Here is a 144,179-nt window from a genome sequence, read left to right on the forward strand (position 1 = left end):
TTTCTTTTATCTACAAAGCCATCAGTACAGTTCCATCAATAGCGAAAACTATTCAGTCACTTCAGAACTCACCACAGAATCTTAATTTGGTCCTACAAGCGTCAAAAATGCATTATTTATGACATTATACAGCCACGAGAGTGGCTATATACTATAGCCAGCGTGGATTTTTCACATTCCGCAATGTTAAATTGAAGATACCCCCCATGCCATTCTGATGCTTCCCATAAGCTCATTTCAAAACAAAACCTTACAAAACTTTTAGTCCTGGACTCAGAAATGCTTGCTTAACAACCCTCTCAATTTTCATGGCGATACACAAAACAGTCAGACAGAATCGAGAGTTCAAAGTCTAAAAAGAGAGAAAAAAACCCTCAGAGCCCTTTTGGACTTTTCCCCCTGAGAGCTCTCATAATCTGTTGAAATTCATTAAAAATCAGCCAAGTTCACAAGAGTACCTGTAATCCTAATACTGACCTTGCCCCATACTCTGATCTTCATCTTTTGCAGTTTAAAAGTTAAAAAAATGCCTGGCTGATTTTTAATTAATTTAAGAAATTTTGGTTGGAACCCAATTACAACGTCAGGCATGCTCAGTAAGAACCAACTGTCAGTGTTCTAAAAGCCTCACAGCTGCTTGGCTTGGCTAATCAGGGGGCCACACCCACACCAGACTTTGATTTAACTTGAGACAGTCATGGCTTCCCTCAGAGAATCCTGGGAATTGTAGTTTGTGAAGGGTGCTGAGAGGAGACTGCTATTCCACTGACAGAGCTTCAGTGGCCAGACTGTTTTGATAGTCAGCCACTCTCATTGAAGGTCTGTGAGGGGAACAAGGCGTCTCCTAGCAACTCTCATCACCCTTCACTAACTACACTTCCCAGGATTCTTTGAGAGAAGCCATGACTGTACAAAGTGAAATAAAGGCCTGGTGTGGATGTGGCCAGGGACAGCTTTGGTTTAAATTTGGGTGGGAGGCTACACGGGCCTGCTGTAGAATAAAAAGGTGGGGGAAGTGCTGAAAAGTAATGATACTGTTCACAATGTTTTCCTTTTGCTTTCTGCTATCTTTTTGTCACCTTTTGAAGACTTTTCCTCTTTTAACAAGCCTTTTAAGTTGAGACCTATCCCAGTCTGCATCTGTGTTAGAATTGCTTTTAATATGTTTTCTTTTATAATGTTTTTAACCCTTTTTAAAAAACAAGATGTTTTTAAAGCTTTTCAAAAAGTGTTTTTAATGTTGTTTTGTTTTAATGTATTTTAAGGTCTTTTTATGGTCTTTTAAAGTTTTTATTGTTTCTGTTTGCTGCCCTGGGCTACTGCTGGGAGGAAGGATGGGATATAAATCAAATAATAAATAAATAAAGGAAAGGGGCTTCCATTCTGCCCAGTACCCACCCACCCAATCTCCTCCCCCTCCCCTCCCTGCCCCTCCCCCAGGTCAGTGTTGGACTATGACCTGGGAGACGAGGGTTTGAATCCCCACACAGTCATGAAGCTCACTAGGCGACCTTGGGCCAGCCACTGCCTCTCAGCTTCAGAGGAAGGCAATGGTAAAACCACCTCTGAATACCGTTTACCATGAAAACCCTTTTCACAGGGTCAACATAAGTCAGGATTGACTTGAAGGCAGTCCATTTCCATTTTCAAACATGATTGCACAGAAATAAATCCCATTCAACTCAAAAAGGATGCAAACAATCAAACCCACCCTCCCTTCTCCTCCCCCCTATTCCCTTCCTCTTGCCTCTTGCCCTTCCTTTGCCTCTTCCCTCCCCTTCCTTTGCCTCTTCCCTCCCCTTCCTTTGCCTCTTCTTTCCCATCCCCAATCCCTTTCAATCCCCTCCTTCCCCTTCCTCCTCTTCCCCCTCCCCTTCCTCCTCCCCATGGTCAGTTTTACCTATCTTAAGCATGATTGCACGGAAGTAAATACCATTGAACTCTATAAGCCTGCGAATGATCAAACCTCCCCTCCCCTCCCCCTTCCAATATGGTCCTTCCCCCTTCCTCCTCCCCATGGTCAGTTTTTCCTATCCTAACCATGATTGCATAGGAGTAAATCCCATGGAACTCAATAAGCATGCAAATGATCAGACCTGCTTTTCCCCTCCTTTCCCTCTTCTCTCCTCTCCCTTCCTCCTCCCCTCCCCTCTTCCTTCTTCCTTCTCCCCTGCCCACTCCAGCCCTCCCCCCTCCCCCCGGTCAGTCTTACCTATCCTAAGCATGATTGCACGGGAATAAATCACACTGAATTCAATAAACATGCAAATGATCAAACCTGTCCTTCTCCCCTCCCCGTCCTGGCTGCTCCCCTCCCTGTCCTCCTCTCTGTGTTTCCTCCCCTCATCCCCTGTGGTCAGTTTCACCTATCCTAAGCATGATTGCAGGGGAGTAAATCCCACTGAACTCAATAAGCATGCGAATGATCAACCCATTCTCAGCAAACTTGGACAGGATCCCATTTCTTACTTCCTGGATTAAAAAGCAGGGAAATTCACTAATAGGCAAAAAACCTTGTGGTTTAAGAACGTACCTATAGCCCACAGATATTTCTATCAAACTTTAAAAAGCAGGGAAATTGGGCAGCTATAGTGAATGCACCAGGGGAGCAGGAGACCTGACCTCCTCTCTGAGATATTGGATTGCCCTACAAATTTGTTAGAATGCAAACACAATTTGGGTTGGTCTTTCACAGTCCAATCCACTTGCTGTGTAGCTTGGAAGAATTTGGTAACATGGGCCTCTGAGCATATGGTGAGTGGTGGCAACACCTGCAATCAGCCCAAATAATAGAAAGAAGACATGTGCTGTGCTGATCTTGTTTTAGCAGGGAGGAAGGAACATTATTAAGACAGTTGATATAGTTCAGATGGTCACTTTAAATATGTCTGATTTACTTTGTAATTTTAGTGAAGTTTTCTATAGGATATCATTTTCTTTTGTTTCTATTTCTGTGAATATGTGAAGTAGAGCAAAATTTATACTAAAAAAACTCCAAACATAATTGTGGAATAATGACACTGACTTCTGCAGAATAGTCTCCAGTGGACCTAAGGAGTGTCTCAATTTGCACATGATAAAACAGAGGGAGGAGAAATATATTCTAGCAAAATGCTAGGTGTGCTCTATGTTTTTAATTGACCGTGCCCACCTTGCCTTAAATGAAGTGGTTGAGACATAGCAGGCTGAAAACATGCAACCTCTTTTTTCCACAGCTAAGAGTCATTGCTGCAGGAGCAACATATTGTAATCAGTCTGATTTTACATCAAACTGCAGTTTCAGATTCAACTGTTAATGCACCCAAAATAGAAATAGAACATAACCTCCAATTTGAAACACAAAAGGCTGTCTTCACCATCATATGACATTGACCAATAAAAAGGCTTTGAAATTAATAAAATAAATTTGACACAGATTTCTAGGATGAATAATGAGGGAAATAAAATGTTCTATTTTAGATTCTCTGTAGAAACATTAGTAACACAGGAAAGAAGCAAAGTAAGAAGAACACCAACAAACATACACAAATATAATTCTCCATCTTTGGAGATGGCAGGTGTTGCCACCACTCACCATATCCTCAGAGGCACATGTTACCAAATTCTTCCAAGCTACACAGCAAGTGGATTGGCCTGTGAAAGACCAAGTCGAATGGTGTTTGCATTCTGACAAATTTGTAGGGCTGTCCAATATCTCAGAGAGGAGGTCAGGTCTCCTGCTCCCCTGGTGCATTCACTATAGCTGCCCAATTTCCCTGCTTTTTAAAGTTTGATAGAAATATCTTTGGGCTATAGGTAAGTTCTTAAACCACAAGGTTTTTTGCCTATTAGTGAATATAGATATAGTTGACACACAAACCAACATATGGCTTAGCAAGACCTTGTGACTGTGTGGGCTTCTGGAAAGAAAATGGCCACTTTGCTCCTCCCCAATCCTTTCTACTGCCATACTGCACTGAGCTAAGCCAAGGATGGGCTTAGCATGTTGTCTGAACCGAGATTCATGGTTAAGCTCTCTCTTCACTAAGGATGGAAAGGTCTGTCTGTTTTGGTTGTCTCAGTTTCTCATTTTTCCAATGTTAAACTCAGGTCTCTACATGTCTACAGCATTCACTATAGCTGCCCAATTTCCCTGCTTTTTAAAGTTTGATAGAAATATCTGTGGGCTATAGGTGCGTTCTTAAACCGTAAGGTTTTTTGCCTATTAGTGAATTTCCCTGCTTTTTAATCTGGGAAGTAAGAAATGGGATCCTGTCCAAGTTTGCTGAGAATGGGTTGATCATTCACATGTTTATTGAGTTCAGTGGGATAGAGTCCCCTGCTATCATACTTAGGATAGGTGAAACTGACCACAGGAGATGGGGAGGGAAGGAGGAGGGAGGGAAGTAAAGGCAGAGGGGAGGAGTGGAATGGAAGCAGGCAAGAGGGGAGGGGAGGAGAAGGACAGGTTTGATCATTTGCATGTTTATTGAGTTCAGTGCGATTTACTCCCGTGCAATCATGGTTAGGATAGGTAGAAGTGACCAGGGAGAGAGAGGGAGGGAGGGTGAGCTGGAGTGCGCAGGGGAGAAGGAAGAAGGAAGAGGGGAGGGGAGGAGGAAGGAAGAGGAGAGAAGAGGGAAAGGAGGAGAAAAGCAGGTCTGATCATTTGCATGCTTATTGAGTTCAATGGGATTTACTCTTATGCAATCATGGTTAGGATAGGAAAAACTGACCATGGGGAGGAGGAAGGGGAGGGAGAAAGGGAAGGTGCATATTGGAGGCGGCAAAGGGAGGGGGAGAAGAGGGCAGGTTTGATCATTTGCATGCTTATGGAGTTCAATGGGATTTACTTCCATGCAATCATGCTTAAGATAGGTAAAACTGACCATGGGGAGGAGGAAGGGGAGGGGGAAGGAGGGGATTGGATGGTGATGGGGATGTGTAGGGAGAGGGGAGGGAAGGGGCAAGAGGGAGGGGATAGGAAGGAGGAGAAGGGAGGGTGGGTTTGATCATTTGCATACTTTTTGAGTTCAATGGGATTTATTTCTGTGCAATCATGCTTGAAATGGAAATGGACTGCCTTCAAGTAGACTGGATTTATGATGACCCTTTGAATAGGGTTTTCATGGTAAATGGTATTCAGAGGTGGTTTTATCATTGCCTTTCTCTGAGGCTGAGAGGCAGTGACTGGCCCATGGTCACCCAGTCAGCTTCATGGCTATGTGGGTATTCAAACCCTGGTCTTCCAGGTCGTAGTCCAACACTGACCTGGGGGAGGGGCAGGGAGGGGAGGGGGAGGGGAGGAGATTGGGTGGGTGAGCACTGGGCAGAAGGGAAGACCCTTTCCTTTCCAAAAGGAAAACATTGTGAACAGTATCATTGCTTTTCAGGGTTTCCCCCACCTTTTTATTCTACAGCAGGCACATGTAGCCTCCCACCCAAATTTAAACCAAAGCTATCCCTGGCCACATCCACACCAGTTCACTTTGGGCAGTCAGGACTTCTCTCAAAGAATCCTGGGAAGTGTAGTAAGTGAAGGGTATTGAGAGTTGCTAGGTATTGAGAGTTGCTGTTCTCCTCACAGACCTTCAATGAGAGTGGCTGACTATCAAAACAGTCTGGCCACTGAAGCTCTGTCAGTGGAGCAGGAGTCTCCTCTCAGTACCCTTCATAAACTACACTTCCCAGGATTCTCTGAGGGAAGCCATGACTGTCTCAAGTGAAATCAAAGTCTGGTGTGGATGTGGCCCCCAATTAGGCAAGCCCAGCAGCTGTGACTCTGGCTTTTAGAACACTGACAGTTGGTTCTTCGTGAGCATGCCCGACATTGTAATTGGGTTCCAGCCAAAATTTCTTAAATTAATTAAAAATCAGCCAGGCATTTTTTTTTACTTTTAAACTGCAAAAGATGAAGGTCAGAGTATGGGGCAAGGTCATTAACAGGATTACAGGTACTCTGTGAACATGGCTGATTTTTAATGAATTTCAACAGATTATGAGAACTCCGACAGAAAAAAGTCTAAAAGGGCTCCAGTTTCCCTCCCGCTCTTTTTAGACTTTGAACTCTCTATTCTCTCTGACAGTTTTATGTATTGCCATTAAAATTGAGAGGGTTGTTAAGCAAGCATTTTTGAGTTCAGGACTAAAAGTTTTGTAAGGTTTTGTTTTGAAATGAGCTTATGGGAAGCATCAGAATGATATGGGGGTATTTTCAATTTAACATTGCGGAATGTTGAAAATCCACGCTGGCTATAATATACAGCCACTCTCGTGGCTGTATAATGAAGTTGATAATGAATCAGCTATTTAATCACTTTGGAATGCCACAAGATTTTAAAACTCTGCTCCATGTATCTATAAGTAACAATAGGTAATGAAGCGTGCACAGGATTAGGAAAAAAAGGCAAAATGCGCACAATAACTTCCCTCACAATGCTGTACAAAGCCATTTATTAGAGCAGAGATCATCATAATATTCCCAATGAAGACCATTAAAAAGCCTATCAATAAATACATCAATATAAAAACCTCTTTGATGTAGATGCCTTTGTCTTGCATCTGAGGAGAAAGAAAACAAAGCATTACTTACCTGCTGCTGTAATAATAATTTTCTGCAAGATAAATATGCCTGTATCATTGCATCATTTTTATTGTAGTTTGAAGGTTTGGCATGATGTGGATGACGGCTGAACCCTCTTTTCTCAGAGTGAAGCCTCAGTGCAGATGCAATGTTACATTGCCTGCGCTACAATGAAGTGACCCTTCTATCTCTCCTTGACCTCCACTAGACAAGTGGTCTATAGAGGCAGCTCATTCCCACTCTACCCTACTTCTCTGCACAGGTTATAATTGTTTCAAATCCTGCAAGCCACTGAGATCTTCTGAAGAATCCAATCTATGGGTAGTTTTGTACAGAGCTTGGAAAAGTTACTTTTTTTGAACTACAACTTCCATCAGCCCCATGCAGTGGCCATGCTGGCTGGGGCTGATGGGAGTTGCAGTTTTAAAAAAGTAACCTTTCCAAGCTCTGGTTTTGCATGCTGTATGGTAGCACTTGAACAGGAGGGGTGCCTGAAGGCAGTCCATCCATGTACATCAAGTCCCCAGTTTGCAGATTATTCCAGAAATGTGGAAAGAGAATACATGACTCACCCACACTCCATTTTGTCTCTTCAACATACTGTGCCAAAACCTCAAAACAAAGATGTTTAGTAATGTGATGTAGGAACCTACCTTTTCATAGGTTTCTTTGATGTTATTTATTGTTTTGCTCTTCTTTTCACAGATGAAGAACCTATACTGAAAAGAGGAAGGACAAGAATTATGAATTCAGTTACCTCCTTCTGTTTAATCTTCAAAACCCTGCAAATTCACCCTGATTCAGCAAGATAAAGCCTCCAATGGAATCAGCTTCTGCACACCCAAAAGTTATAGATGTATTCCATATGATGACACTCATCCAGGTTGCATTGAACTAGCTGAATACATCTTTGGTCTGATGGAGATGTGCATTAAAATAAATCAAGTCTCACTAGTAGTTGTGTGTGACTAGCTATCCAGGGCTACATCAGGGCCCATATATGTGTGCCTCGGGGATATATGCTATCCTTTTTTGGTTTGTGTTCAAGGGTGCTTTCTTGGGAATATAATGTAAATTACTGTTATCAGTTGACTATGGTCTCCTACCACTTCACCCACTTCTACAATTCCATGCTCTCCCACACTTTCCTCCCCCAACCACATTATTTTCACTGATCATCTCCTTTTTACACAATGAATTAGCTTACCATTTGTCCATCCCTAAATATATTATGTGGAGAATACTATAGCTTCTTTTATCAGAAGGACTTTTAGAGATTAGGGTTGTCAATTCCTGAATAGGAGACCATGGGTGTTCTATTATACGTACGATGTTAAGCTGCCTACAATACATTTCCACCCAAAAGGTTCTAGTCCATCAGACAGAACACAAATACTGTGTAGCATATTCTATATAAGGGTACTGAATGCAAACAAACAAACAAACCTAGGCCTCCTGTGATTTTAATTGTTATGTATAACAAGGATTTTCAGCAGGCATGACTGTTATCACCTCTGCACAACAAGGAGTACTTGCTAAAATTTCTTCTACACAACTACTGAAAGTACACAAACCTTGTCCTCTTTCACATCTGAACAGCATGGCTCTCTAAACTGTAAGTATAGCTACATCACAAACTTCAGTTTCATACTAGTTAAATTCTTACAACTTCCCTCAAAGAATCCTGGGAATTGAAATTTAGTGGATCCTTTACTTTTTTCATAGACCTATAGTTTACAGAGGCAGTGCTGGCTCAATCTATTTTGTTATCTGAAGCAGAACACCAAATGGTGCCCTCTATTGTTGGGTAACACTTTTTAAAATTTCATGGCATCATTCAGTCATCAATTCCTGCCTTCATGGAATATGGAAATGGACTGCCTTCAAGTCGATTCTGACTTATGGTGAACCTACAAATAGGGTTTTCATAGCAAGAGGTGTTCAGAGGTGGTTTTACCACTGCCTTCCTCTGAGACTGAGAGGCAGTGACTGGCCCAAGGTCACCCAGTGAGCTTCATGGCTATGTGGGGATTTGAACCCTGGTCTCCCAGGTTGTAATCCAACACCTTAACCGCTACACCACACTGGCTCTCATATCCCTCTAAATTCCACTATCTGAAGCTGCTTGCTTCCCCTTGATGCATGGAAGGACTTGCTCTGCCAAGGGCTAACTCTACAGCAGAAATAAGAAATAAACCAGTTTGTGAGACAAGACATATTCTGTGTGTAGTTTCCCCCCCTAAGATTATGTGTTTATTTCAAATTGGGTCTGCACTTCTTGGTTTCACCTCTTATATTTTCCTGTGGTTTTGGTGCAGGACCCTTTGTGTCTGCCATAGAAAAAAGTGCTGAATGGGTATCATCATTGAATGAAGTCTTGCTGCCACAGAGCTGTTAAAGCAGCATGTGCCAGGGATGGCATACTTATCTGGTGTGGTATAAAATACATTTGGAGTGCTAATATTTAAAGTAACTGTGATCCAGGGCTTCACGGGCACAAGAAATGAATTCAAATCAACAGTTGCCTTCACTAACCAAGAGTTGGAGTTCTTCTGTGTAAATGTGATCTTATATGATCTGGCAGCAGTATGTACCTATCCTTTTGCACTTCTATAGCACATTTGAAGAGTTAGACATGCTTTATTATCAATAATTCTTTCAAATGGTCTGTAAGCGAGGGCTATTAATTTATTTATGAAAATAATTTGTAGTCCACCTCTGTGTTTTTTCAGCACTCAAGGCAGCTCACAACATATTAAACACATAATAAATAAAAATAAAAATATATCCAATTAAAAGACAGAACAATAGTAGATAAAATAAAATGTTTATTGGGTCAGCAACCATTAACCAGCAGTCCAGAAGTCTGCCAGAAAAGAGGTCAAAGGCCACTAAAGAGTGAGCAAGACTGAGCTCTCTTGTACAGTGACCATATGTCCTACTTTATAGGGGGCAGTCCTCTATTCAAAGGTGTCCTCTGTTTGGAGGATTGTCTGGTTCAATCCTTATTTAATGATAAAGAACAGGACCCTTGAGGTTGTCCACCAATAGTTAGTACTGATACAGGTCACCTGGTCACAGCACTAGTCCTGGCAAAGATCCAACTTATTCTAATCAGTTAAGTTAATGAATATCCTTTAGTCCTAAAGTATAGCTTAGAAAGACGTGATTCCAGCTATTCTGCTATATGTGCCTGCTCTCCAGATCATACTGTGACCAGATGACACCATGAGGACACCACAGCAAAACAACTTTGGGATGAGGGGCTAAACAGTTCTGCTAGCTGCAGCTCTGCCTTCACAGCTTGCAGAAGCAGCAACTATTACATAAGGAGTTTACATGAACTTTAGTAAAGCAATGTCAGCACATAATATAGTAGATATTTATTCACAGATTCTATGTGCAGCCCAGACGTAATCCTCTCTTTTCCAGCTTTATGAATCTGTGTATGAGTTCTCTATTATAGACAGGGCAATCTCATACCCAAAGCAACCTCACCACTGTACGTCCTAAACTATGTCCATGTGTATTTTGTACTTTTGTGAAAAAATAGTTGCAGGGTGTACTGTGACGCCCTTCCCTGGCTCTCCCTGTCAGGTTCCTACCTGCTCGTGGTTACTGCCTGTCTCTAGGCACCACCAGGGACTCCACCAGTCTGGACTGTCCTTTATTTTATTTTTTCTCTCCCCGCTGTAGCACAGATCTCAACAGATCCCCCTGCTAGGCAACCACCAGTCACGTCCTAATACTAGTATTCCCAGAGACTCTGAATACTGGTATTGTTATTCTCTTCACCGCTGCCACCATTTGTTACAGTTCCCCTTCAGCCTTGGTCATTACCTTACCCTCCCTTCTGGTCTGTGAAACCCCAGCCAAGGATCAGGCCTTTGGTAAACCAAATTAAGTATTTATTAAAGATAACAAAGCTAACAAGATTAACAAGATTTCTTCTTAAGGCACATAAGCATATGGTTTTACTCAATACTAATCCGAACTCCACCCCCCTCCTTCTCCACTCTCTCCTGGCAAACAACTCTCTCAAACCCACCAAACAACCCACTCTTTCTCTTCTCCCCCAGATTCCACTCTCACTCTTCCTTTTATACGTTCAGCCATTTTAAACACTCAGCCAATCATCTAGCATTCTACTGCCCATTCACTCCCCCTCCTCTTTCACTCCACTTACCATGTATCTTCTAAACAACCAACACTTACCATATATACATTAATATAGGAACATCACATGTACAACTAAACATGAAGAGTATCTCAGATTTTTTTTTAAAGTAAGTTATGGATCTAAAGGTTGTGGAGATACATATGGATGTATATAGGACTCAAAAGGGAGAAGCCAGAGGGTAGGCTGAGATCCAGATATCTGGATTTCCAGATTTATGCACATATTATGCTTAATGTGTATAATGTATACACATCACTGATGCAGTTTTTTGGGGGACAAAATTGGGATTATCTTGGTGCAGAAATAGTGATCTTTCTTGTAGCTCAGAAAATACACAACCCTGCACAGTCCAGTAAAGGCTTCCTTGTGTATGCTTGCACTTTCAAAAGCTTTGCTGTTATCATAGCATGTCTGTATCATATATTATCACAGTATTATCTTTGATTTACAAACTGTAAGTGGAAACTATTGAATGGGCTACGTCTGAATGCATAACATGATAATGAAGCAAGGAGCTAAAGGTCTGCCTTCTGTCAGTCCCTAGTTAATATACAATCCAGTGCATTGTCTTTCCTTTCTCTTTCCATCAAGTGCAGTAGAAGGCGGTCCATTTCGCAGGACAATAACTTTGTACAACAACCATGCTATTTGTTTCTAGGGCCTAAGCACTGTTGGATGCCATATTTTACTACTTTTCTTGGCACGATTCAGCAGAGACAGGATGCTGTAATACTGTAAGAATTTTGTCCAGGAATTTACAAGCCATCATTGCAGGCAGCCTTAGAAAGGACTTGATCATCTGTTTGAGATCCAGCAGCATATTTCCAAGAAAGCCTACACTCCGCTCAATGGTGTTGCCAGTGGCTACATTGGGCAAGCCATCCTCCAGATAAAACTGGATCATTTCTGCCACTGACACCCTAAGTACCCCTACAGGTAGAGGAGAGAACAATAATAATGGTAAGAGAGCATGAAGAAAAGATTTCAGGAACAAGGTGGCTCCTTTGACCTTTGTTCCATGGATTCTGAAGGAAATATGACCATCCTGTAGCTGTAAACAATGTTTTCTTATTTCACAGTTTCCTTGTGCTATATGATAAGCCAAGAAGGACTATCATACTCCTGAACCCCTGCCACCCACTTTACAGACTTGGGATCTATGAAAAAAGTATGCAGGTAGTTCCATAGACAGACAGACAGCATTAGAACCTTATTTATTTCTTTTTATTTATTGAAGTTTTCTATATTGCCTTTCCATTGTTACCAGTTCCCAATATGGACTGCCTTCAAGTCGATCCCAACTTATGGCGACCCTATGAATAGGGTTTTCATGGTAAACGTTATTCAGGGGGGTTTACCATTGCCTCCCTCTGAGGCTAGTCCTCTCCAGCTGGCTAGGGACTGCTCAGCTTGCCACAGCTGCACAAGCCAGCCCCTTCCTTGTCCGCAACTGCCAGCTGGGGGGCAACTGGGCTCCTTGCCCATGGCTGCACAGGTGGCAGGGCACATAACCCCTGAGCCATTCAGGGGTGATCTTTAGCTGGCCCTTGACACCCAGGAGACATGAGCGGGGATTTGAACTCACAGACTCTGAATTCCCAGCCAGGCTCCCCTCCCCTCAGTATACTGGGACAATAAATCAATCAATAAATTTATTTCGGTCCGTGACCAGAAAAGAGATTACAACAATACAAATATAACAAGTGTAACAAGAGAAATGTTAAAAAGGCCACAGTAAAATGTGAGTTAAAATTTAAGTGAAAATCATCTGGTTAAAATGGGTTGGCTATAGTTAGTTATTCATTACAAGGGGCTCATAAATGCCTTCCTACGAGCCATGGCGGCTATACAAAAGGAGGCTACTTTCACGGTAATCCGGGGATCCAGGTCCGCCAATAAGCTCTGTAAGGAAACCGCCTCAGAGCCCCAGGAGGGATTGAGCAAGATTGGGTAGATAAATTTACGGTGGAGGTCCAAATATACAGGGCAATTTAGCAATACATGTTGAATGGATTCCACCTCCTCTGCTCCACCGGGGCAGGTCCGTTCACAATGGGGGACACCCTTATACCTGCCCTCCAAGAGTGCTGAGGGAAGGGTGTCAAATTTTGCTGAGGTAAATGCTCTCCTATATTTGGAATTGAGCAATCTTGAGATGTAGTCAGCAGGGACAAAAGGTTTAGTATTAATGTAGCATTGCGAAAATGCAGCCGCCAGGCTCAAGTTATTCTGGAATTCGATATCTTTGAGGCGTTGGGTAATAGTTGTTTTGGCCCTCGTGTAACCTAAGGCCCCAATCGCCGGGAGCGAGAAACCAAGAGTTTCCAATTTTTTTGACAGTGCCTGCTTCCATTGGGACTGGAAGGCATCTGCCAAAGTTAATGGAGCCAGACCCGTAGGCATGAATATCAGCTTCAGCCAACAGCTGAATCTGTACATCCAGGCTCGGGTCTCAATTGAAAGAACTCCCAGTTCTAAGCGTAAGGCCACATTGGGGACACAGCTTGGAACTCCCATCATGGCCCTCAAAAATTTAGATTGGACAGCTTCCAGTTGCGAGTAATTGCCCCCGCTGCAAACCTGTGTCCCATAGAGTAATTGGGCTAGGGCCTTGGCATTGAATACCTGTACAGCTGCAGGAACATATAAACCACCCTGTGTATAAAAAAAGGAGAGCAGAGCCTTGACCGTTTTCTGGGCAGTTTTGGCAGACCTGGTCAGATGTGCCTTCCAGGAGCCTGAAGAGTGGAATAATATTCCAAGATAGCTAAAAACATTGACTTGCTCAATAGGATGATTGTCAATTTGCCAGCAGTGTTTATGTCTTTACAGAAGACTAAAACCTTGCATTTGGCGTACTTAATTTTAAGAAGTTCTTCAGAACAAAATGAAGCAAGCTCTCTTAATAGTCAACGCAGTCCAACAGGCGTTTGTGATAGAAGAACAATATCGTCAGCAAACAATAAGGAAGCCACAAGTCTCCTCTCCAGATTAGGGGGGGTGGGAATTTGTTGCCAACAGGCGTTTGACCAATGAATTGATAAAGAAGTTAAATAGGGAGGGCGCAAGGGTACACCCCTGTTTCACTCCATTAAAGGTTGGAATCGGTGCGGACAGAAGTCCCGCCTGATTACATCTAACTCGTATATGGGTCTTCTCATGCGAGCAATGGATTAAACAAAACAGGCGTCTATTGATATTTGTTTTCATTAGTTTCTGCCAAAGTCTCTCACAGGGTATTAAATCAAAAGCCAATTTAAGATCTATAAGGCTGTATAAAGTGCTCCCCCTTTGCAGGCAGAATATTTTTCAGCCAAGTGCTGGACCACAAGGCCCTGGTCCACCGTGGAGCGACTCGCCCTAAAGCCCACTTGTTCGTCGGCCAAATTGTTTTCATTTTCCATCCAGGAGCTTAGCCTCTCAAGTAGATGACTGGCATAAAGTTTGCTAATAATACTATGGAGACTAATTGGTCTGTAATTTGCTGGACCCACTCTTTTACCCTTCTTATAAATGGGGATAACAATAGCCATCCACCAGTCGTCGGGAATACAATTGATTGGTCTATGGCTGTAAACAGAGCCGCCAGGATAGGTGCCCACCAGTCCAGATGTTCTTTAAGGAATTCCGGGGGGATGTTATCGATGCCTGGTGCTTTGCCTGTCTTAAGTTTGTTAATTAATGCAGTTATCTCGCAGATGGAAACTGGGGGCCAATAGGGTAAAGCATTAGAGTCATCCCACGGTAGACTATTAATATTTTGGGTCTTGGCAAAGATGCCTGCAAAATAAGATTCCCATTTACTGGCCGGTATATAATATTCAATACATGATGGCACGGACTGACACCCTCTAGAAACCAACCTCCAAAACTTTCCTGAATCTTTTAGTCTAGAGGCTTCTATTAGTCTTTGCCAGGCTTCGCGTTGGTGAGATTTCTTTTTCTCTTTGACTAAGATTTTATAACATCTTTTAATATCTAAATATTCTGCTGGGAGTGCTGGTAGATCAGAAGCTCTATATCTCCTATAAATGTCCATAAGTCTGTTCTTCAACAGGACACAGTCCTGGTCAAACCAGGGCTTGGACGCTAGCCCTATGGCACCCGGTTTTAATTGATTTTTAAAGTATGAGGAATTGTTTATACATCTCAACAGTTCCTGATACTGTACACAGATAGACTCTGGGTCAGTTTCAAGTAAGAATCTGTCCCTGAGCCTAAGGCTATCAGCAGAGTATAGAAATTTGGAAATCCTATTTGCTGAGGTGGGGGTCCACAGAATGTGGGCAGCTCTTCTTTCCAGCGTTAAATTGTGTAAGGGTTCACAGGCCAGGAGTAGTTTCTCATATCCTAGAATGAGTGTGAGAATTAGTGGGAGGTGGTCACTCTCATCTCTTATATCTATGTTGCAACTGGAGATACACTTCAAAAGATTAGGTGAAACCAGAAAATAATCAATAGTGGATGCCCCTTGGCATGTTACATAAGTATATTCACCGTGCAGATCTCCCACCACGCCACCGTTTAACATAACCAGGTTAAGGGCATGGATCATCTTTAAAAGGCAGAGGCTTGCAAAATTGCAACCTTTGTCCTTGGATTGCCTACAGGGGAAACAAGGGGAAAATCCCACTATTGGAGGGGCTAGATGAAAATATTCGTATAAGGCTTCGGCATTGGCACCAGTCCTTGCATTGAGGTCCCCCGCCAAAATAATTTGGGCTGAGGGGTATTTGGCCGTGAGTTTATTAACATACTCCTGAAACTTAACCCATAGCTCTCTAACAGATTGTTTTTTGGTTACTGGGGGGAGATAGGCATTAATTGGGACAATAAAAAAATTATGATAAATCTAAATTAACCAAAATATAATTTAAAATCCTATTATTGCTAAAATCATAACAGTACATACAAAGCCTTACTGAACTACAGATTGCTTGAACCTCCCAGTGACAAGGCACCTATAACAGCACCTTTTCTTTTGAACTTCAAGAGCAGAAGTGTTTAAGCAAGGCTAAGTAAGTGATGACAAAAGGTGACTGTCCTAAGTTTCACTGGATTTTGCTCATTTTTGGCTCCTCCTGTCTGTTCCTTAGACTATACCATGTGTGAAACAAAGTATTCCTCATGGAACCGCAACAACACTCTTGAAAGGGAATGACTTCCTTGGATATTTTATTCAGAATTGTTTTTTATGCAAAGGTACAGTGAATTTTGCTTTTCTGATAACATTATAGAGTAATGCTGACTGTCAGGAAACTGGTACCATTGCAATTTCCCCCAGCAAGTTCCTCTCAAGTATGCATAAGAAAATGAAGGTGGGGATCAAGGGACCTGAGGTATATTTAAGACAAGAGTTTTAATAGTACAGACTTAAAATGCAAATACATACAACAATGTGCCTTTAAGAACAGCACCTTCTAGTTCTCTTCTACACCCATATACATTGGCAGATTCACATAAATAAGAAAGACCCTCCTGTCTGACATGTGAGTCTAAAAAAGTGACTGAGTTCATTTCTGCCAGCTGAAGCACCTTTTCACAATACCAGAGATCAGCATGGTCTTACTTCCAAATAATATGTTGAAGACAATTGAAATCTCACCTTGAAATCTTCCAGTAAATCCTCTCTTAACGACATGATGGCTAGCTCATCATCTCTGGCTTGCCATAAGAGCATGCAATGAAATAAAACTACATGTAAGTTTGGCGACAGATTTACACATAGCAAAGAGTGCTACTTATCAACAAAAGGACAGAGCTTCTGGCATTGTCCAGGGTGTTTTACATATGAGCGCCCAGATTTGAGACAACTTTTTATCTGAGGGTCTTTTCTTTCTATGGCATCTACCAATAAATAATAGCTATGACAAATATTGTTGCTACAAGTTTTTAATTGCACAGGCTGTATAGACATTATAGTAAATGGCTAAGTATTGGTGAATGATGATGTCCACAGATTTTTAAAGAAGCAAAAGCCTTTTCCTCCTTCTCTCTTAAAACCTGGGTGCAAAAGAAACTCTTAGAGGAAGAATGGATTGTGATACTCACAAAATAATATTTAGTCCCATGAAATGTGACCCTCAGCCCTGGGAGCCTAAGAGGCAGGATGTCTGCAAAATGCTTAAAGCTGCTTTCAGAGAGCCAGCAGTGCGCATTCTCGAGGCTGAGCACCAAGGACAGCGCAGTAAATATTCTGAGAGAGTTCATGTCCTCACAGAGTTCCTTTGCAGCTCAGCTTAATTTTGCAAGAGGTTGAAAGCCAAATCTGAACTCCCATTAGCTGGGTTGGGTCCTAATTTATACTCTCCAAAAAGCAGTTTCAGTTTCCTTCCTCATTTCCACAGGATATGGTGCTGAATTTTCAAAACCACAATGTTAACCTCTTTCCCAGCTTGTGTTATCTAGATCAAGAGCTAATGAAACAGTCTGCTGGCTATACAGAATCAGAGCTTGGAAAAGTTACTTTTTTGAACTACAACTCCCATCAGCCAAATCCAGTGGCCATGCTGGCTGGGGCTGATGGGAGCTGTAGTTCAAAAAAGTAACTTTTCTAAGCTTTGTAGAATGGCAGGCATCCAACAAAACTGAAACTTATCTTTTCAGTAATTGCCTATTAGTTGTTAATGTAATTCATCTTTCAAACATAAGCACCTCAAATGTAAACATTATTTTCTTGACAATGCTGTTGGCAGGAGAAGACAAAAAATAGTCATAGCTTAAGTACAGCCCACAATTTCTAAATTAGAGGGAGTAGAGATGAATCTTGCTGGTGCACCAAAATTGAAACAATAAAATGAGTTTTATTGAAGGATCCTTAATAAATGAATAGGAGCAGGTGCAAAAGGAAAAGACAGTGGCCATAAACCAGGAGTGGGACAGAACTGCAGCAATAGTCTCCCAGCAGCGGCATCACTTATGTTATTAGGAGGAGCAAGGTGGCAGCAAGATCAGGGCTGTGTAGGGGCAAAGGCAGAGTCAATCCAGTGCTCCCACTGGTGTGCCCACACAGTCTAACCTCAGTGCTGTCTTGCCCCCCTTCTCCTCCCAGTAAGCAGCAGTGATGCTGCTTCCAGGAGGCTATTGCTGCAGTTCGGCCCCACTGGGTGAGCTGCTTCTGCCATAAACCAATACAAAGTTAGAGAAGAGCCATAGTTCAGTGGTATAGCACATGCTGCATGCATAAGATCTGGCATTTAGTACTGATGTTTGCTGTTTAAGAATGGCCAGAGCTGATTAAAGTCTCTCCCTGAGATCTCTAAAAACAACTGCCAGCCAGTGCTGGCAATTCAGAGCTAAATGGTCCAGTGATCTGACTCAGTATGGCAGCTGCAGTCATTGTCAGACTGCAGCCTAAGAAAACCAATCATAATATAAGAACTCTAGTATTGGGCAAATAATCTAACATCCTTATTATATGTATGCCAATGATTAAAAAAATAAATATAAATAAAGTGGAAAATAGCTGGGAGACTCACTTCTAGTAATCAATTCCAACATTTTATGATTAATTGGGAGACTATTAAAGTTGAACTCCATATATAGTTGTACTATCATATTATTTGTTATTATATTATATCAATTATCAATTGAAACATGCAATCCTATATACACTCGTACCTGGGAATAAGTCCAATTGACCCCAATGGGATTTTCTTCTGAGTAGATGTACATGGTAGATGTACATGCACTGTCAATGTTACATTGTCATTGGTATCCCCACCCCCTTTCTTTGTGAAAGTAAAAAATTGACAGCAGCCAACAGAATTGGGAGCTAAAGATTCAGGTATATAAAAATAAAACTAGCTCAGCAAATAGAATTGACAAAGAGACATTTTGTGTCCTTAAAACTCAGATTTTTTTTTAAAATTGCAATGTTTCATATTCTAGGCTTTCAAACCTCATCCTTCAGATAGTTGGTGAAAAATAGTTGTTTTTTTTAATAGAATGTATGGTGGTACAACGAGATATATCATATCTCAGGTTCTGCCTGGAAGCTTCCCATAGGCATCTGGTTGACCACTGTAACAGCAAGATGCTAGATTAGATGGGCCTTTGGCCTGATCCAGACCAGCAGCGTTCTCCTTATGTTCTTATTGTACTGTTTTATTTTGTCACCCTACCCAAACTTTCAAGATGGGACAAGCTAAAAATCTTCTCTTCTTTAATAATAATAATAACAACAACAACAACAACAACAATAACAACAACAACAACAATAACAATAACAATAATAATAATAATTTAATTTTTTAATTTCAGACTCAGTATAATGCCTTTTAACTTCAGCAGCTTTGAATGAGGTAACCATGATCAACTCAACTGCCAAATATTATTCTCTCTCCCCCCCCCAATCTTTTTAATGTCCCTGAGTCTGCCCCGAATTGGTCTTGAGTTAATTTAGCCCTATGAAGCAGAGCTGATCAATATAAGGCACCTCCTCAGTTAGAAGCCATCAGCCATCCTTGTTTTTGCCCTCTGCTTATCACTTGTCACAAAATCAGACCACATGTTTCCCAACTGGGACAAACATACAGTGTATGAAAACAGTTGCCCTGTGTGCCAAACCTTTATAGCCTTATAGCCTTCTGAACTGCTTTTTTCTAGGCATATGAATTTTGTTCAGCTGGGCAAACAGACAAGATACATCAAAGGAAAGTTTTTGTCTAATATGTAAAACAGAAACATTAAATATCAAAGTATAATGAGGACCACAGAGAAACAACTCCCATGATGTAGTAGGCTTCAAGGTACCTGTACTGGAAATGTTTACATTTCCATGTTAAATTTATCTTCCCCTCCCCAAGTAAAAAACGTTAAAGGTGTATCTCTTCAAATAAACCCTATGAGGCAATGTAGTGTTTTTCAACTGCCACGTGATGGCAGTATTGCTCTACATGTGTTGTGTGACAAACTAATCAAAATAAGTCAGTAGGTAATTGTCACAAATTCTTTTAAAGTATTATGTACAGAAGTGTCTTGCTGCAAGCTGTTACACATCAATTTAATTAAAGCACTTTAGTAAAAAAAAAACCACAAACTCAAGGCTGGGCTGAGAAGGATGTTGCCAACATCTCTTTCTTGGCAAAGATGGTAGAGAGGATGGTTGTGGAGCAAATGTAGGCATTCCATGATCAGACTGATCATCTAGATCTAGATCTACTACAATCTGGGTTCAGACCTGGTTTTAGAACCTTTGTCACCCTGATGGATGACTTATATTGTAAGAGAGACGGGGATTGCAACCCTCTTACGTCCTCAGCAGCTTAGGATACCATGACCATGGTATCCTCCTGGACCGACTCAGTGGGGTAGGTTTCATAAGCACCAGATTATTATGGTTCTGTTCTTACCTTCATGGCTGTGTTCCAAGAGTAGCACTGAGTGAGTACTCCTTGGTCCGCTGGCACACTGTGCTACGGAGTTCCTTGAGGCACTATCCTCTCCCCAATGCTAGTTAAGTCTATATGAAGTCTTTGGGAGTGGTCATTAGGAGTTGTGCAGCAAGCTCTATCTCTCCATAACATCTGAATCAGTAGAGGCTGTGCAAACTCTGGATCTGTGTCTGAATGTAGTAGTGGGCTGAATGAGGGCCAGTAAACTGTGCTTGAATCCTGGGAAGATGGAGGCTTTTTGGATGGGTGGTTCCAATGTCTGGGAGACAGGCAAGTTCCCCGTTCTGAATGAGGTCACACTCCTTCTGAAGGAGGAGGTGTGTTGCTTGGGGTACTCTTGGATATACCTCTGTCACTAGAGGCCAAAGTGACCTCTGTGGCTAAGAGTGGTTTTTAGCAGCTCTGTCTGGTTTGCCAGCTACAAAGCCATTCCTGGACAGGGATAGTCTGACAATTGTCATCCATGTGTTGGTAATCTTGAGGTTGGATTATTGCAACACATTCTATGTGGGGCTGCCCTTGGGCCTGGTTTGGGAGCTATAGCTGGTGCAGAATACAGTGGTCAGACTGTTGATGGGGCACATGGCCAATAATATGTTACACCATTGTTAAAACATCTGCACTGGCCGCAGAGGCACTGGCTTCTATTACCAAGCCAGGTTCAAAGTCCTTGTATTAATTTACAAAGCCCTCAGCATCTTAGGTTCCGGGTACCTTAGGGACAGCCTGCGCCCTTATATCCCAGCTCAATCACTGAGATAATCTGCAGAAGTGGCATCCAAGTTGGCAAGGCTCATCTGACAGCAACAAGAAATTGAGCCTTTAGTATCAGCAGCCCAGTCCTGTGGAATGCTCTGCCAATAGAGATTTAGCAGACACCTTCTGTTTTAACCTTTAAATGTCTGCTGAAAACTTTTCTGTAATGCCAAGCTTATGCAGGCAATTAAGAAAATATCTTTCTGTAATAATCAGTCTCTGATTTTAATTCTTACATTGTTTATATTATATGATTGGTGTATACCACTTTGATATTTTTATGAATAGCAGTAAACAAATATTTTTATAAGTAAATACATGTACAGCTGTGGGTAGCTACCTGCTAGTAGTTGAGAATGTCTTTCTCCTAGGAGGTGGCAGTATCCTATGTTGTTACATTTTGGGTACAAATATCCAAAAAGACCCACTTGATAAAAATGGGTCTCCTCATTATACAACTAGTTTTACAGTTTCCAACACTGCCAAGATAGAAGCAGGAAGGCTACTACAGAATAATTATTTGTATTTTAAATTTAGTTAATATTTTTATTTATTTTATTTTATTTCTATAAGATATTTCTATCCCGCCCTTCCACCCTACAATAGGGCACCCAGGGTGGCTCACAATAAAATCATACACAGTAAAAACACACACACACACAAATAAAATGGTTAACGAGCAAAGTCAAGGAAGCTCTTAGAGGCAAAAAGTCTTCCTTCAGAAAATGGAAGTCTTGTCCGAATGAAGAAAATAAAAAAGAACATAAACTCTGGCAAAAGAAATGCAAGAAGACAATAAGGGATGCTAAAAAAGATTTTGAGGAGCACATTGCTAAGAACATAAAAACCAACAACAAAAAATTCTATAAATACATTCAAAGCAGGAGACCATCTAGGGAGACAATTGGACCCTTGGATGATAAGGGAGTCAAAGGTGTACTAAAGAACGATAAGGAGATTGCAGAGAAGCTAAATGAATTCTTTGCATCTGTCTTCACAGTGGAAGATATAGGGCAGATCCCTGAACCTGAACTAACATTTGCAGGAAGGGATTCTGAGGAACTGAGACAAATAGTGGTAACGAGAGAGGAAGTTCTAAGCTTAATGGACAATATAAAAACTGACAAATCACCGGGCCCGGATGGCATCCACCCGAGAGTTCTCAAAGAACTCAAAGGTGAAATTGCTGATCTGCTAACTAAAATATGTAACTTGTCCCTTGGGTCCTCCTCCGTGCCTGAGGACTGGAAAGTAGCAAATGTAACGCCAATCTTCAAAAAGGGATCCAGAGGGGATCCTGGAAATTACAGGCCAGTTAGCTTAACTTCTGTCCCTGGAAAACTGGTAGAAAGTATAATTAAAGCTAGATTAACTAAGCACATAGAAGAACAAGCCTTGCTGAAGCAGAGCCAGCATGGCTTCTGCAAGGGAAAGTCCTGTCTCAGTAACCTATTAGAATTCTTTGAGAGTGTCAACAAGCATATAGATAGAGGTGATCCAGTGGACATAGTGTACTTAGACTTTCAAAAAGCGTTTGATAAGGTACCTCACCAAAGGCTTCTGAGGAAGCTTAGCAGTCATGGAATAAGAGGAGAGGTCCTCTTGTGGATAAGGAATTGGTTAAGAAGCAGAAAGCAGAGAGTAGGAATAAACGGACAGTTCTCCCAATGGAGGGCTGTAGAAAGTGGAGTCCCTGAAGGATCGGTATTGGGACCTGTACTTTTCAACTTGTTCATTAATGACCTAGAATTAGGAGTGAGCAGTGAAGTGGCCAAGTTTGCTGACGACACTAAATTGTTCAGGGTTGTTAAAACAAAAAGGGATTGCGAAGAGCTCCAAAAAGACCTCTCCAAACTGAGTGAATGGGCGGAAAAATGGCAAATGCAATTCAATATAAACAAGTGTAAAATTATGCATATTGGAGCAAAAAATCTTAATTTCACATATACGCTCATGGGGTCTGAACTGGCGGTGACCGACCAGGAGCGAGACCTCGGGGTTGTAGTGGACAGCACGATGAAAATGTCGACCCAGTGTGCGGCAGCTGTGAAAAAGGCAAATTCCATGCTAGCGATAATTAGGAAAGGTATTGAAAATAAAACAGCCGATATCATAATGCCGTTGTATAAATCTATGGTGCGGCCGCATTTGGAATACTGTGTACAGTTCTGGTCGCCTCATCTCAAAAAGGATATTCTAGAGTTGGAAAAGGTTCAGAAGAGGGCAACCAGAATGATCAAGGGGATGGAGCGACTCCCTTACGAGGAAAGGTTGCAGCATTTGGGGCTTTTTAGTTTAGAGAAAAGGCGGGTCAGAGGAGACATGATAGAAGTGTATAAAATTATGCATGGCATTGAGAAAGTGGATAAAGTTCTTCTCCCTCTCTCATAATACTAGAACTCGTGGACATTCAAAGAAGCTGAATGTTGGAAGATTCAGGACAGACAAAAGGAAGTACTTCTTTACTCAACGCATAGTTAAACTATGGAATTTGCTCCCACAAGATGCAGTAATGGCCACCAGCTTGGATGGCTTTAAAAGAAGATTAGACAAATTCATGGATAATAAAGCTATCAATGGCTACTAGCCATGATGGCTGTGCTCTGCCACCCTAATCAGAGGCAGCATGCTTCTGAAAACCAGTTGCCGGAAGCCTCAGGAGGGGAGAGTGTTCTTGCACTCGGGTCCTGCTTGCAGGCTTCCCCCAGGCACCTGGTTGGCCACTGTGAGAACAGGATGCTGGACTAGATGGGCCACTGGCCTGATCCAGCAGGCTCTTCTTATGTTCTTATGTTCTTAAAATACATAAAAATACATAAAATACAGTTGAGGAATATAGAGGAGAGACGTTAAAATAAGATAAAGATACCGGCCTAAGTTCAAGGTTTTGGTTTTGGTGTATAAAGCCTTATGCAGCTTGGGACCAGGGTTGTTTACCTAAAAGATTGTCTTATCTCTTATTTACCCAGTTAATCACTATTCTCTGCCGGTGAGGGTCTCATGCAGATACCATCTTATCAGGGGGTCTGTTCTGCACAACATAGGAAGTGTACCTTTAGTGTTGTGGCACCTACCCTTTGGAATTCTCTCCACCTGGGAGACTAGGGTTCAAATCCCCACACAGCCATGAAGCTCACTGGGTGACCTTGGGTAAGTCACTGCCTCTTATCCTCAGAGGAAGGCAATGGTAAACCTCCTCTGAATACTGCTTACCATGAAAAGCCTATTCATAGGGTCACCCAAAAGTCGGAATCGACTTGAAGGCAGTCCATGTCATTTTCCAAATATTAGTCAGGCACCATCGTTGCTATCTTTTTGGTGCCTACTGAAGACCTTCCTCGTTCAACAAGCCTTTTAAGGAGAGACCTTATCCCAGTCTGCATCTGTGTTGGAATTGCTTTTTAAGATGTTTTTAAAGCTTTTTTTAAAAAAGATGTTTTTAAAGGTGTTTTGTTAATTTATTTTAATATCTGTTTTTATTATGTTTTATAGTGTTTTTAGTGTTTTGTTTGCCACCCTGGGCTCTTACTGGGAGGAAGGGAGGGATATAAATTTTATTATTATTATTATTACTATTATTATTATTAATACTACTACTACTACTACTACTAATAATAATAATAATAATAATAGTCATCTGGCTCTCTATGGTATTTGGATGGTGAAGAAAGGAAGGTGCAAAGATTGGGAGTGAGATGGCTGCTATTATTCTTGGCAGCACTGTTTCAACAAATCATTAACAGTATCAGCATATGGATAACATTTAACTACCAGACTTTGAGCCCTACAAATGTACTTTCCAAGGTGGGATGAAATGAATAGGAAAACTAAAGCACAAAGGGAACACACATGGATGAAGTGTTTCAGTTCCACTGATGAAGCTTCATGATAAATAGTTAAGCAGACTGGCTGGTTAAGCACTTGTGTGAGTTTCGCAACAGGGAAGCAAGCCAGGGCAGTCAAGCCCCTGTGACAGATTTGCTCTGTTCAGGGTACAAGTCAGAGTGTGCTGCCTATGTAGTAGGCTGTGAGCATGACAGTTAAGCTGCACCTTAGCTTTCCCTGAAACAGATGTCAGTCAAAGGGGAGAGAACCCCCTCCTCGTATTGGCACACAGGAAATTTAGGATTTGGGAACAAGTGTTTAGACAGATAAGATCAGTTGAATAAGTTTCTTTTACTTATAAAGCTATTTAAACATTTCACAGGAAAGAATAAAAGTTAATCCACATAGAATCAAAATAAAAGCAAATTAAGGCATTACATATAACATATCTAAAATCCTGCTATATTGCATAAATATAACATATTGATGCAACCTATTTGATGCAGAGCTGAAGTACGTTGCTTAGTTACCTGGATCTTACAGGGCTGTCTGGGGATGCAAGCATTAGTGAGCCTCTCCTACAAGAAGGCTGCTTTGATACTAAAATGCAGGAATATGTATACTAAATTTTCCTTTGAAGATCACAGATTTATGAAACATTCCTAGCTTAATTGTTGCTTATTGCAATTTTCAAAGAAAAATTAATCATTCTAAAACATAACAAGATGGTACATTCCTCAATGTAGTATTTAGATATACAGAAATACAGTAAATTTCAGCTACAGAATAACATATTAAATCTCTTAGACATGGGAAAATATCTGGTATGCATCTGAACATACAAAGAAATTATCAGCTCAGGAATGTTTTTCAATGTTTATACAAACAATTGTCCGATTTAGTGGAACCACTTAACAGTTTATGATATAGTAATTAATGGCCTTATTATCAGTGTGATTTAATCACTCCTAATTGATGGTAGTCACTCTGAGGTTTTATGTATTGGAGATAAGCTTGAAGTTCATGGTTTTATGGCTGGAGATGTTTTAATGTGATACCATTTTGGTTTCTATCAGATGCCATGATGGTGGGCCCATCATGAATAGACAAAGGGATGACTATTCTCTGTGCATTAAATGTAACTGTGTCCCATTTGGTTGAGGGGAATTATTAATATGAATATTAGCTCTGAATCCTGCATTGTCTCTGGGCCCAGCTAGGTTAGAATTGGGAATATTTGCCACACCCCCTTTTTAATCTTACAGTTCCCAATTTTACAAGCAAGCAACTCCAATAAACAAAAAGAAGAAGAAATTATCAGAGGTATGTGGGCTATCCAGTGTATTGCACAGATTGTCACATGTATGACTATCTGCCTTCTGGACAGACCTTGTGAGGATGAGTCCAGTGCAATGAGCTCCTGGCTGTCCTGGAACAAATCCATTCTCCTGAGGCCTTGGAAGCTGATGTGGAGAAACTGAGAGAGGCAGAGAGGTTTGTGGGTGAAGGTTTCAGGTTGTGATAGTGGCATTCTATATGCAAGATTATGGATCTTTTGCTGTCATAGAGAATGATGGAGAAGGAGGGACTTGCTCTGAGAAAGAGGGCAACTATCACTTAGAGGGATCCTTTCCTTGGGGCATGAACTGATATCCCCTCTCTCTGAGGATATAACTTTGAAGCGATGGGATGGGGAGGCTCCTATTAGGGTCAATTTGATCATTAGAGACACAGAGATGGCTTTGTGCTGGGCACCTAGATCACATTGTAAAGGTAGCAGATATTACACTTCATCTGGATAGGCTGGCTCAAGATATTTTGTTGCCTGAAGCAAAGGACAGACTGTCCCCTTCTCCCAGTTCCACATAAAGAATCAGACCCAATTGGCCATTGAATTATACTTCAGCACTAGCTATGGCACAGCATCCTCCACCAGTAGGCAAGCTTAATGGGTGCAAAGAAGGCTCTGTAGAACATATAGAATTGTGTGTCCTCCAACACCTTGATGCTGCTTGCTTACCATTCTGCCTGGTGCCAGCTTGCTGCCCACTCAAACAAATGCTGTAATGCAATGGTGGCATCACTCTAAGGGTCTTTCTTCATTTCTTCCCCCTCCCCCAGATTAGGTTGATTTCTCTCTGAGAAGAGGTTGTGCATCTCCGGAAAAGATCAAGCCTCCTCATGAATACTTATGAGTACTCATGAATACTTATGACAGTTTTCTTGCCATTCATAATGACTACCAAGGTAGCCCCATTGATATTTTTATGTGCTGCAGATAGTATGGCAGAATACCTATGAAAGGTCATCCTTCTCTAGAGCATCTTCTTATTAATACAGTTGCACACATATTCCTTCACATTCAGTCATGTCTTTGTCTGGGGCTGTCTGCAATATGATTTCTTTAGTAACCAATCAGGTGAAACAGACTACAGCTTGTGGTTGGGCCCTTTTGGGGGTTTCTGATACAGAGCTCTAGGTCCCTGCAGCACACCATATAGTTAGACACATTACACTTAACTAGGTGACCAAATTATTAATCAAATCCTAATCCCCTGCTGATCACGGCATACTGCTTATGAGCAAATTAGGGTGGCAACTCCTATCCTCCAAGTCTGCTATGTGATGTCACAGCTCTAAAATGGAGCATGATAAAGTCTTGATGACAGCTATATGGCGCACTGCCATCTTGAGAACCTCTGTAGCCATCACAGAAATATCAGTAAACTTTGTGGACAGGTCCACCACCTCTTCTTTGAGCTGTTGAATTGCAGTAGCCCATTTTGTCATCAATTCTTGCTGGAGCAATTTCAGTTGGCTTGTCACCTTGGCCAATGGATCATCGTCCTCCTTGGCTGCTTTTGCTGTTTTGGTGGCATTGTAGGTCCATTGTCATACTCTATGGGCCCATTAAAGGAGACAGCTCTGCAATTTAAAATATGACTCCAAACTTCGCTCCTTCAGTCTTTGGGAACATTGCCTACCTATTTAGTTCTGTTCTGTTGGTTTTGGTGTGAGTTAAGGTGTGGAGCACTGCTTTAAACTGCCATCTTGAGTGATGACATAATTACCTCATTTTCTCATGTTCTTTTCTTATGCCATCCTCCATGTCTTGTTAGGACTGGCATAGAGGAAACACCACTAGAAGATCAGAAAATCAGGCTGTTAAGCTATGTAACAGCTGAAATGCGTCCATCATTATTAATTGGACTGTCTTGATTAGTACGAAAGGATGTACCACTAAGCTTTAGGGCAGTGTTGTTCAACTTTAGAAGATGTTTTTGAACAACTCCCATCTTCCCCAACCAGCTTAGCCAATGGTCAGGGATGACAGGGGTTATGTTCCAAGAATAGCTGAGGACCCATGGTTGAAGAACACTGGTGTGTGCATTCATTCTGTAATGAGTAAAGCAGTGGTGTCACTAGGGTTGGTGTCACCCAGTGCGGTAACTCATGGTGTCACCCCCATGGACCTCCTCCCATACCAGACCATACAGAATCCTTAGTAATGTTTTTTGTACTAATGTTACTCGTAAATCGTATTCCCGTATATCACTGAATGTAATGGCAATAGTAGTGACATAAACAACTAGCAAAATTAAAATTACACCTTTAAATTACAATATCATACGCACAGCCCAAATTCTTGCTCTCATCACTAATGGGAGTTAATTATCTTGCATATGCCCATAGTAAATTTTCAGATACTTTCAGACCCTCAGCAATTTTCAAGTGGTCTATGTAGAAGAAAAGTTTGGGAACCCCTGGTATAAGACATCTGCTTATGTCCCTATGCTGCTCTCACCCCTTATTTAGGTGCCTGGGATGCATGCGTGTGGACATACCTCCTTACAGTTATGGAAAGTGATTCTTAATAATAAGTCTCCAGACACAAAGTTACATAGGTATAAATCAGTTGTTTAGTAGAAAATTCAGAAGTGCAGAGTCCCTTCATGATAGTTGCAGCCACATACACCCTTTTTTACTCCTGGATTAAGAATGAGATCTTTGTTAATGCATTCTCTCACAACAACAAACATCTCTAGGAGCCAATCAGCATGTGAGTGGAGAGCGTTAGCAACTAAGAAGAGTCTTCTCAGTGGCTGACTCACCTCCTTTCACTCTGATTGGCTCCAATCAGCAGGAAAGGCAAGGAGGCATATTAGAAGACTCTTCTCAGTGACTAACACACTCCCTTTTCATGCTGACTGTAGGATGCTTGGAGACATAGGGACCCTGCTCCCAAAAAAGCAGAGGGACTAAGATCCCCTTGGTGACTACCCTCCTGGTGCTTATGGACATGACCATAATATATTTTGTGATGTGCAAGTTCAATATTATTTATTAAGTGTGTTTAGGATTACACTGATGGCATTCCCAAATATGTACTTTCACACAGACTTTGGTTTTCCATAACACAATGTTTGTCCAAGCCTCCACACTTGGGGGGGGCACTACTTGCACACCCCTTCCATAAGCACATCAAAGTTGGATACACACCTGAACCAAGACCCAGACAAAAGGACACTCAAAACAAAAAGGTAATTACAGTGGCTGAGTAGATCTTGTACAGTGGTTATACTGACTGGGCAGCCACTGTCCTTCATATTTTACAAAATACTTTTTCCTATACAAAGATTAAATTTCTGTGTATGAAAAAGTAATATATGAAGTGGTCTCAATAGTGAGAAAAGTAAACAAGTGAATGGTGATCCAAATGTTTGTCATTCTCACGTTATGAAGCTAGCTGCCAGATGATGTATCACCTTCCCTACGCATGCAGCGTAGACTGAAAAAACAGCACCCAAGCCACCATTCAATACGTGCATGTGTTCTTTCCAACATGAATCTACAGGTCTCAAAAAGTAATGTGTGACAAAGTCCTCAAACAGCTTATAACATGCCTCAAACATGGTCTCTTGTTCTACCAGCATGCCTCCACACCATCACTTTGCCAAAACATAAGGATAGGTAAATTGCTTTTAGGGAGGTTCACAATTATGATTTCCTATTTATTTAATCTAAAAATATTTAAAATACATAAAAACAGCCAGGGGAAGATATTGGAGAAATATAAAATAAATACAAATTAAAAAAGGGGGGGGAGGTGAAGAGACCTTAAATGTGCTACTCACCATCTCTCAGCCTATCCTCCCCTCAGGATGAAAACAATGGAGAACCATGACCACCCCCAGGAAGAAGGGCACACTTAAAATGTAGAGGAAAAAATCATCTACAACCATAGTGTGAAATCAAATACTTATTGGGACACAGTATGAAGAAATATTTATATAAACATGACTCTCAAATATGTTTATGAATTACACAATCTGTAAATATATTTATAGTGCAATCCGATGTTTGTTTACTCAGAAGCAAGTCCCAATGTATTTAATGGGGCTTACTCAAACTGGGAAGTGTGCAGAGAACTACAGCCTCAAGTGATAAGGAACTTGTTCTTTCAACTTGTTCTTTTAAGTTGATACCTTATCCCAGTCTGAGTCTGTGTTGGAATTGCTTTTTAATATGTTTTTAAGCCTTTTCTTTTTTTAAAAAAGATGTTTTTTAAAGCTTTTAAAAAATATTTTCAAATATGTTTTAATATATTTTAAAGTCTGTTTTTATGATGTTTTAAAGTGCTTTTAGTGCTTCTGTTTGCTGCCTTGGGCTCCTACTGGGAGGAAGGGTGGGATATAAATCAAATAATAAATAAATAAACTTCATTCACCCAACCCAAAATTCAGAATCATGCCTCTTTAGGCTGTTTCTGTTTATTCTTGCTTTATGGTTATTGGATTTTAAATGGCTTTATTTCTTGTTGTGAGCTGCCTTGGTTTCCAACCCTACCTCACAGGGTTGTTGGAAAGACTACACACACACACTGCAGATGTATAAATACATACAGCCCATATAATAGTTTATTGTCAAACCAGTTGGTCATTGCAGAAAAATCAGTATTAGTTTTAAAAAATCAGTATTAGTTTTCTACAGAATAAAAACTGTAATACCCAAGTAAGCCCTGCCTACTTGCTTTAAAATAGGACTGGAGAGGGGAGGGGACAGAGAGAACACAAACTCAATTTTTTACATTCACTCCAAAGTCCCATTGATTTTCAGCACATTCATAACCATGTCTACTCAAAAGTAAATCCTATTGAATTCAATGGGATTTACTCTGGAGATATGGGATTAGCAATGCTTTTACTCCCACAAAAGCAAGTATTGGGAAGGTTTTCAAAACACTGCCCAGGATCTGACTCCTACACACAAGAGGGGGAAAACTGAAATGTATATACTTACCCAATTTATGAGATTTTCAGATAAACGGGGGGGGGGGAGGAACCACCATTTTCTGGCCCTTGCAATGAGGTTTACTAGACACTGCCACAGGTCAACCAAACACTTCACTGATTGGCTGCAATCCTGAATGGGTTGGGTTAAAGCTACGAAGTGCTATACAGTAGTTTAAAAAAAGATTTAACGGGTGGGCTGACGTTTTTATGTATATCTCGAGAACTGGACCACCTAGAAACTTAATTTTTTTTAAATTAAAGCTGAGAATCACCCCCCTCTGATGGTGTCACCTGGTGCAGTCCGCACTGTTGGAATTGCGGCTTGCCTGTCAGGGCAATGCCACTGCGTATAACAGGAGTGAACAGAGACAGAACGCTAGAAGTGGTGAAGATGAATCTTTTACTGATTCAATAGCTTACAGATACACAGATACACAGATACACGAGCTCTCTCCTTCACATACATCAAATGCACCCCCACTCCCTGAGCTGTTTCTATGGAGGTTTTATAGCCTTGGCAGCTTTCCTGCCCAGCCACCTGCAGCCTTCGGTCTGCTCTCTGTCCTTGAGCCCCAGAGTGTGCTTATTTTAACCCTGTCTTGACTCTGTCCATGTCTTTTGGAATACATCATGTCTCAGCATTCTAACAAGCCCCCACCTTCCAAACAGACATGGCTTTCATCCATTTTACATTTTACAGATTTTTCATCTTACACATACCACTATTACAATTACAGTTCAGTTATTTACAGTTTTACAGTTTCTTTTTTTCCTGTTGCTTGTTATTGTTTTATTGTTACATTGCATTCATTATTATTCTTTTACTATACACATGCCCATTTTGTTTATTAGCTTCAGATAGCACATCAGTCAGCTTCTGGTTTGAAACATGTTAGATACAAGGTTTCCTCATTTGTTTTGCGTTCTGGCACTTCTGTAAAACCTGTATACCTATGCATTTCATCATGTTTTCGTATAATATCTATCTGATATCTATCAGGCGGTTTCCCCAGATTAGCTCTTTCTGATCTCCTTAAAACAACTTCTTGTTTGGGGCTGATTTGTGTTTCTGTCTCATCAGTTTAAGAACATAAGAACATAACGTTCCTCTTCCTCTTCTTTCACTGTTTGCCCCCCTTGTTCTGAGCCACTGTGTGTGTGTGTTAGATCAACTGATACTGACTTATCCCAGTCTTCCTCCTGAGCTTTCACACTCCGGCTAAATATCACCCTTTTTTCCTGTGGTAGCCATATGCGGTAAAAAACATTTTGAAACCCCAAAATAATTCCTTTCTGGGCCCTGGGTGCTAGTTTTCCCCTACGTTTTCCCTTGGGGACATGAACCCAGCATTTTGCGCCGAATTTTAGGATGTGCTTGAGAGTAGGTTTACGTCCATACAGCTTTTCGTAGGGTGTCATGTTTATAGCACTGTGGAACAGCCTGTTCTGAATATAAGCCGCATATAAAATACATTCACCCCAGTAGGCATTACTCAGATTGGCATCTCTAATCATTGCCTCGTGGCATCTTGCAAGGATCTGTTTTTTCTCTCCACCAGACCGTTCTGATGGGGGCTAAAAGGAGCGGTGAGTGCCTGTTTAATGCCTTTCTTTTCCAGATACTGTGCCAAGGACTGACTGGTAAATTCCCCTCCTTGATCTGATCTCAGTTGCTGTATGCTCATTCCATGCTGTACTTTCACCTTTTGTATGAACATCTTTAGTTTCCCTTCCGCTTCATTCTTGGAACGTAACAGATATACTGTACTATATCTTGAAAATTCATCTAGTATTACCAAGAAATAGCGGGCTCCACCTTGTGACCCCTGAAAAGGTCCTGCCATGTCTACATGTATTGTTTGGTATGGCTTATTCGTGTGACTTTCAGCTACCTTGTGTTTGGGAGCTGTGGTTGCTTTTGTCTGCTTACATATTTCACAATCTATATAGTCATCACATGGTTTTAATGTAACATCTTTACTCAAAGCAGGCATTTTCTTAATCATTTCATGATTTGCGTGCCCTAATCTTTTATGCCAGGAGTGTATGCAGTTATCATGTGGCCTTTGGTTAGAAAACATCATTACGTTTTCTTTGTCATTAGGGTTCAGCTTCACATAATACATGGAATCCCTGAGAAACCCTCTCATGCATACTTTTTCTCCTGCTTTCACCTCACATGTTCTGTTTCTAAATGTAACTGTAAATCCCATCGCACATAGTTTAGATACAGATAAAATGTTACACTGAATGTCTGGCACGTACAAAACGTCAGTAATAACACCTCCCTAGTGACGCCACTGGAGTAAAGAAATAGACAATCTACTGATATAGAAGTTGAAAAGGTATATGAAATGAATTGTGTTCTAAATTGTATTCTCCTTTTTAATGTTTTGGAATAATCATTTTGGTTTAGGAAATCTTGCTATTTTTGTATTGAGGGAGTATTGAACTGTACATCTGAGGTTTTTTTTTTTAAAAAGGGAGACATGGTAGATGATGATGAGCTAATAATGATGATGAAATAGGATGGCTACAGGAATTCAGACAAAGTAAGCAGTGGTTAGTTCTAATAAATATGAAAGATACAGTCCCACTATTTCTTCCTCACAGTATTAAAACCTTGGGACACACAACTGTTAGTAGGTTAAGAGTTACAAAGGAAAATTCTTATCAAACCACAAGTGAATGCATTAGTTTAGACCAGTGGTTCCCAGACCTTTCCTCCCCACAGACCACTTAGAAAATCACTTATGGTCTTGGTGTTTCACTTAATGATTTTCCTGCCAGCTGCAGCCATGTAATGCGTTGTACTAGGTGCTTGGTAGTATTTTTAATTATATTTTATTGCTTCTTTTATTTCTCATGTTGTATTTTATTGTACTGCAATTTGCATTCCATAGAATTCAAACTGCAATACAATAAAATACAATGTAAGAAATAAAAGAAGCAATAAAAATACAATTATGCATGAATGTGAATATTTAATGTGGACATGTCATGGACCACCTGAATGAAGCCCACGGACCACTGATGGTCTGCAGACCACAATAGAGAACCTCTGGCTTAGATGATATTTTAAAAGGGTTAGACCAGAGGCCACAGTCCCTCATGGGCAACCTGCGGCGACCAGATGCAGAGTTAGTGGGGCCAGAAGCGAAAGTGGGCAGAGCAACAGATACCATATAACTCTTACCTTTGTACAGTAGGCTACATTCCACCCACACAAAAGCCTGACATTTCTGCAAACCCCTCTCCTTCCACATCTCTTCATCCCCCATCCATGCAAACAAGAGTCATGATCACGGTTCAATGACACACAAGTTCCAGCTAGGCAAAAGCACTTGAGATGGAGACTGTGAGACTGTGGAGCAGGATTGATGTGGCCCGTGAAGAGTCCTGATGGCCAGGCAGAGAAGTCTGGAGAGCTGCATTGGGAATGCTGTTTTATCAGGGACCCTTTGATTGTGCAGAGGGTTCTACTTGTATTCAAGTGAACATGAGTAAAAGCCTCCTGCAGATCTTCCTGGTTCAGCATGGAAAGGTCTGAAACTGAGTGGATGAGGCCAAAGCAGACAGGAGGTGTTCAAGGTGGGACTTCTGTGCATGTCCTGCCCCCCCCTTCAAATATCATGTATATCGGTGAATGCCTGAGCATGGCTTTAGTTTCTTGACTCCTCCTCTGGGGTTTAAGCAGACAGGCCCTTTCTCACCACCTACAAGATAAATTCCTAAACTTCCAGTTCTTAAGCCACTTATTTTGAAACTTTTTTGGGGAGAGGGGGTTGTTTAGGAATTAAATTCAGGTTCAGATTGAAGGCAATGGATTTTTAGGTTCAGGTGCATTTCCAATTTACTGAATCAAACACCCTCTGAAGTGGTTTATGGGATCAGGCACAGTTCAATTCTCAGACATGAAACCTTGTGCTAAGTGCCCCAAAGCAGGGGGGTTTAAAAAAAAAATTATGACCACAGATCCTTCCTCTTCTTTTAAATCAAGAACTTCATTATACTACTGACTGTGGTGACTTGAGATATGCAAGACTAGACTGGGGCTTCCTCTTTTCAATATACAGCTTGTTTCATTTATCTCTAGTTATTGAAGACAGCACAGTTTGAAGCAGAATGTATTAAAAGGTGAGACTGAAATAAATTTGTAGCTATATATGCGGTATTGGGATATTGATCCAAAAATATCAATTGAATTTTCAGGTACTGTAACTGATGTTATTATCAAAGCTGAAGTTTAGATAATCAATGTGCATTAAATATTCATCATAAGGTAAGTAAGAGCTATTTTGTAAATGAGACATTTAGCAGTGTAAAACAACAGCTTTTCAAATTTGTCAAGATAGGCATTGCTTATATTGGATCCAATGTGTTTTGTTCACACTGGATCCAATGTATTTTGTACTGGCTTTGTGAATGACTACTTTTATATCTTGCCACATGCTAGGTCTTATCAGCTCTCTTTATGCACAGTGAGAAATTATAACTGGTAAGACATTTTTGTCTCCACTAAAAGTTACAGGCTAGTATAAATGGTTGGAAATGGTAAAGATGGGGAAAAATGCCCTTGGATGACTGTATGGGGGAGGGGATAGTATATAAGGATGTCTTTGAGAATAAGTAGGATTTTGAATTGCAAGTATATGGAAATGGTATACATCTGTTTAAAATGCATATTCATTTTTTTAAAAAACAACAGATTTTTCTAAGGCTGCTTTCCTATGCACACTTACCTGGTTGTAAGCCCTATTGAACAGCAAGACATTTTTCTGAGTAAATGTGCAAAGAACTGAACTTTTCTGTTACAACCCTATGCACATTTACCTGGGAGTAAGTTCTATTGATCATAGTAGGACCTATGTCTGAATAATCATATAGAGGATTGGGCTGCTTATGACTAATCTGCAGTTCTAATGACACTTAGGGACAAACTACATATTAAGTTGGAGCTTCATGTTTAACACTTTGTGGAGGGTTTCCCAGTAAAAGCAGCCACAAAAATGTAAGTTTTCCTTTCCATATTTGCTAACAGTTTTTTGGGGAGGGGGTCTAAATTGGGGCAATGGCATACAGAAAAAGGACCCTATGCCTGTGTCACTGGCCCAGTCCCAACCACCCCCTATTTCTAGTAAAGGAAGATTACTTTGGGACTTTCAGGCACAGAGTTCTTTTTTAATGTAGTTTGTCCCTAACTTGAAAGCAAATAACAGTGATCATAATGGGACTAACAAGGCAATCGAAATCCCCTTTGCATCAGTCTGGGTTGAGGTATCCCTCTGTCTGGCCCTGCTGATGACCATCTGCAAAATGACATCAGCATCTCTTCATCTGTGTGGACCTCCCACTTCTGCCTGCTGAATATGCCAGTGGCTGGGAGGGCTGCCGGTGAAAGTCCTGAAGGGGGCATTAAGAGGGCAGGGAGGAGCTGAGCCAGTTTGGGTATCCCAAGCTGGACAGTGGCAATGCTAAGGGGAGGCAAGGGCAGCAAGTGCACCCCCAAACAATGAGCTTGCTCCCTACCTATTATATTTCACCCACCTGGAAATATTGCCCCTTCTGTGCCCCCCCACAAATATTTTTTCTGGTGCTGTTGCTGCAGCCAGACCCACTGCCCTCGGGTGTTAGCATCATGCCTGATTGTTGTACTAGCCCTTCCTTCCTTCCTTCCTTCCTTCCTTCCTTCCTTCCTTCCTTCCTTCCTTCCTTCCTTCCTTCCTTCCTTCAAGGTAAGAACCCCTCCCTCAATTCTTAGAATTTGTCAATGGCCCTGAAAGTTGCCAAAAATCTCCTCCCCAGTTTTTGTTGGGGACAAAGGGGTCCCATGTAAGTAGGAGCTAATATATGGCCCAGCTTTACTCTGATCCAGCAAGACAAACTTTCAGGCACAAGCAGAATTCTGTGCACTTGCTACATTGTTACAACTTTGCCCTGGCTGGATTCCTGCATCCAACAATTGGGACTGAACATGAGGTTCTCAATGATGGATTAGGAACCAGGCGCATAGCTCCACACAGCTGCTGTTTCCCTCACTACTGAACTTCCCTAGAGGGGGAAGCCTTACTTAGGAAAAAAGGGGAGGGTGGTAAGTGGCAGGAATTGATGTGTGGAGCCTCTCTCCCTCTCCCCAAGATCCCGAGGCTCTCCCACAGCCCCAGAATTCCTTGCAGGAAGTTGCACTCTGGTGGGAAACATACTTTATTCATCAGTTTCTGCTGATGGGAGTGCCCTCTATCACTGCCACCCACTTTTCCCAAAGTAAGGCTTTGTTCCCCTTGAGATAGGAGGGGAACAGTGAAGGGGATCAGGAACTAAATCAGAGCTCCACTCTCCTCAAAAATTCCTTCAGGGGTTTTTAGTTGCTCATTAGAATATTCAAAATCCCTCAATCTAATTCATTTTCAGAGAAAGGGAAAGTTTTGGGTCAGGGAAGAGAGCGGTCATGGATGCCGAGGTAAAGTGTGAGCCCCAGTTCATGTGAGCCAGGTCAACTGGTGGTGGGAGGCAGGAGAAGTTCCCAGCTCTCAACTAGGGACCACTTTTTTCAAGATTGCATGGATGGATTATAGTGGTGCAATTGGAGAAATTGCACTGGGGTCCATGCCTGCAAGTGCCCCAGGTTCTGAGCTTTCATTTTTTACAAAAAAATCTCTAGCCCTACTGGAAGGAATGTTATATAGCAAAATATGGAGGCAACCTTCTAACTGACTTCTGTAAGATGAACCAGCCTGGCTGCTCCCATCTTTCTGTGTTTTTAGTCAATGCATGAAGTCAGAGCTGTGGTCAATGAGTGAATTGTTTGGACACCCTGAGGAATCCCTGAAGTTCTAAAGGGATGCTGTTTCCCCCTCCATTCTGTGCACTTTTCTTTTCTGCTTTTGTCTCATTTTCTAGTCCTTGCCCTTCCTTTCTTTCTAGCAACCAGGATTTATCTTTCCTGTGGTGGGTTTGTCTGAGATCAGGTACTCCCTAGAAGTTTTTTCTGCAAATACTACTACATAAGAAGTGTGAGTGGATGTTAAACACCCCACACAAGTACACACTCTGGCAAATGCAAAATGTGAACACTTTGCAAAGAGGCTTAAGTATGTCTCCTGCTGTGCAAGTGGTAAAGTCTAGCTGTATATGTCTACACAGAAGTAGTTTTCTTTGTGTATAATGGGGCTTACTCTAAGATAAATGGGCACAGGATTGCAAAATCAAATAATACTTTTAAGACAATGAAATTATTATAAATAAAACAAAACATATAGCATTTAAAAATCCTGTTATCTCAATGGTTGGTGCTCACATTTCTCAAACACTTGCTTCCAATAGTCAGCTACCCTTAGAGAAAAGTGTCTTCAGGTATGAAGCATGATGAAGTCAGGTGGCTGTTGGGTGGCTGTTACCAATGTGCATTTTTTGTTGTAAAGCTTACAAGAAAAACCATTCCCTTTATGTATGAATGGAATAGAAATGTAAACAAACAAATTAAGTTTGGTCCCCAGAGAGACAAGGAGCCCCAGGCTGAATGGCCCTATTTGTTTCTCAAGTCCATGGGAGAGATGTGATCACATGTTTAACTGTTGATTTTTTTTTTGCGGCACAGAACCGGTTAAGTTAAATTCCTTGACCGTAGCTAGGGTCAGAATGCACTGTTAGAAGCAAATGTTAATTTCTAGAACTGCGTCCATTTTTGTTCTTATTTTCTCCTCTAAGTCATTTGTAAGTCATCAAGTAAGCAGAGAATCTCAAATATATTCTTCATCAGGAGAATGTGGTGGGTGAAGTTTAGAAATCCTGCTACTGATGGCTGAACAACTCTATGACAGACACTTGATACAGCAACTTCTTAAAATGAAACACACAATTGAAATAAAAAGGGGAACTTTGACACACATGGGGAAATACTCCAGCTATCCAGAGCTTGCAGCCAGACTCATGAACATTGTCTTTATTTAGAGTCACAGTTGCTGATAAAATTACCTAGAAATTCCAGCAAGAAGCAAAATAGGGAAAGAGAGTTGCTTCCTACAAATGAAGTCAAAGGGCTTTGGGGAGAAAACCTTTTTAAAAGACTTATTTTTTGCAGAAAGCATTTCATTGTTTATCCTGTAGCAGCAATATGAATGTTAGATATATTTCACAGAAGATCAGTCTTCTTGAGCTATATAATTGAATTTAACTTTTGTTTTCTTTTACTTCTTTTTGTTTCAAATAAATGAAATGATTTAAAAAAAGAACCCTTCATATCCCTATCAGGTTTTGCAAGGGAATGCAGAGTCGGTCCCATCCCTCGCATCCAGTTCAGATGCCTGACTTTTGAATGTTTCTGAAAGCAAGCATGTTGGTGAACACCTTTATTTTATTGTCCATTCTGATATATGGTGAGTAGGCAAGCGTTCTGTCATCTTTGCCCTTGCAGTCACATCTTAGGTCTCTTTAATTAGTTTGTGTCAGAGGTATGGAAAGGTTGTGGTTCATGACAACTGTTTTTCTATTGATAGTGAGGCATACAGGTATGTGGGGAAAAATGGCTCCACCTTTGGCACTCCTGTATTTTCTGCCTGTTTTTAACAATAAAAACAATCAACCATACCTTCAACAACAAATCTTTCCTTGGTCCAATATGGCTAGTAACTTGTCATTTCTATGGCCACTCTACAGTTTCACTCTCTTTGAAGCCAGTCTCAGATATGTTTGATATATTTTCAGCTTAAAATATATATATTTCAAAATACAAAAACCAAACAACAAAAAGCAACATAAAAATAAATATATAATATAATTATTGACAGAATGTAATACATTTAACATATTTTCCTCTTTATGTATAGGTAAGCATAAGTGTTAGATCCACTGGGCACTTGGAAGTTTTCTGTTCATAATATTACTGTTTGTACTTAGCCTCTTTTCCATAGTATGAGGAAAGGCTCAAATATTTTAGCTTTATCTTCTTTGACTTTTGAAAATACATTTGTTAGGTGTTTCAAGGAAACTATTTTTTACACCAGGGACAATCCAGACGTTTCCCACTAAGCAGGATATGCCAGAAATACTGTAATGGGATTAGGAATTGAGCTAGATGGCCTCGAAGTCAGCTCCTAAGTTTGTTGTTATATTCCTTCAAGTCAATTACGACTTATGGCGACCCTATGAATCAGTGACCTCCAATAGCATCTGCTGTGAACCATCCTGTTCAGATCTTGTAAGTTCAGGTCTGTGGCTTTCTTTATGGAATTAATCCATCTCTTGTTTGGTCTTCCTCTTTTTCTACTCCCTTCTGTTTTCCCTAGCAATATTGTCTTTTCTAGTGAATCATGTCTTCTCATTATGTGTCCAAAGTATGATAACTTCAGTTTCATCATTTTAGCTTCTAGTGATAGTTCTGGTTTAATTTGTTCTAACACCCAATTATTTGTCTTTTTTGCAGTCCATGGTATGTGCAAAGCTCTCCTTCAACACCACATTTCAAATGAGTTGATTTTTCTCTTATCCGCTTTTTTCACTGTCCAACTTTCACATCCATACATAGAGATCGGAAATACCATGGTCTGAATGATCCTGACTTTAGTGTCCAGTGATACATCTTTACATTTGAGGACTTTTTCTAGTTCTCTCACAGCTGCCCTCCCCGGTCCTAGCCTTCTTCTGATTTCTTGACTATTGTCTCCATTTTGGTTAATGACTGTGTCAAGGTATTGATAATCCTTGACAAGTTCAATGTCCTCGTTGTCAACTTTGAAGTTACATAAATCTTCTGTTGTCATTTCTTTAGTCTTCTTGATGTTCAGCTGTAGTCCTGCTTTTGTGCTTTCCTCTTTAACTTTCATCAGCATTCGTTTAAAATCATTACTGGTTTCTTCTAGTAGTATGGTATCGTCTGCATATCTTAAATTATTGATATTTCTCCGTCCAATTTTCACACCTCCTTCATCTTGGTCCAACCTCACTTTCCATATGATATGTTCTGTGTATAGATTAAACAGGTAGGGTGATAAAATACACCTGACTCACACCCTTTCTGATTGGGAACCAATCAGTTTCTCCATATTCTGTCCTTACAGCAGCCTCTTGTGCACAGTATAGGTTGTGCATCAGGACAATGGATGCTGTGGCACCCCCATTTCTTTTAAAGCATTCCATAGTTTTTCATGATCTACACAATCAAAGGCTTTGCTGTAATCTATAAAGCACAGGGTGATTTCCTTCTGAAATTCCTTGGTCTATTTTGTGATCCAACATGTGTTTGTGATATGATCTCTGGTGCCTCTTCCCTTTCTAAATCCATCTTGGACGTCTAGCATTTCTCGATCTATATATGGCAAGAGCCTTTGTTGTAGAATCTTGAGCATTACTTTACTTGCATGGGATATTAAGACAATACAGCTCCTAAGTAATATAGGTAAATTCTGGTCAATAGAAGGACTGCTTCAGAAGTCAGTTCTGCCCAACAGGTCTGGCTTTGTCAGGTAGTAAGTCAAGTACAGGCAATTTGTTGCCATAGGAACTAAGTGTTGGAGGCCATTCTGAAAGGATAATATTCTGTTCCATGGGCACTTGAACCTCACAGGGGAAGCAAGTAGTGTCCAGTCAAATCAAGGGTAGTCAAGGTAGAGAAAGTCAAGTCACAGCATGCAAAACCAGATTAAGCTCAATCAAAAGCTCTCATACACAGTGAGCAGGTAAAAACAGGACCTTGGATAGCTCTGAGTGATCCTTTCTGGCTGAAGCTATCTCCTAGTAAGATTGCTGTACAAAGATATTATCCCAGCAGGAAATTAAACTTAATACATAGACTGGCAAGGCTTGTAGTGTGGTTGGCTCCACCTTCCTGAGAAACTGGGTTGTTAAAGGGCTTTAACCTGATTTTGCAGTCTTTGACTTCTGCGGGTTGGGGAGATGGAGGTACTATAAGGAAGAGTGAGTCCAGGGATTTTATTTATTTATTTATTTTATTTATTTAATTCAATTTTTATACCGCCCATAGCAAAGCTCTCTGGGTGGTGTACAACAATAAAAATATAAATTTACATTTCAATTTTAAAACCACATAATCATCAAATCAACAATTAAACAAACAGATGAAACATGTAACTGACATATACAACAATAATACAGATACTACAATACTAAAATATTAAAAATATTAAAAATATTAAAATGCCTGGGCAAAGAGGAAGGTTTTCACCTGGTGCCGAAAGGATAGTAAAGTAGGCGCCAGGCGTACCTCGTCAGAAAGGGTGTTCCATAGTTCGGGGGCCACTACCGAGAAGGCCCTCTTTCTTGTAGTCGCCTTCCGGGCGTCTTTCTGAGTAGACACCCAGAGGAGGGCCTCTGATGTTGAGCGTAGTGCACGGGTGGGTTCATATTGGGATGGTGGCAGGACTGTGACCAGGCAATCCCAAAATATGGTACCAATGATTTTCTACCCGAATCTCATTCCCTATTGTGTGCTGCAAGGGCTAGGGGCCATTTAGTAATCAGTTCTTAGCTTTCTTCCACATTTCTTCTCTAGGGATGATGTCATTCAACTGTCTGTGGGGAATGAACCTACAGTTGGGGTCAGACTAAGATTTGACAAAAAACAGCTGTAGGATTTTGTGGGAGCTCTGCAGCAGCTGGGTTTTCCCAATAAACTGAATGGGGATTAGTATCTATCAGTGTGTTAAAGCTGTGAATGTCCACCTGTGCTCAACCTGCATGTATGTGTAAATAAACTATATGTCACAAAGCACAGTCAGTCTTCAGCAGCCTAAAACAGAACCTGGATATATGCTTGAGTTATCACTGCACAGAGAATTGGGGTGCATGTAAAAGTATGTTTCTTCTTATGGAAAGAATACACCCTTTCCCCAAATTATTAAACATTAAAGTCTGTCTATAATGAAATATCAATATTACCAAAACTTTGTTGAGATTCTAGTTCCTTGTTCAGATAGTGTAGGAACTGTAAGATAAATTCCTATTTAATAAGCAAAGCATACAATTCATTGCAACCCCGAGTCCACTCCTACTTGTCCTGTCTATTCCACAAAATTTGGCTGGAAGTAATGGCAAAGTGCCTACATTTGACATCCAGAACTTTAGCAGCATATTGCTTGCAAAGATCCATGGGAGATAGCGTTCCCATTGATCTTAATAGGGTCATCATGATCCATGGGAACTTCATCTCACATGGATCATTAAGCCTGGTACTGTGAGCATGTGTACAGCATCCCACATGCAAAGATCCATGAAAAATATAGCCCCCATGGTTCCTAATGGCTCTGCTAAGATCCATGGGTCTCCCAAGAAACCTTAGGCATGGCCCCTGGTATTACAGAAGCAGAGGTCTAACAGAGGCCCACAGTGAGGCCCCTGTAACCATAGTGACCTGGCAAGTTGGGCTGGGAAAGTGACAGGTGGCTTTGTCAAGGAGGACTGTTGCCAGAGCAAGTCCAGTTAGGCTCAAACTTTGGAAGGGGTTTGGCTCAGTTTGTAATGGGCTTTTCAAGCTGAGAAAATTTGTTTATGAATCACAGTACCTCCAGTGGGGTGACTAACCTTGTTTGAGCTGAGGACCCCATGGTCAACCCTTCCTGTGTCAAAGTGCCGCCCTGGGCTCCTGCTGGGAGGAAGGGCAGGATATAAATCAAATAAATAAATAAATAAATAAGTGGGCATGACTGACATGTACAAATGGCTATGGTGAATTTTTTTTAAAATGACACATGCCCATGGGTTAGCCATCCCTGCTCTAGATGAACTAAAGTAACTTGAAAAATAAACAAATATGCCTTTAGCTCACAGCACTACAGATTACTAAACTGTATTTTATTCATTGGGGGGCACTGCCACATCCAGAGGCCTTCCATGCATTCCTACTGGGGTGGAAGATACAGGGTGTGTGGAAGGCAAATTGCTTTGCCAATGGATTCTGGTTTGGCTCTCCACTACTCCTGGAATGCCCCATTTAGAAACATTTCAGTGACTACTATCACTGGGGTTTCCACTGGTGGCATTTGCACCCATCCATTAGATAGCTAGAAGGGGCAGCTCCACGCTGGCAGAATGGTGCTGTCATCACTCCACAGGCAAAGGCTGGAAGAGGCTGGCAGGGATGGGTGGAGGAACACCTCTGTCTAGTCCAGCGTTTCCCAACTAGTGGGCCACCAGATGTTGTTGGACCACAATTCCCATCTTTCCTGACCATTGGCAATGCTGGCTGAGACTGATGGGCGTTGTGGTCCAACAACATCTGGTGGCCCACTAGTTGGGAAAGGCTGGTCTAGTCCAAACCAATCCCAGCCTGGTGCAAAAGGGGCTTGGATTACACCCTTAGTTCACTGCATGTGTGGTAAGAGAAAATAACACTATATGTCTTACTGCTTGAATAATGTGCTGATCGCTTCCCTCCCTTCTTAAAAATAGTTTCAGGAACATTATATGGGCCAAGGCTGCTGATAAGTCATGATGGAGGATCAGTGACAATCAAATGCTACTATAAAACTACCACAGCCAATAGACATGGCAGAAAATATTGGTGCAAGGAATCATACACCCCTAGATCTTGCCAGACTATCATTTCAACTAACCGTTTCACCCACCAAGACTATGAAGGAAGAGTGTCAATGCATGATAGCCCTCAAAATGGGATTTTGCAAGTGGTGATGACACAGCTGGTGAAGACAGACTCCAGTAATTACAGATGCGGCATTGGCAATACAAATAATGGTTTATATGCTGGAGTGAATCTAACCATTTGGGAAGGTAAGACAACTGGGTAAATCTGAACAACTTTCTTCAAAAGATTAGTAAAGCTAACTGAAGGGCTGCTTTAACAATTTGATTGCAATGGAATTTTGTTAAAGTATTTTTATTTAAGAAGTAAGTTAACATAAAGTACATTTATTTAAAACTCTACATTTCATTATTTGAGCATATATTATCATGATAACCATATACTTTTAGCTACACTTGGCAGATGCATGTCATGTTCAATAGTATATTCCATAAATTTCCACCAGGTGGTATTAAAGGACTGCAGATTAGTTCTTCCATTTAGAAGATGTGAATTATATGTCATTTTTTCTAAGACTGTCATATTCCAAATATTGTAAACCAGGCCAAAGTATCCAGCCCATCCAAGTTCTTCCACCTCTGGAAGGCGTTATTATTTGTCTTGCCACCATTAATAACATTGAAATTAATTCTTTAAATATTAAGTCCAAATTAGGTCCCTTGTATAATGACAATCAAAATAAACTCAGTGTTAATTCCACATTCTCTCCAGTAATATTAATAAAATTTGGTGTACATGTTTCCAAAATCTGTTTACTTTTGGACATGATGACCAGAGATGAAGGTATGTTCCTATGGTCATACAGCCTTGCCAACACATATGTGCATTTGATGATGATATGCGTGACACTTTTGCAGGTGTTCTATACCACCTATGAAATGTTTTTAGATTGCAATGGAAAAGTTAAGCATGTGGGACTAAAAATACTTATATTTAGTAGTATTGTTTCCAAGTTTTACTATATATATATACAGTATATTGAGGACATAAAACATAAAGCTTGATTTTAGTCAGTTTTTTTCTTCAAGTTGAAAATAATTTGGTCCTTATGAAGAACCAGTGAGTTTCCCACAGTAGAGTGTTTTCTATAATTCCCTCAAATTTAGATGGGAAATATTAATAACAAGTATTCATGGGGGTTAAAAAATAAATTGGCTTCAACAGGGGGATTTCCTATCTATCTTCCCCACTACAGCTCCTTTGAGTCCCCAAAAATCCACTCCTGAGAGTTGGGAGACCCTCAGAAATGAAATGGGGAGCAGAAAGGTTGCAGCATTTGGGGCTTTTTAGTTTAGAGAAAAGGCGAGTTAGAGGCGACATGATGGAAGTATATAAAGTTATGCATGGCATGGAGAAAGTGGATAGAGAAAAGTTTTTCTCCCTCTCTCATAACACTAGAACTCATGGACATCCAATGAAGCTGAATATTGGAAGATTCAGGTCAGACAAAAGAAAATACTTCTTCACACAGCACATAGTTAAACTATGGAATGCGCTTCCACAAGATGCAGTGATGTCCACCAACTTGGATGGCTTTAAAATATTATACAAATTCATGGATAATAAAGCTATCAATGGCTACTAGCCATTATGGCTATGCTCTGCCTCCATAATTGGAGGCAGTTATGCTTCCGAATACCAATTGGTGGAAACCACAGGAGAGGAGAGTGCTCTTGCACTCAGGTCCTGCGTGTGGGCTTTCCATAGGCATCTGGTCAGCCACTGTGAAAACAGGATGCTGAATTAGATGGGCCATTGGCCTGATCCATCAGGCTCTTATGTTCTTATGATTTACCACTAGAGTGGGAACTTGGCAGGGTCATCCCTGAATTTCTGCTGTGCAGCAAGGTGAAGCTGCCTGTTTCATTTGGGAAAGTGAGGGGGGATAGATGAGCTTTTCCCAACCTGGTGCTCTCCAGGATTTTTGAACTACAACTCCCATAATCCTTTATCACTGGCAATGTTGACTGGGGCTGACTGGGTGGCCCCAAACTGGGGAAAGCAGGAATAATGGAAGGGAGGATCTGGTATCTGAATCACAAGACTTTTTGAGAGTGTTGGTCCTAGGTGTGTACTTGCGATTTGGGGTCTGCGTCAGACAGCAAAATGTCTTGGGATGGCATTGGAGAAACTATGTGCCCCTACTTGTATGAGCTGTAATGTATTCCACTCATGATAGGGTTACTTTGGATCCAATCCACAAAAACAGTCTGAGTATCACTTGGTTGTTTCATTGGTAACATATTTTTTTAGGTAGGGGAACCGGAAGAGAGAACAAAGGGAGGAAGGGCAAAATATATCTTCCTTTTCCCCAGTGTTTGTATTGTAGATGATGGAGTAGTTCATGCACTACTTCAGCAGATTCACTCAGAAGTAAGTTTGCATTGTTCAGAGGAAAGTAAGTATTCTTAGCACTGCAGCCTCAGGTATTTCAAAAACAATGGTGATGCATTCCTTCACTTTCTTTGGAAGACTTAAAAGAGGTGGGGTTTTGGGGGGCATGGAGGGGATCATCTCTAGGACTGAAGTCCCCAAAGTGCTGCTTGTGGTCACCATATGACTCTTAGACACCTCCTTGGCACCTGCTAAGGCCTCTGGCCCCTCTCAAATTAAAGCTATACATATATATGAAGCACAGGCATCCAGACACCCCACCCTCTTACCTCCCTTTCCCCAGAATGCTTTTGGGCTTTGGGGGGCTTTGCTTGATTTTATTTGTTTATGGTTTGGTGTGTATTCTACCTTTGCTGGCTTTTTTTGCTCATTTATTTGGGAAGATTGTCTGTTTTTTTTCTGGTTTGGTTGTTTGTTGGGGGTGTTTTGCCTACTGTTTCTTTTGTTTGGGGGTGTTTTGCCTGTTTCTGGCTGTGTGTAGGTGTTCTGCATTTTTTGGGGGGTATCTGAGCATCTTCAGTTTTTATTTTGAGAAATGGGTATTTTGTGGTGTCCACAACAGTTTCTTGGATTTCCAACAGCATCTGGAAGGCCACCAGTTAGCCACCTTGAGCTCTAAAAACAAAAACAAAAACACTATTAAAATGATTTCAGGGTTAGGGCCCCGTATTCTGGTTTGGGAAAGAAACAAAAAAAGTATTTGGGTAAAATTTTATGATAAGAAGTTGGTTCAAAAGACTTTCCGGCCGAAATCTGGGGTTGTGATCAGTCAGTTTCCAATTCTGGTTTTGTCTCACTTTTCACCATTAACTTTAAAAAAGCACGGCTCTTTAAATTCTCTGATATTTGTCCTCCCATGTGAAGCCATTAGTTATAGATGGAGTTTTTCATTTAAAAATACTTGTTAAAAGGACAAATAATCTGTGTGAAAAATGTAGAGGAAAACAAGGCTGTCAATAAACAGCTGGAACTGTTAGTGATAAGGACTAATCCCCCTTTTGCAAGCATTTGGATTGTTTCATAGGAGTCTATTTACATTTTTGTGCCTTGCTTGCTTGTTACACCATCATCATCATCATCATCTAAATTTCTATCCCACCCTTCTTCCCAAAGGAACCCAGGATGGCAAAAAACAAAGTAGCAAATAATAATAATAAAATTAAATATTTAAAATAATTAAAAACATTGGCTTCCATTTTGTTTCCGAGCCCAATTCAAAGTGCTGGTTTTGACCTTTAAAGCCCTAAATGGCCTTGGACCAGTGTACTTAAGGGACCACTTACATCCATATGTTCCTAGCCTGGATTTAAGATCATCTACCTCTCGTCTCCTCTGCGTACCTGGAATGAAAGAAGTTAGATTGACAGGCACACGGGAAAGAGCCTTTCAATTGTGGTTCCCCGACTTTGGAATTCCCTGCCCCAAGAAGCCCGCTTTGCTCCCTCCCTGATGGTCTTCCGGAAACTTGTAAAAACTATTTTGTTCCAGAGAGCCTTTGGTTGGGACTGACGGGTCAGCCTGACACTGTTTTAAGGTTTTTATCTTTTATTTTTATCTTTTAAGTTCTTTTATTCTCACTTTATTATATGTGTATGCACATATATACATGTATGTATGTTTGTATGTGTATGCATAATGTATTTTATGTATGTATGTGCATAATGCATTTTATGTATTTTAATTGTATTTTATGCATTTTAATTTACTGTAATGTTTTGTGTTTTTATTGTGTATTTTATTATATATGTGTGCGATTTTATTGTTGCCGCCCTGAGTGCCCTATTGTAGGGTAGAAGGGTGGGATAGAAATATTTTAAATAAACAAACAAATAAATAAATCTAAATACATTTGAGAACAGTCACATACCCTCACAGCCATTAATTTCAAGGTTGCCAGGAACAGAATCTTTCAGCCATCAGATTCCAGGATGGATAGGAATGTTTTTAAATTCTCCCTAAATGTTATTAATGAGCGAGACAGATGCACCAGAGAGGGCATTCAACAAATGAGTAACAGCTACCCCATCGTGGCTCTCTGCCAACTGGGCAGCACCCAACAGAAGCACCACCAACAGGGCCTCTCCTGTTGGATTGTAGGACCTAATCTTGATACTGGAAGAGATGCCCTTGGTTTCTTCTCTTTCTCAAATAAATAAATACTTTTTAACATTTTCATACGAATGCCCTCTTGAGTGTAACAAGTGGTGATGAATCTTTAAAAAAATGATAAAAATAAAAAGAAATTGTAATAAATGTTCTGATCTACTTTCTCCAAAAGGTCCAAATCTGCCTGTATCACCTGAAATTTTTTGGGGTAAATTGGGAGGCTCAGTGATGATCCAATGTCCATCTGAAACTGCTGGCATAAATGGGACGAAATTCTTTTGCAAGATGAGAAGATCTGGCTGTTCTCCCATACTAGAGACTAGCATGAATGGGATAAAACAGCAGGAAGGAAGAATTATTTTTACTGCTGGAGATAGCTCAGAAACTTTCAAAGTCTTCATAAACGAACTGAGAAGAGAAGATAAGGGGATGTATAAATGTGGAACAGGAACACTTGATAACAATGCGAGCTCAAGAACCATACAACTGGAAATTACAGAAGGTAAGCAGAAAAAGAAAATAACAGAATCACTCATGAAAAGAATTTGCACAAGAGCAGGCAAGAAAGTCAAGGCAACAAGGAAAATATGTTTCCTCCTTGTACTCACCATGCTTCCTGGTTCCATGGAGTTGGCTCTAACGTCCTATTAACCTTCTTCATTCCTTGTCCACCTGTTAGCTTAAAGATCCTTTAGGGGAAATTTGCCTTCTGAAGATGAGCCCCTTCCAGTGAACCTTACCTGAGGCTAATGCACCCTCTTCTTATGATCCCCTAATCTGGGATGAGAGAATCCTCTTTACATCTTCAATAATCCTGGGGCATAGGCTTGGCCTCAGGAGATGCAGAATACCAATTCTCCCCTCCTTGTTAGCCCCAACCCAAAGACATATAAGCAGCAGGAAATTTATTTTTCAAAGTTGCTTTCTTTCCATCTGTCTTCTAGGCCAAGCTGGCTGAGGGCTTGCTCCTGCTGTGAAAGAAAAGTCACAGTATGATCCGGTTTGTGATACAAAAAATCTGCTATAAAATCAAGCTGACCACAAAAGAGTATGCTGACAGAACCACATACACAGTTTTGTCAAAATGCCTGCTCAAGTATTACTTCTAAAAATAATTACCAAATTCCCTTTCTTCTGGAAATCACCTGCCTGAAGGGATCGTTAAATGCAAAGGTTCATTCCTTGCCAAAACATTTAACTTTCCCTTATCTTAATAACTCATTTGAAAGTCAGAAGTGATAAACTTTCCAAGTCTCAACACTTTCATTTTATAAGGAACCACAGTTGGAGAATCTCTTTAGCATATTAAGTGAAGTCCAGCTTCAAAGGAAGTACTCTATATGACCATAGACATTTTGTTAACCTTGGTGAAGGATAAATTAATACCTTAAACAGGTTCAGTCCATAGAAGCAAATTTATCCAGTAACTCCTTTAAAAATGGAGGCTTGTGCCAATAATAATAATAATAATAATAAAATTGTTTTATTTTTCATTTTTGAGGACCTTTTGTTCATCTGAAGATATGAGACAACTCTCTTAGGAAGCTTATATGATTTATAAACATGTCAGCATAATTATGCATAACATTCTACATAAAGGCATTTCTTTTTTGTCAGTCCTCTGAGGAATAGGAGTAACCTGTATTTTGGAATGCTGTAAGTGGAATGAATTTGCATAGATAAATTTAAGTTAGGATTCAGAGAATTTAGAACATGTTTTATGGATTCTTTTATGTAATCTAATTTACTGTAACCTGCCCTGGGACCACTGGTGAAGGGCAGGATATAAATTCTAGAAATCAATTGATTGATCAATCAATCAAACAACGTACAGCTTGTAGAAAAGCTCTATTTTCTCCTGCTATTTTGGTTTTTTGAGTTGCTTGATCTCTTTGATATTTCCTATTTGTCTCTGTATTGTCAATAAACATACTTGCCAGTTGTCAGCAGGCAAATGTCCTCCAATGCACTTGAGAGGAGTAGATTAATTATGAGAGTGTAAGACAGGCCATATGGGACACACAGAAAGGTACAGCCAGTGGGGTTGAGGAGAGACAGCCGGAGGTTGCTGATGCTGCTCTCCGCATCTGCTGCCTGAGACAGTTGTTTCATTCTGCCTAATTATATGTCTGGCCTGGCTAGGTGAAACCGCTGGCAGCTGTTGCATAGTGATTAAGGGGTGGTGGATATCATTCTTAGCTGTCAATGCTAGGTGGAATACGATAGAGCTGCGGCATCCAGCCCCATACAACTGTGCAATTGCTGAATGGATAGCTTCCCTGGCACTGATGCACGCTGCTGGCATCAGAAAGGCCAACTATCCATTCACCAGCTGTGCAGCACCATGCATGGTGCTGGCTGCAGAGCCTCCATTTACACTGCAGCCTCCTGGTATCAAAAGGGTAGGAAGATCCCAGCCTCTATATTGCCATGTGGCAACCTCCTTCATTTTCATCTAGCAAAGCCCGTTACTAGCCATTGCTCTTCTGACAGCTCTCTGTGAATTCCAGTTAATAGCATTGGGATGCAATGCAAGGCTTGAAATTGTCCAAAATGCGTAGAGGTATTCATTTTGATGTAAAACAGGGGCAGCTAACCTGCAGCTCTCCAGATGTTGTTGAATTACAGCTCTGATTATCAGGTCTGACAGTTGTAGCTCAGCAACATCTGTAGGGCTGCAGGTTAGCCAACCATGATGTAGAAACATTCAAGAGCATCTTAATTTTCACTGAGCCCCAATTAGAACATCTTTTTTTTTTAACAGAATCTGTTTTCTCCAATATCTTAAGTGATGCAAAAGCCATATATGAACTACCAACAATCAGTACATCCGGGGACAGATATATGACATCTACAAATGTGACATCTACAAATGAAATGTACAATGAAAGGTAAAGTTTGTAGAGAGTTTTCTAGCTTAAGCATGTTCTCGCACTCAGTGTCATCCAGCCGTTTGTCTGAAATCTAAGTTTTAAAAATTTCATCCCACTAGTCCTCAAAATAGGCATCAGCACTTTCAGAGGTTGTTCTATGAGGACAGTTTAGCAGCTGATGTCCAGGAAAAAAGAATGAGAAACTGGGTCAAACAGCATTTCAGGGAATTATTATTATGATAATAATATGTTTACAGCATTCAAGTGCTGCATTCTAGGAGCCAAATGTGCAAACAGGAAAAAACAACACTGTTATGCATTCTTGCCATTTATATGCCAATTTCGCAAAAGTGCCAGTCAAACACCTGGAAAAGAAATGTTCAAGAAGTGTTTTGTGTTGCAAGAAATAAGGATGAGCCAGCAGGTGGCACTTCTTTCTCTCACTGGTGCTGAGGTTTATTATATTGCTGGAAATCTATATTTAAAGCAAATAACCAAATCCAAGGTCCAACCAAATCCAACCAAATTAGAGACAATCAATCCTATCCCAACTATGGATGCAAATATGGTCATCAGATCAATGATCTGATGAGTGTAGAGGGAGGAGTTTCATCCTTTTCAGAGCACTAGACTAATTTTTGTCTGAAAGGTGGGGAAGGGAGTGACAACACCCTTCCTCAGCTGATCTCAGGAGGTGGTTTCTGTGTTTGTGTGTGCGCGTGCGCACATGTGCTATATGTGTTGTGTCCATTCCGTTTGCATGTCCTGTATGTGTGTGTGGTTTTTGTGTGTCAGGTGGCCACACCCACTTTTTGCTACACCCTCTGCTAGAATGCAGTCTCCAAAGGGTTGGCCAAGAGTAAATATGACCCTGTTGTAAAGGGTCCTTTGCCCCAAGAACTGAAGGTCACAAGGATCTTAAGAATGTCTCTATTGACCATCCAGTAAGCCCCACTCTCATGCTGAGTTTGGGGATCTTGCAATCAAGATATCCGCTCTGCATGGCTTTATCAAAAGTAGTGTAACTGGCCACTAACAGAAACTTATGGTTTCTGTAGTGTAGAGACCTTGCCTAAATCCCCACACTCCTTTCTCCTCGTTCTTGAGTAAAGTGACTGACCCAAAGGACCCCCCTTGTTGCCCTTCTATCCAACTGGTAGCTACCCAGTTTTTGCTGCCTTTACTTTCTCCATCTGTTTCTCAGCTGCCTTTACTTTCTCTCTTCTCTCTGTATCCAGTCTTCCCCATCTCCTTGTCTCCCTCTGTCTCCCTCTTCTCCTGGGCTGCTCCACTTATCTTCCTCTGCCACTTTTCTTTCCTTCCTCCTCCTTTTTCTCCATAGTTTTCCTCTTTGTAATGACAACGAAGGTTTATGTAACTTCAAAGTTGACAACGAGGACATTGAACTTGTCAAGGATTATCAATACCTTGGCACAGTCATTAACCAAAATGGAGACAATAGTCAAGATATCAGAAGAAGGCTAGGACTGGGGAGGGCAGCTATGAGAGAACTAGAAAAGGTCATCAAATGCAAAGATGTATCATTGAACACTAAAGTCAGGATCATTCAGACCATGGTATTCCCGATCTGTATGTATGGATGTGAAAGTTGGACAGTGAAAAAAGTGGATAAGAGAAAAATCAACTCATTTGAAATGTGGTGTTGGAGGAGAGCTTTCATGGACTGCAAAAAAGACAAATAATTGGGTGTTAGAACAAATTAAACCAGAACTATCACTAGAAGTTAAAATCATGAAACTGAAGTTATCATACTTTGGACACATAATGAGAGGACATAATTCACTAGAAAAGAAAATAATGCTGGGAAAACAGAAGGGAGTAGAAAAAGAGGAAGGCCAAACAAGAGATGGATTGATCCCATAAAGGAAGCCACAGACCTGAACTTACGAGATTTGAACAGGGTGGTTTATAACAGATGCTATTGGAGGTCACTGATTCATAGAGTCGCCATAAGTCAAAATTGACCTGAAGGCACATAACAACAAATGTGCTTCTCCTGGTTCCTGCATTGGCACTGAAAGAGACTAATGCATGACAGGCAGCCACCAGCCACCAGGGAAGTGAACGATTACATGTGATGACCAGCAAAAACCCTTTTGGACCTTTATACTATGTCTATTTTCAGATTTTCTAAAACTGAACTAAATCCACTTCCAATTGTGATACCAGTTCTTGTTGTACTTCTTGTTCTTGCTGCCATTGTTTCAACTATGATTCTTAAGATAAGGAAGCGAAAGAAGGATGGTAAGTTGAAACCATCAATGCTCTTCCTCCCTGTTGTACATTTGGTTCTTGTTGGAGCAGGAGCGATGTGGCACAGGACATCCCTTGCCCCCAGTATTTCCACTATTTTCAGTAAAGATGGTTGGCCAGAACTTGCTGGTCTAATCCATGTCTGATTTAAGTTGGAGCATTTGTTTCTGCATCCATTAAATCAATTAACATGAATCACAAGAACACTTTGCTATAAATAAAAAAAATCAGACAAATGCAGCACTGAAATACTAACAGCAGAATCCTATGCTTCCTTATTCAGATGTAAGTCCCACTGAGTTCAGTGTATCTTACTCCCAGTTACAACCTCAATACCCAAAGCCTAATTCCTCCCAGATACAGTAGAGCCCCGCTTTCCGGCATTCCGCTGATGCGGCGGCTTTCAATTAGGGGAAATTCCCCATTTTAAAGCCGATTTTGCAGTTTTTCGGCATTTCGCAGCATTTTTGCGTGACGCAACCCATTATAGTCAATGGGTTCCGCTTTACGGCTATTTCTGCTTTACAGCGGGGGCCTGGTCCCTAACCCACCGTATAAGCGGGGCCCTACTGTATATAGAAAAGCAGCAGAAGACCAAGAACATATATCCTGAAGGGCTGGCAGAATAAAATCTTAAATTTAGAAAAATGAGGAGCGAGAACTAGCAACATGGGCCTTATTGAGGAGAGAGTTCCATAGCTGGGGCACCACCACCAAAAGAGGCAGTGCTTCTTGTGTGCCCCAACCTCACCTCAGCCAGAGAAGGCACCTGGAGCAGGTCCTCAGCAGGAGATCTCAATGCCTAATAATGTTGGCAAGGTAGAATGCATTCTCTAAGGTACCCTGATCCCAAGCTATGTGGGGCTTTAAATATCAACAGCAGTACCTTGAATTTAGCCTGGGAACAAATTGGCAGTTCTCTCAGTACTGGCACAATGTGATCTATATAGTTAATTATTATGCAGCTGCACATTGGACCAAATGATTTTTCCAAACTGTCTGCAAGGGCAGCCCCACACAAAGCTCTATACAATAGTCTAATCTGGAAGTTACCAAGCCGTATATGATAGCTGCAAGGCCTCCCTTTTCCAGATGGAAAATCAATGGAAGCTGAAAAAAGGAATACCTGGACAGCTATCTAGGAGCAGTACTGGCTCTAAGACTGTTCTCCCAATCTGCATACATGGTTCTTAGATGGAATGTGATCCCATTTAGAAAGGGCAAATGACCCCCCCACACACACACGCACACACACTCTGGTTTATCAGGTCTCCTATCTTCAGCAACTAGTGTGCCTTATCTGGAGATGGCCTAAGTTGTCCATGATGTTTGCCTCTATAGAGAGGTAGTAAGCCATTTTGACTTTGGTTCATTGTTAAATATCAGAAGCAACAGTGCAACATGATGGGGGAGGGGCAGGGCAGCAGCAGAGCCCTCCTGGTAGTGTTGGCACTAGTGCTGTGTTCACTAGGATGGAGATGGGGTAAAGTATTGCTTTTAATGTTATGCAGAACATGATTTATTTATGTATGAATAGTGTTTTACTCAGTGGCTTTTCTGGGACTACTTTCACCCAAATCTAGCAGAACTGTATGGTATCTTGAAAAGGCCATTTGTTTTGAAACTAGTGGCATGTTCCCACAGCCACAGAAGTAAAAAAGCAATCATTTTGCCAAGTGGTCAATGGATGAGAATGTAATTATCTTTTTTTAAAAAATAATAAAAAAGCCTCAAGTGACATTCCTGCAAGAAATCCTGAAGGAGAAATACGACTGACTGGCCAAAAGCGTTCAGAGGAGCATCCCAGGGAGGAGCACATAGGATCAGCAAGTGAACAGGAATCTGCTTTATACACTGACAAAGGTATGGGTTCTTTCAGCCTCTGCTACTGAAATCCTTCATTTAGTTTACATCAATAATATTAACTTCCTTCTCAAAATGTTGCCCACAATGCATTGCATTTATAGCCCTAATGGGCTGTTCATCCATTTTGCATGCAAACAAATCTGTGAGGGGGAATGATGGAGCACTTGCCAAGCCCCCTCCATCCAGCACATGACCTTTATTTTGTTCAGCCCTCCATGAGTTTGAAGGTGAAGGTTTAAAGCAGAGAGCCTCCCTTCCTCTGTTCATGGAGGCTGCTCCCCATGTGATTTAGAACCTTGCAAAATCACAATTTAGTAATTCTGATGCTTGCTGTCATCTATATCAAGACCCCATTTCCAAGGTCTTTTGCAATAATGGCATTCTGGAATACTCCCTGGATGACTGATTTTTTTTAAAAAAAGAAAGATGTGAACAGGAAGCCTTATTTTGTTTAACTGAATTATATGGCACACTTCTTTGGCATCTGCTGTTAATTTAAAGCTACTGCTATTCAGGCAGGCCTATGGGGTCTCTGGGGATGGGTCAGTTTCTAATGTTGTTTAATGCTGTTTAATTTTAATTATTATATTTTTGGTTATATTGTATTTTATCATGATATTGTACGTCACCTAGAGTGGCCGTTTACTCGGCCAGATAGGCGACTCAAAAATAAATTTTTATTATTATTTTATTATTATTATGGAGCATTATAATACTATTAAAGCTTAATAGCTAGGGAAGTTTTCCATGTTTAAGGCTTGAGTCAGTGTATATTTATCACATGGAAAGTGTATGAAATGGGATTATGGGCTATTTCCAAAGATGCAGCTCTGTGCACAATGGACTTTCCTCTTCCTTTCTTGTCCAGCCCCATGTGGTGCCCTCAAAATCAGCTCTGGAAGATTGGGGGACCCTCTGGAACAGATGTGGGGGGTGTAGGGGGAAGAGAGAAAACAGAATCTACGTTGCACCAGTGTAACCCCACTGATGCAGCATTGGATGCAACCCCAAATATTTAGAACCTGGAATGTCAAAAAATAACAAAAATAAGTGGGGGTTTTATTTGTTTTGTGGGGAAGAGTTGGTGATGGTCAAACCTTCCTGTTTTCAGTCATGTTCCAGTATTTTAAAGACAGGGACACAAATGTAACTCCAAATCATTGAGATTATATATCACATCACCTAATTTTCCTCTCTTTTTTTAGTAGAGGTCCCAGTTGCACCTGACTATTGCTTGCTTGGCCATATTCCAAATCCTGAAGACTTGAGAGAAACTGACTGACTGCCTTTCACATTGTTTGCATACGCTTAATAGAGAATTTTCATATATATATAAGTTCTGTTTGTTTCAAAACTCTCTCTCTCTCTCTTCATTCTGTGGCTGACAGGCAGCCTTTCTTATCACATTTCCCCCTCCTGATATTGTAGCACCTCAGTCATTAAATTAAATTAAATCAGAAATGCCATATGAGGCAGATTTATCTTTAAAATATCAACCAGGATCCACACAACTGCAAAACGAATAGTTCTGTGTGCACTCAAGGGGTTTTTGGATTTATATGTGTGTTGAGCAGTAGCTTTTAGAAATTAAGGGAAGTTTCAAAAGCAGTTTGTGATATGGAACGAGGGCCTGCTTAAGGAAAAAAAGTTGTAAAACATATACTAGTCTTGTGCAACCTCTTGATTGCACCTCAAATCACTCTCTGGATCCTTGCCTTTGTGGTCTAGCTTAGTCATAGTTCACCTATTATTTTTGCATCCAGTAAGATGGTCACAAAATTATTTGGTTATATCAACTTTATGTGGTGACTATATTGCTAAAATGCAAATGGTGAGAGCTGGTGTTGAAGGCCTGTGGCTCAGTGGTAGAGCACATGTTTTGCATGCAAAAGGTGCCACTTCCAGTCCCTGGCATCTCCAGAGACGACTGGGAGAGACTCCTTGTCTAAAACCCTGGATGTTACTGAGCTAGATGGACCAATGGTCTGAATCAGTATAAGGCAGCTCCCCATGTTCCTATGTGGATAAAACTAGTGAAGATGGATTTCCTGCGAGATGGCGACCAAATACCAGCTCTTAGCATATGAAATGAATTTGGTGAAATCGCGTTGTGATAACTTTGATACATCTAAAAGTAACATATGAATTGGGCCTTAAATGGCATGGACTAGCATGTTTTTAGGATGTCAACATTTTATACACATTTTAAAATATTTGAATATTTAAAAGGCAAATTGCAGAATCAAAGAGGTCACAAATACATCAACCTTCTTTTTCCCTCCTCAGGCAAGTGTTCTCTAAAATTGCTGAGAAGACTATTACAAACTGTTCAGAGGGCTGTAACAATTTCACATGTACTTATTCTTTCTCTGTAATAAATAAGGGCACAATCCAACTTGCATTTATGGTGGGCTGAGGGGAATTGGATGTGGAGGATCTCCAGCTGAGCTGGCTGGGTCCTGGCTCAGCCAGGCTACGTCAGTGTAGGTCCCTCAGTCTGGTTCAGCTGGGACTTACGCCGGCTCAGCCGAGACTGATGCCAGTGAAGCCGGCGTAAGTCCCCAAAAAGGGACATGTCAAGTGAGGGGACTTAAACCATATCCAATATCATATTTGGAGTGCTTCTGCAGGTCCCAATCCAGGCAAAGTTATTCCAGGAAAAAGATTGGTCTAGGAATATAATTGCAATAGAAGTCAATGGATAGGGCATACTCCCCAGTAGGGGTATTTGGGACAGCGGGCTTTTACTTTCTTGTCCCTGCACACAGCTCTGGCTGAACCTGTGTTCAACCAGCCCAGAGGTTCCTGAATGGCAACTGGGTACTGCACAACTTTACAATGGCTTCTCTTGCTCCAGCACAACTTACGCTGGCTTCCCCTGAGTTGAATTGCTCTGCCTGACAGTAACTCAGAATAATGTTATTACGTTGTTGCTCTTGCTGTAATGAGGGGGTTTTTTTGCTTTTGATTTTTGTTAAACCAGTGCTGGGATTGGTTTTGGATGCTATTGTTCTTTGTTTATATTTTAGATTTTTAAAGCTTTTTTTCTTCTAATGTTTATGTATCTGTTGTGATGAAAAGGCAGGGTAAGACATACTGCAAATAAATAATCTAAAGCGCTCCTTCATCCAGTGAAGGAAGACTCCTTCCAAATCATGTTTTCCCCCTCTTCTCATATACATCACATCAAGAATCTGGGTTGGAAAAAAGAGAATATTCATTGCTCATATGTACATTGCTCATATGTACCAATATGTTTCCGGGCCAGATTCAAAGTGTTGGTTCTTACCTATAAAGCCCTTAACGGCATCGGACCGCAATACCTGGCGGAACGCCTCTCCCGCTATGTACCTACCCGGTCGCTGCACTCGATGTCGAAGGCCCTTCTCTGTGTCCCAACACATAGGGAGGCACGGAGAACGATGACTAGAGCTAGGGCCTTCTCAGTGGTGGCCCCTGAATTATGGAACGCCCTCCCTGACGAGATACGCCTGGTGCCATCTCTGTTATCTTTTCGGTGCCAGGTAAAGACCTACCTCTTTGCCCAGGCATTTTAAAAATTTTAAAACTTGAATTTAAATTTGAAAATTTTTTAATTATGTTTTATTGTGTATTGTATTTACATCCACTTGTATTTTAACCTGTTTTATTATGCTGTACACCGCCCTGGAAGCTTATCGCTATAGGGCGGTTTAAAAATGTAATAAAATAAATAAATAAATAAGTGTATTTGTCAGGCTGTTCTAATGGCCCAAATAGGGAAGTTTGGTGTGTTTTACTTTCTTTCTGTACAAATAATAAAATCTGAATTGGTTGCAAAACTATGGAGATGATTGTCAAGAAATGCAGCCAGCAATTGAGCTTTGTTCATGATCATGCTGCTAACTCCTAGGCTAATAGCACAGCGCATAATAAATCATAGTGATTGTGCAAGTGGTTATTATACACAGATAATAACGGCTGACTTTTGCTTGCATTTTCTTGTTTCTTGTGTGTTTGAGGTTTTGAAAAGACATTTGTACAACAACAACCTTAATGGGATTTTTCGTCCTCACGTACTTTCTATATAGCATGGAACCACAGACGAGAAGCAATATTTAGGTGAGCTGTATGTAGCATGGGAGAATGAAGTTACTTTGGGCTAGGGATACTTTTCATTCAACGCTGGATGGATGATGCAAATCTCTTATGCCTAATAACAAGATCTAATTTGCTGGAAGTGAATCTTAACAATCAGGAAGAAGTGTACCAAGATCATGTTTATTGTCATTGCTTGTTTACTCTGGGGATGAATACAAACTGAAAAGAGCTTTTAGTTTTTGTTTTAGAAAATCCTTGTCCATCAAATTTATGTGTGTATAAAAGCAAACAACGAAAAAGCCTGAACTTCAGGTTTTCCAAGCCACCTTAGTGAGAGAGCTGTAAATCAAAGGTAGGCAGACTTCAGGCTTCTGGAATCTACTTTGTTTTATGCTAGAATTCCAAGATCCGTGAAGCAGAGCATGGTGCCAAAGACACACACTTAGAAGTGAAGAATTTTGAGCCCAGGAATTTATTTTGAGTTCACAGTCCTTCCAAACAATAACAACAACAACCAAATCCACTTCTGGTTCCACCCTCCCCCAGCTTTCTTCATTTTAATTATGGGTTGGTGGTGGGAAGTCATTTTATTGTTTCCATTGTTGGGAGCCAGAAATCCTTCCTGATCCACTTCATATCACCCAGAGATCTACCAGTAGATCCTGATCTATCTTCTGTCCACTCCTGCTGTAAATCATAGAATTGTAGAGTTGGAAGGGGCCCACAAGACCATCAAGTCCAACCCCCTGCTCAGTGAAGGAATCCAAATTAAAGCATACCTGACAGGTCGCTGTCCAGCTGCTTCTTGAATGCCTCCAGTGTTGGAGAGCCCACCACCTCCCTAGCTAATTGGTTCCACTGTCATACCGCTCTAACAGTTAAGAAGTTTTTCCTCACATTCAGTTGAAATCTGGCTTTCTGTAATTTGAGCCCATTATTCCGTGTCCTGCAGTCTAGGACGAGTTTTCATTTTGAATGAACTTATTGTAGTGCATGACTCCTCAGAATTGATCTGCCATTTCATTCCTCAACCTGGATAATAACTTTGGTTAGAGACATCTGGAAGTGCTTTTAGTTTTGTTGGCGCTACTGCTATCATTCTTAGATTGTACCTTTTTGAAACTGAAATGTCAGCAGTTTATGTTGTGCTTTCCCTCCTTGCTCACTCCTTGTGTTACCATAGATGGCTTTCCTTGTTCCTCATTGTACAAACCTATAAGGGAAAGGGACTGTTACCTAGTTCAACCTTCAAAGTAGGCCCATCAAGCCAAGCCATTCCTCTAGATATTTCCCTGCTTGCCTTCTGGAGAAAAGAGAAAGGAAAAGATCAATAATGCATCCATGGACTAGTACACTTGGAATTCTGTATTATTTGTCAAAACTAGGAAAAAACATTACCTAATAACCAACATGGGAAATATTTTTAATGCTGCTTGCTAGAACTTTGAAAAGTTAAAAAGCCATCACCTGCCTCAGTGACAGGGCATTGGTGTAAGGCAAGTGGGCAATCTTGTTCATGTTTAACACTTCTATTTTTTAAACAAAATTTACAAAATGTCATGAGAAGTCTTTATTTGTGGAGCCACAGCCACTGTCCAGTATTTATCCATGACAGTTATACAACCACATTCAACACAGCATGTGGTGTTGTATCTGATGCTCTAACTGAATAGTCAAAATAAAATGGCATTTCCCCCCACTGAAATAATATTGTGATTTGTGTGCTGGTGAAGTGTTATATCCTTGTAACAGAAATGATACCTGGAGGAAAATGATAGCTTTTGATATTTTTATTCACTGTAACCTACTGTGAGAGCTAAGTTGATGGGGTGGAGTATACATTTTGCAAATAATAAATACTGATCTCCTTTAACAAAAAAGTAATATCACATGGCACATTAATACCTCCCCCGCCAAAAAACAAAAAGCCTGGAAAGCCTCTAAAATGTGTTTGGGACATTTTTGTCTGATTGACTGGATATGTCCAAGGAGATAAATGTATAATTAAATAAATGTAGCGTGTAGATCACATGAACAATCATTGTATAGCTGTGTACATTTGAGGGATGATATTCCTTTAAGAAGTCTCAACCCGTGGATGGATGTGCAGGGCTGGAATTTAGAGGAGGTCTTACAACACTTTCAGTTCCTGAGAAATCCATTGTTGTGCCAGCTGTACTTAGGGAGCCCAGGGACAAACAGAAGAAGCATCTCAGGGGTCAGATTTTTGACTTAGGAGGAGGATTAAACAGAAGAGAAAAGGTGAATTTGCACCAGTGCCCAACTAATCTGGAGTGTGAGTAATGCTTATTTACTATTCCATAGATGTGTGAAACTATATTGCTGCATTTGTAATATGAGTTGGCAAACAACAACAAAACACCACCACAATTTTTAAAGAGGAAATGTTGATTTCCAGGCTGTATAAGCTTAGACTTCATATTTAGAGGGTCAGTCTGTAGGGATCCAAATATACTCTCTACAATTATTTTGATCATTTTGTATTGCAGTCATTGCAAATCATGCAATTTATTTTGGGACTGTGGAGGTTCTTTTAAACATTAGTTGTAGGACATATTTTATACACACACCTCGATCAATCTTAACCCTGTTTACCTGAGAAAAGTCTCCTTGACTTCCTTCTGGTCAATGTGCTTAGGAATTCAGGCTAGCTGTATATTTTAAAATGGATGTTAAAGAAGGACTGATTAGGTACATAGAGAATCTTATGGAATCCTTCATACATCCATTGTTTATTATTTTGGGTGTGTGTGTGTGTGTGTTGAGAAGGGGCTGAAAACACCACTCAGATGCTGTCACTGAGCGATAGGCGATAGGCAGAGTGACCTGTTGCTGTAGATTGTATGGCACTTGGTGATGGTGGCAGGAGAGGAGAAGGCCATAGTTACATGAGGCTGCATGATGCGCAGGGATTGTGCCTAAAGAGTGCCATATGGAGCAGCACATCACTCATAGGCGCTCTCCACTTGAACAAAGTCCCTGCATATCACCAGACCCACCACCAGGCTGATATGATGGGCTTTCTTGGGATGAGAGCTGCAGCTGAGCACTATTATAACTTTTAGATTTTTATCTCAGCAGGCACCTCCAAATTCACATCAAATTCTGCTATAGGTAGAATTCAGTGGCAATCCAAGGTTATGTGAAACCTACCCAAGGATTTGAATAATTATCACATTTATTTTTGCTTCCCTTGAAATTTCTAAGATACTTTATCAGAGCAGTAATCTGCAGATTCACCTCAAATTGTTGCTTACATTGAAACAGAGTAAGAACTTTAGGTATTGTAAGGGACTAAATGACCATCTGATTCTACTCCTTGTTATGAAAATATCACCTCCACTTATTTAATCTAAATGGTAATTGTCACATGCAGAATATCAGTGTGTTCCAGAAAGGTGCATGTAAAATGGCTGCAGATGCCTCATGCTATAAGCCAAATCAAGTTCTGCAGGTGAAGTCAAAACAAAGGCCATGGTCAGTCACTAGCCAATGTAACCGGGAAGAAAAATCCTACATTAACCCCAGTCAATCCCTTAGCATAGGCTAAACCTACCCAGCAAGCCTTCATAAAGGAAATTTTACTAAGCATAACTCCCCCAACTTACAGTAGTTAAGTACAGTAGTTAAGAAATGGACCTTTAGTGTAGCGGCACCTACCCTGTGGAATTCCCTCCCCTTAAATATTAGACAGGTGCCATCTCTGATATCTTTTCGGCACCTACTAAAGACCTTCCTCGTTCAACAAGCCTTTTAACCAGTCCTTATACCAGTTCAACCAGACCTTATACCAGACTGCGCCTGCGTTGGAATTGCTTTTAAATATGTTTTTAACCTTTTTTTAAAGATGTCTTCAAAGCTTTTTTAAAAAAATGTTTTTAAAGATGTTTTGTTTTAATGTATTTTAAAGTCTGTTTTTATGATGTTTTAAAGTGTTTTTAGTGCTTTTGTTTGCCGCCCCAGGCTCCTGCTTGGAGGAAGGCCAGGATATAAATCAAATAATAATAAATAATAAATTAATAAGAATGGCAGGACTGATGTCCTAACAAAAGGAAGGGGAAACTTTTCTATCACTGGACTGCAATTGAGGTCTACAGATTTCACTTAGGGCTGCACTGATAAGTTTTAGTGGTTTGGGGGACACAATATGAAAGTGTGGTGTATTATTAAATTTATTAACATTTAAATAGACGAGATTTCTTACATTTCTTTTTGTCACGAAAGCCAGATTTTTTTTTTAAAAAGGGATATCAAATTAATCTGCTTCTGTATACTTTTACAGAAGTTTGGAATGAGGGTTGTCAGTCCTTGTGAGAGGAAGTTGTTATATCTCAGAGTGGGGAGAAAAAATATATTTTCCAGAAGGCCCATTCCTAGTTTTCTCCTTTCTTCTGCAGTTTGAACTACTTACTTTTACATCTTAGCAGTGTGACGAGCAGTCAGTGTTTTAATATTTGTGAGTGAATCAGTTTTTGATGTTTTAATTGAAAATTTATGGAAAATGTAAGTGGTTAATGTGTATAATAATTAGCCATTGTGCATCCTCACTCGGCTTCATGGAGAATGTGCACATAATCTGTCCTTGAAGAGGGAACTATGCACATATCCCAGTCAATATTCATAATCTGAATATTGTACATTCATGTACATAATGGCCAGAGTATCTACAGTCAATATATGCACATTCCCCAAAGTCTGTAGGAGATTATGAATATTGACTGATTATGAATATTGACTGAGAAATGTGCACAGTTCCCTCTTCAAGGACAGATTATGTGCACATTCTCCATGAGGCTGCTGAATGGGTGCAAGCACAATGGGACAGTAGAAAACTTTGTTTGAGACATATTTTATAACTGTTATTAGACATATTTTACAATTGTTTTTTTCTGCTTTTGATGAATTGTATAAGATTTATTGTTCAGTTTATGTTTTATAATGTGATGTATAGTTTTCTTTTATTTTTGTCTAGATATTTTTATAATTGTTATATTTTGTTTTTGAAGATATGTATATTGCTTGCGATTTATTGTTCAGTTATGCTTATTTAAAATGTAATATATTCATTTTCTTTTACTATCAATTGTACCAAATATGATGGTATGTTGCTTTTATGTTGTAAACCGCCCAGAGAGCTTCGGCTATGGGGCGGTATAAAAGTGTAATTAATAAATAAATAATAAATAAATTATTATTCACATTAATCACTTTTCCCCTACGTTGCCCCTAAAACACACATTAGATATAGATATAGAAATAGGAAATCAAATTAGATAGAAATAAATGAAAGTGTTAAAAAGGAGAGTTCATAAAGTCTGTTTCACTTTGAAAATGAACTTTAATATTTTCTTCCATATTTTTCATTAATATTTGTTTTTTAGTTTTCTGAATATTTTTTACCTTTTCTTGTGAATTTAACTTCATTTCTACCTTAACAACACTACTAGTTGTCCTAGATTAGTTCTTAGATTAGATGACTCACCCATAAGGAAGCCATTGTAGTTGTATTATTAACTTAAGAACAAAGCACACAAATGCACAAATTAATTACACCACAGTGTCATTATTATTATAGAGATATGATATTACACAGCCACAAGAGTGGCTGTATACTAATCATTATGGATTTTTTGCATTCCGCAATGTTAAATTGAAAATACCCCCATGCCATTCTGATGCTTCCCATGTCATTTCGAAACAAAACCTTACAAAATTTATAGTCCTGAACTCAGAAACGCTTGCTTAACAACCCTCTAAATTTTCTTGGCAATACACAAAACAGTCAGAGAGAATCAAGAGTTCAAAGTGCAAAAAGAGAGAGAGAAAAACCAGAGCCCTTTTGGACTTTTTTTTGTCAGAGTTCTCATAATCTGTTGATATTAATTAAAAATCAGCCATGTTCACAGAGTACCTGTAATCCTATTCCTGACTTTGCCCCATACTCTGACCTTCATCTTTTGCAGTTTAAAAGTTTAAAAAATGCCTCAAAAATGCCTTAAAAGTTCAAATGCTTTGAACTCAACAATAAGGCTGGGCATGCTCAGTAAGAACCAACTGTCAGTGTTCTAAAATCCAGACTCACAGCTGCTGGACTTGCCTAATCAGGGGGCCACACCCACGGCAGATCTTTATTTCACCTTAGTCAGTCATGGCTTCCCTTCTTGTGAAGGGTGCTGAGAGGAGACTCCTATTCCCCTCACAGAGCTCCAGTGGCCAGAGTGGTTTAACAGCCAGCTGCTCTGACTGAAGCTCTGTGAGGGGAACAGGGCATTTCCTAGCAACTCTTGAACACCCACCCAATCTCCTCCCCTCCCCCTTTCTCCCTCCCCCTACCATTCCTGCCCTCCTTATCCCCTCCCTGCTCCTCCCCCAGGTAGATTTCACCTATTCAAGCTTGATTGCAAAGGAGTAAATCCCACTGAATTCAAAAAGCATGCAAATGATCAAACCTGCCCTCCTCTCCTCCTATCCCCTCCCTCTTGCCCATTCCCTCTCCCTTCCTTCACCCCTCCCCTCCCCTCCCCATCCCCTTCCAATCTACTCCTTCCCCCTCCTCCTCTTTCTCCTCCCCCTTGGCCAGTTTTACCTATCCTAAGCATGCTTGCAGGGGGGTAAATCCCACTGAACTCAATAAGACCTGCCTTTCCCCTCCTTCCCCTCTCCTCTCCCTTCCTCCTCCCTTCTTTTTCTCCTCCCCTCTTCCTTTTTCCTCCTCCCCTGCCAACTCCAGGCCCCCCTCCCCATGGCCAGTTTTACCTATCCTAAGCATGATTGCAGGGGAGTAAATCCCACTGAACTCAATAAGCATGCAACTGATCAATCCATTCTCAGCAAACCTGCACAGGATCCCATTTCTTATCTCCCTGATTAAAAAGCAGAGAAATTTAATAGGCAAAAAAAACTTGCCGTTAAAGAATGTACCTATAGCCAACAGATATTTTTATCACACTTTACAAAGCAGGGGAATGGGGCAGCTATAGTGAATGCAGCAGGGGAGCAGGAGACCTGACCTCCTCTCTCAGATATTGGACTGCCCTACAAATTTGTCAAAATGCAAACACCATTTGAGTTGGTCTTTCACAGTCCAATCCACTTGCTGTGTAGCTTGGAAGAATTTGGTAGCATGTGTCTCTGAGCATATGGTGAGTGGTGGCAACATCTTCAATCAGCCCAAATAATAGAAAGAAGACATGTGCTGTGCTGATCTTGTTTTAGCAGGGAGGAAGCAACAATATTAAAACAGTTGATATAGTTCAGATAGTCACTTTAAATATGTTTGATTTACTGTGCAATTTTAGTGAAGTTTCCTATAGTAAATCATTCTCTTTTGCTTATGTTTCTGTGAATATGTGAAGTACAGCAACACTTTGCAACACTAAAAAAAAAAGCTCCAAAAACAATTGTGGAATAATGACACTGACTATTCTGCACAATAGTTTCCAATGGACATGAGGAGTGTGTCAGTTTGCACAAGATACAACAGTGGGAGGTGAAATATATTCTAACAAAATTCTAGGTGTGTTCTATGTTTTTAATTGATCGTGCCCGCCTTTTCTTTAGTGGAGTAGTTCAAGCACAGCAGGCTGAAAACATTCATCTTGGGCAGGCCAAGTTTGTTTTTTCCAACAGCTAGAGTCATTGCTTAAGTAGCAACATATTGTAATCAGTCTGATTTTACATCAAACTGCAGTTTCAGATTCAACTGCTAATGCACCTAAAATAGAAATAGACCGTAATCTCCAGATTGAAACACAAAAGGCTGTCTTCACCATCATATGACATTGACCAAGAAAAAGGCTTTGAAATTAATAAAAATAAATTTGACACAGATTTCTAGGATGAATAATGAGAGAAATATAATTTTCTAAGATTGTCTGTAGGAACAGTAGTAACACAGATAAGAAGCAAAGTAAGAAGAACACCAACAAACATGCAAAAAATGCAATTGTCCATCTTGATAGAAACAAAAGAAAATGATTTCCTATAGGAAACTTCACTAAAATTGCAAAGTAAATCAGACATATTCAAAGTGACCATCTGAACTATATCAACTGTCTTAATAATGTTGCTTCCTCCCTGCTAAAAGAAGATCAGCACAGCACGTCTTCTTTCTATTCTTTGGGCTGATTGCAGGTGTTTTCACCACTCACCATATGCTCAGAGGAACGTTACCCAATTCTTCCAAGCTACACAGGAAATGGATTGGACTGTGAAAGACCAACCCAAATGGTGTTTGCATTTTGACAACTTTGTATGGCAATCCAATATCTCAGAAAGGAGGTTAGATCTCCTGCTGCCCTGGTGCATTCACTATAGCTGCCCAAACTCACTGCTTCTTAAAGTTTGATGCAAATATCTGTTGACTATAGGTACATTCTTAAACCACAAGGTTTTTTGCCTATTAGTAAACAATATAGGTCACAGCATTGTGCAGAATAGTTTCTCCTTCAAACCCCCAAAATCTCAAAAGACCGCTCCACTGTAACTCAGAGCAGGGCTTTCAGGGTGGCTGTCCCTGTTCTGTGGAATAGCATTCCTGTTGAGATATGATAGGTGCCCAATACCTGTACTTTCTGGAAATAATTGAAGACATTTTTGTTTTAAAAACTTTTCTGGGTAAATGAAAAGGTCTCTGCCATAGGTGTTCATTTTGTACTATTTTAAACCTATCTTCAGTTATTTTTCACTATTTTTACCTGATTTTTATTATATGTTTGTAAATCACCTTGGCACACATGTAAGAGGTAATCCATAAATTACAACTTAGATTGCCCTTTGAATGAAATAAGATTCACTTCAGAGAAATAGGCTACATTATCAGTTTCCAGATAGCTTTGACACCAAGGCTACACACCATACATTTAAAGCACACACCCTCTCTCCAAAAGAAACCTTGGAATTGTAGTTTAAGGGTGCTTGGCATTGTAGCTCTGTGAGGGATAAAAAACAGTTCCCAGGATTCTTTGGTGAGACAGAGTGCTTTAAATGTATATGCAGCATGAAACAAGCTGTATCTCTCTGGCTTGCATGATTTTGCACCAGCTGTTTACTGAAAGCTCAAGGCTGCGAACAGGATTAGTTTTCTCATAAAAAATACGTGGCAGTAACAAGAATTTTAAAAATACTCTAAACCACTATGTAGCCAGTCAGTGAGAGAAGAGAAATGCAAATCCATCTGTTCAGATCAAAGTTTGCCTCTACCACAACTTCCCGCTGCCTGATATGCATCAGTGATTTAAATCTGCTAGTCAAATTCTGTTTGTTCTGGCAGCCTCGTTTTTTTCTGTTGCCAGAAATGATGACAGAACTTGTGTTGCTTTCCTTTATATTTTTCTTTTGAATGTTTGACATACTTTCATCACTAAACCTTTCTTTGCCATCCTGAATCCTAGAATCCTAGAATCCTAGAATAATAGAGTTGGAAGGGGCCTACAAGGCCATCGAGTCCAACCCCCTGCTCAGTGCAGGAATCCAAATCAAAGCATTCCCGACAGATGGCTGTCCAGCTGCCTCTTGAATGCCTCCAGTGTCGGAGAGCCCACTACCTCTCTAGCTAATTGGTTCCATTGTCATATGGCTCTAACAGTTAGGAAGTTTTTCCTGATATCCAGGCAAAATCTGGCTTCCTGCAACTTGAGCCCATTATTCTGTGTCCTGCACTCTGGGACGATCAAGATCCCGGCCCTCCTCTATGTGACAACCTTTCATGTACTTGAAGAGTGCTATCATATCTCCCCTCAGTCTTCTCTTCTCCAGACTAAACACGCCCAGTTCTTTCAGTCTCTCCTCATAGGGCTTTGTTTCCAGTTCCCTGATCATCTTTGTTGCCCTCCTCTGAACCTGTTCCAGTTTGTCTGCATCCTTCTTCTTGAAGTGCGGAGACCAGAACTGGATGCAGTATTCAAGATGAGGCCCAACCAGTGCTGAATAGAGGGGAACTAGTACTTCACGCGATTTCGAAACTCTACTTCTGTTAATGCAGCCCAATATAGCATTTGCCTTTTTTGCAGCCACATCACACTGTTGGCTCATATTCAGCTTGTGATCAACGACAATTCCAAGATCATTCTCACATGTCGTACTGCTGAGCCAAGTATTCCCCATCTTATAACTGTGCATTTGGTTTCTTTTTCTTACGTGTAGAACTTTGCATTTATCCTTGATGAATTTCATTCTGTTGTTTTCAGCCCAATGCTCCAGCCTATCAAGGTCTCTTTGAATTTTGTTTCTGTCTTCCATAGTATTAGCTATGCCCCCCAATTTTGTATCATCTGCAAATTTGATAAGCATGCTTTGTATCTCCTCATCCAAGTCGTAAATAAAAATGTTAAAGAGCACTGGGCCCAGGACCGAGCCCTGTGGTACCCCACTCATTACTTCCGCCCAGTTTGAGAAGGAACCATTATACACTGTTATTTTTATTCCTGAATTTGTGTGGTAATTGTGTCAGATTGACTCATCATGTTTATGTTGATTTTGAATATGCATTTATTCTTTCCATGCAGATATAAATGTTTCTTGAGATGAGTGCATTTAATAATATATTTGTTATGGACTACACCAGAATTTAAATCAATGATTGTTGACATTTATTGGTAATTCTTAAAATTTAGGACGCCAGCGGTAAATCTCAGAGAATTCTGACATATACTGGAAAATCTCAAGGCCAAAGAAATGTCTTTTACTAAATTTCATCCTCTTTTCCATTTATCATGTGTTACACACATGTCTATTGGCAATCATCATGTGTGAACCTGCCATCCGCGTATTTCTTTAAACGCGCCTCTTAGAGAGGAGGGGGATCTTTTGCTAGAAATAAACCAGGTGCTTTGCCCTGAAATGTGCCTACATAGTGTGTGTATAACCCAAGAAATGTAGATCCAAACCAGGCTAAAGCAAAGCTTTCTTTTATTGGAAGAAAATGGAAGAATAGCAAAAGAAAATTACTGGGTGAACCTAAACTAAAGAGATAAAAGGTCCCTTCTGCTACAAGAAAGGGCAGGTAGCAGAAGTTACCTATCTTAGGCCCAAGGGTGGGGGCAGTGGAATACCACGGCAGTGATGTGACAGAGTTCTGTCCAGAAGGCAGGGAGGAATCTCTTTGCCTCAAGGTTTGTTTGCACCAAGACACAGACTCCCTTCCCAACCTGTGACCTGAAATCCTGTGCTGTGTTCCTTGAGAATGTACTTACAAGTTGGAGCTCAGATCACCATATTGTGTCTCACAACCTGCTCTCAAACACTTTCTTACTTACAAATCAAAGTGAAAAGGAGGGGTCTGGGTATGAGGGGATCTTATGCTGTGAATGTATTTCTCACTGACACTCTGAAAATGACCTCGTTCTGCTCTTCTGACACTGTGTTCAACAATGGGATTTCTCTGCTAAGCATTAGAGAAATCCGCCAAGAAAGAAGATAACATTTTCTTCAGGGTCTGCATGTTTCTCTGGAACTGCTAACAGGTTGTCTTTGCTCCTGTCCTCTTTTCGCAGTTCTTCCAGAAGGCACAATGAATCAAGAGACGGGTTGTGGGAGTGGGTGGGAAATGTAGTCCAAATACTTCAGGCTTTGCCATCTCTTCGGCTCTGAATGAACCAAAGGGGGGGGGTAGCCAGAGCACTCCTAACATTTCCCCCAGTTGGCAAACATGCACATATTCCTATATGAACGCTTGCCATACCTTATATTGCCCCAGCCTGCTGTGTTCCCTCATGCTTCCTTCCATCGTACATAACTGTTTCATCTGGGACATTATCCATAACAGTAAAAGGGAAATAGCAGAACCATCGCAATGGGATATGTTCTAGTTGATAGAATGTCTAGGGCATTTTCACTTCAGCTGAGCAGAGGCTCCACCATTTATGGGTGCCTATATTTCTAATCTTAACTGCAACTGCAATTTACCATAATTAAATAACTCAATATTATTCACATTTCAGTAATTTATATCGTGTTTTGCTTGTGCTCCTGCACTGATTGTCTGAGCTAGTGCAATGGTGCAGAAAGTTCATGATCTAAACATTCCAGTGGCTCATGGAACTAAATTGACAATGTTTACAGCTCAGTTTGTGTGAGGAAAGGGAACATGATTAATTTGATCAGGACTAAAAGAACCTCGATGGTGGGGCTGGCATAAGGAGTTGGCACTGTCTGGCACTTGTCAAGACTCAAGGCCCACATCAGGGCCCCCACTGCTGACTCCTAGAGCTTCCTGGTCCTCCTCATCTTCCTTGCTGTTGCTGCCTGTTCACCTGTCCTCTCCAAGCATGCAAACGAGCAGTGAGAAGGAGCTGCAGCCTCCACTTGCCTTGGCCTTAGCTTCTGGGCAGACTGGGTGCTGAGAAGGAGAATGAACAAAAGCACATGGTGACAGTGTCAATGAGGCAGGTCCACTCACGTATGAGGTGCCATTGAAGGCATTTTGCATTAACCTCCTCAATCTGGAGCCAACACTGATCATAGTACAAGAATATCATCATAGGGAAGCCTGGGACCTGAGATAGGAAAGCTAAGGCCAGAGAGCCGAGGTGGCTGAAGGGAAAAAAAAACTGGACTAAGAAACAGGAACTTAGGGATGATAGGTGGAGGAGGAGGCTTGAGGGAGACAGGAACCTGAGGCAAGACGAACTAATGAGAATAGAGCATCTGAAGAAATTCCATAGTATTAGGGTTGAGAGGCAGAGATGGGAGTCAGGAGTGCTAAGAACTGGGAGAATGGCCAAGACATGATGTTGGGAGGGAAAAAAAGAATAGGCGGTAGACTGAAGAGCAAGGATTTGTGGTTGAGGCAAGGAGTTGGAGGAAGTGGGCTTCAAGAACACAGTGAGTCTTTCTAAAGATAGAAGGGCTGTGAGTTACTGGCAGTGAGTTGTTGCCATACAAAAGAGGGTTGGGGGCTGTAGGCCAAGGTGGGGCACCTTTGGCCCTCCAGATGTTTATTTATTATTTATTAGATTTATATCCCGCCCTTTCTCGCAGAAGGAGCCCAGGCCAGCAACTGAAGTACAACTCCCATCAACGCCAGCAAGCATGGCCAATAGTCTGCCTACCTTAAGAAGTGTAAATGAGGTTAGGGTGGATATTGATACCCAAAGTACAATGTGTTTATTCCATTTTAGCCCACTGTTCCTCCAAAGAAGTCAGGATGGCGTGCATGGTTCTCTGCTCACCCATTTTCTTCTCACAATATTCCTGTGAAGTAGGTCAGCCTGAAAATTATCATGCGCATGTGAGTGAGGATTTGAACTTGGGGCTCTTTGGCCCTAGTCCAAGTAGCTAAAACATCAAAGTGGTCCATTTCTATATTCACTAATAGGCAAAAAACCTTGCGGTTTAAGAACATACCTATAGCTCACAGATATTTCTATCAAACTTTACAAAGCAGGGAACTTGGGCGGCTATAGTGAATGCAGCAGGGCAGCAGGAGACCTGACCTCTTCTCTGAGATACTGTACTGCCCTTCACATTTATTAAAATGCAAACACCGTTTGGGTTAGTCTTTCACAGTCCAATCCAATTGCTGTGTAGCTTGGAAGAATTTGGTAACATGTGCCTCTGAGCATATGGTGAGTGGTAGCAACACCTACCATCTCCAAAGATGGAGAATTATATCTTTGTATGTTTGTTAGTGATCTTCTTACTTTGCTTCTTTCCTGTGTTACTAATATTTCTACAGAGAATCAAATCTAGAAAATTTTATTTCCCTCATTATTCATCCTAGAAATCTGTGTCAAAGTTGTTTTTATTAATTTCAAAGCCTTTTTATTGGTCAGCGTCATATGATGGCGAAGACAGCCTTTTGTGTTTCAAATTGGAGGTGATGTTCTTTTTTATTTTGGGTGCATGAGCAGTTGAATCTGAAACTGCAGTTTGATGTAAAATCAAATGTTTCCGCAATGACTCTAGCTGTTGAAAAAAAGAGGATGCATGTTTTCAACCTGCTATGTTTCAACCACTTCATTTAAGGCAAGGTGGGCATGGTCAATTAAAAACATAGAGTACACGTAGAATTTTGCTAGAATGTATTTCAACTCCCACTGTTTTGTCTTGTGCAAACTGCGACACTCCTCATGTCCATTGGAAACTATTCTGCAGAACAGTCAGTGCCATTATTCCACAATTGTTTTTGGAGCTTTTTTTTTAGTGTTGCAAAGTGTTGCTGTACTTCACATATTCACAGAAACAGAAGCAAAAGAGAATGATTTACTACAGAAACCTTCATTAAAATTGCAAAGTAAATCAGACATATTTAAAGTGACCATTTGAACTATATCAACTGTCTTAATAATGTTGCTTCCTCCCTGCTAAAACAAGATCAGCACAGCACATGTCTTCTTTCTATTATTTGGGCTGATTACAGGTGTAGCCACCACTCACCATGTGCTCAGAGGCACATGTTACCAAATTCTTCCAAGCTACACAGGAAGTGGATTGGACTGTGAAAGACCAACCCAAATGGTGTTTGCATTTTGACAAATTTGTAGGGCAGTACAATATCTGAGGTCAGGTCTCCTGCTCCCCTGGTGCATTCACTATAGCTGCCCAATTTCCCTGTTTTTTAACATTTGATAGAAATATCTGTGGGCTATAGGTATGTTCTTAAACCGCAAGGTTTTTTGCCTATTAGTGAATGTTTCTGCTTTTTAATCTGGGAGGTAAGAAATGGGATCCTGTGCAAGTTTGCTGAGAATGGATTGATCATTTGCATGCTTATTGAGTTCAGTGGGATTTACTCCTCTGCAATCATGTTTAGGATAGGTGAAACTGACAACAGGGGTGGGGAGCAGAGAAGGAGGAGGGAGGGGAGGAAGGGCAGAGGAGAAGAGGGGGACAGGAGCAGGTAGGAGGGGGAGGGGAGGACAGGTTTGATTATTTGCGTGTTTATTGAATTCAGTGGGATTTACTCCAGTGCAATCATGCTTAGGAAAGGTAAAACTGACCAGTGGGGAAGGAGGGAGGGCTAGAGTGGGCAGGACAGGAGGAAGAAGGAAGAGGGGAAGGGAGGAGGAAGGGAGAGGAGAGGGGAAGGAGGGGAAAGGCAGGTCTGATCATTTGCATGCTTATTGAGTTCAGTGGGATTTACCCCTATGCAATCGTGGTTAGGATAGGTAAAACTGACCATGGGGGAGGAGGAGGGTGAAGGGTAAGAAGTGGATTGGAGGGGGGGCAAAGGAAGGGGAGGGGAGAGCAGGTTTGATCATTTGCATGCTTATATAAATCTATGGTGCGGCCACATTTGGAATACTGTGTACAGTTCTGGTCGCCTCATCTCAAAAAGGATATTATAGAGTTGGAAAAGGTTCAGAAGAGGGCAACCAGAATGATCAAGGGGATGGAGCGACTCCCTTACGAGGAAAGGTTGCAGCATTTGGGACTTTTTAGTTTAGAGAAAAGGCGGGTCAGAGGAGACATGATAGAAGTGTATAAAATTATGCATGGCATTGAGAAAGTGGATAGAGAAAAGTTCTTCTCCCTCTCTCATAATACTAGAACTCGTGGACATTCAAAGAAGCTGAATGTTGGAAGATTCAGGACAGACAAAAGGAAGTACTTCTTTACTCAGCGCATAGTTAAACTATGGAATTTGCTCCCACAAGATGCAGTAATGGCCACCAGCTTGGATGGCTTTAAAAGAAGATTAGACAAATTCATGGAGGACAGGGCTATCAATGGCTACTAGCTGTGATGGCTGTGCTCTGCCACCCTTGTCAGAGGCAGCATGCTTCTGAAAACCGGTTGCTGGAAGCCTCAGGAGGAGAGAGTGTTCTTGCACTCGGGTCCTGCTTGCGGGCTTCCCGCAGGCACCTGGTTGGCCACTGTTCTTATAGAGTTCAGTGGTATTTACTCCCATGCAATCATGCTTAAGATAGGTAAAACTGACCATGCAGAGGAGGGGGAGGAGGGGGAGGGGAAAGGAGGGGATTGGAAGAGGATGGGGATGGAGGGGCACAGGAAGGGGGAGAGAAGGGGCAAGAGGGAGGGGATAGGAAGGAGGAGAAGGGAGGGTGGGTTTGATCATTTACATACTTTTTGAGTTCAATGGGATTTATTTCTGTGCAATCATGTTTGAAAATAGAAATGGACTGCCTTCAAGTCGATCCCGACTTATAGCGACCCTTTGAATAGGGTTTTCATGGTAAACGGTATTCAGAGGTGGTTTACCATTGTCTTCCTCTGAGGCTGAGAGGCACTGACTGGCCCAAGGTCCCCCAGTCAGCTTCATGGCTGTGTGGGGATTCAAACCCTGGTCTCCCAGGTCATAGTCCAACACACCTGGGGGAGGGGCAGGGAGGGGAGGAGATTGGGTGGGTGGGCACTGGGCAGAGGGAAGGTCCCTTTCCAAAAGGAAAACATTGTGAACAGTATCATTGCTTTTCTGCGTTTCCCCCACCTTTTTTTCTACAGCAAGCACATGTAGCTTCCCACCCAAATTTAAACCAAAGCTGTCCCTGGCCACATCCACACCAGGCCTTTATTTCACTTTAGACGGTCATGGCTTCTCTCAAAGAATCCTGGGAAGTGTATTTAGTGAAGGGTGCTGAGAGTTGCTGTTCTCCTCACAGAGCTTCAATTAGAGTCTGGCCACTGGAGCTCTCTCAGTGGAATAGGAGTCTTCTCTCAGCACCCTTCACAAACTACACTTCCCAGGATTCTCTGGGGGAAGGCATGACTGTCTCACATGAAATGAAGGTCTGGTGTGGGTGCGGCCCCCTGATTAGGCAAGCCCAGCAGCTGTGAGTCTGGCTTTTAGTACACTGACTGTTGGTTCTTACTGAGCATTGAGTTCCAGCCACAGGTTCTTAAATTAATTAAAAATCAGCCAGGCATTTTTTAAACTTTTAAACTGCAAAAGATGAAGGTCAGAGTATGGGGCAAGATCAATTATAGGATTACAGGTACTCTGTGAACATGGCTGATTTTTAATGAATTTCTACAGATTAGAACTCTCAGAGAAAAAAGTCCAAAAGGGTTCTGTGTTTTTTCTCTCTTGTTTTAGACTTTGAACTCTCTATTTTCTCTGACTGTTTTGTGTATTGTCATGAAAATTTACAGGGTTATTAAGCAAGCATTTCTGAGTTCAGGACTATAAGTTTTGTAAGGTTTTGTTTTGAAATGAGCTTATGGGAAGCATCAGAATGGCATGGTGGTATTTTCAATTTAACATTGAGGAATGTGAAATATCCACGCTGGTTATAGTATACAGCCACTCTTGTGGCTGTGTAATTTATGGCAGCTCCATCTTGCTTGTAATTATGTGGCATTGTGCTTTTATCATTGTCCAATCATATTTTAATGTACTTTGTACTTTAAGATTATGGTTGCAGACAAATGTGCTTATAGCTGGATATATGTGTGTACTGTGTGAACACCTTTATGCTCCTCTGTTACTGAGGTGCCTTCTTTGTTCGTGCTTATAAGGGGGGCTAGAATTGTGGCTTTTAGCATCACAATAGCGGAAGGTGTGGCAGGCTTGGTGAGGTGGTGCCATAGCTGCCCCTTAGCTGGACAGTGTGGGTGTGGGGCAGGGAGGTGGCCTGGTTGGGGCTGTGGGGGTGCAACAGTGGAAGCACTGGGTTGCCTCCACCAGGGTGCCCATGCAGCTGCTGCCCTGCCCAGTACTTGTGCCATCCAGGTGAGTGGCAGTGATGCTGCTGTCAGCAGGGAGGTTCACAGGGCTCCCTCACAGCCCTGACTGTTCCTGTGCAGGCACAATGAGAGCGTTTCTCGTATTAAGCAGAAGCCAGAGAACTACTTGTGTGAATAAGAGGGCTTTAGAGGGTTTGAACAGGGTTTTGATGAGAAAACAGTCAAGGACCCTTGGTTTGACATCTTCTAAAACCACAGCCATCATGTTTATTTTGTCTCAGCCTCTACCTGAGAAATGTTATTGAAGGTTTAGGCTTGAAATCTGAAAGGACACATCTTTCTTTGTCCAGGAGTTAATAAATAGCCTGAAACAAGCAGCCATTGAGCAATACTCCAGCAAGAGGAAGGAAGAACAAAGCATCTTTTTAATCGAAAGGAGGAAATAAAAAAGATTTTGCTGGGAATTACCCCTTACAACAAAGTCCATCACCTGATGCCCAGAGAATAAATCCTTCAAGCTATTTGCACAGTGCTTACTTGGCATTCACCACAGCGTGAGCATTGAAAAACAACACTTCCTGGTTGGTAAGATGACTTGGCTACTATGGCTAGTTATAGGTACACATGCATCTTTGTGGAATCACATGCTCAAACCCCAAACCCATGCTTCTTTCAATGTGATTGTTTTCAAGCCTTGAGGGAATAGAGGAGAGTGAAGCTTCAGTTAGCTGCAGTCCATGTCTCAAATTCAGTTTAAAACACTTACAGTGCAATCCTATTCATGTATGTATGCTCAAATGTAAGCCCCACTGAATTCAAGGATGGGTAGACAAAAATTAGTGGGATTTACACTACCCCTTACAGTGGGAGGTAGAAGAAAAAGCAATGACTGGGGAAGGTCCCAAGAAAAGCAGCTGATGACAATAACATAATTCACACCTGTAAATTTCTGAGCCTTTGGTGTCATCACTGACTGCTCTTGATACTGTGCAGCGATTGAAAAATTGTGTGGACCACCCAAGCCCTTATATAAAGCCTTAAGCCTTTCCAAAGGTGCCGAGGACTTGCAACTTTCATGGGCTCTAGTAGTTATGGAGGAATCACAGAATCATAGAGGTGTAGGAACATTCAGAGCTACAGCATCCTGAAGACTCCAACCAGCAGTGGTGTCTGAGGGCAATGGTGGTGACACAGTGGCAGCAGCAGTAGTGTAGTGACAAATTCAGAAGTGCAGGGTTCCTTCATGTTAGTCACAGCCACGCCCCCTCCCTTCCTTTTTGCTGCTGCGTTGAGAATGAGATCCTTGTTAATGCCTTCTCCCACAATAACAGCCATCCCTAGGAGTGCATAAGCATGAAAGAGGAGAGTGTTAGCTACTGAGAAGAGTGTTCACAGTGGCTGACTCGCCTCATTTCATTCTGATTGGCTCCAAACAGCAGGAAAGCACAAGGAAGCATGTTAGAAGACTCTTCTAAGTCACCAACACACTTGCTTTTTCATGCTGACTAGCCTGTAGGATGCTGAAGACATAGGGACCCTCTGGGACCCTGCTTCCAAAAAAGTGAAGGGTCTAAGACCCCCTGAGACCCTGGACGACTACACCCCTGGGCAGCAGCGCTTTCCCAGTGGCACTGCTGTGTTCACCAGGATGAGGAAGGGGGAACTCTGAGTTGGTGGTGGCTTCCTGCAGATGAGTGCACATTTGTGGGAAGCTGCTGCTGCTGCTGCTGCTAACCCAGAGCTCCCCTGACCTTGCTGCTGCCCCGCCCCATCTGCGTCTTGGTGAGGGGCAACTGCTGCAAGGGCACCACTGCCACTCCGCCCCCTCATGTGCTGTTGCTGACCCCAACAGATGGCTGTCCACTCTCCGCTTGAAGAGCATTAGTGAGCATTAGTGAAGAGCATTAGCCTACCATCTCTCCAGGTAATAGATTCTATTGTCAAACTGCTCTTACTATCAAGTTTACCCTAACGTTCAACCAACATTTACCCTCCTGTAACAGAGAATAAACAAAGACAAACATTACCCTATAACCTTTGTGTTTCTGATTGAAAGGAGAAGAGGCGCAAAGGTCAGATCAGCTGAAAACTTAGAACAGAAAGTATCTGGATTTTAAGGAGTGGTTTTTGGCAGCTGTTGAGGTGCCTAATACACAGCTTTTTTTTCTTCTTGCTGAGTGAGCAAAGTAACGGGCAGCAAGGTCAGTGCCAGAAAATCTATTTAGGGAAGCAAAGAGGTAGGTGGCAAAGACCAATCCTGGGGAAAGCATCTTGAGAAGAACATGGTGTAAATATATGTATCACCCTAATAACAGTGGATGTGCCAGCGTGTGGAAGCAATTGCCACTCTTTGGGTCTAGTTTCTGAAAAGCAGAAGGGAGAAAGAGCTGACTTAATGGGGTGGGGGGAGGAAAAATGTTCCCAAACTAGGGTCTAAAGGGAGATATTTGGCATGCAACCAGATTTCAAAACAGCATTCAAAAGTTTGAACATTGCTGAAAGAGGAAACTGGGTCCCATGGTTTGGTTCAGTCCGTTGCCAAACTAGGCCATATCTAATTTATTAAACAGTTTTTATTTAGACTGCTTTGGCTTAGAGACCCTATGACCTTAAGACATTTTTATTTCTGATGATATAGTTGCACGTTTGGGATAATGTGATAGGCAAGAAGACTGAAGGTATCACTCTTCTGTGAGCTGCCTTAGTACTAAATGTAGGCGTTAGAAAAATTGGACAAATAGGCTGTGTTAGAATCTTCAGGAAGATTGTGAGTGAATGAGAGCTTTGAAGCAAGAGCTTACCATACATATGAGAGTGGTACTAGGTAAATGCTGCTGTCACCCACACAAACACATACCAGCTTCTACCACCACCAATTTCAAGTCAAGTGGAAAAGGGCAGAAAGGCAAGACAATCAGGGGAGGTAAGGAAGCAACAACTGAAGGTGGGTCGAGATAGCATGAACAACTTCATTCTGAGCAGAAATCTCAGTCCACATATGATAGTGTTGGCAGAGTCGCTAAATGTGAAAGCTTCAAAGATAGGCTAATCCTTTAAAATCATGTGATTGAATTCAAAAGCATAAGTTTTGGATTTGTCTTCTGGATTTGTAACCTTTACAGCACATACTGCATATACACTCAGCTCTATCTCTCCATCTCATCTGAATCAGGACAGGCTGGGCAGATGCTTGACCAATGTCTGGAACCAGCGATGGGCTGGATGAGGGCCCATACACTGAAGCTAAATTTGGGGAAGGGCTGTAGCTCAGTGGTAGTAGAGCACCTGTCTTGCATACAAAAGGGCCAGGTTCAGTCCCCAGGGCTGGGAGAGACTCCTGCCTTAAACGCTGCAGAGCAACTGCCAGTCAGTGTAGACAGTACTGAGCTTGAAGAACCAATAGTCTGACAGCATAAGGCAGCTTCCTATGTTCCTAATCCTGGCAAGATGGATGTGATGTGGGTCAGTAGTTCCCAGGTTCAGGAATCAGGGAGATGGCTTGTTCTGGATGGGATAGTTCCCCCTGAAAGAGTTAGTATGCAGCTTGAGGTGCTCCTCACCTCCAAGCTATCGCTGGAGGCCAAAGTGTCTTCAGTGATGAGGAGTGTGTTTTTCCTACTGTAATTGGTCCACCAGCTATGGCCACCTATGGGACTAGCATAATCTGACCTTGTTTATCCATGCTGTGTTAATCTCATATATAGATAAGTCCAATATGCACTTGTCTGGAAGGTGTAACTGGTCCAGAATGCTAGCACCTTGCGTTGTGTGGGGCAGTGAGAAAGGACCATATCACCTTGACTGTCAAAACACTGCAGTGGCTGCCAGAGAGCTACTAGGCCCAATTGAAGGTATTAGTACTAGCGTACAAAGCCCTGAACAACTTGGGACTGAAGTACTCAAAGGGGTGCCTTCTCTAGTACCTTCCAACCCAGACTTTGCAATCAGTGGAAGAGGCCCTGCTTGTGGTTCTGCCGGTGGTGACAGCAAGGAGGATAATCTCATGAGACAGGGCATTGTCGATGGCAGCTTCCCACCTATAGAACTTCCTCCTGGGTGAAATCAGGCTGTCCACTTTAGCTATGTTCAGGTACAATTCGAAAACTCACCAATTTGCACAGGCCATTGGGGGTATTATTAGTTTTTAAATGGTATTATCTGCTGCACTTTTTATTGCTGGGGATCTGATTGATGTTTTTAACGTTTTTATGAGTAATGTGTTCTTTATGTTGTTACCTGCCCTGTGCTCCCTTTTGGGAGGAAGGGTGGGATATGACAATAACAAATAAATAAATTAAAATACATTTTTTTCAATGTCCTCTTCATATGTCCTTTTATTCTTAAGGGTCAGTTAGGAGCAAGTATTATTATAAATAAGTAAATAAAAGCACAAGCTTTTGGTCTAGATCTGGGTGAGTCCCTGGCATTCAACTCCATCAGGCCAGCTGGAAGCATCCTTCTAGCTTGGTTACACACACTAAAACATACTGGCCTGGTTCACACAACACACTAAGGCAAACCTTGACTCATTGAAACTGTCTGAATGTGCAGGCTCCTAGAGAGCATCTTACAGCTCCTGTGCTTCCTCCTGGTTCTTTTTGCTGCTGTGCTGCTCTAAGCCAAGGTTTGCCTTAGTTTGAACTAGGCCAAGGCTATGGCTTGTGGCTAGTGAGGAGAGAGCTTAATCATGAGTCCTGGTTCAGATGACATCATTAGGGATGGTGGAGAAATTCAATTTGGCTAGCATCTAAAGTTGAATTTATCAAATTTTCACTTTCCACAACAATATGAGAACCAAAACCTTGGCTTAGCTTTGTGTGGTGCAGCATCAAAAAGGTACCCGGGGTGGGTGGGGAGCAAACTATCTATAAGCTCCTCTCTGAGAGCCTACACATTAACCTCGCTAAGTCAAAGTATATTGAATGTAAAAACTTAAGGGGCTTGGAAAAGGTGACTCTGCAAGCAAGGAAACAGACCACCCATGAAACTGTCATTTCATGGCATGATGTAGATATCTGCTTTTATTCTGAAGGCCTATATGTAGGCAAGAACGCTGCTTCTGGAGAAGATTCACTGTTGACAAAAATCATAGAGGCTTCTAGATATGTTGAGATATAACCATAATTCAGCTTTGAACCAAATACAGGGTAGTTCATATTATTCTTTGTGATAAGTACTCATTCCACTCATCCTGCTGGAATCAACAGCAAAACTCCCATAGATTTTAACACAGCGAGATTAGGGCCTATTAAAATAGTTGCAAGGATATGTTTTATACTTTGGTGTATGTTGTCAACCATATCTATACATTGCCACTGCCCTCTAGTGGATCAATTCAGAACATTATCACTCAGTCAAATGAATGTAGATTATCAATCCCATAAACTTTTAAAAATTATTTAAAACGTTTAACTTCTCTAACTTTTAATGAGTTATCTGGTTATCCAATTATTATAACTATTACGGCATACAAGACAGGTGGATTTTGAGGATATTTAATGACTTTCTCTTAGCTATATAGTAAATGTTTTTGGGAAATTATCTCAAATCTGTTCCCTGAATCAAGAAATGCATATCCACAAGAGTAGAAGGATAAATGATAGAAAAATGCACACGTTTCACAACATTAGCAAATATATACATATGCAATATGACATAAAATCCTCAAAATCTGAACAGGGCAAAAGCTAAACAAGAGCCATGCAACCATTAAACTGGGATAAAACCTTTATATGGCACATAAAAATACAGTATAGTAGTTGTGCATATAGTTCAATCAATAGTTGACTACTGAAGAAGTTTAAGAAGCTGAAACATTTGGCATGCATTTATCTAGACAATATACTGTGCAGTAACATTAGTTTTGCAAACAATATCGATTATTGATTGAACTATATGCACAATTCAACCACTATATTCACTAATAGGCAAAAAACCTTGTGGTTTAAGAACTTACTTATAGTCCAAAGATATTTCTATCAAACTTTAAAAAGCAGGGAAATTGAGCAGCTATAGTGAATGCACCAGGGGAGCAGGAGACCTGACCTCCTCTCTGAGATATTGGACTGCCCTACAAATTTGTCAGAATGCAAACACAATTTGGGTTGGTCTTTCACAGTCCAATCCACTTGCTGTGTAGCTTGGAAGAATTTGGTAATGTGCCTCTGAGCATATGGTGAGTGGTGTCATCTCCAAAGATAGAGAATTACATTTTTGTATGTTTGTTGGTGTTCTTCTTACTTTGCTTCTTTCCTGTGTTGCTAATGTTTATACAGAGAATCTAAACTAGAAAATTTTATTTCCCTCATTATTTATCCTAGAATTATCCTAAATTATGAGAACTCTCAGAGAAAAAAGTCCAAAAGGTCTGTGAGGGTTTTTTCCCCTCTTTTTAGTCTTTGAACGCTCTGTTCTCTCTGACTGTTTTGTGTATCGCCATGAAAATTGAGAGGGTTGTTAAAAGCAAGCGCTTCTGATTTGAGGACTATACATTTTGTAAGGTTTTGTTTTGAAATGAGCTTATGGGAAGCATCAGAATGGCATGGGGGTATTTTCAATTTAACATTGCAGAATGTGAAAAATCCACTCTGGCTATAGTATACAGCCACTCTCGTGGCTATATAATTTTCATGTGCCACATACAGGCTTTATCACAGTTTGAATCTTGTGTGGTTCTTGTTAGCTTTTTTCCTGTTCAAGTTTTGAGCATTTTATGTCTTATTGTATTTTTAAAAAATATTGTGAAACCTGTACATATTTGTATCATTTATCTTTCTACTATTAGGTTTTGGGTTTTTTTTACCACATGTTGTATTTTTAGACGTTGTTAATTTTCTGTTCGTATTTGTTGCTCTAATAGACCATAGCTTTTAGATATTTGGGCACCCTTGACTCCTTTTTTTTTTTTTTTTTTGCAGTCTCACTGTATTTGTCAGGGTATATTTGCCCTTGTTTTCCTTCTCGGTCATGCATATGTAGGGCTAAAAGGGTTAGACTGAATTGTTTTTTTAAAAAAGAAAACCACTTTATTTATGGGCCACTTATAACTGGAAAGTGCTGCTGAATAACTTGGATGTTAAAAATACACATGAGGGGGCTGCAGCGTATCCTCACCCTGATAACAATACACTCACTGGCCATGGCCTCCCCAGCTAGCCCATGGGATCCATTGCCGAAATTCCCTCTTCTACACAACTGTTAAAGGTGCAGGAGTTCTGGCCTGTTTCGCATCTGGCCACCTTCGATCTATGCAAAATTAAGTTGAGAAAAGACAGCATTTTAAGAGCATGTATGGTGGGGTGTTTTATTTTTTTTTAAAAAACTTCATAATTAGGGATGGGAGAGAGATTCAATGTGGTTAGCATTTAAAGCTGAATTTATCAAATGTTCACTTTCCAAAACAATTTGAGAACCAAGACACAGCCAACCGTTCAAAATTCGCACTTATCCAAATTTTGTGGTGCAGTTCTCCAATCAAAGTTTACAAAAATATACATATTAGCGGGAAATGTGCATAAAAATGACTATGTTAGGGAAAATAACATACAAAAATGAATTATATTAGGAGAAAGTGCTTGCAAAATATGTACATTAGGCAAAACAGCATAAAATGTGTTTAGTCGGAGAAATTCATAATAAAACACTGAAGAATTTTCATAAGGATTTTTTTAAAAAACAGAAATTGCTACACAGGAAAACAGGGTTCTTCTTGGGGTGTATGGGATTTCCTTCCAGTTATTTGTAGGGGTGCACCCTTTCTTACTCCCTTTCCATGCAGATTAATGGGAGAGTGATCTTTTTGTTAATTTGCATTGGGGAAATAATTGCAGCGCATAGCCGGGAAATGAAGAGGCAAGACAAGGTGAGGTGTGGGTAAATCAAGGGCCATGTTTATTGAATGAAGCCAATTACATGCTTGATTGCATGGTAGAATGATCTGCAGAGCCATTGTGGAACATTTCTCTCCCCATTGGGCAAGGGTACCCTGCCATGGGAAAAGGGGGGTGAGCCAAGCCCAAGCCCTTCTTCCGGCCCCATCCCCGCAGGGTGGTTAGGGAGGCCTTCCTGATCCACCCCCCCTCAGGGCCACACAACCTCTGAGTGGGTGGTACAGGTTAGCCCCAAAGGTGAACCTTATCCTGCCAACGGGCCGCACAATGTGGAAGGCAGGCCTCAGAACCCACCAATCACCTTAAAGGGTGTCTAAGGGTGGTCACCAAACCCTACCTTGTTAAATTCCACCACAATCTGCTTAACGTGACCAAACAACCTATTTACAGATTAACTAACAGGGCAGGTGACAAATCAGCCAAATCAAATTAAGCCAAATAAATTAAGCAAATCAGCCAAATTAGGAGAACAGTACAGGGTAGGCAAAAAACTTGCCAGCAAATGAAGGCTGGCGAGCTAAAAATTCCTACCCGACCCCGAAGCGACCAGTTAAACTTGTACTGCCCTAAAGGGAGTGCGGGTGGGTGTTGCGTGAGGCTGAAAAGAGGCCAAGGGGAGACAGAGCAGGGCTTAAATAGTCACCCTGCTCCGCCCCTTACACAACAGGCATGCATGGCCACGTCACACCAAAATGGGGTTTGAAGCCATGCCAGGTCTTCCCCAGCATGGCTGCAAAGGCCCACCCTCGCCAGAGCCTTTTGGCCTGATGATGATGGGAATAGTCTACATCCTAAAAATTGTCCATTCCCTGCCGAGGGGCCCTTGGGACAACAGTGTTCTTGCTGGGGGTGGGGAGAGAATTCTCTCCCAGCCATTTCTGTGGATCCAGTCTCTTTGTCCTGTTCTGAGCGGGATCCACGAGACGGAGACGTGGGTGCAATTAAATAGTGTTTTATTAAAGTAATGGATACATCAAAAGCAGTGCACTTCATAGAAACCCCTAAGCTATCTCACTAGAATTCCCTAACTGCACTCTAGGCATGCTCTGCAATGTTGAAAGAAAGTTGACTCAGCAGCTCCAACCCGGAAACGGCAGGCTTAAATAGGCAGGATCTTGGAGCGTACTTTCTGGCTCCTGCACAATTCTTGCCTTTGGCCTGTCCGTTTCTCCCTGCGCCGAGAGTGTGGTGAAGGGAGGCGTGCTTCCAACACCTCGTCCAAAGGAATCTGCTCCTTAGCCAGAGATTCAAGGGCGCCCCCCCGAAGGGTTGGACTCATCCCTTGAGCCACTGGGTAAAGGGGGAGTTAACGCCCGCTCCAGCTCAGCATCCAGCTACTCCTCTGACATGTCTGGGGGTGGTGCCCTCTCACCAGCTGGGATAGCGCCATTTGTGGGAACTGGCCTGAAATCCTCCTTACTCCCTCGCTGAAGGTCTGGCAGAGTCTCAACAACATCTGGGCCATCCTCGCCCTCTGACAGCTGAGAAGCCTGAAACTCATATCTCCTCCCCTCTAGGCCCTCGCTAAAGGACTGGGGCTCAACACTCTTCTTTTCCTCTATGCAGGTTAATGGAGGGAGCACTTTATTAATTTGCATTAACTACCTGCACAGGTGTGCATGTGTGTTCCTAAGTAAAGAAAGAAAGAAAGAAAGAAAGAAAGAAAGAAAGAAAGAAAGAAAGAAAGATGATTGAGTACACATGACTTTAGACCCCCCCCATACACATACTTCTTATTGCACTTTGCAATGGCATGTGGCATGGAATGTTATTGGGTTGTATCAAATGCTGTGCAAGTGGACATAAGAACATAAGAACATAAGAAGAGCCTGCTGGATCAGGCCAGTGGCCCATCTAGTCCAGCATCCTGTTCTCACAGTGGCCAACCAGGTGCCTGGGGGAAGCCCGCAAGCAGGACCCAAGTGCAAGAACACTCTCCCCTCCTGAGGCTTCCGGCAACTGGTTTTCAGAAGCATGCTGCCTCTGACTAGGGTGGCAGAGCACAGCCATCATGGCTAGTACCCATTGACTAGTACCTCTGCCCATGCAATAAAACTTCCCCTTCTTCCCTTCCCTGTTCTCTTGTACCCCCAAACTCTGCACTAGAAGGTCCTCCTACCCTCTGAAGCAGATTTTTGAGGGTACACAGGGGACTGCAAGGGGACAAGAGGATGGCCATCAACATGAAGGCGTCGCTGGCGAAGGCGCTGGAGGGCTCCCCTCTGCCCGCAGACTCCTAGGAGATGGAGAAGCTGCTGACTGCCGTCGGGCAAGCCCCCAAGGCCTTCTCAGCCGGCGGGGGTGGTGGTGATGGAACACCGGGCGAGACAGAGAGAAATGGCAACCACAGCCTGCCTTACCGATCCAGCTCGGAGGGGAAGCTGGAGGACACGTTGCTCTTGCCGTTGAGGCTTTGCTTGGGGCGCATCTCCTCCACGGCCACCACCTCCAACCTGCATGAGCCGGGCCGCTCGCGGGACTACCTGCTGCTGCCATCTTCTCATGCTTTTGCCCCATCTGGGCTCTTAACATCCTGGCCTTGGTCTTCTCTCTCATGGGAAGAATCCAATGATGTTGATGAGCAAATCCTTTGCAACAGCTGCTCAGTGTTTGAGGACTAAAATTTCTGAAGTGGCAGTACTACATTTTAAGGACAGATTATCTCCAGGCCTGTAAAGAACCTTGTTTTCTTAACAATGTTAATATTTTGTTATTTAAATTTTTGTGCACTGCATTTTTTTCCTGATGTGTATTTTGTATTTGTGTTTATTTTTTTGTGAGCCACCTTGAGGGCCTTTTGGCCAAAAGGCAGCATAGAAATAGAATAAATAAATAAATAAATAAGTACAGGTGGAAGTCTGTGGCAGCATTGCATACAACCCATTATAAATGGGTTGTATTCAACTAAGTCCTACTCAGAGTAGACTCATTGAAATTACTGAACCTAGTCATGTCTAGAAGAAGATCTTTAGTAAGTGCCATCTCTGTTGTCTTCTTGGTGCTTACTGAAGACCTTTCTCTTTCAACAAACCTTTTAAGTGGATACCTTTATCCTAGTCTGCATCTGTACTGGAATTGTTTTTAAGATGTTTTTATTGTTTTATCACTTGTTGCTTGCTGCCCTGGGCTCCTTTTGGGAGGAAGGGCAGGATATAAATTTAATTAATTAATAACTTCTACAGGTCTGCTCTGAGTAGAACTAGCATTGAATGCCACACAATGTAGATGCAATGTTGTATTCCATACGATATGCCTCATGAGTGGCAATTCCATCAATGGAAAACACTAGTACAAATGAAAGGGGCTTCAGTGTGGATTGCACTACAGGCTCTGAAATGCGTGCAGGAGTGGAAGACAGAAAATCCCTTTCTGATCTACATGGAACCTCTGGCATCTTCCATATTATATGACTTTAGTTATCTCTGCCAGTGATCCAGAATACTATAAATAGAAGAGTTTTCCATTGTAAGAGAAACAAAGCATCTTCATGGGAAATGTTCATTTGCTGAACATGACACCAGGACAGGCTCAACACTGCTAATAATTCCTGGTTTTCATGTTTCCTTTTAGGAGTCTTCTCAACACACTTTAGAATTATTTAGTTGATGGACTATTGAAGCCTGTTGAATGACCATCTTAGATGTTGTTTATTTACAGATGTATTCATTGAATTTTGAATTTCAGTCTATATGAGAAACCTGGGATCTCAAGTATAGGATCTGTGAATGAAATGGCTCTCCTGTTCTTCATCTTTTTGTTGACCTTTGTCCAAGATGAATCTACAGCTGGTGAGTATCTAACCAGCAATCAGTGTATTAAGAACCAGTGGTGCATCTCCACAGAACAGTAGTTCAAAACAACTGTACACATTGATACAGTATAAACCATAGGTACTTATGATGAAACAAATACTGGAATGAGCCTGCCACATTTTAGCACATGTAAGTCCATGAATCTTAATGGGTGAATTTGAATTCATGCTTATTAAATATGCTTAACTTTGACTGGGTTGTGCTCATGTACTTTTTAGTGTTTGCTGAAGACAGTACTAAAATTAAGTCTGCTTAACTTTTTCATTCTGATAACTTTGGTGATGCTCTGTTTTTTAATCACTTGTTTTTTAATCATATAATTGAAGTGAAAACTGAGCAGACATTTTGTTAAAACTGGCCAGCCTCTTCACTGTGACCTAAACAAGCATCTGTAGCCTATTGCTCAGTCTAAAAAGCTAAGGCAGGCCCTGGACATTGTATAGAAAAAAGTGGGAGGAGAAAACTGTTACATTATTTCTGGATGTTGTGAAGGCTTTTAAGTTGCTCTTTCTGTTTGCAGCATTAAAGGCCTTTAATTTTGGTAAAACTGTCAGAACATAGAAACAAATTGCTTATTCAAATCCAAAACAGGAAATCTGAATAGATGGGATTACATCACTAGCATTCAATTTAACAGACCCTAAAATCATAATCTGAGACGCTTTTTGCATGCCACCTTTGAGAGAGGCCCATAGGGTGGCTATGAGAGAACAGGCTCTGTAGTAGCATCCCCATTTATAGAAAGCTGTCCCCACAGAGGGCTACTTGGCACCTACCTTGTCATCATTTCAGTTCTAGACAAAGGTATTCCCCACCCCACCCCCTCCGACGTTGGGCAGCACGAATATGATATTGCACCATTAAAATACCTGGTCTGTTGAGTCTGGTAGTTGAACAAATAAAGAAACGTAAGGTTTATTACTATAAAGAGGTAAAGTCATACATGCTGAAGCAGCTACATGGCTTGTACTCAGGGAGCCATTCCTAACAAAGACAGGAAGATAAGGGAGGAACGGAAGGAGCAAAGCCTGCAAAAAGAACAAATATTTTAGAGGAGGATTTAGCAGAGGGAAGAATAGATTACCTTCCTGTCTATCACCCCCCACTGGTTCAGGTCATGGGTATTGGTGCTTTACTCCCAACATTTTTAGTATGTATATTTGATTTTATTATTGTATAAAAATACAAAATTCCCAACTGTGTGGAGAGAACCTACAGACATAGTACATGTTGTGGGAGTGCAGAACAGGGCTTCTAAATAAATGGGAAGCAGATCACACATATTGCATATGTGCAGTGTTCATATGTTGGAGGCTCAATCTTATCTAAGGTCTAGTTTGACTGTCATCATAATTTTAGTGTTCATCTTCAATAATGCAGTGGCAGCTAGTTATGTGCACTATCATTTCTCTTTTCAGTTCTAAGTTCAAGTCCCATATTTGGACCAAAGCAGGTAACTGGGTTGCTTGGAGGTTCCATTACTGTGAAATGCTTCTACCCCCGAAGTAATGTGAATAGACATAGCAGGAAGTACTGGTGCAAAGAATCAACACGACGATGTTCAACTCTCATTTCTACCAGTGGCTATGTTGCCCCAGAGTTCACAAACAGAGCCTCAATAACAGACTTTCCTGAGAATGGCATATTCATCATAGAAATATCTGAGCTGGGAAGAAGAGACATGGGACAATACAAATGTGGCATTGGTTTGAATGACAAGGGACTGAGCTTCAGAGTGCAGTTGGATGTTTCTGAAGGTAAAGATATAACATCTTATTTTCTGAAAGAAACACACTGTAGGTATCTAACCACCTACAACTTCTTGGACCGTGAGATTTTTAACTGGAAACCTACCCAATTCAAACCGTGTTCCTACCTTTTCCCCTGTAAAATTAAACAAATTTATTTTTTAAAAAAAACATAGGTTTTGTTTTATTCTATGACAATCAAATTCAAAATAAACAGAGTTGTGTTGAATACGAGTGAGTGGAGAGGAGAAGGAATAGAGTTGTAATTGTCTGTATAACTTCTTGACATGACATTTGGGGATGGAGAGGGTGAAAGGCCTGCAACTGTTTAATTATATTTTGTTGAAAAAGCTAGATGACAAAAATCCATGAAGTTGAAAAGATATGGGACCGTAGTACAATACATAGTACTATGGATCACAACATGAGATTGTAAAATGGAAGATGGAGAACTGGTACAGCTACTGACTTGACATGTCTCCCTAACACAGATTCAGTAATGCCTGATGAAGCTCAGCTGTTTTACACTGAGCAGCATGGATCACTTACTATGACCTGTGACTTTGGTAATCAATATGCAAGTTTTAGGAAGTACCTGTGCAAGATGTCCAAGACTTCCTGCTCCACTGTTATTGACACGCATGGAAATATTGACCCATCCTACAAGGGAAGGATTTTGTTGACCTATCTTGACATTCCTGGATCATTCCAAATCATTATGACCCTGCTAAAGAAGGAAGATTCGGGATTATACCTCTGTGGAGCTGGGAACTATGGGGCAGAAGGAGAATCCAAGAAACTGGATGTACATGTCTATGAAGGTGAGTAATGGGCAGGGACCTCTTGCAGTCCTAAATCTTGGTGAATTCTGACTTTTATATTGTGTTTATGTATATATTTATGTATATGGATATTGCTTGTGTATTTTGCTTTGTAAATTAATTTGATATATTTTTATTGTACCTTGTGTATTCTATTGTAAACCTCTTTGAGATCTTTTAGATAGTGAGCAGTCAATAAATGGAAACAACAACAACAACAACAACAATAAATCTGTCATGTTTCACTGCTAAGGGTTTAAAACAACAAAAACAAAGAATATATCTAATAATATAATTCCATGCACTGTTTCTCTCTATAGGGGCATTGGTGCCCAAAGGACAACCTATACTAAGTGGAGTCCAGGGTGGTTCAGTGTCTGTCGAATGTCATTACGATCCAAAAGAGAATGTCACAATCAAATATTGGTGCAAGTGGAGAGAACACGGGTGTATTCAGTTAATACACAATTTTGGGTATGTGTTGGATTCCTATGAGGGAAGGATAGTGATGCACGATGACCCAGAAAATGGCACATACACCATCATATTGAACCAACTGAATGAGGCAGATGCAGGGTACTACTGGTGTATGACAGATGGACAACATGAACGGAAGTCAACAGCAGAGCTGAAGATTGTAGAAGGTAACAGACAATGTTTCTTGTACTGTTCTTCTCAGCAGAACCATATGCCTCTTTTGTTCAGTGCTGCAAAGAGAGCCCAAGTTGATATGGCTCAACTGGATCAAACCGATCAGTGTCTCAGTCCTAAATATGATACAGTACTTGTTCAAAGGAATTTAGTTGCAGATAATGGGAATAATCCAGATGCAGGTGCAAGTTGGAGCAGTGTGTGTGTGTGTGTGTGTGTGTGTGTGTGTGTGTGTGTGTGTGTGTGTGTGTGTGTGTGTGTGTAAGTAATAGGCACTGGGGAAGAGCAGGATTAGTTCTATGGTAGGTGGGATTTGGGAGGAAGAATTCAACTCATTCCCTGCAATCAATGATCCCCCCTGTCCTGCTATGTGCATTAGCCCCAATGGGAACATAGTTGCAATGACAACACTACATGGAGGGTAGGATGTGGGAGATGGATCAGTTGTTGTGGGGGAAGGATTAGATTGCCCCTTCTCACACATCTCAGATCCTACCCACAATAGATCAAGTTCTGTGTGCAGCTGTGTGCAGGGAACTGGTTGTAGGGTTGCGCGGCTGGCCCTGACAAGGGAGGGAGAAGATCCCACTGAGTCTCATGAGAGTACCAGAGCTCCCGTGACAAGATCCCGCGGGATCTTGTGGATGGGAAGCACCTTGGCCTCTAAAATGCTTGGCTTTGTGCCATCTCAGCCTCTTGGATTCCCTCCCTTACTGGTGACCCAACCCACCCACTGTTGGGCTAGAGCTCCCACTGAGGCTTTATGTGGTCACTGATTAACAGGGCCTGAAAGGATTTTTTTCCTCCCAAATGGGAGGCTATCTTTGCCTTTCTCTCAGTGAATAATTGTTAGGCACTATATATAATTTGTCATGACTTTTATAAAGCAGAAAAGGCTTTGTATGGGATAATCAACATAACGGGTCTGGGGATGGCTCCCAGAGTATGGCCTGAGCTTGGGGGGGAGTGGATCTGAAGCTGCATAACTCCGGTTGCCACCAGGACTCCAGATGTCTATCATGCACCACACTGGGGCCATTTCACGCTGGCTAACCCCCTGGTTTTCCTCAGTAGTCATTTTGAGGCAGTTGTCAAACAACAGGTGTGCTGTTTGAGGGGATGTCGATCCTGCCTCCAATGCTGTGCCAACCCCAGTTACCTGCTGTAATCAATAAAGTTGTGGCCTCTTTCAACTCACACCTGTCTTAAGGTCTGTTAATTCCCGAACCTCACCCAGAGGGCAGTACAATGCGTATATCCCACAATCGTTTATACTTAAAACAGTGCACATTAAATGCAACAAATCTATTCAATGTCATGTCCAATTTAATTCCAATTAATTTTGGAAGGGGAAACAGACTTAATTCTGCCACTGGGATAAAAGGGACTGAAAGGAGCTTTATTCTGGCTGGATCATACCTAGTAGTTTCAGACAAACTCATTTATGGATCTGACTATCTACATGTCCTGTTACGGTGCATCTAAAATAGCAGTTCTTCACAGATCCCACTAAAGAAAATCATGCACTGATATGATATCCAATTCAGTAATTTATCACTATTATTTATCTTCCTGATTTTATTGATTTTTTTTTTACTTCTCTAAAGAGATAGACCTGCTCTTGCAATTAGTCTGGACAAGATTCTGTCTGCTGTCCACCTGACCATCATCCTAGACCTCCTCTGTTAAGAATCTTTGTTCTTTTACAGGAAATGTTCACCAACACACCAATGCGTTCATTCCCCTAGATATTTTGCTGATTTCATCTGCTAATTTCTGAAGAACCTAATAGTCTTAGAACCTAATAACAATCCAAGTGGCCCTGCCACATCATGGGTTTATAAACCCAGGATTAGAACTCTCCTTGTTTAGTTCCTATTATTGGGCCCATTTACGCCTTTCTATCTTTCCCTTGTAGAAGACCATGGTACATTCTATTTGGGTATTCTGCAGCAAGAGTATTGCATTTTGAAATATATTGTGGCCCTTCAGAAAATAAGAATGATGTTTCAGGGCTTCATAGAAGCATCCACTAGAAGTCCATTAAACTCAGCTCTTAGGCAGAGGGCAAGTCAGACAGCTTGGCTCTGGGTCACAAATGTTAGGATGCAGAAAGTCAAGTGTCAGAGGTATATAATTTGCAAGTAAGATGGATTCAGAGCCAAAATCGAATGTCTTAAAGTGAGTTACATCCAGTGCTTTCCCCCTCCAAACACACACATTCCTGAATTTCCCAAAGTATATGGGGTCATCCAAATGGAGCAGGATAATCCACGTTTTCCATATGCGGTTCGTCATCTGACAGTCCTCACTTTGCCTGTTTGTTCGCTCTTTCCCAATAAAAAACCCCGCTTTTTTTGCACCCACACATACAGCGAGAGGACCCGTACTTCTTCTCGCTTTTTCCTAGCTCCGCCCATAACAACCCCCCCTATCAGCCAATTGGTCTGCAAAAATATGACGTATGCTCCTCTCCCCCTTTGCAACAAAGCACAACAAGGCGCATGCGCTTGAACGTACGAGCGCGAAAGTTTGAATTTCCTGATGGTTTGGTAGTAGTGGCTGTAATGGAGTTCCTTGTCACTCATCACTCTGGAGCAGCACCGGCTGGGATGTGTGTCTCCAGGTGCCCCTGACCATCCAGGGGAATTGTGGGCAGTGCAAGGGATCAGCGCTTGTAATTGCTGGGCGAATCCCCCCATAACCCTTGGGCTCATTCACTGCAGGGTTCAGCCCTGGACCATTATGCGGCTCGGTGGCAGGAATGCTGCCCCTGAGGGAAGCAAACAGCCCCCCCCACGGGTGGCCGCTCTTGGCTTGGGCAGGGAATGCGGGCAAACAGCCCCGCGTGCTGCTGCATCAATCTGCGCTGAAGCAACCAGCACAGGCTTTGTGGTGTTCCCTCTGATAAAAGAAACATGCAAACCACTTATATGCCTATAATTCCTGTATTTTTGTTTGTTTGTATTTGCGATATTTCGCAAAACCAGCTGTATGCTTTTCTACCTTTAACGTTTCTGGAGATACACATGATTGCAATTCCACTTATTTCTCCAGAACAGCAAGTAACGATGTGTCATGTCTAGGAAGGTAGACCACCAGTCTCTATGGTTGCGGGTGGCCGAGATGCTCTAGCAAACCACTTATATGCCAATAATTCCTGTGGGTTTTTTGCTTGTATTTGCGATATTTCGCAAAAGCACTGACTGTATGCAACAGCTCAGCTGGGCTGTGGAGAACCTGCAGGCTGTGGTTGAAATTGACAAGACTCAAAGAGAGTAGTCTTGTAGGCAGGAAAGTGAAATTGACTAAGGGTGTGTGAGTGTCTGTAATCCAAGAGGAAAGAGCTATTTCTCTTCTCCCCCCCTCCCTCGACTCTGGATGCCTGGAAGCAAAGACCAATACGTTCAAGAAGGGCATGTGATGTGGGGGTGAGGGGTGGGAGGTGGAGGTTAGGCAAAGATAAATATTTTCTCCCTTGAAAAAGTTTACAAACAACCACAATTGCAGATCTCACCCTGAGCGGCTGCCTAGTTTGCAGGCTGGCTAAAAATTAACCGCTGTTGCTGCTTCTGCACAAATGCGCTTTTTTGCATCTGCGCAGTAGAAGTTGCAGGGGCCCCCCCAACACCGCACCATTGCTCTGATAGGTTCCTTTTTCCCAGGCTTTCCCCAGACATTTGTGCACATGCGCAACAGTGGAAATATGTGATTGGCTGAGAATGAGGGAAGGGATATGGGGAACCGCTCAAGAACCGCCCATCAAACGCCCACAGCTGTAAAGTCCGTGGTATTGCATCAGAGCGCCTGAAGGTACAGTGGATGATTCCCGGTTTAAAAAAGCAAATCGCATGATTTGTGGTATTGCAGGAGCGGATTTAACAGTGCGAAAATGAGCAAAAGCGAGCGGCATCATATGGATGACTGAAAAATAATGAAAACACAAAGCGATCATGTCACACATTTTACAGTCTGGATGAGTCCTATGATGAATAAATGTAACATGTGAACTGGGAAATCATGGGTTGTCGGGGACAACATTACCATGATCAAAGCTCATGAAAAGAATGATTATGGTTATAGGAATTTCTGCCAACCCTATTTAAAATTGCTTAGTTCTTACATTATATTTATCAAATGAATACTGTATATGCTTAGCAAGTCGGGTCAGGTCTGGCCTGGTTACGTGTGCGTGTGTGTGATATATTGTGTAAACCAAACATTTCATTTAGTAATGCTAAAGATTAGTCTCTCTCTCTTTGATTTAAAGTGATTTCATGATCACCTATTTTTTTCCTTCATGTTTTCTCTTTTTTGAAACAGGGCAACCCAGTTTAGCAGTTGATAATGAGATCCATGCAGTTGCCAGCTCCCCACTGACTATATCATGCACTTATCCCTGCAAATATGCTCATTATGAGAAGTATTGGTGCAAGTGGAAGAATACTGGATGTGAACCTCTCATCTCATCTGATCAAAATGAAGCCAGCTTGGTAGTTACCTGTGATAAAGCCAGTAGAATTTTGTCTCTGAAGTTTGACCAAGTGGTGCCAACAGATCAAGGATGGTATTGGTGTGGAGTCAGACATGCAGGTCACTATGGAGAAACATCTGCAGTATACCTGCAAGTGCAAGGAGGTGAGCTTCAGTTCTGATTGGAGGGATAATGCATTAGGTTATACTTACTGCACTGTCCACCTTTTACCACTTCTATTATGGGTGTTACTTCTAAATTTTGACTACATTATACAGCCACAAGAGTGGCTGCAAACTATCGCCAGTGTGGATTTTTCACATCCTGCAATGTTAAATTGAAAATACCCCCCATGTCATACTGCTGCTTCCTATAAGCTCATTTCAAAACAAAACCTTACAAAACTTATTGTACTGAAGTCAGAAACGCTTGCTTAACAACCCTCTAAATTTTCATGGCGATACGCAAAACAGTCAGAGAGAATTGAGAGTTCAAAGTGTAAAAAGAGGAGGGGGAAAATCCAGACCCCTGTTGAACTTTTTTCTTTCAGAGTTCTCATAATTTGTTAAAATTAATTAAAAATCAGCCATGTTCACAGAGTACCTGTACTCCTATTACTGCCCTTGCCCCATATTCTGACCTTCATCTTCTGCAGTTTAAAAGTTAAAAAAATGCCTGGCTGATTTTAATTATTTTAAGACATTTAGCATTGAAGTCTATTATAACATTGGGCATGCTCAGTAAGAACCAACTGTCAGTGTTCTAAAAGCAAGACTCACAGCTGCTTGGCTTGGCTAATCGGGGCCACACCCACTCCGGACCTTTATTCACTTTAGATGGTCATGGCTTCCCCAAAGAATCGTGTAGTTTGTGAAGGCTGCTGAGAGGAGACTCCTATTCCCCTGACAGTGCTCCAGTAGCCAGAGTGGTTTAACAGTCAGCTGTTCTGACTGAAGCTCTGTATGGAGAACAGGGCATCTCCTAGCAACTCTCAGCACCCTTCACTAACCACATTTCCCAGGATTATTTGGGTGAAGCCATGACTGTCTAAAGTGAAATAAAGGTCTGGTGTGGATGTGACCAGGGACAGCTTTGGTTTAAATTTGGGTGGGAGGTTACATGTAGAATAAAAAGGTGGGGGAAATCCCAACAAATAATGATACAGTTAACCCTGAAAAGCAGTGATACTGTTCACAATGTTTTCCTTTTGGAAAGCAAAGGGGCTTCCCCTCTGCCCAGTGCCCACCCACCCAATCTCCTCCCAACCCAAATTATGTTTGCATTTTTACAAATTTGTAGGGCAGTACAATATCTCAGAGAGGAGGTCAGGTCTCCTGCTCCCCTGGTGCATTCACTATAGCTGGCCAATTTCCCTGCTTTTTAAAGTTTGTAGAAATATCTGTGGGCTATAGGTATGTTCTTAAACCGCAAAGTTTTTTTTGCCTATTAGTGAATTATAATTAGTGAGCACTTCAAGTGTACCTAAGGATTTCCTACTGTCAGCTATGGTATAGATTAATGCTTGCTGTTCTTTCCCCCTCATATCTGACATTGAGATCTGGCTATGCTCCTCATTTGTTGGATTGCAATAATTTACTTTTAAATTTCCTCAATTAAACAACCCAGAAGTTGCTTTTTCTATAATTTGCTTCTGCATGTAGCACACTGGTAACAATCCAACACAGTTAGGTGTATTTAAGAGCACTTCCACATGGCAGTTTATTGGTGATTCAGTGCTGTTCGTGCATGCAACTTTTGTGTAGCATCCACACAAATACATCCTTATCGAAATGATGGTCCATTTTATTTCCCCATTTAATCCAGATTTACCATTTCTGCAGAAATCAAATAAGTTTTTTTTTAAGTGTAAACTGTAAATCTGGATTAAATGTGGAGGGGGGATTTGTTTAACCCTATATGAAAGCATGTTGTATAGAAAGGGAAAAAAATATCAGGATTGGGCCTTAGATTACATGACCAAACAGAACAGTGTTTGGAATAGATGTAAGTCTCCTTGCCTTGCCTTGTCCCCACCACTCTTCCAGAATGCTCCCCTTTTGGGGAATTTAAGCTGGTGTATTGTTGTTGTTACTGGCAGTAGTAGTAGTAGTATAAATTTATATACTGCTTAATCATAGCAAATACCAAAGCAACAAAAATATATTAAAAAAATATAAAATAAGAACATCAGGTAGAGCCGTACCTTGTGAAATACCATCTTCTATGCATCTCTTAAAGATACAGGAGCAGTCTCAGGAGCTGGACTTGGCAACCTTACATATCATTGTGTAAAAGTAGAGCCAGAGCGTTCCAGATGGCTGTTGTTGTCACATATACTGCTCTACTGTTGACTGTTCCAGTCACCACAGCTCCCCCAGCTGCTGTCATGGAACACATGCTAAGCTCATTCAGTCTGACAGATCATGATTAGGGCTAGTGGAAGAGGACATTTCTCCCACTCTAGCATCAGATGCATCTGATGAAGTGAACTGTAGTCCATGAAAGCTTATGTCATAATATATTTTGCCATCTGTAAGGTACCACATGGCTTTTTATTGATTTAATCATATGAAAATGCATCTAAAATAGACTGCTTTTCACATCTGTATCTTAAAAGTATTCAAGAGTTCTTAGTTCTTTTCTTACAAGTTGCATCTCATATTGCAGTATGAAATTATTTCCCTGTTGGCAGTATGATGTTGATTCATAACAAAAATTAGAAGAGTATACTTGGTTTTTGGTTTTTTTACAAAAAGGTAATGATGCTAGGAAACTAACATTCCTAGATGTTGTCTGTATTTGGACAATTTCAGTTTATTTCAGCTGAGATACACATGCTCCTTCTGCCTGTGCATCTCCCTTCATTCCTTCCTTTGCCATGAACCAGGAATCCTTTAATTAACAAGAGATAACAATAATTTCTCATTTTGTCTAAACTAGGAAACTATGGTTACCATCTGGAATCAGCCAGGAACTTAAACCATGGTTTGAAGTTGGTTTAACACTTTGTTCTGAAGGTGGTAACCATAGCTTCCCTGTTTGGACAAAATGGGAAACTATGGTTAATTAGAGGCTTCTCAGTTTTATTGTGACTAATGAGAATGGAGGACTGAAGGAGGTCTGTGTGTGAGCAAAAGGCTCATGTATTCTTGGCTTAAAGAGCCAAGATACAACCATGATCACAAGGTACTACTGACTATTTTATTTCTTTTCTGCTTTTTGTTTTCTTATATGCTGCTTAATACTAATTGCCCGAACACCCCTAAATACTAATAAACTCTGAAGATTCCAGCCCCAATGAGGAACTCAGTTCTAGAATCAACTCTGAAAACAGGGACTCTCTCTTAAACAATGGCAATGAAGGACCTGGAGCTGAAAGTTCAGCAGATGGGTAAGTCACTGTAAAAGCCTTAAGGATGATGATATGTGTGTGCACCGTATATGGAGAAGCAAAGAGCTCTAAAGGTAGAAGCAAGTCCCAGTTTGTTATTGAATGTAACAAATATATTTGAACAAACAGATAAATTGAAAATTTGCATTTCCTGAGGGCCAGGTCTTCTTCCCTTGCAGAGAAAGAGAGTCCAGTTTGAAATACAGAATGAGCACACTGGTGAAGAGTGAATCACAGAATCATAGAGTTTGAAAGAGCCTATAAGGCCATCAAGTCCCACCCCCTGCTCAATGCAGGAATCCAAATCAAAGCATTCCTGACAGGTGGCTGTCCAGCTGCCTCTTGAAGGCCTCCAGTGTCGGAAAACCCCCTACCTCCCTAGGTAATTGGTTCCATTGTCGTATGGCTCTAACAGTTACGAAGTTTTTCCTGATGTTCAGTTGAAATCTGGCTTCCTGTAACTTGAGCCCATATTCCATGTCCTGTACTCTGGAATGATCGAGAAGAGATCCTGGCCCTCCTCTGTGTGGCAACCTTTCAAGTACTTGAAAAGTGCTATCATATCTCCCCTCAGTCTTCTCTTCTCGAAGCTAAACATGCCCAGTTCCTTCCGTGTCTCCTCATAGGGCTTTGTTTTTAGTCCCCTAATCATCCTCGTTGCCCTCTTCTGAACCTATTCCAGTTTTTCTGCATCCTTCTTAAAGTGTGATGTCCAGAACTGGATGCAGTTCTCAAGTTGAGGCTTAACCAGTGCCGAGTAGAGGGGAACCAATACTTCATGCAATTTGGAAACTATACTTCTGTTAATGCAGCCTAAATTAGCATTTGCCTTTTTTTGTAGCCGTATCACACTGTTGGCTCATATTCAGCTTGTGATCAATAACAATCCCAAGATCCTTCCCGCATGTGGTATTGCTGAGCCAAGTTTTCCCCATCTTATAACTGTGGTATCCTTCCCAATTTTGTATTATCTGTAGATAAGCATTCCCTGCATCTCATCATCCAAGTCATTAATAAAAATGTTGAAGAGCACTGGGCCCAGGACTGAGCCCTGTGGTACCCTGCTTGCTACCTCCCCCCAGTTTGAGAAGGAACCATTGATAAGCACTCTTTGAGTACGATTCTGTAGCCAACTGTGGATCCACCTGATAGTTATTCCATCTAGCCCACATTTAGCTAGCTTGCTAATCTGAATATCATGGGGGACTTTGTCAAAAGCTTTGCTGAAGCTGAGTTATATTATGTCCACAGCATTTCTACAGTCTATAAGGGAGGTTACCCAATAAAAAAATAAGATAAGATTAGTCCAGCAGGATTTGTTCTTGATAAATCCATGTTGGCTTCTAGTAATCACTGCATTGTTTTCAAGGTATTTACAAACTGACCGCTTTATAATCTGCTCCAATGGCTACAGTACTCCATGCTCTGGTAACTTCCAGATTGGATTATTGCAATGTTCTCTACATGGGTTGCCCTTGGAGATGACTCTGAAACTTTAGCTGGTCCAAAATGCAGCAGTCAGATTACCAGCTGGTTTCCCTTTAGATCTCATACAACCCCTGTATTAAAACAGCTGCATTGATTGCCTGTTCATTTCTGGGTCCAAATCAAGGTGCTCATATTATTGCTTAGTGCCTTAAATGACTTAGCTCCCATATATCTGAAAGAACACCTCCTTCCCTACAGACCCTCTCAGGTGTTGAGATCAGTAGAGGTGGCCCTGTTGGTAGTTCTGCCACCCTCGAAAGCTTGTGGGGTCGTGGCCTGAAAGAGGACATTCTTTGTGGTGGCCCCTAAGTTGTGGAACTCCTGTCCCACTGAGATGCATCTAGTAACTTTGTTGTACAGTTTTAGGCAAATGCTGAAGACGTACCTCTTTACCCTGGCCTTTGACACCGGGTACATATATTTTTGGACCCTGATTTAAGGTTGTTTTTAATTGTTTTTAATGCTGTATTTTAAAACTGTTGTAACTCACCCTGGGACCTCTGGATGAAGGGTAATAAATTATGATGAAGGTGATGATGATGATGATGATATAGATAGATAGATATTGCTTTATTCAGAATTTGTCTACCTTAAACATTTTGATGTCTTCAGTGACATGCTGGCTATGTGAATTAGTGTTATGAGAACAAACCTATAGGCTTGTGCATTCTCTCTTCATTCCTGTGGTACAGCCAAAGAAGACTGGAAGTTTCCACTTCTGTTTTAGATTAATCACAGTTTATTGTGTTGTCCAAACCCAAAACTATGGTTAATCTTATCCATGGTTAGTGAAAACAATGCAGGTTTGAAGCTAACTTGTTTCCATTAACCATAGTTAAGATTAACCAAAGCTTGTCTGAGTTCAGGTGACATGGAAGTTAATTTAAAAAATGGAAATGAAACCTTCTGAACTCCTTGTCGCAGCTGTGCTTCAAGGGGTGTGTGTGAATATTTTTTTGTAATATTAAACTATGTTTTTTTATGTTATGTTTGGACCAACCCACTATCTTTCTGAAGAGAATGTGTAAGTATTCACTAACATATTATTTATTTATTTATTTATTTATTTATTTATTTATTCATTCATTCATTCATTCATTCATTCATTCATTCATTCATTCATTTCCTTTCATTTTTATACCACCTTTCTTTTGCCATAAAACCCAAACTTGTGTACATGTGGTTCTCAGGCAGCCACCTATCCAGACACTGACCAGTTCTAGACCTGGCCAGCAAGGTAGTAGCCTCCTGTACCTTCTTCAGATCATATCCTGGCTATGCTTTCTCAGGTCACTACTGTGCCAATTCACCTTCTCTTTCAGCCATGAAGAACGTAAAAATACCACAGTTGTTCTCTCCGTTTTGCTCCCCCTTGGAGTTGTGTTTCTGCTTCTTGTCACACTTGGTGTTGTTGTGAAGCTCAGGCTTTTCAAGAACTCAGGTGAGTCTATGCAAGTTCTAGCCTGCACATGATATAATTCTAAACTCTTGTAATAACATCTTTCTGAGCACGTGCATTATCATTTATCAAATAATATATTCCAGGGACTGTTAACTTTAGAGAGGTGGTCTTTAGAAACATTTCCCTTGTGTGCGTGGTGGCTTGGGATCTTAGAAACAACTCACATGTCATGAAGGCTTGCTTATATACCCAATGAAGGTATATTGGTGTTCCTTTGTCTTCTGACTCACTGTTAAGAATAAGAGTGTAATGGTCCTGGTATGGAGCATTCACATGGGTGACAAAGTAGCACAATCACTAATGCTACTTATTAGGCTGACAAGAGACCCATGAAAGTGTTCTCTGGCTACAATTCTATGCTTGCTTGCTTACCTTGGAGTAGTAAGCTGTATGATTGTACAATCAGTTCGTGTATTTGGAAGCATGACTCTATCCATCATTTCTGGCTTTTTAAACAAAAACAAACAAAAACAACCCAGGAGTAAATGGGACACCAGATTCAATACAGGAATGATATCTCACATGCAAGTATGCTCTTCAATGACTACAAATTTATTATGATATATGCTACCACCAGATAGTCTGAGCTATTTAAAGATTTGTTTTTTCGTTCCAGCAATTATAACTCTGGAATTTCCTTTTCCTTTTCTTTATCTTTCACAAGCAGGAAAAAGATATTTTGTCAACAATATATTATATCTACATAACTTCAGAAAATTTGTGACGATTATAACATGCATTTTAAATCTATGAATCTAAAGAAAAGAAAATGGTTATACTGAGGAATATGCATTTCCCCCCTCTTTTCTACAGATTTGGTCTCAGTTGCAAGCTACAGGACAAACATCAGCATGACAGATTTTGAGAATGTGAGACAGTATGGAGCAAAGGACAATGTGTGCATGGAAGAAGATCATGAGACCCAAATAGGGAGGATGGATGGTAATACCATTGCTTACCATTTACTCTAGCCACAATTTAGTGACCATGAACAAAGTTAATGTAATATTCTGACTTGTTTAATAATTCAGGTTGTGTAGTTGTATATTAATGGATAAAGTAGAGCTTTTTATTCTTTTCATGTTCAACCCCTTAATATCTCTCATTCTTTACAGAGTATATAACAACTACTGGCAGTCCTAAATCAAAGAAGGCAAAAAGGGTAAGAGTAAGTTAGCTGAACAGGACTGTAATAGTTTACTATGTAATCAAAGTTAGAAAGCAGAAAGAACAAAACTTCTTTTATTAGTTTCTGGTATTCTTTAAATGTCATTACTTTATATGTTACCTTGTTAAGCAAGGCTTTTTAACCCTAGTTGACCCTAAAGTGTGGAATTCTGCCACATTCTTTCTCTTCCTTTTGGAGGGGAACACAAAGCTTCTGGTTATTTATTGTTTCTTTTCTATTGGATTGCACCTGGCAATTTTGGAGCTTTGATGCTGGGCCATTTTAGAGCACTAGGAGCTCAGAAATCTATGCAGATTCATGGCTGACCTTATAAGGTAGAGGGCCCTTGCCAAAAATGACCCCTCCCAAAGGTTTTTGTGATCTTTGTGGATTGGGCAAAATGGATTGTTTGGTAGGCGGTAGGGGCCTTATTATACAGCCACAAGGGTGGCTGTATACTATAGCCATCATGGATTTTTCACATTCTGCAATGTTAAATTGAAAATACCCCCATACCATTCTGATGCTTCCCATAACCTCATTTCATAACAAAATCTTACAAAACGTATAGTCCTCAGAAATGCTTGCTTAACAACCCTCTCATGGCAATACACAAAACACTCAGAGAGAATGTAGAGTTCAAAGTGTAAAACAAGAGAAAAGAAATTCAGACCCCTGTGGGACTTTTTTCTGTCAGTGGTCTCATAATTTGTTGAAATTAATTAAAAATCAGCCATGTTCACAGAGTACCTGTAATCCTATTTCAGACCTTGCCCCATATTCTGACCTTCACCTTCTGCAGTTTAAAAGTGTAAAAATGCATGGTTGAATTTTAATTAATTTAGGAAATTTAACATTGGAATCTATGATAAGCACAGGCATGCTCAGTAAAAACCAACTGTCATTGTTCTAAATGTGAGACAAACAGCTGTTTGGCTTGGCTAATCAGGTAGCCACACCCACACCAGACATTTATTCCTCTTTAAACTGTCATGGCGTCCCTCAACCAATCCCGGGAACTGTCATTTCTAAAGGGTACTGAGAGTTGCTAAGAGACTCCTATTCCCCTGACAGAACTGCAGTGACCAGAGTGGTTTAACAGTCAGTCCCTCTTCCCAAAGAATTCTGGCCATTGTAGCTCTGTGAGGGGAATAGGGCAGCTCCTAACAACTCTCAGCATGCTTCACAAACTTTAAGGGAAGAATCCAGGAAGCCATGACTGTTTAAAATGGAATAAATGTCTGGTGTGGATGTAGCCAGGGACAGCTTTGGTTTAAATTTGGGTTGGAGACTACCCGTGTCTGCTGTAGAATAAAAAGGTGAGGGAACCCCCCCCCAGTAATGATACTGTTAACATTGTTTTCCTTTTGGAAATGGGCTTTCCCTCTGCCCAGTGCCCACCCACACAATCTCCTCCCCTCCCTCTCCCCCTCCCCCTTCCTTCCTCTCCCTACCCTTCCTCCCTTCCCTTCCCCCTCCCCCCTGCTTCTCCCCATATCAATTTCACCAACTTAAGCATGATTGCACAGGAATAAATCCCACTGAATTCAAATGAACAAACCTCCTGCCCCCTCCTCTTCCTTCCTTCCCTTCTCCTGTTCCCTCATCACCTCCCTTTCCAATCCCCTCCCCCTCCATTCTCCCCTCTCCCCTCCATTCCTTCCTCCTCCTCTCCAATCCCCTCCCCTCCTCCTCCTCCCCCCCCTCCTCCTCCCCCATGGTCAGTTTCACTTATCCTAGGCATGATTGCATGGATGTACATCCTATTGAACTCAAGAAGCATGCAAATGATAAGGCTTGTCTTTCCCCTCCCTCTCCCTTTCCTCTCCCCTCCTCCTCCCTTCTTCCTGTCATCCACCTCTTCCTTCTTCCTTCTCCCCTGCCCACTCCAGCCCTCCTCCTTCCTCTGTTCCTCCTCTCTTGTGGTTTCACCTATCCTAAACCTGCCCTCTTCCTCCCCTCCCCCCTTCCCTCTGTCCTTCCTCCTCCCTTCCTTCCTCCTTCCCCATGGTCAGTTTCACCTAGGGCTTATCCACATGGGAGCATAACTGCATGCTAAAGATGCTATTTTTACCTCCATTTTCTGTTTGCACCATCTACAGTAAGGGAACATTGCCAGCTGCAAACATGGTTTTTAGTCACACTTGAGGGGAAGCATCAATCACACAGTTTCCTAAAGACCACGCCCTCTATTTTGACATTCCCACTTCCTCTCATTACATGGTAACCGAACATACTCAGTTTGTTCTACCAATAAGTTTCATTACAAACAACAACCCAGAAGTGTGATTATTTGTATTTTCACTGGTACAATACAGCTGAAATACAAATCTTTGTTTGAGCAGTGTTATGCTTTTGTGCACAAGTTGGGGGGGGGAAAGAAAATAAAGGCACCATTTGCAGCAACATAAAAAAGCATTGCAGAACGAAGAAGAGTAGCTGTAAGTTACAGAAAATAAAATGAATGAAGGGAGGAGGAGGAAGTGGGTGTGGAGAAGTGAACGATTGACACACCCACCTAAAAGCAATGGAGCAAAGCATCTGCAAGCCCTAGAGCTACGGACTGAAGACGTTTTTTCCTTCCCTTTTCGGATTATCAGAGTATTGGGTTAGTACGGATTTACAGGGGGGAAACTGTGTGAATAATAATAAATAATAAAATTTTATTTTTGAGTTGCCTATCTGGCTGAATGAATGGCCACTCTAGGCGACGTACATAATACAGTAAAATACAATATAAAAACCAAGAAAGGACTGTAATCAATAATTAATTTAAACACCAGTTAATAACAACCGTTAAAAGACTAACCCACCCCAGAAGTCCCATAGGCCTGCCTGAACAGCCAGGTTTTCAAGGTCCGGCGGAAACTTGACAGGGAGGGGGCATGGCGAAGATCGAATGGGAGGGAATTCCAGAGGGTGGGAGCCACGATCGAAAATGCCCTCTCTCTGGTCTGCACCAGCCTAGCTGTTTTAACTGGTGGGACCGAGAGAAGGTCTTGTGTGGCTGATCTCGTCAGGCGGCACAATTGATGATGCTGGAGGTGCTCCTTCAGATAAACTGGGCCGAAACCGTATAGGGTTTTAAAGGTCAACACCAACACCTTGAATTGGGCCCGGTAAACAACTGGTAGCCAGTGTAGATCTATTAACACCGGAGTAATATGATCACAGCGACAGCTGTTTTTACTCAAACATGCCACCGCATTCTGTACCAGCTGTAGTTTCCGGACCATTTTCAAGGGTAACCCCACGTAGAGCGCATTACAGTAGTCTAAGCGGGAGGAAACCAGGGCATGTATCACCGGTGGGAGCAAATGGACAGGAAGGTAGGGTTGCAGCCTTTGTATCAGATGTAATTGATACCAAGCTGCCCGGCTCACTGCTGAAACCTGAGCCTCCATGAACAGCTGGGAGTCAAGGATGACCCCGAGGCTGCGGACCTGGTCTTTCAGGGGTAATCTTACTCCATTGAACACCAGGTCTATATCTTCCAACCGTCCTTTGTCTCCCATGAGCAACACCTTGGTCTTGTCGGGGTTTAGTTTCAGCCTATTCCTTCCCATCCATCCACTTACGGATTCCAGGCACTTGGACATGGTCTCCACAGCCAACTCTGGTGAGGACTTAAATGAGAGATAGAGCTGAGTGTCATCCGCATATTGGTGACATTTCAGCCCAAATCTCCTGATGATGGCCCCTAGCGGCTTTATGTAGATGTTGAATAGCATGGGGGAGAGGATAGAACCCTGTGGCACTCCACAGTTGAGAGGCCAAGGGTCTGACACCTCATCCCCTAATGCTACCCGTTGACGCCTGTCTGAGAGATAGCTTCTGTTTGCCAGTAACGTCATGTGAATCATGCAAATTAAAAAGTGATGCAAGTAGCACCAGACACACAGTAAATCGCCGTGTGGATAAGCTCCTATTCTAAGCATGATTGCAGGGGAGTAAATCCCACAGAACTCAATAAACGTGCAAATGATCAATCCATTCTCAGCAAACTTGCACAGGATCCCATTTCTTACCTCCCGGATTAAAAAGCAGAGAATTTCACTAATAGGCAAAAAAAACCCTTGAGATTTAAGAACGCACCTATAGCCAACAGATATTTCTATTAAACTTTAAAAAGCAGGGAAATTGGGCGGCTATAGTGAATGCACCAGAGGAGCAGGAGACCTGACCTCCTCTCTGAGATATTGGACTGCCCTACAAATTTGTCAAAATGCAAACACCATTTGGGTTGGTCTTTCACAGTCCAATCCACTTCCTGTGTAGCTTGGAAGAATTTGGTGACATCTGCCTCTGAGCACATTGTGAGTGGTGACAATACCTGCAATCAGCCCAAATAACAGAAAGAAGTCATGTGCTGCGCTGATCTTGTTTTAGCAGGGAGGAAGCAACAATATTAAATATTGAAACAGTTGATATAGTTCAGATAGACACTTTAAATATGTTTGATTTACTTTTCAATTTTAGTGAAGTTTCCTCTGGTAAATTATTTTCTGTTGCTTCTGTTTCTGTGAATATGTGAAGTACAGCAACACTACATAATTTACACACTTGTGGAATAATGGCACTGTTTTGTCAAAGGTTTTGTTCCTTTCCTGAGGCAAGTAAGTTCGAGATCGGAATGACCATGAAACACACTTGTGAAGAAGGGAAATTTAGTCCTTTATTGAAGCAAAGATGTTGGTTTACAGGCAAAAGCTAATACTTAAAGCAACTAAGGAGCACAGAGCTTATTTTACATTCTATGTTTTCCCCTGCTGGAAGCCCCCAGACACCAAACAGGGAGATCCCTTATGGCCCTGTTTAGATTTACACCGTGCCACTCTTTCTCTGCGGGCTGGTGCCGAGGCTTCTAGCCAGTGTTGAGGCTTATATGCCCAGATCGAGGGTCCATTATTTATACCCCAAAAGACCCTCTGGGAGGGGGCAGAAGTGGCACCTGTACCTGTGAGATTTTTATCTTTCCCAAGGGCAAGTGTCCTTAAATCTCACACTTTTGACTTTTGTTTATCTTACAATGGCCTTGGAGTTGTGCTCGCCAGAGCTGACAATGCAGCTATGAAGACTTTTCCCCTCCCTGCTGAGTTCATTGTTTTGAATAATTAAATTGCCTTGTCCCGGCTTCTGCTGTCAGCATCGGCCGAGATGAACAAGCTTCTTAAAGAAGATTTCCCAGCTTTTCATCCTAAACAGCACCAGAAGCCTACAATTTGAGCTTACTGTTCTAAACAGAACTCCAGTACTAGGCAAGCAGTTTGCAAAAGCAGTAAGCACCCTATAAATCAGGGGTCTGAGACAAAAAATATGGGACAGGGGGAATGGGGCATGCCGCACTAAGCCTCCTCATTACATCTAGATGGCTTCCGGAATTTATTTGCCCCTACAGGCACTGACTATTCTGTAGAATAGTCTCCAGTGAACTTGAGGAGTGTCTCAGTTTGCACAAGATAAAACAGTGGGAGGTGAAGTATATTCTAGCAAAATTTGAGGTGTACTCTGTGTTTTTAATTAACCATGCCCACCCTTTCTTAAGTGGAGTGGTTTAAGCATAACAGGCATCTTGGGCAGGCCAACTATGTTTTTTCCAACAGCTAGATTCATTGCTTAAATAGGTACAATACATTCTTACACCACAAGGTTTTTTTGGTCTGTTAGTGAATAATATTTATGACAGAAGGTTGCTGTTTTTATTTTAATTGTTAAAAGGAAGAAGCTGTGCAATAAGCAGCAGCAAGCCAGTGTCATTCCTTATTGAGAATAACCCAATGGAACAGTGTTACATCACAAAATGCTAACTACACCAACTAGCTTGAAGCAATGGTCAAGCTTCTTTTACTAGTTAAAAGGAAGCATGACTGCATTTCTCTGCCATGTTATGGTAAGCACCCCTCCCAAATTTAAGAAATCCCATACACTCACACACTGCCAAAATCTCTGAAAATGCCTCCCACTTTCACAGCAGATGAATAGCCCCACACAATCTCCAACTCCTGTTTAGAGCACTCCTGTGGGTCCCAATTCAGGCCAAAGTTACACCAAGAAAAAGGTCAGTCTAAGAAAATAATTACAATGGATGTCTATGGAGAGCACTTACTCCCCAGTAAGGGGATTAGTGAGAGTTGGCTTTTACTTTCTGGTTCCTGTGCACAGCTCCCAGCTGAGCCTGTGTTCAGCTGGCCTGGAGGCTCCCGAATGGCAATGGGATGCCGTGCACCTTCCCACCGGCTCCTCTGCTGGCACCCTTCCCCTGGCTTCCCATGAATTGGATTGTTCTGTAAAGCATCAAACAAAAAATCACAAACAATTAAAAGAAAATATTACAGATACAGGTCAAATATAAAAGACACATTCGGAACAGCATAATTAACAGGGAAAAAAGTATTCTCTTGAACATAAACATTATGAATAAAAATCAAATACAAAATTACAACAAACTCCACAAAACACCATTGTTAGTAATTAGTAAAATAGGAGCTGCACTTCCCTCCCCCTACAGTAACCCCTCCCAGATATGTCCTTAGTAGTCCTCCATATCCAAACCTTACTCTCATTCATTTCCATCAACTATACAGATGACTCATCTCCAGCCAAAGAACCATTAAGGAGCAAATGCTTGGTCTACCAAAATAAATAGCTGCATAAAGCATAATTAACAACACATTTACCCACTTCCACCTAGGGCAATATAATGTCATACAAACAGTAACATAACCACTCCCTTCCCATATCTCACCTAGGGCTGTATATTACACTGAATGGCATTGGACAACTTTGAAACACACAAAAACATGGCAACCCAGACTCTCACTCTGGACAGCAAAAGCACAGTTCCAACTACCTCCCAGTCATACAATACCACTCACTTTCTCCTACTGGATAATACATTCACCAGTACCAAGGGGGTGATCCCAAAAGATATGCACTACAGCAGTCTTCTTAGCTGGTCTGTGGGCTGGACACAGTCAGTTAGCCACAGGTATTTCCACTCCCCTTCTGTGGAATTAGCAACAGTGTCCTGGCTGCTGGGCACCTAGGAACAGGGTGGGCAAACAGATGGAATAACCTCTTCACTGTCCCAGGACCCCTCACCAACAGCAACAGAGGGAGAAAAAAAGTCAGAGTAGGGTGGGCAAGCAGATGGAATGGCCTCTTCCTGTTTTGGCACATAGACCATATTAAAGCAGTCTTTTGGTTTCTGTTCCTTCTTTTAGGGTTCCAAAGAGGAAGTTGAGATGGCTTATACCACAGTCCTGCTGAAAGACAACACAATCCCTACAAGAAGCTCCCAGGAACAATAGGCCTTTGCAAATTGCTGAGCAGTATAATTGCAAACATTATTGAAGACTCGTAGAAGCCAATTATGCAATAATGATTGAAGACAGGCTATGGTTAGAATCAGTGAATAGTCAGTTATGCTGAGATTCTAATATTTTTCCAAATTGTTTCAGTTCTATCACTGATTAAACAATACTTCTGGATCAAGGTATATTGTTTTAAGAGTAAACAGCTTCATTCAAACTTATGTAAATCCAAATAATAAAGTTTTGTGATTTAGGAGAAATGTCTTGATGGTAAGAGCAGATAAACAATGGAACCCATGGGAGGTCTTCACTCAGAGGCTAGGCAATCATCTGTTGGAGGTGCTTGAGCTCTGGATTTCCTGAATCAAGCACTGGGTTGGACTAGATGGTCAACAAGATCCCTTCCAAGTATGTCATTCCCCACATATGCACACATGCACACACATACACACACTTTTCATTGATTTTTTATTTCATACAATTATAATAAGAAAATATAATTAATAAAACAAAACAAAGCAATAATCAGATAAGAAATGAAATCATAATCACACAATCATGAGTGAGAGGAAAAGGAGAAAGAGGACGAGGAGAAACTGATTCTGTACCTGATTGTATTTGTGAAATGTGAAATGTTTTAAACTAACAGATATAGATTTGAAAACTTTGTAAAACTTTGTGTGTGTCTGTCTATATATGAAAATTAAGAGGCAATGAGGCCTCTTAATAAAATCACTTTGATAAAATCTAATATTAATCAAATAGGACATGGAATATTTTTTTTAATTGGAGCAAACAAATCTAGTTGATCAATCACATCTGGAAATTTCTTATGCATTTGGTATCTTATACTTTCTCTAAGGAGTTCAGAGAAGCATTCGTGGGGTTATTTTATTTCATTCTTTGTTAGGCTGAAAGTTAATGACTAGCCCAAGGCCACCTATTGACCTTGGCTAAACAGAGGTTTTCACCCAGGTATCCTCAGACCTAGTACATCACTTTAGTAAAATAGTTGAAATACCAGTGATGGAATTTAGAAATGGTGTATAAGACAGTTTTGACTGCATGGAGATAATAAACAATCTAGAGGGCATGGAGCTGCAGGAAGAGGCAGTTATCACCCCGCCCCCCCATCCCAGATGTCCCCATGTATACTGAGTGATATTAGTTATGTGGTCTGTAGAGTCTGCCTTGGTTCTGCAACCAGCCCATCAGCCATGTTAATTAATATTGGGTCAGTGTAGGCTGAACTACTCTATCTGCACCCACAGACCATGCAATGTACTCTACATTGTTTGAGCAAAAGCTATGAAGAATCACCACACTCATGTGGTGTTTCCAATATCAGATAGACTTATTCCTATTAGAATGAGTGAATGGGTGAAGACTCAATATTGACATCAAAGGTGTTTGATGTCTTTGAAAGGTCCCTAGGTTATGGATGATTCTCTGCTGGATTTTGCTGTTGATGGGCTCTGGAGAATGAGAAAAATAATTATTTTAAAATTAAGGGTTTTTTCTCCCTCTTTTGTATGCCCGATTCCCTGATCTATATTCCTTTGGAATCAGTGACTTTATAGTTATATGTATGCAATGTTTTCTGAGTAGTGTGGTTTCACTAATAAATAACCTGATTAAGCTGATGTGACTTGTATTTGTTGCTGTCTTTACTCATGATTTTGTGAGAGAACCACATTGTCAACATCCATGGCCACATGCTAATGTGCTGTACAGTGTAAGACTAACAGGCTTAAAAGGGTCCTGAAGAAAATAGGAGGTAACCTTAAGAACATAAGAACATAAGAAGAGCCTGCTGGATCAGGCCAGTGGCCCATCTAGTCCAGCATCCTGTTCTCACAGTGGCCAACCAGGTGCCTGGGGGAAGCCCGCAAACAGGACCCGAGTGCAAGAACACTCTCCCCTCCTGAGGCTTCCGGCAACTGGTTTTCAGAAGCATGCTGCCTCTGACTAGGGTGGCACAGCACAGCCATCACGGCTAGTAGCCATTGATAGCCCTGTCCTCCATGAACTGGTCTAATCTTCTTTTAAAGCCATCCAAGCTGGTGGCCATTACTGCATCTTGTGGGAGCAAATTCCATAGTTTAACTATGCGCTAAGTAAAGAAGTACTTCCTCTTGTCTGTCCTGAATCTTCCAACATTCAGCTTCTTTGAATGTCCATGAGTTCTAGTATTATGAGAGAGGGAGAAAAACTTTTCTCTATCCACTTTCTCAATGCCATGCATAATTTTATACACTTCTGTCATGTCTCCTCTGACCCGCCTTTTCTCTAAACTAAAAAGCCCCAAATGCTGCAACCTTTCCTCGTAAGGGAGTCGCTCCATCCCCTTGATCATTCTGGTTGCCCTCTTCTGAACCTTTTCCAACTCTATAATATCCTTTCTGAGATGAGGCGACCAGAACTGTACACAGTATTCCAAATGCGGCCGCACCATAGATTTATACAACGGCATTATGATATCGGCTGTTTTATTTTCAATACCTTTCCTAATTATCGCTAGCATGGAATTTGCCTTTTTCACAGCTGCCGCACACTGGGTCGACATTTTCATCGTGCTGTCCACTACAACCCCGAGGTCTCTCTCCTGGTCGGTCACCGCCAGTTCAGACCCCATGAGTGTTAAATCTTGTGGGCTTTAACAGCCTTCTAAGCTATCATGTGTCCCATGTCTCCAAAATGCCTGTGCATTTTTTTTTAGTGGCAGAAGTGATATCACTTTGCAGACGGAGAATGTCTGATGTTTGATTGGAAAGATGTGAGGCCATGACATCAAGGCTACCCAGGCATATAAGCATTAGCTGTCTGGAGCCAACCACCCCAGCACAGTCTGTAGAAGAAAAACACATACCATCTGTCAGCCTGTGAAGGCTCTCATCAAACAATTAACTTCTTCAAAATAAGCCATGTCTTATTATTTCAATCCCAAATTTGGCATACAGCATTCTCAAACCTTCTCCCCTACACTACCAAGTTCCTAATCATTCCATTGAACCATGTTGAAACTATAAGCCTTAGAATCTACTTCCCAGTTTCTCATTATAATGGTAGAATGTGATTCAACCTACTCACCCTTGACACAGTTGTGGCCCCAAACACTGACCTACCTAGTGAAGTTACTATAAGAATAATTGAGACAATATTTCTATATAATATTTGTACTGGTCTATCACAATGCTGTGACAATAGTTACAGCTGCTGGGGCCACAAGAAACACATGGACTGAGCTGACATTTAGAAGCCGGCCCTTGTAGTAATGCACCTCTCAGCCCAAATCATTGGCGATCACTCTTGGCCGAGTAAGATTGTCTTCCAAGATAAGGTCTTTAACAGTGGGCCCGTAAGTGACTATGGAGGCCAATTCTGGATCCACACAGCCTCCCACAATGAGGACATAGGTTTCCAGATGGGAGATGGTCGCGATGAGGATTTGTTAAACTTGCCTTCCACTTAGCTCGTTTGTCCCATTTGCCCTGTATTCGTGCTTCTTCGAAGTTCATAGCACCTTTGCTAATAGCTGACCTCCATTTGGGACGTCCATGGGCCAAGACTTCCCAGTTCTTGCTGCTCATGTTACATTTTTTTAGATTAGCTTTGAGAACATCTTTAAACCTCTTTTGCTGGCCACCGATATTACGTTTTCCATCCTTAAGTTGGGAGTAAAGTAGCTGCTTTGGAAGATGGTGATCAGGCATTCGAACAACATGGCCAGTCCAGCGAAGTTGATGTTGAAGGATCATTGTTTCAACACTGGTAGTCTTTGCTTCTTCCAAAACACTAACATTAGTCCGTCTGTCTTCCCAAGTAATTTGCAAAATTTTCCAGAGGCAGCATTGGTGGAATCTTTCAAGAAGCTGGGAGTGGCCTTTATGAATGGTCCATGTTTCACAGGCGTACAGTAAGGTCGGTAGTACAATGGCTTTGTAAATAAGCATTTTGGTCTCCCTGCAAATATCCCGATCCTTGAACACTCTACTCTTCATTCAGGAGAATGCAGCACTCACAGGGCTCAGACAATGTTGAATTTCAGCATTGATGTCAGCTTTTACAGAGAGATGGCTGCCAAGATAGGGGAAGTGATCAACATTCTCCAGCGTCACACCATTAAGCTGGATTGATGGTGTTACAGAGGGACTAGTTCACACCTGTTGGTGAAGCACTTTGGGTTTTTTTAATATTAAGTGAGAGCCCAAGCTTTCCATATGCTTCTGCAAACACATTTAGGATAGTTTGAAGATCTTTCTCTGAATGTGCGGAGACTACATTATCATCGGCATATTGAAGTTTTACCAGAGCTTGGAAAAGTTACTTTTTTGAACTACAACTCCCATCAGCCCAATCCAGTGGCCATGCTGGCTGGGGCTGATGGGAGTTGTAGTTTAAAAAAGTAACTTTTCTAAGCTCTGAGTTTTACGACAGAGGTTGACATTACCTTACTTTTTGCTTTCAGCCTACTGAGATTAAAATGCTTTCCATCTGTTTGATATATGATTTCCACACCAGTAGGAAGTTTCCCCTCAATAAGGTGTAGAATCGTAGCAATGAAGATAGCAAATAAGGTAGGAGCAATGACACATCCCTGTTTGACGCCTGATCCGACTCTGAATGGATCGCTCAGAAAGCCATTGTTATCCAAAATTGTTGCTGTACCTTGGGAGGAGGCTGGGTGGAGGTGAGTGACTCTCTTTCCTCTCTTGCTTCCTGGCACTGAGGGAGGTTTCTTCTGGCAGATGTGTGTGTGTGTGTGTGTGTGTGAGAGAGAGAGATTGGAGGGTGAGAAGATACTATTGCCCTTTTGGTGGGCATTTGTGAGTGGGAGTGAGGGATGGTCTGCAGAGGTGGGGGGAGAGATTGTGACTCTTTTGTAGATTTGGATGCTGTGGAAGAAAGAATACACTGTGGACCTGGGGAGGGAAACTGAGGTATGGAGAGGGGAGATATTGTGGTTGTGGGGAGGGAAATTTTGGGAGAGGGAAACTGAGTCGGGCAGAAGAGAGAGATTGTGTCCTGAGGGAAAAGTGAGGCAGATGGGGCAGATATTGTAGTCCTGGAGCGGGAAACTGAGAAGTTGTGGTCCTGGAAAAAGAAACCCTAGGGGAGGAAAACTGAGGCAGGGAGATGGGGCTGGTGAGTGGGGTGAGCAAGGGAGTACCCCCTAGTTTGTGAAATACTCTCAATACACAAAGCGAAATCCAGCTAGCAGTTATACCTGGAACGAGTGGAATGAGTGCTTCATGTACAGTTCCCCTGCTTGATCCATCAACTTATGCTGCCCACATGTAGCCCCAGTTAGATATTCCATACAAGTAGCAGCCAGTGTGGTGGGGCTGAGCCACCCTCCTGACACTGGCTTACCTGGACAGTGTTTTGGGGCAGGACACAGTGGCATTGAGGTTGGGACTTTCTGGATGCCCTGGCAGGAGTGCTGCTGACCCAGATTGACTCCTGCTTGTATTTTATTTATATATTTACAGTATCGATACACTGCCTTTCAACAAAGGTTCTCAAGGGAGCTTCTATGTCAGCATGTTTCGTAGTAACCCCCTTAGGCAAGGATCTGCTATAGACAGAGACTATTTACACAGCTGACCTCAGATCTCAGATTAGCACAGGTTGTAAATTCCACCACCCACTACTGAGAGCTGTAAAACCTCCCCAGCAGCTAAAGCTCCTTGTAGCATAGCATTTAACAATGTAGCAGCATCCTATACAGAAAGAACAACTTTTTCTATGGGTCAAATACATGTAAAGCTAGGTAGTCACTCTCCAAATAATGTTTAGGGATATTTATTGAATGCTATAAGTTATCCATCACATTTCTGTGGATTGGACTATAACTGCAAATTATCCTAAGGCAATAATTGGCCAGAGATGTGGTCCTGACAAATAATTTTTAATTCTGCTATTTGAGGCAGGGCTGAGAATGGGCAAAGAGAGTTTGGGGTGGTCACTATTTCTTTGTGGAGACCTGCTGTGAGACAGGCCTGGACTTTGGCTATCTGTGGTTCTATTTTTTTAAGATCTAGATCTAGAATTTGTATATATAATTTATTTATTACATTTATAAATCAGCCTTTCTCAACAGAGCCCAGGGTAAAGTTCAATAAAAGTTTCTTTCAGTATTTTGCTGCCAATACCAAGCTGACTATTGGAGTGTTAAACTGTGCCTCCTCCATCTGTACTCAATCTCTGTGTTTGTAAATAACCAGCTACAGGTGATCTCCTTTCAAAAGGAACCAAACGTGGCTAAGTGTTGTGCCTTGGGAAATTCTCACTGCTCAGAGAAGTGGAGTGACAGTAGCAATTTGCTCCAAGTCAAAAGCAAAATTTCCACAACTGAGAAAGCCAAATTCTACACACTGAACAGAATACACTATACAGCTCAAACAAAGGATTATTGTATTACATTATTTGATCTAATAAATCAAAACAATTTAGTTAGAGAAAGCCAGTGAAATGGAGCTGCATTTTTGCTCTTTTAGCAGGTGAGTAGTGACTGTCTTCTGCATCAGCCACAGCCTCTTAAAACAGTTTGCAGAATGCAGAGAAATTTTGGTAGAGCTCGTTCATAATGTGACCTAAATAGTTAAATCAACAAAAAGTGATTCAAGAAGCCTAGGGTGCCAGAAAGCCCAGCCATTCTAAATTACAGTTTAGGCAATGAAGTCACTTCCTGAGATCCACTCAGGCCGGAAAAAAGGTAGCATGGGTAAACACCACACAAAGGTTTATAAATAGAACTGGAATATTTTAAGGTCTCTCTGCCTTTCCCAATCCCTGTTTTTTCCTTTCACTCAAAAGTTATCTCGTGAGTATAATTAGCCTCATCCTCATGTACCTGAACTGTCAGAGACCTGTTGTTCTCCAGATAGGCACTGGTTCTTCTTCTTGTGTGGAATGTTTCCCAACAGGTGTGCACACCTCTCTGTTCACCTCCAGTGTTGCATCACTTTCCGTAAAGGCAGGTGGCAAAAACAAGAGACTGCCAAACATAGTTGCTGAGCTGCCTTTGACCACAGAGAATGCTATAACCATAATAGTGGTGTTTCAACTATTGCATCTAAGATAATGAAGCTCGGAGCCTAAAAGATTATTTTGTACCATTTGACAAAAAAAGAGAAACCAGACTGAATTTTTTAGGTCAGGGTGGTGGGGAACCTGTGGCCCTATCCACTATTTATTCTGCTATTATTCCACTATTATTCCACTATTATTCCACTTTAAACAGTCATGGCTTTCCCCAAAGAATCCTGAGAAGTGTAGTTTGTTTAAGGGGGCTGAAAGTTGTTAGGAGACCCCTATTCGCTTCATAGAAATACAGTTCCCACCTCAGATTATGGTACATCCTTGGGAAGGAAGGGTCCAAGCAGCCCATCACAATCACAAACTGTAATTTAGCACACCTTTGCAAACACAATCCTATGCATGTTCATTCAGAAATCTATTGTGTTCCATAGGACAATCCAAGGTGAGTGTACATACGATTGCAGCCTAAAGTAAATTAAGTTCGTGACATGCTGAATCATGTGATGTGGGCATGGTGGTGTGTTCAGATAGCCTCTTTGCCATGGGTATGCCAAACTCTGAGTTGATGAAAACCACTAATTATTCCTAGATAGAATATATATATAATTATTGTATTTTTTCTTCTTTACTATGTTCGGAAAAAACATTTTTTTAATTTAAAAAGGGGGGAAATCAACAGATAAATATCTAGTGAGGCATGAATCTAGGAGTTTAATTGTCTCTAAGGACTGGGCTGAGAAGGAGTGTTTATACAAGAGCCAAACCTATTTATTTCTTTTTATGTTCTTTTGTTGTCGTTACTGAAAAGCATCTCCTGTTTTCAGCAGTGTCCATGTACATTTCAATGCCATTCCTCTTACTGCTACTTTCATTTTTCTTCTTTGCCCTCACAGTCTGAAGCATCATCTGCCCACACTGCTGTTTAGTCCTATTCATTGTGAGGACACCTATATAATTGTGTTGATGATGTCACTCATAATGGCATCTCATATGCTTGTAAACAAAATCACATTGGTCACCACAGCTAATCGGGTGGAATGGCAGAGTGGACACATTAGGAGATCACAGACTGTAATGGCAAGGAAAGAGGAAAATCTTGCAAAGGAAGCAGCAGCCAAGAGAACAAATGGTGAAAAACAGCAACAGCAAGAGGTGAGAATTGTTTTGGTATAACTACATCAAATAGGCTATTTTGAAGTGCATACTGAAATTTGAGGGCATTGGGCAATATGCATTTGTGATGTCCTGCTTGTGTAATGGACTTCCTCTTCCCCTCCTGCTCCCTTCATGCCACCTAAATCTGCTCTGGAGAGTTGGGACACACTTTGGAGCAGACTGGGAGGACGCAGGGGTGCAGAGGAAGGAAAAGAAGGGGAAGTCCCATAGCATCTGCTGGCATGATGTTGGCTCTTACCCATTCAGTGCAGCCCTAATTTTTATTGATTTCAGTAGTTTTGCATCAGAAGTGAACTCAGAGGGTATTGACCTGGATTTGATACCAAATTCAAGTGAAAGGGGAAAGAGAAGCAAAAAAGGGGGGAATAGTTATCCATCCCCACAAAAAATTATAACCATAGTTTAGGTGTTTACCCGTTAGAAATGCCACCTGCTGCTTCCGTTTAAGCAACAGCTTTGGCGCACCAAACCCTCATCAAGTGACACCCAGAAAAAAATATTCTTTCTGCTGCAACAGAATGAAAGGTTGCTGCTTCAATCTGCCTTCAATTCTTCTGGGGTAAAGGTCACCCTTACATGTTTTTAAAAGTACGCGAAATTGTTAGGCATGAAATGTGGCAGCCTTAGGACAAGAGCCAATTATGACAGATTGCAACTTGCTTGGGACCCTTCCATAGGGAACAAAAATGTATGGTTGTGCAATCCATTTCACTCTTCTAGTATTGATGATTTCCAGACTTACATGAAACTAAAGACTTAAGAATGTCCAAAGGATTCTGCTGGTTCAGACCAAAGGCCTGCTTAGTCCACAGTGGCCAACCAGATGTCCTCTCCCACTATTGTTGCCCAGCAACTGGTATTCAGAGGCACGCTGCCTCTGATCCTAGAGGAAGTATACAGCCAACATGAACAGTTGCCTTATTCTTCATGAATGGTCAAATCCCCTAGTTGCTGAAATAATATAGATGTATCAGCATAGCAATAAACTTCACCTCTTCCACCTGTTTTAAAGACCTTCCTCACTATATGATATTCACTAACTTATGTGGACCCGACTTGTCTATTCAAAATGTCAGATTTTGCCCTTAGGGTGCTGTTCCCTTAACAATCTGAAAATAACAGAAAAACACCAGTTTCAGTGTTTTGTATTAGCACCAGTGATGAATTTGAGTGTCCAAAGTCCTGGCATTCTAAATTGCCATTGAGGTTGGGGAATGACTGTGTACAACTACCCTTGAAGACTTGATGACAATGCAATGCCAGAACTTTTTTGGGGAGAACATAGGTGATGCAACCCTGATTTCAGTGATCATGGGCAGAGAGAGGTATAACCATGGGGAGGCAATGGGGTACAATGGAAGATGAGGGCAAGGCTATCTACATCTTGTTCCTTGCTCTCACTCCTCCCATGGACAGGTTCCTGGTTGCTCATCTGCTGTGCTCACTGGCCTATGTGTGCTGTTGTTTATTGCCAGATCAGGACACAATAAGACCATACTCAGTCATGATTTGATCGTGGATGAGGGTGCTGATTTGATATGCATTACCAAGACCTGGGTGGGTGAGCTGGGAGGAGTTGATCTGACCCAGCTTTGCCACCTGGATACCCAGTGCAACACCACCACAGGCTGCAGGGACAAGGGGAGGGTTAGCTGTGGTCTACAGAACTTCCATCTTAGTCATCAGGAAACCACACTGTCTTGGAACTGGCTGTGAGGTCCTGCACCTGGTTTCTAGCCAAGGAGACAATTAACTAAGGTTGCTGTACTGTCCACCCTGCTGCCCAGCAGCTTCTCTGACTGAGCTGGCGGAGGCCGTCTTGGCTGTGGTATTGGAGGAGCCCAGAATGATAGTCCTGGGTGATTTCATTGTCCATGCTGAGGCTGCCTCTAGTGTTCCAGCTCAGGACTTCATGGCCTCCATGACAACCATGGGACTGTCTCAAGTTGTCACTGGTCCAACACATAGGGCAGAGCAGGTTGTTGGTCCAGATGGAGGAAAGGGTGGTCTGGAGATGGGGGTGGTGGTGGATGTCACTTCATTGACATGGTCAAACCACTTCCTGGTGAAGTTTAAACTTACGGCTCCAATCCTCTCCTCCAGGGGTGGTGGACAGATTAAGATGGTCCACCCCCGGAGACTAATGGAATCCACTGGATTCCTGAATGCACTGGAGGAGTTCCCAGTAGATAGAGCAGGTGACCTTGCTGAAGTCCTTATTACTCTGTGGAACAGCAAGACACATTGGGCTCTTAACATGGTTGCCCTTGTGCGCCCTCTTCATTATTGTGAGCCCAGTTTGCACCTTGGTACACCAGTGAACTAAAGGTAATGAAATAGGCTGGATGACATCTACAGTGCAAGTGGAGAAAGACTTGCTGTGAAGCTGATCACGCTCAAGTAAAACGTCATAACCATGCCCTTGAGGTTGGTCTGGAAGCTGCAACTGGTGCAAAATGTGGTGGCATGACTTCTTACTGGGGCAGGGTATTGCCAGCATGTCACCCCGCTGTTGAAAGAATTGCACTGGCTGCCCAATAGCTACTGGGCCAAGTTCAAGGTTTTGGTGTACAAAGACCAAGATGCTGGAAAATGGGACCTTTTATTTTTGATAAAACCCAACATGTTTCAGCCTGTTATCTACAGGCCTTCATCAGGGGCTATGGTAAACCAAACAAAAAGGACAAATTAACTCTACACACATATAAAATCATACACATATACATAGTACATATAAATCTTTTGAACAGTCTAGTACTCACATAATAGCTTGTAAGATTATAAGACAAGCAAATCACTTTCTGTACTGTACCAATATCAAACGTCTCAATGAGTAATGCAATGGATTGTCTGTATATATACACAAGCAATCCGAAGCAAAGTATAGGTGAATGCAATAATGTTCCCTTTTGCATGAGGAACAGCTGACACCTGGATGTGAGTACTAGACTGTTCAAAAGATTTATATGTACTATGTATATGTGTATGATTTTATATGTGTGTAGAGTTAATTTGTCCTTTCTGTTTGGTTTATCATAGCCCCTGATGAAGGCCTGTAGATAACAGGCTGAAATGCGTTGGGTTTTATCAAAAATAAAAGTTCCCATTTTCCAGCATCTTGGTCTTTGACCTCCTCTTTTTGATTTCTCATTTGGATGCTAGCCACCCTCTGCTTATCTGGTGTACAAAGACCTATACAGCTTTGAACCAAGACCTTTATATACCCAGCTGATCACTGCACCTGAAGGTGAATGCCTCCTCCAGATACCATCTTATCAGGATGCCCATTCTGCACAACATAGGAAGCAGACCTTTAGTGTTCTGGCACTTACCCTTTGGAATTCCCTCCTCTTAAATATTAGACAGGCGCCGTTTGTGTTATCTTTTTGGCGCCTACTGAAGACCTTCCTCTTTCAACAAGCCTTTTAAGTAGAGACCTTATTCCAGTCTGTGTCTGCATTGGAATTGCTTTTTAAGATGTTTTGTTTTAATGTTTTTAAACATGTTTTGTTTTAATATGTTTTAAAGTGTTTTTTATAGATGTTTTAAAGTGCTTTTAGTGTTTTTGTTTGCTACTCTGGGCTTCTTCTGGAAGGAAGGGTGGGATATAAATTTATTTATTTAATTAATTAATTAAATTTCCCACTACCTTTGATAGCTGTTCTGTGATGACCTGATTGCATTATAGGGGGAATGGATAAAGACTAACCTGGGAGCTGAGGCTGGTCCCCCGAGCAATTTTTTTCTGGCTCTGGTGGCCTAATTTTTACAAAAGATATTGTATCATTATAGCAGCAATCCTTTCCCAGTTTGTTCTTCAGAAGTTTGTCCCTCAGAGGTGCCAGCTGAAAAGAGAAGAGCAGAAAGGGAAGAGGGAGAGGAAAGAATGAAAGGTAGAGACAACGGAGGGGAACAATGGATAAAAGAAACAACCCCTTCCAAAAAGCTGTGAGAAAGCGTGCGAGAATAAATAAACAGCTTCTTTGTGTCCAAGTCTTTCCTGCTGTGTCCTTACAAGAACAAGGTGTGGAAAAAGGTTTTCCCTCAGTTTCAGTTGAAATCAAAAGGGGAATATTTTCAAGTTGTAAGAGGTGGAGGTAATCCAAACTTTAATGTTACATCTCTTTTCACAAAAAAATCTGCAGCGCACTCTGGCATACCTCCCTGCCAGATGGTGCTGGTTTCATCATGGATCCTGACTACTCTTGGAGGGGTGATATTCAGGCCCTTTGCCAACTTTTGCAGGGCCCTTGGCACCCTCAGGTGGGTCCCTTGGCAACAGCACCCTCCTTCATGGCAGGCCACCTCTGCAACAAGCCAACAAAAAAGTTGGTCTAGCTGATTTCCCCACAGTGCCTCTGGGATTCCAGCACAGCATTACTTCCCAGCCACAGCTATTTCCAGCACTGAGAGGAGGGCCAGGTACCAGGGCAGCCCCAGAACATTTGCTGCCTGAAGCAAAGGATAAGATTATGCCTCTCCCAGTTGTATGTCAAAAGCTGACTGAACTGGACACTGAATCTTACTTTCACACTATAAATGCAGTATTGTCTGGGGCACCTGAGGGCAACAGGCTAACTCAGGGCAGGTTGCATGTCACACACAGGTCTGTCTTCCTACAGCTCCTTACTGCTCCCTGGCCTTTACCATTTGCCCCTGAGGTGGCTGCCTCACTCTGCCTGATGTAGCGCCAGCCCTCTGGGGCCTGGATTATTGCAACCAGCATTTTGGGTAGGTGGTAGAATTAGCGGTGGTCTCAGTCCTGAGGGCTTAGACCATCAACTGTTGTCTGGCGGCACTGATCTGTGATGGCAGGCCTGGGGATGTCTATGACTGGTGCGGGGGGGTATCTTTCTGCACTCAGATCACAGTGTAATACAGTAGCTCCCAAGAATAGAGAAGCTGGCAAGCCCTGAAGTCCAGAATGGCAGTTTAAATTATAATGGATGTTGACATTGAACATTTTCTTATTTGTTTGTTTATTATTTATTTATTACATTTATATCCCATCCTTCCTCCCAACGGGGCCTAGGGTGGCAAACACAGAAGCAATAAAACAATTAAAACATCTAAAAACAATCCCAATACAGATGCAGACTTTTAAAACATTAAGTTTATATTAGCTGTAGTTTTGATCATCCTGTAATATGAGTGCAAACGTACATTGGCTAAGGTACCTTAGATTTTTCTTTCATCTCCTATCCTAAATTAGCAACATTATCCACACGTGGCAAAAATAGTGAAAGAGAAGCTCGACAGAACATTTTGGCTAACCAAAAATTGAATTTAGGGGGAGAGGTAATTGTGCTTGATTCATCATTCATAGAACCCACTCATTCTTTTTTCTCTAGTGTTAGTTACCCTTGGGGTGTCTATTTGTTGTAGACATATTGTTTTATATGAAACATTAGTTCCAGCTAGGGTTGTCAGATCAAAAGCATCTTAAATCCTGAGGTTTCATGGGTGGGCCCTAGTGATATCATGGGGCGGGCCCTGGTGATGTCATTAAGCATGATACATTAAGCATCAAACACAGTTGCTTGGAGCATACCACTCAAATAAAAATATTTCTTTGATTGGAAATTAAGATAGAAATCTTAGCTAAAAGATGGTGTTCCCAAGTCCAGCTGAAGTGATGGAATCATTCCTTCTCACCTGCTTAGGTCGTGTGAGTAGGGAACATTTAATCTAGCCTCCTTGGTTCTGACAAGAAGGGTTGAAGTGCCCTCAGGCCAGGCCAGTCACCAGAAGGCCATTGTAGGAAGAGGGGAGCCTAGTGTTGTGGAGATGTTAGATGGGAGTACTCAGGAATAAAGATGGATGCCCCTGAAGGCTGCAATTCTAAACACACATACTAAGGACTGAGCCCCATAGAACTCAATAGGATGCACTTCTGAGTAGATATGGTTTGGAGCTGTCCTGCCCAGAGTCTGAGAGATGAGACGGAGACGAGACTGGAATTATACAGCCACAAGAGTGGCTGTATACTATAGCCAGCGTGGATTTTTCACATTCCACAATCTTAAATTGAAAATACCCCCATGCCATTCTGATGCTTCCCATAAGCTCATTTCAAAACAAAACCTTACAAAACGTATAGTTCTGAACTCAGAAATGCTTGCTTAACAACCCTCTCAATTTTCATGGTGATACACAAAACAGTCAGAGACAATAGAGAGTTCAAAGTCTAAAAAGAGAGAGAAAAACCTCAGCGCCCTTTTGGACTTTTTTTCTGTCAGAGTTCTCATAATCTGTTGAAATTCATTAAAAATTAGCCATATTCACAGAGTACCTTTCTTTTATTAATAATAATTGTATACAACCATTGGCTATTACAACAGGATTACAAACACAAAGATACAATTATATTTAAAACATTCAAAAAGAGTACCTGTAATTCTAATACTGGCCTTGCCCCATACGCTGACCTTCATCTTCTGCAGTTTAAACATTTAAAAAATGCCTGGCTGATTTTTAATTAATTTAAGAAATTTTGGCTGGCAGCCTATGATAACGCGGGGCATGGCCAATAAGAACCAACTGTCTGAATTCTAAAAGCCAGACTCACAGCTGTTGGGCTTGCCTAATCAGGGGACCATACCCACACCAGACTTTGATTTCACTTGAGAAAGTCGTGGCTTCCCTCCCTCAGAGAATCCTGGGAAGTGTAGTTTGTGAAGGGTGCTGAGCGGAGACTCCTGTTCTACTGAGAGAGCTCCAGTGGCCAGACTCGTTTAACAGTCAGCCACTCTCATAGAAGGTCTGTGAGGGGAACTCCGCACCCTTTACTAACTACACTTCCCAGGATTCTTTGAGAGGAGCCATGACTGTCCAAAGTGAAATAAAGGCCTGGTGTGGATGTGGCCAGGGAAAGCTTTGGTTTAAATTTGGGTGGGAGGCTACATGTGCTTGCTGTAGAAAAAAAAGGTGGGGGAAACCCTGAAAAAGAATGATACCGTTCACAATGTTTTCCTTTTGGAAAGGAAAGGGTCTTCCCTTCTGCCCAGTGCTCACCCACCCAATCTCATCCCCCTCCCCTCCCTGCCCCTTCCCTGGGTCAGTGTTGGACGATGACCTGGGAGACCAGGGTTCGAATCCCCACACAGCCATGAAGCTGACTGGGTGACCTTGGTCCAGTCACTGCCTCTCAGCCTCAGAGGAAGGCAATGGTGAAACCACCTCTGAATACCGTTTACCATGAAAACCCTATTCAAAGGGCCGCCATAGGTGGGGATCGACTTGAAGGCAGTCCATTTCCATTTTCAAACATGATTGCATAGAAATAAATCCCATTCAACTCAAAAAGTATGCAAATGATCAAACCCTCCTTTCCCTCTCCTCCCTCCTATCCCCTTCCTCTTGCCCCTTCCCTCCCCCTTCCTTTGCCCCTCCCTCCCCATCGCCTTCCAATCCTCTCCTACCCCTTTCCCCTCCTTTTCCTCCTCCCCATGGTCAGTTTTACCTGTCCTAAGCATGATTGCATGGAAGTAAATACCATTGAACTCTATAAACATGCAAATGATCAAACCTGCCCACCCCTCCCCTTCCGTTGCCCCCCTGCAATACGCTCCTTCCCCTTCCCACTCCCACTCCTCCTCCCCATGGTCAGTTTTTCCTATCCTAACCAATATTGCAAGAGTAAATCCCATTGAACGCATGCAAATGATCAGACCTGCTTTTCCCCTCCTTCCCCTCTCATCTCCCTTTCTCCTCCCCTCCCCTCTTCCTTCTTCCTCCTCCCCTGCCCACTTCAGCCCTCCCTCCCTCCCTCCCCCCTGGTCAGTTTTACCTATCCTATGCATGATTCCACGGGAGTAAATCGCACCGAATTCAATAAACATGCAAATGATCAACCTGTCCTTCTCCCCTTCCCATCCTCTGTGGTCAGTTTCACATATCCTAAGCATGATTGCAGGGGAATAAATCCCAGTGAACTCAATAAGCATGCAAATGATCAATCCATTCTCAGCAAACTTGCACAGGATCCCATTTCTTACCTCCCAGATTAAAAAGCATGGAAATTCACTAATAGGCAAAAAACCTTGCCGTTTAAGAATGTACCTATAGCCCACAACTATTTCTATCAAGCTTTAAAAAGCAGGGAAATGGGGCAGCTATAGTGAATGCACCAGGGGAGCAGGAGACCTGACCTCCTCTCTGAGATATTGGACTGCCCCACGAATTGGTCAAAATGCAAACACCATTTGGGTTGGTCTTTCACAGTCCAATCCACTTCCTGTGTAGCTTGCAAGAATTTGGTAACATGTGCCTCTGAGTATATGGTGAGTGGTGGCAACACCTGCAATCAGCCCAAATAATAGAAAGAAGACATGTGCTGTGCTGATCTTGTTTTAGCAGGGAGGAAGCAACATTAAGACAGTTGATATATACTGTGTTCAAGTCGATTCCGACTTATAGCGACCCTATTAATAGGGTTTTCATGAGTCTGAGAGGCAGTGACTGGCCCAAGGTCACCCATTGAGCTTCATGGATATGTGGGGATTCAAACCTTGGTCTCCCAGGTCGTAGTCCAACACTTTAACCACTGCACCACACTGGCTGATATAGTTCAGATGGTCACTTTGAATATGTCTGATTTCCTTTGCAATTTTAGGAAATCATTTCCTTTTGTTTCTGTTTCTGTAAATATGTGAAGTGCAGCAACACTTTGCAAAATGTACACTAAAAAAAACTCCAAACATAATTGTGGAATAATGGCATTGATTTCTGCTGAATAGTCTCCAGTGGACCTCAGGAGTGTCTCAATTTGCACAAGATAAAACAGTGGGAGGTGAAATATATTCTAGCAAAATGCTAGGTGTGCTCTATGTTTTTAATTGACTATGCCCACTGTGACGCCCTTCCCTGGCTCTCCCTGTCAGGTTCCTACCTGCACGTGGCTACTGCCTGTCACTAGGCACCACCAGGGACTCCACCAGTTCAGACTGTCCTTTTTAATTTTTTCTCTCCCCGCTCTAGCACAGATCTCAACAGATCCCCCTGCTAGGCAACCACCAGTCACGTCCTAATACTAGTATTCCCAGAGACTCTGAATACTGGTATTGTTATTCTCTTCACCGCTGCCACCATTTGTTACAGTTCCCCTTCAGCCTTTGTCATTACCTTACCCTCCCTTCTGGTCTGTGAAACCCCAGCCAAGGATCAGGCCTTTGGTAAACCAAATTAAGTATTTATTAAAGATAACAAAGCTAACAAGATTAACAAGAGTTCTTCTTAAGGCACATAAGCATATGGTTTTACTCAATACTAATCCGAACTCTACCCCCCTCCTTCTCCACTCTCTCCTGGCAAACAACTCTCTAAACCCCACCAAGCAACCCACTCAGTTTCACCTCATCCACCCCCTAGATTCCACTCTCACTCTTCCTTTTATACGTTCAGCCATTTTAAACACTCAGCCAATCATCTAGCATTCTACTGCCCATTCACTCCCCCTCCTCTTTCACTCCACTTACCATGTATCTTCTAAACAACCAACACTTACCATATATACATTAATATAGGAACATCACATTTCCCCCCCCTTAAAACAACGGCAGAGTATTATTCCTGTTCCAGGATTTATACGTCGCGTTAACAAATAAAAGTCTCTATGGGGAAAATGTCTTTCTTTGTTCCTCCGTCTGGTCACGTCACTGCAGTCCCAGCCACTTGCCTGGAAAGTCCATCGGCCAGTACATTGTCCTTGCCTTTTATGAACTGGAAGTCCACTTGATAGTCCTGTAGGGCCCAGGACCACCTCTGCAGCATAGTGTTATGGTTTTTCATAGTCTGCAACCATAACAAGGCCCGATGATCCGTAGTCACTGTGAATCTTCGTCCCCACACGTATGGGCGCAACTTGTTCAGTCCCCACACGACCGCTAGGCACTCCTTCTGGACCGACGAATAGTTTTTCTCCCTCGGCGTCAGCTTGCGACTCAGGTACGCCACTGGATGTCTGGTGCCTTCTCTCTCCTGTAGCAAGACGACTCCCAGCGCCAGGTCCGACGCATCTGTAGCCACGATGAATGGTTTCTCATAGTCTGGTGCTATTAATATGGGTCCCTGACACAAGGCTTGCTTCAGTAGATCAAAAGCCTTCTGACATTCATCCGTCCATACCACACGCTCAGAACACTTCTTCTTCGTTAATTCATGCAAGGGGGTTGCTATTTCCCCAAAATTTCTCACAAACTTCCTATAAAATCCAGCCACACCCAGAAATGCCCTTACTTGTTTTTTGGTTAAGGGGATCGGCCACGCTTGTATTGCCTCCACCTTGCTCCATAAGGGGGTGATTTTCCCACTCCCCACCTTATGTCCTAAATAGATTACTTCCTTTAGTCCAAACTGGCATTTCTTAGCTTTTATTGTGAGGCCTGCTTTTCTTAAGGCCTCCAATACTGTTGTCAGGTGTTGGACATGCTCAGGCACCGACTTGCTAAAAATGGCCACGTCATCGATATAGGCCACTGCAAAATCTGACATGCCTCGCAACACAGTATTGATTAGCCTCTGAAATGAACTTGGTGAGTTCCTTAGTCCCATGGGTAAGGTCACAAACTCATATAACCCATCTGGTGTACTGAAGGCAGTTTTGGCTCTGGATTGCTCGTCTAGTTCCATTTGCCAAAATCCTTTACAGAGATCTAGTGTAGAGATAATGGTTGCTGCCCCCAATAACTCTAACATTGCGTCTGCCCTAGGCATAGGATACGCATCTGGGACAGTAATTTTATCGATTAGCCGATAATCAATGCAAAACCTTGTCGTTCCATCTTTTTTCGGAACCAGGACAATACTTGAGGCCCAGGGACTGATGGATTCCCTGATCACTCCTAATTCCAGCATATCTTCCACCTCCTTTTTGATCTCATTCAAAACGTTCCCATTCACACGGTACGGAACAGATCTGATTGGGGCATGATCTCCAGTATCAATGGAATGTATAACTATACTGGTTCGGCCAGGTTTGTTGCTAAAGAGATTCCTATAGGTTTTCAAAACTCTCAGAATCTCCTCTTTTACTTCCTCCTTCACCTCCTCTGACCATTCCACATGATCTACCCCTCCTTTGTCTTTGCTTTCCTGTACCAAATCTGGAAGTTCAGGCCCACTTCCCTCAGGGAATAAGGTAACTTGCAACACCTGTGCATCCCTGGTATGGTAAAGCTTCAACATATTTACATGAACCACTTTGCTTTTGTTTAATTGGTCTGTGGTGATTACATACGTCACTGTGTCAAGCCTTTCTCTGATGGTATATGGTCCTTCCCAGTTAGCCTGTAATTTGTCATGTTTCCTGGGTATGAATGCCATAACCATATCTCCCACATCATACACACGTTCCCTGGCTGTTCTGTCATACCAGTAACGTTGCTTCTCCTGTGCTTGACTCAAATTCTTTTCCACCACCTCCATCATTGATGTTAATTTATTGCGGAATTCCAATACAAAATCTACTACAGATGTTTTGTACTCTCCCAGGGTTCCTTCCCATGAATTTTTTAATAGTTCCAAAGGTCCCCTCACTTTTCTAGTGAACATGAGTTCAAAGGGTGAGAAGCCTGTTGACTCTTGAGGGACTTCTCTGTATGCAAATAAGAAGCATCCCAACCGTTCATCCCAGTCTTGTGGGTGATCTTGAACATAGCTTCTGATCATGCCCTTCAAAACGCCATTGAATCTCTCTGTTAACCCATTAGTGGCGGGATGGTAAGTAGTGGCCTTTAGATGTTTTAGACCACAACATTTCCACATACATTGCATCACTTCTCCCATGAATACACTGCCTTGATCCGTCAGTACTTCATGAGGGAAACCCAGCCTCATAAAGATTTTTAATAAAGCCTCTGCCACTACAGGGGCTTCCACGGATCTTAGTGCTTCTGCGTCTGGGTACCTGGTGGCAAAATCCACCACCACCACTAGATATTTCTTGCCATGCCTTGTGGGTTTGGAAAAAGGGCCCACCAAATCTATTCCCACTCTATAAAAGGGTTGTCCAATTATAGCAAGGGGCTTTAAGGGTGCCTTAGTCTTTACTCCACTTTTCCCCACCTTTTGGCATATTCCACAAGATAGACAATGTTGTTTTACATCTTTGGAGATGTTTGGCCAATAATAGTGTGCAGCCAATCTCCTCTTGGTCTTTTTTATTCCCAGATGTCCTGCACATGGGACATCGTGGGCTACCTCTAGCAATCTGGTTCTGTATTTGCTAGGTACTATTAATTGCTACACTGGTTCACATTCATCCTTTCTCTCAGCGGGCATCCACAGTCTATATAAAATCCCATTCACACACACAACTTGATTCCTCAGTTTGTCAGTGAAAGGAATCTGTTGGGTCAGAGCTTGTTCCTTTATCTGCTTCAAACTTATATCTTTATGCAGCTCTTCGCTGAATTGATCTGCCTCATCGTTATCAGAGACCACTTGATACAGTTTGTCTCCTTCAGCAGGCCTGCTAGTGGTTGCTATGGTGACCTGAGGCTGGTTAACAGATTCCATCCTGTTTGTTTCAGCCCCCCTTAATATGGCTTCTTTTTCTCTGCCAATTTGCTGTCTGGTCACTACATAGATCTTTCCTTGGGCGCCCATTACATCTCTTCCCAGTATTACTGGTTCTTGTTGCTGGGCATTAATGCCTACTTTATATCGGCCCTCTCGGCCTCTCCAAGTCATTTCCACCAGGGCCACAGGCAAACTTTCTGGTTGACCCCTCACTCCTTGGATAGTCACAGTTTCCTGAGGTAATATTACCTCAGATTTTATTAAATCTGGCCTCAGTAATGTCTGAGCGGCACCAGTATCAAGCAATGCCCAATAATTTGCCCCTTGTACACTCACTTCCTCTCTCAGACTTGAATCAAGGTCTGTTACTTCTGTCCAGTTTATCTGACAGAACTGAACCTTTTTCGCTGTTTCTAAAGCCTTGGGCTCTGTTTTCGCTGCCCTTGTCTGAGCAGGATTACTAATGGGGTTGGCAACCTCACATTGAAAACGTAGGTGCCCCGGTCTACCACATTTGTAGCATAATTTCTCCTCACTTTTAGGGTACACAGATCCACTCTGGGGTGTCCTGTGCCCTTCAGATTTTACTGGAGGACTCACTCTCTGTGGTACCACATCCCTTCTGCCAGCATTATATGGTCTGGGTTTAAAATCTCTTGATGTTTTCCCCACCCAGCCAGTTCTGTTGGAGGCGAAGCGATCCGCCATCTCTGCGGCCTCCTGCACCGATGTAGGGGAACGGTCTTTGACCAGGAGCCTTATTTCTGGTGGTAACTGATGGTATAATTGATCCAATATCATGAGGTTTTTCACCTCCTCCACAGACTGAGCTTTTGCACTTGTCAGCCATTTCCCAAATATGTCCATCAGTTTTGCCCCCAGCTCCACAAAAGATCTCCCTGTCTGTATCTGGCAATTTCTGAAAAGCCTTCTAAAATAATCAGGCCCCAGTCTGAATCTTTTAAACACTGCTTCTTTGAATTCAGCATAGGTGACGGGCCTGTCTGAGGGGAAATATTGGTATACCTCATTCAATTCCCCTTTAATCAGGTTTGATAAATACTGCATGTATTTATCTTCAGGTAGCCCCCACAACTGAGCTGCTTTTTCAAAGGTGCTGAGGTAAATTTGAGGATCTTGACCAGGCTCATAGACAGCAAAGTCCTTTGGAGTAATTTTTATTTTTGCTCCATCTCTGTCCTTTCTTGTTTCATCAGAATGAAACTTCTCTCTTTCAAATTTTAACTTTTCTACTTGTAATTCAGCATCCACTGCTCGTTGCTTCTCCCTCTCCTCAAACCCCATTCTCAACTTCTCAGTTTCCAACTCCCTCTGTTTGTCTTTTTCCTCAGCCTCAAAGACCCACTGTTTGTCTTTTTCCTCAGCCTCCATCCTCATTCTCTCAGTTTCCATCCTCAACTTCTCTCTCAAGTACTCTGTATAAGCGGGATTGCTTAAATATCCTTCTGGGGTCTCTTCTCTGACAGGTTGTTTTTGCTGGGCAGTTGCAAATCCTACCCTCAATTCATCTACCCCTTTACCCTCGTGAGGTAAATTGAATGTTATGCACTTCTCCACCAGCTCCTCTCTTTTCATTTTTATGTATTCAGCCATGGTGTTTGAGTTCACTCACTCTTTGCCACACACTCTTTGCCAGTCACTCTCACAAGAAATCTTGTTTTGTTATTTCTGTTTGCCACACCACTGTTAGGGATTGTCTAGTATTCGTATCTCACTGCTACAGCCAACACCTGTGACGTAGTCTCCTTTGTTCGGATCTGGATTCTCTGTTGTTCGTATCCCACCGCTACTGCCACCACGTGTGAGGCATCCTTCCCTGGCTCTCCCTGTCAGGTTCCTACCTGCGCGTGGCTACTGCCTGTCACTAGGCACCACCAGGGACTCCACCAGTCCGAACCGCTCTCTCTTATGGTTTCTCTCCCCGCTCTAGCACAGATCCCAACAGATCCCCCTGCTAGGCAACCACCAGTAACATCCCAATACTAGTATTCCCAGAGACTCTGAATACTGGTATTGTTATTCTCTTCACCGCTGCCACCATTTGTTACAGTTTCCCTTCAGCCTTGGTCATTACCTTACCCTCCCTTCTAGCCCCCACAACTGAGCTGCTTTTTCAAAGGTGCTGAGGTAAATTTGAGGATCTTGACCAGGCTCATAGACAGCAAAGTCCTTTGGAGTAATTTTTATTTTTGCTCCATCTCTGTCTTTCCTTGTCTCATCAGAATGAAACTTCTCTCTTTCAAATTTTAACTTTTCTGCCTGTAATTCCGCATCCACTCTCATTCTCTCAGTTTCCATCCGCAATCTCTCAGTTTCCAACTCTCGCTGTTTATCTTTCCCATCAGCTTCCATCCTCAATCTCTCAGCTTCCAACTCCCTCTGCTTGTCTTTCCCATCAGCTTCCATCCTCAATCTCTCAGCTTCCCATCTTAACTTCTCTCTCAAGTACTCTATATAAGCGGGATTGCTTAAGTATCCTTCTGGGGTCTCTTCCCTGACAGGTTGTTTTTGCTGGGCAGTTGCAAATCCTATAAGTGCTACCCTCAATTCATCTACCCCTTTACCCTCGTGAGGTAAATTGAATGTTATGCACTTCTCCACCAGCTCCTCTCTTTTCATTTTTATGTATTCAGCCATGGTGTTTGAGTTCGCTCACTCTTTGCCACACACTCTTTGCCAGTCACTCTCACAAGTAATCTTGTTTTGTTATTTCTGTTTGCCACACAACTATTAGGGATTGTCTAGTATTCGTATCTCACTGCTACAGCCAACACCTGTGACGTAGTCTCCTTTGTCACCACGTGTCTTTGGGACTCTCTTTGGTTCATATCTGGATTCTCTGTTGTTCGTATCCCACCGCTACTGCCACCACCTGTGAGGCGTCCTTCCCTGGCTCTCCCTGTCAGGTTCCTACCTGCACGTGGCTACTGCCTGTCACTAGGCACCACCAGGGACTCCACCAGTCCGGACTGTCCTTTTTTATTGTTTCTCTCCCCGCTCTAGCACAGATCTCAACAGATCCCCCTGCTAGGCAACCACCAGTAACGTCCCAATACTAGTATTCCCAGAGACTCTGAATACTGGTATTGTTATTCTCTTCACTGCTGCCACCATTTGTTACAGTTCCCCTTCAGCCTTGGTCATTACCTTACCCTCCCTTCTGGTCTGTGAAACCCCAGCCAAGGATCAGGCCTTTGGTAAACCAAATTAAGTATTTATTAAAGATAACAAAGCTAACAAGATTAACAAGATTTCTTCTTAAGGCACATAAGCATATGGTTTTACTCAATACTAATCCGAACTCCACCCCCCTCCTTCTCCACTCTCTCCTGGCAAACAACTCTCTAAACCCCACGAAGCAACCCACTCAGTTTCACCTCATCCACCCCCTAGATTCCACTCTCACTCTTCCTTTTATACGTTCAGCCATTTTAAACACTCAGCCAATCATCTAGCATTCTACTGCCCATTCACTCCCCCTCCTCTTTCACTACACTTACCATGTATCTTCTAAACAACCAACACTTACCATATATACATTAATATAGGAACATCACACCCACCTTGCCTTAAATGAAGTGGTTTAAACATAGCAGGCTGAAAACATGCATCCTCTTTTGTCCAACAGCTAGAGTCATTGCTGAAGTAGCAACATATTGGAATCAGTTTGATTTTACATCAAACCGCAATTTCAAATTCCACTGTTCATCATTGGCGATCAGTCATGGCTGAGTAAGATTGTCTTCCAGGGTAAGGTCTTTAACAATGGGCCCATAAGTGACTGTGGAGGCCAATTCTGGATCCACACAGCCTCCCACAGTGAGGACATAAGTTTCCAGATGGAAGATGGTCACAATGAGGATTTGCTTGACATGCCTTCCGCTTAGCTCATTTGTCCCTTTCACCCTGTACTCGTGCTTCTTTGAAGTCCATAGCACCTTTGATAATGGCTGACCTCCAATTGGGACGCTCATGGGCCAAGGCTTCCCAGTTCTCGATGCTTATGTTACATTTTTTTAGATTAGCTTTGAGAACATCTTTAAACCTCTTTTGCTGGCCACCGATATTACGTTTTCCATCCTTAAGTTGGGAGTAAAGTAGCTGCTTTGGAAGATGGTGATCAGGCATTCGAACAACATGGCCAGTCCAGTGAAGTTGATGTTGGAGGATCATTGTTTCAACACTGGTAGTCTTTGCTTCTTCCAATACGCTAACATTAGTCTGCCTATCTTCCCAAGTAATTTGCAGAATTTTCCGGAGGCAGCGTTGGTGGAATCTTTCAAGAAGTTGGGAGTGTCGTTTATAGATGGTCCATGTTTCACAGGCATACAATAAGGTCGGTAGTACAATGGCTTTGTAAATAAGCATTTTGGTCTCCCTGCGAATATCCCGATCCTTGAACACTCTACGCTTCATTCGGGAGAATGCTGCACTCGCAGAGCTCAGATGATGCTGAATTTCAGCGTCGATGTCAGCTTTTACAGAGAGATGGCTGCCAAGATAAGAAGAGTGATCGACTTTCTCCAGCATCGCACCATTAAACTGGATTGATGGTGCTACAGAGGGATTGGTTCGCACTTGCTGATGAAACACTTTGGTTTTTTTTATGTTAAGCGAGAGGCCAAGCTTTTCATATGCTTCTGCAAACACATTTAGGATAGTTTGAAGATCTTCCTCTGAATGTGCGGAGACTACATTATCATTGGCATATTGAAGTTCTACAACAGAGGTTGTAATTACCTTACTTTTTGATTTCAGCCTACTGAGATTAAAAAGCTTTCCATCTGTTCGATATGTGATTTCCATGCCAGTGGGAAGTTTCCCCTCAATAAGTTGTAGAATCATGACGACGAAAGTAGCAAATAAGGTAGGAGCAATGACACATCCCTGTTTGATGCCTGATCCCACTTTGAATGGATCACTTGGAGAGCCATTGTTATCCAAAATTGTTGCCGTGATGTTGTCATGGAGGAGTCGCAAGATATTCACAAATTTATCAGGGCATCCAATTTTCAGAAGGATGGTCCAGAGAGCAGTTCAATTTATAGTATCAAAGGCCTTAGTCAGATCAATAAATGCCATATACAGAGGTTGGTTTTGCTCCCTGCATTTTTCTTGAAGCTGTCATGCAGTGAAGATCGTGTCCACTGTCCCCCTGGAAGGGCGGAAACAATTTTGGGATTCAAGGAGGATGTCTTCTGAGATAGGTAGGAGGCGATTTGTGAGGATCCTTGCAAGGATTTTACCTGCAGTAGCTAGAAGAGAGAGGCTTTGTTAGTTCCCACAACCTGTTCTATCACCCTTCTTGAAAAGAGTGATAATTATGGCATCCCTAAAGCCTTCTGGGGTCTCCTCATCCAGATTTTTTCGATGAGTTTATGAAGTTGTTGCATAAGTTGAGGCCCAACTTCTTTAAAGACTTCAGCAGGAATCCCATCAGGTCCACTAGCTTTGTTATTCTTCATTTGATTAACGGCTTTACTGACTTCATCCAAGTTAGGGGATACTGCAAGCTCATCTCTAATTTGTTGTTGCACCCAAAATAGAAACAGAACATAACCTCCAATTTGAAACACAAAAAATGCTGTCTTCACCATCATATGACACTGACCAGTAAAAAGGCTTTGAAATTAATAAAAGTAAATTTGACACAGATTTCTAGGATGAATAATGAGGGAAATAAAATTTTCTAGTTTAGATTCTTGGTAGAAACATTAGCAACACAGGAACGAAGCAAAGTAAGAAGAACACCAACAAACATACAAAAATATAATTATCTTTGGAGATGGCAGGTGTTGCCACCACTCACCATATGCTCAGAGGCACGTTACCAAATTCTTGCCAGCTACACAGGAAGTGGATTGGACTGTGAAAGACCAACCCAAATGGTGTTTGCATTTTGACCAATTTGTAGGGCAGTACAATATCTCAGAGAGGAGGTCAGGTCTCCTGCTCCCCTGGTGCATTCAATATAGCTGCCCAATTTCCCTGCTTTTTAAAGTTTGATAGAAATAGCTGTGGGCTATAGGTACATTCTTAAACGGCAAGGTTTTTTGCCTATTAGTGAATTAATTCTTTTTTTATTAGAGTAACGGTTACATAAAAAGCCGTGTGCCTCATAGACCTATCTATGCTGACTCACTACTGACCCTAACTAGGCTACCTAAGCTTGCTCTGCAGCATGTGGAGTAAGTTGACTCAGCACCCCAATCAGGGGGGTGCCGCCTTAAATAGGAAAGGTCTTCACCTGTAATCTCTGGCTCCTTCGAAGTTCCACCTTCTGACCGACCCGCTTCTTGTGGCGTCTTGCGCAGTGCAAGGGGGGGGGAGCCTCCGCTTGCTCATCTGACAGTGTAGGCTTACTATGTGCTGGCTTGACTTCAGGGGGCGGGGAACCTGCTGGCAGGGAAGTGTTTGAAGTGCCAGGGGGGGAGTCCGGGGGAGAGTTGGCACACATGTGAGATCATTCCCCAACGGCTCTGTTGGGGCACTTGTAGGTGGAGCGAGCTCTGCATTGCCGGGAGGAATGTTCGTGGGAATTGACAGGCTATCAAGTTCACCCCCTCCCTCAAAGCCCTCAAAAACCTCATCCACCTCTGGCTCTTCTCCCTGATCTATCTGGGGAAGCCGGTGCTCGACCAACTCTCCTCCCTGGTGCTCCTGGGAGAGTTGGGGCTCAACATCATCCCCCCTCCATGCACTGTTCTCCTCCACCCCCAGGGCTTGGGCTTGCTCTGGTAGGCTTCATGAAACTCTCTCACCAAGTCCAGGGCATGAACATCCCCTACTACTTCCCAAGAATGTTCTGATGGATGAATTAGATACTGAAGCCATCCCCGGAGCTTCCGCGAGTCCAGTATTTGCTCCACTTCATATTCCTCCTGCCCATTCACCGTGGGGTGTGTGTGTGACAGCTGCACTGGTGCTCTGTGAGGGTCGAGGGGATGTCCAACGTCAGCAGGGAGCAGTGAAACACGGGGTGTATCCTGAAAGTGGGAGGCAGTTTTAGGTGGAAAGCCACTGGGTTGATTTGAGCCTCCACTTTGAAGGGTCCCATCCTCCGATCCTCCAACTTATGGCAACATCCCTGTGTAGGCAAATAATGTGTAGACAGCCACACTCTGTCTTCCACTCGGATGGAGGGGCCCTTGCCCAGATCCATCTCTACCCCACTTGGTGAGATGCAATATCCCAGAAAGTCCAACACGGTCACATCAAACCCGCACTTCTCCAACTTGGCATAGAGGTGATGTTTCCGGAGGCACCGCAACACAGCCTTTACATGTTCTTCGTGTTCCTCGGGGGAGTCCGAATATATCAAAATGTCATCCAAATACACAATCATGAATTGATCCAAATAGTCCTGAAAGATGTCATTCATGAAATTTTGGAAGACTCCTGGGCATTAGATAGTCCAAATGTCATCACCAGGTACTCAAACTGTCCATATTGGGTCTTGAAGGCAGTTTTTCACTCGTCCCCCTCTTTTATTCGCACCAGGTTGTAAGCCCCCCTCAAATCGAGCTTGGTATAGATGTTGGCGGACCACAACCACTCCAACATTTCCGTGATGAGTGGGAAGGGGTAGCTGTTGGGGATGGTGATCTGATTCAGCACCCTGTAGTCATTACACAGGCGTAACTCCCTGTTCTTCTTCTCAACGAACAGCATAGGTGCCCCTGCCAGGGACTGAGAGGGTCGAATGAAACCTCTCTTCAGGTTTGTGTCTAGAAACTCCATCAGCGCTGCCAACTCCGGCTCTGACAGGGAATAGATGCGCCTGGACGGAATGGGCGCTCCTGGCATTAGGGTGATGGCACAGTCATATGGTCAGTGAGGGAGCAGTTGATCAGCTTCTATTTTGTCAAACACATCCCGGTATTCCCCATATTTCTCGGGTAGAGGAGCTTCCCCTTGCAGTGTTGTTCCGGCCACTATCTCAGGATTGGGCTTTTTCCTAGGCTGGCAGTGTTGTTGACAATATCTCGAGGCAAACGCCACCACTGCCTAGTCCCAGAAAATGGTTGGATTATGCTGGACCAACCAAGGCATACCTAACACCACTTGGAAGCGAGACAGAGAAGCCACATAGAATGACAGTTCCTCCACATGCCCCAGGATCTCCATCCCTAGCGTCTCGGTCGTTCTCGCTACAGTTCCTGACTTTAGGGGATGCCCATCAATGGTCTCATTGGACAAGGGTTGCACAAGCGTCTGAATGGGGATGCCGCTCGCAGGCGAAATTGCAGTCCCTGAAACTTGACGAGGCCCCAATGTCAATCATGGCCTTGACTTGGAAATTCTGTCTTGTGGGCAGAGTTAATTGGACTGGCATGAGCAGGGCGGCTTGCGATGGAAGTGGTTGTTGCTGAGGCTGTTTTATTGACCTCTACGAGAGCTGGGATTTGAAGTTTTTGGGCACCAGGATCTTCTCGGTTTTGGAAGGGCATCCTCAGGCCAGGTGCCCCCCTTTCCCACAGTATAGGCATAGCCCCTCCCTCCTGCGCTTCTCTTCCTCTTCCTCTGACAAGCGTGGTCAGGCCCTGCCAATTTGCATGGGCTCCACCCCCGATGAGCTCGAGGTTCCCATGCTAGGCAGATGATGGATGCGGGGGAGAGGCAGAGCTTGGAAAAGTTACTTTTTTTGAACGACAACTCCCATCAGCCCCAGCCAGCATGGCCACTGGATTGGGCTGATGGGAGTTGTAGTTCAAAAAAGTAACTTTTCCAAGCTCTGGGGAGAGGTAGTGGTGCCTGGGAACAAAGCAACTCTGCTCTGTGCTCCAACCGATGGCCCTGGAGCCTACTGTCTACTTGCAAGCACAACTGGATCAACTTGGCCAAGGTGCCTGGTGGGGAGGTGCCGCCAGCTCATCCAGCACCTCTGGTCTCAGAACATTCCGATAGAAGTACATCAGGGCCAGGTCATTGTAATCAGTCTCTTGGGCCAAGACATGGAGTGTGTTAGTATAGACCCCCACAGAGCCCCTTCCTTACTTCAGGGTTCCTAGCTGGCGGGCGACCGTCTCTATCCGTCAAGGGTCTCGGAACATTTCTTCATTGTCTGCGATGAAGGCGGGGTATTGACCTAGCATGGGGTTGCTTTGATCAGATATGGGGTGGCCCACTTGGTAGCCTCTCCTTCCAGAAGGCTGATGAGGAACGCCACCTTTGAGTCATCTGTCGGGAACTCGGCTTGACATACACACATGTACAATTCACATTGGGCATGGAACATGGTGAACTGATCACTCTGACTCCTTTGAAGTTCCACCTTCTGAGTGACCTGCTTTTTATGGCGTATTGCGCGGTGCGCGGGGGTGTGTGAGCCTCCACTTGCTCATCTGACAGTGCAGGCTCGCTAGTTGCCGGCTTGACTTCAGGGGGCGGGGAACCCACTGGCGGGGAAGTGTTTGAAGTGCCAGGTGGGGAGTCCTGGGGGGGTGGAGTTGGTGCATATGCGAGGTCATTTCCCAACAGCTCTGTTGGGGTGCTTGTAGGTGGAGCAAGATCTGCATTGCTGGGAGGAATGTCCATGGGAATTGATGGGCTGTTGACTTCACCCCCTCGCTCAAAGCCCTTGAAAAACTCATCCACCTCTGGCTCCTTTCCCTGATCTATCTGGGGAAGCCAGGGCTTGACCAACACACCTCCCTCCTCATCCTGGGGGAACTCCCCTCCCTGCTCCTCCTGGGAGAGTTGGGGCTCAACAGGATTGTGCTGTTGATAATGCTTGATGAGGGATCCTCTGCAAATATATCCATATAAAAGCAGGGGTTGGCAACCCTCTGCCTGGAATGCCCTTCCCCTACCTTTTAACATGGCTGCTCCAAACTTCTTTACAGACTTGACCCTTCACTTTTGATAGAGGTTTGAGAAATGAGTAAGAGTAAGAAGATTCTCTACCTTTTCCTGCCTACCCTGTGGGCTGCTGTGAACTCACTTTACAATTCAAGTGAGTAATAACTGACAGAATGAAAACACAGTGGTTTGGTCTACCTTCACAGGCACAACAGCAATTGCAGCCACACTTCCCGGTATGTAAATTCTCTTTTATTACTATTGGGCAAGAAACAAACCATCATGCAAACAACAAGGCACATCATCAGTGGGTTTAAGGGATTGACCTGAGTGCATGGAACCACTATTGTTGCTTCTATGGATGTAAGGGAGTGAAGTATGGTGCGGCCGCATTTGGAATACTGTGTACAGTTCTGGTCGCCTCATCTCAAAAAGGATATTATAGAGTTGGAAAAGGTTCAGAAGAGGGCAACCAGAATGATCAAGGGGATGGAGCGACTCCCTTACGAGGAAAGGTTGCAGCATTTGGGGCTTTTTAGTTTAGAGAAAAGGCGGGTCAGAGGAGACATGATAGAAGTGTATAAAATTATGCATGGCATTGAGAAAATGGATAGAGAAAAGTTCTTCTCCCTCTCTCATAATACTAGAACTCGTGGACATTCAAAGAAGCTGAATGTTGGAAGATTCAGGACAGACAAAAGGAAGTACTTCTTTACTCAGCGCATAGTTAAACTATGGAATTTGCTCCCACAAGATGCAGTAATGGCCACCAGCGTGGATGGCTTTCAAAGAAGATTAGACAAATTCATGGAGGACAGGGCTATCAATGGCTACTAGCCATGATGGCTGTGCTCTGCCAGCCTAGTCAGAGGCAGCATGCTTCTGAAAACCAGTTGCCAGAAGCCTCCGGAGGGGAGAGTGTTCTTGCACTCGGGTCCTGCTTGCGGGCTTCCCCCAGGCACCTGGTTGGCCACTGTGAGAACAGGATGCTGGACTAGATGGGGCACTGGCCTGATCCAGCAGGCTCTTCTTATGTTCTTATGTTCTTATGAAGTTAAAGGTAAATCAAATGCAAATAGAGATAGAAAAACAAAAGACAGTGGTGATTTCCTAAATGCAATACCATACCAACCACAACAAGATTTCTATGAGTAAGGCAGAAAACTCAGCATCCCACAACCAGTCAGGATTCCTAACCAAAACTAAAAAATCCAGCAGCCAGGCAGCCAAGGTCACGGAAATTCCCATGCAGCACAACTTGACCTGGGGGCTGCAGTTAGTGCAGAATGCTGTGGCACAATTGCTGACATGAGTGAGACACTATCAGCACATAATACCTCTGCTCTGAAATCTGCATTGGTTGTCGATTTGCTACCAGGCCAAGTTCAAGGTGTGCTTTGCCATGTTATTGGTTCCACATAGTACTTGTTCTGCTCTTGTAAGAAATCATTCCTTTAGTGTGGCAGCACCTACCCTTTGGAACTCCCTGCCTTCATTGTACACTTTTCAGCACCTGCTAAAAACATTTTTGTTTAAACAAGCCTACCCAGACATGTAGAAGCTATTATGTTTTTATCTGCTTTTAATTCATTATTTGGTTTTATTATTTTGAATGTTTTTAAATACCTGTCTTTAACT

General features: G+C 42.1%; 2 protein-coding genes across 4 annotated transcripts; both read left to right on the forward strand.

Annotated features, from left to right (window-relative positions):
- The first annotated feature begins 39,306 nt into the window (after nt 1-39,306).
- Nucleotides 39,307-57,673, forward strand: LOC133386659 (polymeric immunoglobulin receptor-like). Its single transcript, XM_061630356.1, has 7 exons — nt 39,307-39,386; nt 44,413-44,751; nt 49,236-49,565; nt 51,828-51,954; nt 54,083-54,201; nt 55,939-56,073; nt 57,285-57,673. Exons 1-7 carry the CDS (start codon nt 39,326-39,328, stop codon nt 57,356-57,358), a joined length of 1,185 nt encoding a protein of 394 aa, XP_061486340.1. The 5' UTR covers nt 39,307-39,325; the 3' UTR covers nt 57,359-57,673.
- Nucleotides 57,674-62,305: 4,632 nt separating this feature from the next.
- PIGR (polymeric immunoglobulin receptor) lies at nt 62,306-113,587 on the forward strand. 3 transcript variants are annotated; one of them, XM_061630358.1, is made up of 12 exons: nt 62,306-62,452; nt 78,114-78,348; nt 89,337-89,440; nt 90,883-91,221; nt 91,704-92,033; nt 92,354-92,677; nt 97,008-97,322; nt 100,444-100,549; nt 103,360-103,478; nt 104,313-104,441; nt 104,615-104,661; nt 111,891-113,587. In XM_061630358.1, exons 3-12 carry the CDS (start codon nt 89,383-89,385, stop codon nt 111,975-111,977), a joined length of 1,854 nt encoding a protein of 617 aa, XP_061486342.1. In that variant the 5' UTR covers nt 62,306-62,452; nt 78,114-78,348; nt 89,337-89,382; the 3' UTR covers nt 111,978-113,587. The 3 variants fall into 3 exon arrangements, with proteins under 3 accessions (XP_061486342.1, XP_061486341.1, XP_061486343.1); XM_061630357.1 differs by lacking the exon at nt 78,114-78,348; XM_061630359.1 differs by lacking the exon at nt 62,306-62,452 and having other exon boundaries at nt 78,328-78,348; nt 89,310-89,440.
- The last annotated feature ends 30,592 nt before the right edge of the window (nt 113,588-144,179 follow it).

Source organism: Rhineura floridana, chromosome 6 (genome assembly GCF_030035675.1).
Source record: "Rhineura floridana isolate rRhiFlo1 chromosome 6, rRhiFlo1.hap2, whole genome shotgun sequence".
NCBI classification, from domain to species: domain Eukaryota; kingdom Metazoa; phylum Chordata; class Lepidosauria; order Squamata; family Rhineuridae; genus Rhineura; species Rhineura floridana.

Excerpts from the sequence above, each read along its gene's own strand:
- LOC133386659 (XM_061630356.1), top strand. The coding sequence starts at position 39,326 with ATGTTTCTGAAAGCAAGCATGTTGGTGAACACCTTTATTTTATTGTCC. Across the intron at positions 49,566-51,827 it reads ACAACTGGAAATTACAGAAG|AATCTGTTTTCTCCAATATC; the intron begins GTAAGCAGAAAA and ends TTTTTTTAACAG. Across the intron at positions 54,202-55,938 it reads AAGGAAGCGAAAGAAGGATG|CCTCAAGTGACATTCCTGCA; the intron begins GTAAGTTGAAAC and ends ATAATAAAAAAG.
- PIGR (XM_061630358.1), top strand. The coding sequence starts at position 89,383 with ATGGCTCTCCTGTTCTTCATCTTTTTGTTGACCTTTGTCCAAGATGAA. Across the intron at positions 97,323-100,443 it reads ATACCTGCAAGTGCAAGGAG|ATTCCAGCCCCAATGAGGAA; the intron begins GTGAGCTTCAGT and ends TAAACTCTGAAG. Across the intron at positions 100,550-103,359 it reads GCTGAAAGTTCAGCAGATGG|CCATGAAGAACGTAAAAATA; the intron begins GTAAGTCACTGT and ends CTTCTCTTTCAG.